The sequence below is a fragment of the Amblyraja radiata genome, chromosome 6 (assembly GCF_010909765.2).
Source record: "Amblyraja radiata isolate CabotCenter1 chromosome 6, sAmbRad1.1.pri, whole genome shotgun sequence".
Taxonomy (NCBI): Eukaryota; Metazoa; Chordata; class Chondrichthyes; order Rajiformes; family Rajidae; genus Amblyraja; species Amblyraja radiata.
The window spans coordinates 17,573,132-17,684,736 of record NC_045961.1 but is presented as its reverse complement, the minus strand read 5'-3'; the positions used below and the strand labels follow the sequence as shown (position 1 = coordinate 17,684,736).

General features: G+C 48.0%; 1 protein-coding gene across 1 annotated transcript; it reads left to right on the top strand.

Annotated features, from left to right (window-relative positions):
* Positions 1-13,085: 13,085 nt before the first annotated feature.
* On the top strand, positions 13,086-97,544 carry lhfpl6 (LHFPL tetraspan subfamily member 6). The gene is made up of 3 exons (XM_033022247.1): positions 13,086-13,526; positions 94,698-94,796; positions 96,257-97,544. Exons 1-3 carry the CDS (start codon positions 13,145-13,147, stop codon positions 96,385-96,387), a joined length of 612 nt encoding a protein of 203 aa, XP_032878138.1. The 5' UTR covers positions 13,086-13,144; the 3' UTR covers positions 96,388-97,544.
* Positions 97,545-111,605: the final 14,061 nt, after the last annotated feature.

The following is a 111,605-nucleotide window of genomic DNA, read 5'->3' as shown; positions in this document are numbered from 1 at the left end:
CACAGAGACACACAGACAGACACACACCCCCCCCCCCCCACACAGAGACACACACACACAGACACACACCCCCCCCTCCCACACACAGACACAGACACACACCCCCCCTCCCCCACACAGAGACACACAGACAGACACACACCCCCCTCCCCCACACAGTCACACACACACACCCCCCCCCCCACACAGAGTCACACAGACACAGACACACCGCCTCCCCCACACAGTCACACTCACACACACACACACCCCCCCTCCACACAGTCACACTCACACAGTCACACACACAGACACACCCCCCCTCCCCCACACAGTCACACACACAGACACACACCCCCCCCCCCTCCACACAGTCACACTCACACAGTCACACACACAGACACACCGCCTCCCCCCTCCTCCACACAGAGTCACAGACACACACACACGCCCCCCCCTCCCCCTCACAGAGTCACACACACACGCCCCCCCCTCCCCACACAGTCACACACACACATCCCCCCTCCCCCACACAGAGTCACACAGACACACAACGCCTCCCCCACACAGTCACACGCACACGCCCCCCCCTCCCCACACAGTCACACACACACACCGCCTCCCCCACACAGAGTCACACACACCCCCCCCCCCTCCCCCACACAGAGTCACACACACACCCCCCCCTCCCCCACACAGAGTCACACAGACACACCGCCTCCCCCCTCCCCCACACACAGTCACAGACACACACATACACCCCCCCTCCCCCACACAGAGTCACACTCACACACCGCCTCCCCCCTCCCCCACACAGAGTCACACAGACACACCGCCTCCCCCACACAGTCACACACACACTCACACACCGCCTCCCCTCCCACATTCACACAAAGACACTCACTCACACCCACACACTCTCTCTCTCTCTCTCACACTCTCACCCCCACAGACACACACACTCTCACACACACCCCCCACACACAATTTATACACACACTCTCACACCTCCCAACACAAACACACCCCACACACAGACACACTCATACACACACACACACACACACACACTCTCACACATTCACACTCATACACACACACTCACACACATTCGCACAGACACTCACTCACAGAGACACACATATTCACACATAGATATAACACACACACAGACACATTCACACAGACATACACACATTTACACAGATATAACACATACACAGAGACACACTCACATAGATATAACACTCAGAGACACACATCGATATAACACACATACACATGCTCACACACACTCACTCAGAGAGACACACAGAGACACACACACATACAGTCACATTCAAATAAAGACACTCACTCACACAGATACACTCACACACATTCACACATGTATAACACTCACACACACAGACTTTCACACGTAGATATAACACACACACTCAGAGACACTAACATAGATATAACACTCAGACACACATAGATATAACACTCGGAGACACACTCGCATAGATATAACACACTCAGAGAGACACACACATAGATATAACACTCACACATAGATACACACTAGACTAAGTGGGACCCGTTGGGTCCCAGCTTCACACGAGAGGGCTGGTCTCCCAACGCAATATTCCACCTCTCCACCAATTCCAATATTGCTGGCAAGTGAGGGGTAGGGGGCTTTCTGCAGCACTACCATGGGTGTTGTGGGCTGAAGGGACTGGTTTCCAGACGGCTAATATGGACATTGTGGGCCGAATGGATTATTGGGCTGGCAGTTCAGTCACTGTGGCCTGGCAGCTCAGTCACTGAGGCCAGGCAGCTCAGTCACTGAGGCCAGGCAGCTCAGTCACTCAGGCCAGGCAGCTCAGTCACTCAGGCCAGGCAGCTCAGTCACTCAGGCCAGGCAGCTCAGTCACTCAGGCCAGGCAGCTCAGGCCAGGCAGCTCAGTCACTCAGGCCTGGCAGCTCAGTCACTCAGGTTCGGCAGCTCAGTCACTCAGGCCTGGCAGCTCAGTCACTCAGGCCTGGCAGCTCAGTCACTCAGACATGGCAGGCTGGCAGCTCAGTAACTCAGGCCTCGCGGAATGGCAGCTGAGAAACTGCCAGAAATTCTGCCGAAAACAGGCAACAGACTCTGTGAGAGTGAAGGGGGAGAGGGTGGACAATCAATTTTAGACATTTTCATCCTTTTTTACAGATCACAGCAATGAAGGAGGAAAGTCTATCCTTGCGTGGTTCTCTGCAGCGCTAGTATGAGTGTTGTGCGCTGAAGGGACTGGTTTCCAGAGGGCTAGTATGGACATTGTGGATTGAATGGATTCTTGGGCTTGCAGTTCAGTGAGTCATGGCTGGTGGGCTGGCAGTTCACTTACTCATGGCTGGTGGGCTGGCAATCCAGTCACCCACGGCCGGTGTGGTGGCAGTTCACTCAGTCACCCCTCCTCCCTTCACCCCCCCCCCCCCCCACTCTGCTCCTTGCCATTCACTTCCCCCCACGCATTCAGTCCATCTCCCCTCAACCTCACCCCCAAATACTCTTAGTTGCTCTCCGACATCATAGCCATTCCTGCCTATTAGGTTCCCATTGTGATTAAGAACACGCAGGCATGGCACGTGGAAAAAGGATTTATTAAATTTTAAAATGTGAATGACTTAAAATATAACAATTTAAATGTTAAAGATGAGATTTATTAAGTTCTTTCTTGTTGTGTCTCTTGTTGTGTTCTGCTGCTCACTGCCTCTTGATGTCTCTTTGCTGTTGATTAAAAAAAAAGACAATTTTAATATAGAGAGATTGAGCGGTCAAATTTTAACAAAGAAAATCTGAGAATTTACCTCAAAAGTCATCATTCAGTGCAGGCCTGCAAATCCAATCTCACAGCACTGCACGCAGAGTGCAGGCAGCAAATCCAACCTCACGGCATTCCAAGCAGAGTGCAGGCAGCAGATCCATCCTCACAGCACACCAAGCGGAGTGTAGGTAGCAAATCCAACCTCTCAGCTCGCAGAGAGCAGACAGCAAGTCCAACCTCACAGCACTCCAAGGAGAGTGCAGACAGCAAGTCCAACCTTACAGCACGCCAGGCAGAGTGCAGGCAGTAAGTCTAACGTTTCAGTACTCCAAGCAGAGTGCAGACAGCAATTCCAACCTCACAGCACTTCAAGCGGAGTACAGGCCAGCAAATCCAATTTCACAGCATTTCAAAGGTTCAAAAGGTTCAAAGGTTATTTTATTGGTCACATACACCTAGGTGTAGTGAAATGCTCTTGCCAATGCAGCACATAAAGAAATAATACAGACATAACAGCAATAAAGAATTTAAACATAAAAACATCCCCCCACAATGGTTCCCATTATGAGGGAAGGCACAATGTCCAGTCCCCATCCCATGTTCACCCATAGTCAGGCCTATTGAGGCCTCCAATTCCAAGCAGAGTGCACACACATACACACTCACACACACACATACACTCATGCACACACACAGACTCACATATACACACACACACACATGCAGTCACACACTCATTCAGGAACAGCTTCTTCCTGACAGCCATCAGGCTATTAAACATAGCGAATAAGCTCTGAACTACAAAATACTATATTATTTGTACTATTTGTTATTTATTGAACACTCACTCACACACACACACCCACACCCTCCACCTCACACATACAAACACCCTCCACCTCACACACAGACTCTCACACACACCCTCCACCTCACACACAGACACACTCTCTCACACCACACACAGACACACACACAAACTGTCACGAAATGAGCGGGACTTTTGAACTAAACACACTCGGATTTAATAAATAAAACATTGCAGTTTCAAATACAGGCAGGGCAGCAGGCCAAACAACTCGTTTCATTTTCATCAAGGGCTAACAAATTATTTATTCAAGTACATTGCACACTCACAGTTTAGTTGAGTTGATCCACAGCAGAATGAGAGTTGTGGCCTCTCCCTCACCATCTTGCAGAGAGACTGAGCCACGTCGGGCTTTTATAGTCCAGGCCCCCACCCCCGGAAGGGGCGTGACCTTCATGGCGGTGATTGACAGGCGACAGGATCTCAAGATTCTTTAAACACGAATAACTCTTTTATTTTTCATCAATGGGGAAAATCTCCGGGGCCTGATCAGCGGAGGAGGACTGTGAGTAAGATGGCCAAAAATCACAGCCATATGTGGTAGCGTTTTTTCTAAAATAAAAAATCAAAGCAAACAGGAGATGGCCAAGATGACGCTTTTAATTATATAGATACACACAAATTCACATAGATACACAGACACACACACATAGATATAACACTCATACTTACAGATACACAGAGACACACACACACTCAGAGACAAGCACACATTGATATAGAGACACACACACACATATAACATCACACATACAGATACATACAGTAGATATACAGAGACACACACATTCAGAGACACAGAGACACACACACATTCAGAGACACACATACATAGATACACAGAGACACGCATATTCAGAGACACACACACACATAGATAAACAGAGATGAGCCACACACATTCAGAGACACACACACACAGATATAACACTCACATATACAGATACATAGATACACAGAGACACACACACACACACACGTAGATATACAAACACATATTCAGATACAGACACATAGATACACACACATCAAATACACATACTACACGCACTTACACATAAAAACACACACAAACACACTCACATAGATGCACAGACATATACATAGATACAAAGAGACACAAAAGCATTCACACTCACAGACACAAACATACACACTCATAGATACACAGACACACACTTACAGTCACATAGATACACAAACATACACACTCACATAGATACACAGGCACGCTCACACAATGTAGCGTATGGAGTTATCGCTGGTCGGTGCAGACTCAGTGGGACGAAGGGCCTGTTTCCATGCTGTATCTCTAAAGTTTCTTTCTGGTGTCCATCAGGCTCTTCAACAACTCAGCTCCATCACACTGAAGAAGGGTCACGACCCCTAGCATCACCTACCCATGTTCTCCAAAGATGCTGCCTTACCTGCTGAGTTACTCCAGCACTTTGTACTTTTGTAAACCAGCATCTGCCGTTCCTTGCATCTCCTACCTCAGCAACACTGACTTGGACTTTGTTTTGGCTGCACTGTGTATTTTGGATTTGTATTGTTATAGTCTGATAACCTAGTATTACTGATGACTAATTGATTGTATTATTGCCGATTGTATATTTATCAGTGAGTTATTGTGTTTATGGGCCTGTTAAGCTGCAGCAAGTAAGAATACCACTGTTCTGTTGCCGGTACATCTAACAATTGAACACTCTTGACTCAATTTCACACTTTCACCGACCCTCCAAGACATAATTGGCCTGGTTATTTTGTAAAAAAAGACACAAAGTGCTGGAGCAACAGGGCAGCACAGCAGGTAGAGTTGCTGCCTCACAGCACTAGAGACCCAGGTTCCATCCTGACCTCGGGTACTGTCTGTGTGGAGTTTGCACGTTCGCCCTGTGACCACGAGGTTTCTTCCAGGTGCTCCAGTTTCATCCCACATCTCAAATCCGTGCAGGTTTTGTAGGTTAATTGGGTTCTGTAAATTGTCCCTGGTCCTCATATAAGGAAAGAGGAGGAGTGAAATGTAAAACTGGAGGGAGGAATGTGGATTGACTAATCGGTGTGTGGTGGAGTCCTCTTATCACCTCCAGCCTTTGTCACTTACTCCACTCATCTGACAATCACCCCCCCTCACCTGTATCCACCTATCACTCCCCAGGCTTTGTCCCTCTCTTTCCCAGCTTTCCTCCCCCCTACTCCATCAGTCTGAAGCAGGGTCCCGAGCCGAAACATCGTCTGTCCATTCCCTCCACAGATGCTGCATGACCCGCTGAGTTCTTCCAGCACTTTGTATTTTGCTCAGGATTCCAGCGTCTGCAGTTTGTTTGTGTCGCCGAGTGAAACCACAGACTCAGCCTCACAGCTTGTAACTGTACAATTTACCACCCAAAGCATTGGTAGGTGTTAGAATTCAGAAACAAGGAACTGCAGGCGGATTTGCAACTAAAGACACAAAGTGCTGGAGTAACTCAGCGGGTTGGGCATCACCTGTGGAGGAAATGGCCAGGCGATGTTTCGGGTCGGGCCCCTTAAGAGTCATAGAGCCATAGAGTGATACAGTGTGGAAACAGGCCCTTCGGCCCAACTCGCCCACACTGGCCAACAATGTCCCAGCTACACTAGTCCCACCTGCCTGCGCTTGGTCCATATCGCTCCAAACCTGTCCTATCCATGTACCTGTCCAACTGTTTCTTAAATGATGGGATAGTCCCAGCCTCAACTACCTTCTCTGGCAGCTTGTTCCATACACCCACCACTCTCTTGTGTGAAAAAGTTGCCCCTCAAATTCCTATTAAATAATTTCCCCTTCAACTTGAACCCCTTCTGGTCCTCTATTCCCCTACTCTAGGCAAAATACTCTGCATCTACCTGATCTATTCCTTTCATGATTTTGTACACCTCTATAAGATCTCCCCTCATCCTCCTACGCTCCATAGAATAGAGACCCAGCCTACTCAACCTCTCCCTATAGCTCACACCCTCTAGTCCTGGCAACATCCTTGTAAATCTTCTCTGAACCCTTTCAAGCTTGACAATATCTTTCCTATAACATGGTGCCCAGAACTGAACACAATATTCTAAATGCGGCCTCACCAACGTCTTATACAACTGCAACATGACCTCCCACTTCTATACAATACTCTAACTGATGAAGGCCAGTGCCAAAAGCCTTTTTGACCACCTTATCTACCTGCGACTTGACCTTCAATGAAACATGCACCTGTTCTCCTAGATCCCTCTGCTCTATAACACTCCCCAGAGGCCTACCATTTACTGTGTCGGTCCTGCCTTGTTCGATGTCCCAAAATGCAACACCTCGCACTTCTCTGTATTAAATTCCATCAACCATTCCTCCGCCCATCTGGCCAATCTATGCAGATCCTGCTGCAATCGTTCACAACCATCTTCGCTGTCTGCAAAACCACTGACTTTTGTATCATCAGCAAACTTGCTAATCTTGCTCTGTATGTTCTCATCCAAATCATTGATGTAGATGACAAACAGTAACGGGCCCAGCACAGAACACTGAGGCACACCTCTAGTCACAGGCATCCAGTCTGAGAAGCAACCTTCCACCATCACTCTCTGCTTCCTTCCATGGAGCCAATTTGCTATCCATTCAGCTATCTCTCCTTGGATCCCATGCAAACCAACCTTCCAAAGCAGCCTACCACGTGGAACCTTGTCGAACACCTTATGTTGTGTCCATGTACACAACACCTACAGCTCTGCCCTCATCAACCTTTTTGGTCATGTCTTAAAAAAATTCAATCAGATTTGTGACACACGACCTCCTACGTACAAAACCATGCTGACTATCCCTAATCGGCCCTTGCCCATCCAAATGCCTGTATAACCTATCCCTGAATGAATACGTCACAGTCGTTACAGACTTCATAAGAAAATGTGTGGAGGACTGCCTCCCAACAAAAACTTACCGAGTGTTTCCTAACCAGAAGCTAGGATGAACCATGAGATCCGCATTCTTCTGAAGACCAGATCCCGGGCATTCTGATCTGGCAGAGGTCTACAAGAAGTCCAGATATGACCTTGGTAAGGCCATCAAAAAGGCCTAAAGGGACCTCTGCTCCAAGCTGGAGGATGAGACGGATGTTCGGCAACTGTGGCTGGGCTTGAATGCCATCGCCTCCTACAAGGCGAAATCAGGAGGCAGCTCAATTGATAGCGAAGCATCACTCCCTGACGAGCTCAACGCGTTTTACGCACGCTTTGATAGGGAGAATACAGATGTGCCTTCTCGGGCACCCATTCGCCGTGATGGTAATTCAGTCACAGTCACAGAGGCCGATGTCAGAAGATCCTTCAGAGGGGTTAACCCTCGGAAAACCCCTAGACCTGATGGTATACCAGGTCGAGTTCTCAAAACCTGTGCAGACCAACTGGCGGGTGTTTTTGCGGACATTTTCAACCTCTCACTTCTGAGGTCTGAGGTCCCTACCTGCTTTAAAAGGGCATCAATAATACCGGTGCCCAAGAAGAGCAAGGTGACGTGCCTCAATGACTATTGACCAGTGGCACTAACGCCTGTGGTGATGAAGTGCTTTGAGAGGTTGATTATGGCGCATATCAACTCATACCTCGACAACAACCTCGACCCACTGCAGTTCGCTTACCGCCACAACTGGTCAACAGTGGATGCGATCTCACTGGCTCTCCACTCTGCTCTGGACCACTTGGACAACAAAAACTCATATGTCAGGCTGTGGTTCATAGACTACAGCTTGGCGTTTAATACCATCATCCCCTCCAAGCTGGTTACCAAGCTCTCAGATCTGGATCTCTGCGCATCCCTCTGCAATTGGAACCTCGACTTCCTCATCCACAGACCACAGTCTGTCCGTATTGGTGGAAATGTGTCATCCTCGATAACAATCAGCATGGGAGCACCTCAAGCACCAGCACAACAACCTGGCTCTCAACACCAACAAAACTAGGAAACTGATTGTGGACTTTGGAAGGGGTAGGATAGGGACCCACAGTCCTGTTCATATCAACGTGGTGGAAAGGGTAAAAAACTTCAAATTCCTGGGCGTGCATATTTCCGAAGCTCTTTCCTGATCCCAGATACAGATGCAATTATAAAGAATCTGCATCTACATCAGCGCCTGTACTTCCTGAGAAGATTACGGAGAGTCTGAATGTCAAGGAGGACTCTCTCAGGCTCCACAGGTGCACAGTAGAGAGCATGTTGATTGGTTGCACCGGCCCCCAGGCCCACCACCAACGCGGAGAAGCACCAACCCCAGCTCACCTCGCCCTCTCCCGCCGGGCCAACCGACAGCCCTGGACCGACAGTGGCCCCAAGCCCACAGCCAGCGCGGAGAACCCACACTCCCATAGCCAACAACTAACTCCAGCCCAATCCGGCTCCAACTCCAGAGGAACCCGCTCCCCGATGGGCCGCTACGGCAACGTGCCAGTTCACCCACGGCCTGACGAGCTGCGCTCCCTCAGCCGCCCCCCCAAGTACAAGACTGGGCCGTGCCGCACCTTCCCCACCACTGGCTTCTGCCCCTACAGTACCCGCTGCCACTTCATGCACAACCACGAGGAGGAGCGAGGGCCCTGGCCTCGCCAGCGCCAGAGCGCCAGCCTGGGCTCAGCCTCCTCCAGCCCAGTGCTCGACTGGGTCACAGTGCAGGGGGCCTTCAGCCCCGACCTGGAGTTGGAGCTGGCCCGGACTCTGGGTTTGGGGTTGAGCAAAGGGGGAGGAGATTGCTGCTGCCGCCAGCACCACCATCACCAACAGCATCAGCGGGTGAGTGGCCTGCCCATGGCCGGCAGGACAGGATCACTCCAGCAGCAGTGGCTCCGAGTCGCCCGTCTTCAAGCAGTGCCGGCAGCTGCCCATCTCGGTGTCGGACTGAGGGGACGGGGGAGGAGTGGAGGGCTGCCGGCTAACCCGGCGGGACAGGAAGAGCCAAGCTGGAGTCAGCGGCTGCAGTGCCGGCTGCAATTCGGGGGCCACCTCACCAGCCCAGGGCCACCCCGGACACATCCGGACAGGGACGGGACGGGACGGGGATGGCCCAGCAGCAACGCCACAGCAGCCGCAGCGACGGAGAGCCGACCCCGACCATGGACGAAACGCAAGCCTACACACAACGCAGCACCACCGTTGCCGTTTATAGATGTGACCTATGACCTGGGCATGTGCAGTCGGAATACTGAACTCGCTTATTTCAACCAGGGCTCCCCAATTTGCTCTAGTTTCCCACAATGTCCTCGGATATATCTGATACTAGACTAAGTGGGACCCGTTGGGTCCCAGTCACACGGGAGGCCTGGTCCCCCCAAGCAACCCGTTCCCCTATGCAATATTGCACCACTCATCCGTTACCCTATGCAACCCGTTCGCCCAAAGCAATGTTCCACCACTCTGGGGATGGGGTGTGGGGGAGGGGTTTGTGTGGGGGAGGGGGGCTGTGGGGGAAGGGAAACCTTCAAAACCTTCATAACTTTTGTACTCTTTGATCGAACAAACTTATTTGCCTTACAGCAGAGTGGAGAATGGTGAGTAAGGTGGCGAAAAATCGAAGTGCTATAGGGGATCGTTATTGCGCAAATTTAATTACAACGCAGACAGGAAGTGGTGAAGATGAGAGTTTTAGTTTTATATTTATAATCTATATTACTAAAAGTCTGTTCTTGACCGGTTTTGGCCATCTGCGCTGCGATTTCCGAGAGAACGCCGCCACCAACGGCCGTCATTTTGGCCACCTTGCTCAGACCCCCCCTCCGCCGTATGTGTGCCGAGGATTTTTCCCGTCGATGAAAAATGACAGAGATATTAATGATTTTACAAAATTCCCCATTCTCTCTGCTGCCCCTGCTGGCGGCAGGGGGGAGGGACTATAAAACCAGGAAGTGGTGTGCCTTAATCAGTGTCTGCAAGCTGGAGGAAGGCAGAGGGTCACGTTTCTCTGAGCTGTGAATAACACTGAACACATGTCGACTCAAATGTAAGTGTCCTTAGTGGTTCTAAAACGCTTGCAGAATGAGTCTATTGGTTCTAAAATGTTTGCAAAAAGTGTTTATTGGTTCTAAAATATCTGCAAAAAATGTCTCTCTTGGTTCCACAATGCTTGCAGAATGTGTCTTTTTTGGTTCTAAAATGTTTTTTAGGTTCTTCCCCCCTCTCCTCCCCCCTCTCCTCTCCTCTCCCCCCCCCCCCCCCCCCTCTCCTCTCTCCCCCCCCCCCTCTCCTCTCTCCCCCCCCCTCTCCTCTCTCCCCCCCCCTCTCCTCTTCCCCCCCCTCTCCTCTCTCCCCCCCTCCTCTCTCCCCCCCCCCTCTCCTCTCTCTCCCCCCCTCTCCTCTCTCTCCCCCCCTCCTCTTCCCCCCCCTCCTCTCTCCCCCCTCTTCTCCCCTCTCCTCTACCCCCCTCTCCTCTCTCCCCCTCTCCTCTCTCCTCTCCCCCCCCTCCTCTCCTCTCCCCTCCCCCCCTCTACTGAAGAAGGGTCTCGATCCGAAACGTCAACTATCCATGTTCTCCAGAGATGCTGCCTGACCCGCTGAGTTAGTCCAGCACTCTGCGATTTTTTCTGTAAACCAGCATGTGCAGTTCCTTGTTTCCAGAAGAGAGGTTATGGGCGGGACAAAACCCGGCAAGGTTTGTATCTCTAAATGCATGTTGCAGATACCAAAGATCCTATAGCGGAGCTCTCCGCTATAGGATCTTTGGCAGATACGTTCACTGCAAGGGCTGGGAGCTTGTCTGGTAGTTTCAGTGGGTAGGAAGGGTGGGCAATCTCTCTGGCAGCTGCCCGACCTGCGGTGCAGTTAGACGGCTAGCACAGACAGCTCGGCGTAGCCGGCACATCAGCCGTCTATCTGTCTGTCCGGAGCTGCACACCAAAGATCCTATAGCGGATCTATAAGATCTTTGCTGCACACTGCATATTGGATGCGCTCTCTCCCTCCTGATTTCAGGCACACGTGAGTAACATCTCTGAAGTCGATTTAACGTTTGGAACCGGATTTAACCTCAGTGCAAACCCCGGCTAAAAGTCTGACAGAACTGTTACAGATGGGTAAATATGTAGGAAGGAAGGTTTAAACCGAAGATAGACACAAAGAGCTGGAGTAACTCAGCGGGTTAGGCAGCATCTCTGGAGAGAAGGAATGGGTGACGTTTCGGGTCGAGACCCTACTTCAGACCCAAAATAATTAGTCTGGAAAATAATTGCAGATTAACTTTTTTTTTAATCGAGACGTGCCCCAGAATGAGATGATGACAAAGAGCAGCGTGAAACAAAGCAGCGGGTCGCTGCATCTGAACCAGGGGAGGCCAGGCGGGGGGAGAGATGGCTCTATAAGCGAGAGAGGGGGTTCTGTTGTCAAAAAACGTAATTAAAATCTCTGCCAGCGCCCGGGTTAAACCGTCTCCCCGCCAATGGTGGGAGGAGAGGGGAGAGGAGAGGAGAGAAGATGATGGAATAGAGGGGAGAGGAGAAGAGGGGAAGGGAGAACCGGGGAGGGGAGAAGCATTTCTCGCCTCGCTGTCCCCGCAACGGGGCAGTGGCCCGCCCGAGGAGTGTGTCGGAGCTAACCCCCTAATCCTGCCCCCTCTCCTCCTCCCCTCTGCAGACATTCACAGACAGGCGCCGCGCCAGCGAGGAGTCGGCTCGAATTAATCCCGGAATAACATCCACCCAGGATTGGAATCATTACAGACCAGAGGGAGTGAGGATTTGTACAAGGGAAGCGAGGGAGGGAGTGGGAGAGAGGGAGGGACCAGGAGTGACAAGAAGGGACCAGGGCTGAGCGAGGGGGACTACGAGTGTTCAGCAGCGGCGAGGGAGGACTGTGAGATACGGGGAGTGAGGGGGGGAGGCAGAGTGTGGTCCGGGAGCGCTGGGAGGGTCAGGAGTAGCGGGGAGTGTTGGAAGCAGAGGGGTGTGAGGTGGAAGTCCGGGGAGAGAGGGTAAGGTCCGGGGAGTGTTGGGATCGGAGCGGGGGGACAGAGGGTACTGGGATCGGAGGAGAGCGGAGTGCGGTCCGGGGAGAGAGGGAGAGGAGAGGGGCGGGTAGTGAAAGTCCGAGGAGGGGAGCGGCGAGAGCACCCGAGGAGAGGGGAAGAGTGTGAGAGTCCGGGGAAAGAGAGAGGAGTGAGAGAGGAGAGGGGTGTGTGAGAGTCGGGGGAAAGAAAGGAGCAGTGGGGGAGTGAGAGGGAGGAGAGGGGGATTGTGAGAGTCCGGGGATATAGAGGGGAGAGGAGAGGGGGATTGTGAGAGTCCGGGGATATAGAGGGGAGAGGAGAGGAGAGGAGGAGGAGGAGGAGGAGGAGGAGTGAGATTCCGGGGAGTGAGAGGAGAGAGGGAGTGTGAGTCCGGGGAAAGAAAGGGGAGAGGAGGGGAGGGAGGAAAGGAGAGGGGGAGTGTGAAAGTCCGTGGAAAGAGAGGGGAAGGGAGTGAGTGGGGAATAGGCGGGCAGGCAGGTAGAGGGGAAGGGAGTGAGTGGTGGGCACGCAGGGAGGGAGGGATGGCGTCGAGCCTGGGCTGGGTGGGCAAGCTGTGGGCTGCCGTGTCGCTGGTGTCGGCGCTGGCGTGCTGTGCCGGCTTCTTCCTGCCATACTGGCTGCTCGGCCGCCAGCTGGACACGCCGGTGAGTTTCGGGGTGTTCCGCCGCTGCTCCTACCCCGCTCCGCTCGCCCCCCGCGGGCTGCGCATGGTGCAACAGTGTGGTCGCTATGCCTCCTTCTTCGGCATCCCCAGCCTCGCCTGGCGTCTCTGCTGCCTCCTCACCGGCATCGGCTGTGCCCTGCTCCTCCTCGTCGCCCTCACCGCACTCATGGGTTGCTGCATTTCACACCTCCTCTCCCGCACCCTGGCCAGGGTCGCCGGCGCCATCCAGTTCATCGGAGGTAGGAACACTCTCTGTCCACCCCCTCCCCCTCACTCTCTCTCCCCCCCCCTCACTCTCTCTTCCCCCCCCTCACTCTCTCTTCCCCCCCTCACTCTCTTCCCCCCCTCACTCTCTTCCCCCCCTCACTCTCTTCCCCCCCTCACTCTCTCCCCCCCCTCACTCTCCCCCCCCTCACTCTCCCCCCCCCTCACTCTCTTCCCCCCCTCACTCTCTTCCCCCCCTCACTCTCTCCCCCCCTCACTCTCTCCCCCCTCACTCTCTCTCCCCCTCACTCTCTCCCCCCCTCACTCTCTCCCCCCCTCACTCTCTTCCCCCCCGCCCTCCACTCTCTTCCCCCCCCCTCACTCTCTTCCCCCCCCTCACTCTCTTCCCCCCCCCTCCCGTCTCTTCCCCACCCCCCTCACATCTCTTCCCCCCTCCTCTCTTTCCCCCCCCTCCTCGCTCCCCTCCCCCTCACTCTCGTCCTCTCCCCTCCCCCTCACTCTCTCCTCTCCCCCTCACTCTCTCCCCCATCACGCTCTTCCACTCCCTCACTCTCCCCCCTTCACTCTCTCCCCCTCCACCCCTCTCTCCCCCTCCACCCCTCACCCCCCCTCCATATAATGTCCGGTCATGGTTGTGTGTGTCCGAGTCCTAGAGTCAACCTCTCCATGCTGACCAGCAGAGCTAGTCCTGTTTGCCCCATCAAAGATTGTTCCATTTCCCCCATATTCTCCGCCTCATTAAATCTAGTTCTATTTCCATCACAGTCCCGTTGCCCAAAATCCAATAGGGATTGCAGTATTGCAATATTGAGGGAGTGCAGAGTAGGTTCAGGAGGGTAATTTCCGGGATGGCGGGACTGTCGTATGTTGATAGAATGGAGCGGCTGGGCTTGTATGTACTGGAATGTAGAAGGATGTGAGGGAGTCTTATTGAAACATGTAAGATTATTAAGGGTTTGGACACGCTAGAGGCTGGAAACATGTTCCCGATGTTGGGGGAGTCAAGAACCAGGGGCCACAGTTTAAAAATAAGGGGTAAGCCATTTAGAACAGAGATGAGGAGTCGGAGAGTCAGCCCATGAAGGAACTGCATGCCACATTGAACTTCAAAGTTAGTTCCATTTGGCCCGTATCCAACGCCCTATCTAAGCCTGTGCAGGAAGGAACTGCAAATGCTGCTTTACACCGACGATAGACACAAAATACTGGAGTAACTCAGCAGATCAGGCAGCAGAAAGGATGGGTGACGTTTCAGGTCGAGACCCTTCTTCACCCTATCTAAACTTGTCTGATTTTTCCCAGCGTGGATAATTCAAAGACAAGAGAGCATAACTTTAAGGTGAGTGGGTCAATTTCTAAAGGAGATGTGCAGGGCAAGTTTTTTCACACACAGTGGAGACAGATATGATAGCAGTACCCAGAACCTCACCGACGTCTTGTGCAACTGCAACATGACATCCCAACTTCTATGCTTGGTCAGATGGAATCAGGAAGGAGTTAGTTCCAGGCAGTGAGAGTTTCCCATGCAGAGTGCAGTCCCGGACAGATAGGCAGCTGATGTTCCGGCATCACCGAGCTGCCAGCCTGCCGATCTAACTACACCACGGGTCGGGCAGCTGCCAGAGAGAGTGCCCACCCTCCTTGCCCACTGAAACTCCCAGAGAACTGCCCTGCCCACCTAGCGCCTGCAGTGAATGCATCTGTTACGTGCATTTATTACATGGGGGATGATCAGCCATGATCACATTGAATGGTGGTGCTGGCTCGAAGGGCCGAATGGCCAACTCCTGCACCTATTGTCTATTTAGAGCTACAAAGGCTTTGTCCCGCCCACAACCTCTCTTCTGGAAGCAAGGAACTGCACATGCTGGCCTACAGAAAAGGACCCAAAGTGCTGGAATAACTCGACAGGTCGGGCAGCATCTCCGGAGAACATGGATAGGCGACGGGCCCCTTCTTTAGACTCGGTCCCGACCCGAAACGTCACCTATCCATGTTTGCCAGCTAGGCTGCCTGAGCTGCTGACTTACTCCAGCACTGTGTCTTTTTATTAATCTCTTGCCAGGTTTACATGAAAGACGCTATCACAGAAATGTCCAGCGTCTTGGCCAACAGTTAGCCTTGCCCACACTATTAAAACAAGCTTTCCCTGATTAGCTATCGCCCTAATGTTTAACTTCACTATGTACACATTTTCTCTCCCGCCTTTTGGCCACAGTCTATAAGTCATTATATTCCAAAATTAATTCAACAGCTATTGGAGCAGTCCATGGCAGCCTGAAACAGTGGTGCATTTTATAAATATGTTTTCCTTAATTTGAGAGGGGAGAGACTTCAGAAGGACCCTGTTTCACAAACTACTAGAGGAAGTTTTGGAAGCAGATACAATTTATGACTATTAAATGGACAGATATTTAAATAGGTAGAGTTTAGAGGGATATGGGCCAAATGCAGGCAAGTAGGACTAATGTAGGTTATTGTCACGTGTAATAAGATACAGTGAAAATCTTTTGTCAGCTGCTATCCAGTCAGCGGAAAGGCTTTTACAATGAAGCCGTCCACAGTGTGCAGATACAGAATAACATTTAGTGCAAAATAAAGTCTGATTGGAGATAGTCTGAGGGTCTTCAAGGCGTTAGTTGGCAGCTCAGGACTGCTATCTAGTTGGTGATAGGATGGTTCAGTTGCCTGATAACAGCTGTGAAGACTAGCCCAGAATGCCAAATTGGTCAGCATGGACAAGGTGGGCTGAAGGGTCTGTTTCCCGGCTCTGCACCTCTATGGCTCTAATTTAATTGAGAATGATTTTGGAAGATACAAGCAACAACTTTCTATTGTGTTAAGCATGCCTGCTTTGGCAGCTGGAAATAATGGCACGAAAGGTTATGAGGCATGACCTGATGTGGTCAGACTGAGTATTAGATTGTTAACTGGTTCTGAGAGTTGCTTCTGGGCAACTGAGTCGCGATTGGGAAAACATGCACGTTGACCTTTGGGCATTGGGTGATGCTGGACGTTGGAAAGCATTCTCACTCTGTAATCAATGGAGCACGCGACTGTTTTGTTTTTGTCGTAACATTTGAAAGCAACTTTCATTATGTTGGATTTCATCGGCATTTTAAGGGAAGACAAGTGTGCGATTAATGATGACATTGTACAACCTATTGAAGTTTATGCACCAGTCACAACAAACTGTGGCAGAGTTTGTATATGGGCATATCTATCGCTATCTGTGGCCAAGATAGGCTAAGCAGTGGCATAGATAGGGTAAACAGTCAGAGCCTTTATCCCAGGGGGGAAATGTCAAATGACTAGAGGGCATATAACTTTAAGGTGAGAGGGGCATAGTTTAAAAGCGATGTGCTGGGCAAGTTTTTTTTACACAGGTGCCTGGAACGCGCTGCCAGGGGTGGTGGTGGAGGCAGATACGATAGTGGCGTTTAAGAGGCTTTTGGATAGGCACGGAATGGATCTTGTACAGGCGGAGGAGATTAGTTTAACGTGGCATCATGTTCAGCACAGATATTTAAGGCCTGTTCCTGTGCTGTACTCTACCATGTTTTGTGTATGTTTTTTCTGTTGGGCTGACTGTCAAAGATTTGGAAAGATCAGGATTAATATTAATGTAAGTGTTGAATATTTTTCCAAAACAATAGTGACAGCTTCTCCTTGGGTGTTGAATGAAGGATTTGATAGGCATTACCACACGGCAAGATGACTACAAAGCACAGAAGTGACAAAGTCGTGGGATAATTACAAATAATCTAATCTAATTAAAGCATTGATAAGATTAGCCCTAACTTTTTCACACCGAGAATCGGTGGGTGCCAGAGGAAGTTGAGGAGGAGGTACTAGTATTTAAAATACATTTGGACAGGTACAATGTTTAGGAAAGGTTTAGAGGAATGTCGGTAGTAGGTTTGATTGCTCTTTCATTGTTGGTACGGTGGTCTAAAGAAGGTCTCAACCCGATACATCACCTATCCATGTTCTCCAGAGATGCTGCCTGACCCGCTGAGTTGCTCCAGCATTTTTGTGAACTTCCGTTGTAGTGATATGAGCCAAACGCAGGCAGATGGCACCAGTGTAAATGATGCATCTTGGTCGTCATGGGCTAGTTGGGCCGAAGGGCCTGTTTCTGTGCTGTATGACGCTATGAGACTGTTGTCGATATGATTGTCAGTAAATGTTTAACTGGGTTTAATGAACTTGCCAGGAATGACCACGCAAGCAGTTGTACGGTTCAGTAAGGGAGACAAAAATGCTGGAGAAACTCAGCGGGTGAGGCAGCATCTACGGAGCGAAGGAAATAGGCAATGTTTCGGGTCGAGACCCTTCTTCAGACCTGTACGATTACCTCCCTGTACGATTCAGTAATATCATTTTCTGATCCTGTTATTGTTATTTTCTGGTGATTTCACACAAAATTTAGCATACAATGCAGAATAGAGAGAAATAATTGTGATTTATAGCGGAATTAAGATTTGGGAACAGTACATGAAATCTAAAGAAGGTGTACATTAAAATAATATCAAGTGATGTTCCTTAACCTTTCAATAACGTTGGGCTACAAATAAATGTTAAATCTTTTTGAACCAATGTTTGAGTTTGTTATGATTTAGTGCTAATTATTTTCAATAATTCAGTTAGTTTTGACAGCTAATATGTATTATTGTAGATTGTGTTATTCAACTCTAATTAATGCAATAACAGTAATCCTCTGTTTATTGTGAAAATGTACTTACGAAATGTAGTGTGTGAAATATAACATTACTTATTGCTATTACTGGGCAGCTCAGTCACAGTGACAGAGACCCAGGTTCGATCATGACCTCGGCTGCTCTCTGTGTGGAGTTTGTACGTTCTCCCTGTGACCGTGTAGGTTTTTTCTGGGTGCTCCGGTTTGCTCCCATATTCGAAAGACGTGTGGGCTAATTGGCTTCTGTAAATTGTCCCCAGTGTGTGGGATAGAACTCGTGTAAAGATGATCGATGGTGGGCACGGACTCGGTGGGCCAAAGGGCCTGTTTCCACGCAGTATCTCTAAACTAAACAAAACCTTCCACATAAACCATGTGGGGAATGTCACATTCAGTTTGCACAATGCTATGGGGCTGGAAGTCTGAGCGGGATTTGACCAAAGATCCTAGATAGACCACTCCTGCTAAATGCAATGGGCTGCCGTGTAGTACACAACGAAGCGGAACTAGAGCATTTTTTTCATCCATTTCAGCAACCCGACCCGACTCAGTGTAATCAACGTTGTGGGGGAACAGTTTGTGTTCATAAATTATAATTCTGAAAATGAGGAGAAGATTTTTACCAAAGAACTTTGATTTTTACGAGGATGTTTCCGTAATCGGCCTCCGTCTCCGCACTAATTATCTTTGCTCCGCTGTGGGATGTTTGGTGCGGGGCCGGTTACGGAAATGGGGCCGAAAATTACCCATGAATCTGCCCATGACCGTACTACGTCTTTTTTGTCGAGTGGACTAGCTTTCTTGCTATAGGATCTTTGGATTTGACTGCAGTAGGCAGTACAATAGGATGAATCAGCAGCAATGCACGTTTGTTCCCATGTATTTATAGCCAGTGTTAGGGACAGCTGTAGCCTGGAGACATCTACCCCAGATTAAAGAAGCTCAGGAACTCTGCTGCTAAACGAGGAAAATACCAACCACATGTGAGTTATTTATAAATGACTTGCATATGTCTTTGCTCAGACCCTCCCTGTCTTAATTACACATGCTTTGTAAGTATTAGGCATGCATTTGTTTTACCCCACAGCCCATTGTACCACATTGTCGGTGACAACAGAGTCAAAGAGTCGCCCTGCACGGAAACACTGACCAAGATGCCCCATCTACACTAGTCCCACTGCCTGCGTTTGTCATACCCTTCTAAACCTTTCCTATCCATGTACCTGCCCCAGTGTCTTGCAGTATCTGCCTCAACTACCTCCTCTGGCAGCTCGTTCCATACACCCATCACCCATTGTGCAGAAAAAGTTTCTTCTTGGGTTCCTATTCAATCTTTCCCCTCTCACCTTAAAGCCATGTGCTCCGGTTCTAGCATGGGGGGAAAAAAAACTCTGAGCGTTCACCTTGTTTATTCCCTTCATCGTTTTATACACCTTCTGTAAGATCACCCCTTGTCCTTCAATGAATAAAGCCCTAGCCTGCCCAACCTCTCCCGATAGCTCGGGTCCTGGCAACATTCTTGTTAATCTTCCCTGCACTCTTCCCAGCTTAATGACATCCTTCCTATAGTAGTGAGACAACTCTCCAGACCACCTGGACTCTCATCTATTTGTTCACCTCCATCTGCTACTTTCCCCCCTCTGGCTTCACAATCCACAACCTGTCTCACGCCTTCCTTTCTTGTCTCTGGCCTTTGTTCCAGCCATCTGCCTACCCAAACCACCCCCCTCGCCTGTGTCGACCTATTACCTGCCAGGTTTTGTACTGTCTCTCTCTTTTTTCCAGTTTCCTCCCCCTACCCCCCAAATCAGCCTTAAGAAGGGTCCTGATCAGAAATGTCACCTATTCATGCTGCCTGACCCGCTGAGTTACTCCAGCACCCTGAGTCCTTTGTGTAGGAAGGAAACACAGATGTTGATTTAAACCAAAGATAGACACAAAGTGCTGGACTAACTCAGCAGGTCAGACATCTCTGGTTTTGTGTCAACACCCTTCCTCAGACGTTCTTCTAGTTTGAAGAAGGGCCTCGACGTGAAACGTCACCTATTCCTTTTCTCCAGAGATGCTCGATTGTAATCACGTATAGTCTTTCCGCTGACTGGTGAGCATGCAACAAAAGCTTTTCACGATACCTCGGTACACCTGAGAATAAACTAAACTCAAACTAAACTTAAAACGTTGCTGCATACTGTGGCTCTTGATCTGTGATGGAGGATATCAGGAGGTTTTTATTAGGACAACTTACACCTGCTCTGTGTGAAGTCTGACTTCAAAGAAGGGAAGGTATTACACAGATATATTCGCAACAGTGAGTGATTTGTTGCCTGGTGCACTGCTGAGTTTCAGTCTGTTTCCATTCCTGCTTCCTGCATGTTTACCTTGGCCAGCAGTTTAACAGCAGTTGTTAGCTTTGAACGTATATCTGCATGAATCATCTCGGCCGGGTCGGTGTGATTCCTGGTTGTTTGTGCTTTTGATTTCTCCCACACTACAGCAATATCTGTCTTGCTCATATTAGGAAAATTGCAACCTCATGCACTGCAGTGGTAGATTGAGTCGAGTGTGTTTAATTGTCATGTGTACCAACAGAACAGCCACGTTCTTCCAGGCAGCAGGGTGGCGCAGCGGGTAGATCTGCTGCCTTACAGCGCCAGTGACCCGGGTTTGATCTTGACTACGGGCGCTGTCTGTGAAGTTTGCACGTTCTCCCTGTGGGTTTTCTCCGGCTGCTCCGGTTTCCTCCCACGTCCCAGGGACGTACAGGTTTGTAGGTTAATTGGCTTCTGTAAATTGCCGCTAGTGTGTAGGATAGTGCCAGTGTGGGGTGATCACTGGTCGGCACTAACTCAGTGGCCGAAGGGTCTGTTTCCGTGCTGTATCTCTAAACTAAACAAATATAACAGGCCCATTAACCCAATAATGCACAGATAAATATATAATACACAAAAAAGTAAATAAATGAATAACCACAACACGAGTGCAAACAACAACAACCTCAAATTCCTTAGTGCAATCTCTGTAATAGAAATTCACAAAATGCTGGAGTAACTCAGCGGGCCAGGCAGCATCTCTGGAGAACATGGATAGGTGACGTGTTGGGTTGCGGCCCTTCTTCAGACCATCCTACCAGCAACTTGTGAGCAGTCTGATCTACTATCTACCTCATTGACGACCCTCGGACTAACCTTGATTGGACTTTACTGGCTTTGTTTCGCACTAAACGCTATTCACGTTATTCCTTTTACCATGTATCTGTACACAGTGAATGGCTCGATTGTAATCATGTCTAGTCTTTCCGCTGACTGGTTAGCGCGCAGCAAAAGATATTCACTGTATCTCTGTACACATGACAATAAATTAATGACTAAATGACCTGAAACAAAACCTATCCATGTTCTCCAGAGATGCTGCCTGACCCGCTGAGTTACTCCAGCACTTTTTTCTTGTAAACTAGCATCTGCAGTTCCTTGTGTCTACATAGTTCAGAGTCATGGTCAGTGTTGTGCAGTGTTCAAGAGCCTGATGGTTGCTGGGAAGAAGCTGTTCTTGAACCTGGAGGTCACGGTTTTCAGGCTCCTGTACCTTCTTCCTGATGGTAGCAGCGAGATGAGAGCGTGGCCAGGGTGGTGTGGGTCTTTGATGATGCTGGCTGCCTTTTTGAGGCAGTCTCCTGTAGTTCCTTCGATGGTGGGGAGGTCAGTACCTGTGATGGACCTTCGATGGTGGGGAGGTCGATCCATTCAAACTCTGTATTGTGAAGATATAGAACAGAGGTCAATAGTGCTCGCCAGTCAACTTCTGTTGCTGTGATTTTTATTATTCTTTCCCTACGCCATCAGGGTAAAAGATGAATGCAGTGTGCTTAAGGAGGTTTTTGCCACCTTGATGTTTTGCCATCATTTTTAGTAGAGATGATCTATTTTGATAATGGTGGTTTTAATCTAATTAAATAATGGTATGTGGTTTTGTGGGCTTACTGTGTCTGTTTGTGTGTGTGTGTGTGTTGATATGCGCAGTAATATCCAGCATTTTTCCTGTGTGTGTGTGTGTGTGTGTGTTGATATGCGCAGTAATATCCAGCATTTTTCCTGTGTGTGTGTGCGTTGATATGAGCAGTAATATCCAGCATTTTCCGTGTGTGTGTGTGAGTTTTTATATAAGCAGTAATATTCAGTGTTCTCCAGGCTGCATCCCTCAAGTTGTTCCATTGCAAACGCTGGTGAATGCTGGCCGCCTCATTTATTTTCAGCTAAGCTGCGTTCAGGAATGTTTGAAAGAACTGAGAGAGCGGGGACGGGACAGATCTTGTGTTGCGAAGGGAGATTCTTGTCAGCGCTCGGTAACAAAGGTCACGTATCAGCAGGGGATTTACTGGAGAAACAGGATATGTGCAGATTGGAGGCCTGATCTCTGGCATGAAAGTCTGGGGCTGAGCTGGAAGCCGCAGCATGTGCCCTTGACTTCACTCTCTTATTGTTCATCCACAAAGTGATGTCCTGCTAACTTAACAGCCCCCTCCTGCGCTGTTGCCTTGTCTTTAATTCAAGTTGGCAGACCGTGATCTCGGAGCTTGGCAGGACTCATTAGATTTGATTGGAGTTAGCTCTCACTTCTCAGCGCCCTGATGTTACTTCAGCCTTTGACCCGTGTGTTTGTATTCCTTCAGGGAATCTCATTTGGTAAAGCACTCGGGCAAATCTGACAATAGACACAAAGTCTCTGGAGAAAAGGAATAGTTGATGTTTCAGGTCGAGACACTGCTTCACAATCTTCTGAAGACGAGTCTCGACTCGAAACGTCACCTATTCCTTTTCTCCAGAGATGCTGCCTGACACGCTGAATTACTCCAGCTTTTTGTGTCTATCTTCGGCTTAAACCAGCATCTGCAGTTCCTTCCTGTATGATAGACACAAAGGGCTGGAGTAACGCAGCAGGTCAGGCAGCATCCCTGGAGAACATGGACAGGCGACATTTCAGTTCAGGGCCCTTTTGAAGAATGTGTTCAACATTTAACAGAAAGTCCCCCAAGATTACAACTTTTGCCGCACGGGTTTATCTTTCCCCTGTCAAAAGCAACTTTCAATATATTTAGGCTTTTCCAGATAATTATTAAGCTTCTTTTTTTGGACTACATTGCTGCAGCAGACCAAATGTGCAGGCAGGAACTACAGATGCTGGTTTACACCGAAGGTATACAGAATTCAGGATCAACTCAGCCGTTCAGGCAGCATCTCTGGATCGCCTTCTCCAGAGATACAGAGGTGACTCAAAACATCACCCGTTCCTTCTCTCCAGCGATGCTGCCTGACCCGCTGAATGACTCCAGCATTTTGTGTCTAGCCTGCTCCAGCAGACAGTTGGGCAGTGGGGTATTTTCTGATTACACAAAGTCAAGTCAAGTCACTTTTATTTCTATAGCACATTTAAAAAACAACTCTCGTTGGCCAAAGTGTTTTGCATTGGTGGAGGTACTAAAGTTATACAACAGTGGTTCATAGATTAATTACATAAATACGTATATATAGCCCTCCCTCAGAGGACGTCAAGAAAGGCTTGAGAGTAGAGATGAGTTTTTAGTATCGACTTAAAGGAGTCGATGGAGGGGGCAGTTCTGATGGGAAGAGGGATGCTGTTCCACAGTCTAGGAGCTGCAACCGCAAAGGCGCAGTCGCCCCTGAGCTTATGCCTAGACCGCGGGATGTTCAGTATCCCCAGGTCGGCCGATCTGAGGGACCTGGAGGTGGTGAGGTGGGTGAGAAGACATTTGATGTAGGTGGGGGCAAGCCCGTTAAGGGCTTTGTAGACATAAAGGAGGATCTTGAAATTTATTCGGAACTGCACAGGGAGCCAGTGGAGAGAGGCCAGGATCGGGGTGATGTGGTCCTTTTTCGGGTGCCCGTCAGGAGTCTCGCTGCAGCGTTTTGGACCAGTTGCAGGCGGGACAGGGAAGATTGGCTGATGCCAGTGTAGACACAGAGTGCTGGAGTAACTCAGAGGGTCAGGCAGCATCTCTGGTGAAAAGGCGATGTTTCGGGTCGGGACCCTTCTTCAGACATGTTTGTGTGATAGTGTAGATAAGTTTTTGAGTTACCGGCGGCACGGTGGCGCAGCGGTAGAGTTGCTGCCTTGCAGCGAATGCAACGCCGGAGACCCAGGTTCGATCCCGACTGCGGACACTGTCTGTACGGAGTTTGCACGTTCGCCCCGTGACCTGCGTGGGTTTTCTCCGAGATCTTCTGTTTCCTCCCACAGTCTAAAGACGTACAGGTATGCAGGTTAATTGGCTTGGTAAACGTAAAAATTGTTCCTAGTTGGTGAAGGATAGTGTTAATGTGTGGGGATCGCTGGTCGGCGCGGACCCGGTGTGCTGAGAGGGCCTGTTTTCCACGCTGTATCTCTAAACTAAAACTAAATTTTTAAAATGTTAGTATCTTTTATTATTGTTAAAAGATGGCTAAAGATACAACACAAATATTCTTAATTAAATTGAACGATGAGACCATAAGCAGCGTGGACAGGTTATAGGACAATGATCCACCATGGACACCAACATCAAGGGACTGCCGCTTCTTTATCTATAGGGTAAGTCTCGGAATCTGTCTCGTGAAGTTACTTTATAATAGTTGCTTTGTCTCTGACTTTCCTCATTGGCAACAGTCAGAATAAAGCACAACCTCCAAATGAAAGGACGTACCTTTAGAAAGGAGATGAGGAGGAATTTCTTTGGTGGTGAATCTGTGGAATTCATTTCCACTGACTGCGATGGCGACCAAGGCTTTATTTAGGTTAGACAGACACAAAAAGCTGCAGTACCTCAGCTGGTCAGGCAGCATCTTTGGAAAGAAAGAATGGGTGACGTTTCGGGACGAGAGTTTAGTTTAGTTCATTGTCATGTGTACCGAGGTACAGTGGAAAGGTTTGGGTGTTTTTAAAGCCGATACGATTAGTACGGGTGTCAGGGTTTGTGGGGAGAAGGCAGGAGAATGGGGTTGAGAGGGAAAGATAGATCAACCGTGATTGAATGGCGGAGTAGGCTTGATGGGCCGAATGGCCTAATTCTGCTCCTAGAACGTATGAGGCTGCCGGGCGCACGAGTTTGTTCCAAACCTACTCTTTATCCTTGTATATACTAACAACAGGAGCAGCAAATGCTGCCTCACAGCGCCAGAGATCCAGGTTCGATCCTGACCTCGGGTGCAGTCCGTGTGGAATTTGCACGTTCTCCCTGTGACAGTGAAGTGAACCTACAAACCACACCCATAGATGTGCGGGATAATTGGCTCCCTGTAAATTGTCCTCTAGTGTGTAGGGAGTGGATGAGAAAGTGGAATAACACAGAACTAGTGTGAACGGGTGATCGATGGTCGGCATGGACACGGTGGGCCGAAAGGCCTGTTCCACGGTGTATTTTTAAACTTAATTGAACTACTTTATATCCCCAGTTACTGGTTTAAAGAGATTTGTTGTATATAATTGTAATTGGTGCCAATGGATTTAGTTTTAGCACGAATCACAGATATTCATTTAAAAGCACCGGTCCAGAAACCATCGCTTGTTTTATTAACGTTTTGGCCTCATTATGTTTGGATGAGGTTTTTTAATGGGATGTTTTAATGGGATGAAGTACGCCGCTTAAAGTAAATGGTGCATAATTCTACTTATAGAGTAGGCAAAGGCTTATCATCACATAAGCAGTTTCAGCGTTCAGAGGCTAACTGAGTGAAAATAATTATTTCTAGGCTTGGTGGTTGTGTAAAAAAAAAGATAATTGGTTTTCAATGAGGGTGTTACCTGACTGGGAGTGGAGTATCTCAAGGGAGATGGGAAGCAGAGTGCAGCTGTGATCTGTACAACCTCTCGCATAATGCATGGCAGGGAGACGAGATGTGAGACCTCATTATCACGTCTGTTGCAACAGCTGAACAGGGTAAAAAAGCTGGAACAGTGTAGTGCCGAATTATCTGAAGTGCCAGCTGAATGCTGACTTGTGTTCAATCAGCCAGGGTATAAGACATAGGAGCTGAATGTCTAGTCCAAAGATCCTATAGCAAGCAAGATAGTCCACTCGACGAAAAAGATGTGGTACGGTCATGGGTAGATTCATGGGTAATTTTCGGCCCCATTTCCGTCTCCGCACCAAAGATCCCATAGCGGAGCAAAGATAACTAGTGCGGAGACGGAAGCTGGTTACGGAAACATCCTCATAAAAATCAAATTTCCTTGGTAAAAATCTTCTCCTCATTTTCAGAATTATAATTTATTAACACAAACTCCCCCCGCAACGTTGATTACACTGCGAGAGGGATACCAAAGTCGGGTCGGGTTACTGAAATGGATGAAAAAATGGCCCACGTTCCGATCCGTTGCGTACTACACATCAGCCCATTGCATTTAGCAGCTATAGGATCTTTGGTCAAAACTGCTGGAGAAACTGAGCGGTAGCGGCAGCATCTATGGAGCGAAGGAAATAGGCAACATTTCGGGCCGAAACCCTTCTTCAGACTTCAAGACATAGGAGCTGAACATCGAGTCTGAGCCATGATCACAATGAATGGCGGTGCAGGGCCAAATGGCCTCCTCCTGAACCTATTTTCTATGTTTCTATGGCTGATCTATTTATCCCTCTCCAGTTTAGTTTATCTGATTGTCAAGTGTACCGAGGTACAATGACAATATTTTGTTGCGTGCTAACCAGTCAGCGGAAAGACTATACATGATTGCAATTGAGCCGTCCACAGTGTACAGATACAGGATAAATGGGATATAGAAACATAGAAACATAGAAAATAGGTGCAGGAGGAGGCCATTCAGCCCTTCGAGCCAGCACCGCCGTTCATTGTGATCATGGCTGATCGTCTCCTATCAATAACCCGTGCCTGCCTTCTCCCCATATCACTTGACTCCACTAGCCCTAGAACTCTATCTAACTCTCTCTTAAATCTGTCCAATGACTTGGCCTCCACTGCCCTCTGTGGTAGGGAATTCCATAAATTCACAACTCTTTGGGTGAAAAAGTTTCTCACCTCAGTTGTTCCTTCTTTCATCATGACAGTCCTGCCATCCCAGGAATTAACCTTGTGAACACTATGCTGCACTCCCTTAATAGCAAGAATGTTCTTCCTTGAATTAGGAGGCCAAAACTGCACACAATACTCCAGGTGTGGTCTCACCAGGGCCCTGTACAACTGCAGAAGGACCTCTTTGCTCCAAGACTCAAATCCTTTTGTTATAAAGACCAACATGCCATTAGCTTTCTTCACTGCCTGCTGTACCTGCGTGCTTATGTCCTTTGTTTAAACCAGCATCTGCAGTTCCTCATTTCTGATGGTGCATCTGTGGAATTCATTGCCACAGAAGGCTATGGAGGCTAAGTTAATAGATATTTTAAAGGCAGAGATAGATAGATTCTTGATTAGCAGGAGAATGGTGTGAAGAGGGAAAGATAGATCAGCCATGATTGAATGATGGAGTAGACTTGATGGGCCAAATAGCCTAATTCTTCTCCTATCACTCATGAACGAACTATTTCTACTGGAAGTTTAATAACATGGCCAATAACCACTTTGAAAATCAGTCACTCCTTACTCTGAAGGCTCATTTCCATAATAAAACTATAAGGAGATGATTTGTGAAACAGTCCAAGGAATTCCAACCCCATAAATAATAAATAGCGACTAACTTCTTTAGATACAAGGTGGTGTCCACAGGTCCAAGCACCAACAGAGATGGAACCAATTCAAGATTTCGGCAGATTTCTCCTGAGTGGGGCAGTAGTTTATGTAGAAATCTGATTTGAGAAGTCCTCTGGTGCCTTGATGAACTAACTGACCCTATGGTGCCCGGCACCACCTGCCTAAAAGCTGCAAGTGCTGGTTGGGGGAGGGAGTAAAAAGTTTGGTGCAAGGTAATGTCCGATTAATGATAATCCTAAGGTAGATGGTACCTCAAGACCGCTCTCTAGATGTTGATAGGAATGGTTCAGTTGCCTGATAACAGCTGGGAAGGCACTGTCCATGAATCTGGGGGTGGTGCGTTTTCATGCTTCTGTGCCTCTTGCCTGATGGGAGAGGGAAGAAGAGGGAGTGACTGGGGTGAGACTAGTCCTTGATTATGCTCTGGCCTTTCCGAGGCAGCGTGAGGTGTAGATGGAGTTGATGGGAAGAAGGTTGGCTTGCCCCATTCTCCTGCCTCTCCATAACCTTTTGGCGCCCTTACTAATCAAGACCTTGTCAATCTCTGCTTTAAAACTATCCAATACTTGGCCTCCACTGCGTCTGTGGCAATGAATTCCAAAAATTCACCACCCTCTGGCTAAAGACATTCCTCCTCGTCTCCTTTCTAAAGATACGTCCTTTTATTCTGAGGCTGTGCCCTCTGGTCCTAAACTCTCCCACTAGTGGAAACATACGCTCTGAGACCAAGCGCCGGAGACCCCGGGTTCGATCCCGACTACGGGTGCTGTCTGTACGGAGTTTGTATGTTCTCCCCATGACCTGCGTGGGTTTTCTCTGAGATCTTCGGTTTCCTCCCACATTCCAAAGATGTACGGGTTTGCAGGTTAATTGGCTTGGTAAATGTACAAATTGTCCCTAGTGGGTGTAAGATAGTGTTAAAAATTGGGACTTTGCACATGACCCTGCCAACGTATGCGACAACCAGTGATGGTGATTGTATGTGAAGATACAGATACAGAGTTGGGAAGTCATGATGCAGCTTTATAGCTCTTTGGACAGGCGGCATTTGGTGTATTGTGTGCAGTCATGGTTGCCCCCATTACAGGAAGGATGTGGAGGATTTGACGAGTTTTTTTCCAGCATATTGCAAAGTGCTGCAGTAACTCAGCGGGTCAGGCAGCATCTCTGGAGAACACGGATAGGTGATATTTTCGAGTCGGGACCTTTCTTCGGACTCGACAATGCCTGGAATAGGGGCATTAGCTACAGGGAGAGGTTGCTTGGACTTGGATTGTTTTCCCTGGAATGATGGAGGTTGCGTGGAGACACGATAAAACTATGTAAAATTATGAGAGGCATAGATAGGGTAGAGAGTCAGAACCTTTATCCCAGGATGGAAAAATCAAAGACTGGAGGGTACAGCTTTAAGGTGAGAGGGGTAAAGTTGAAAGGAGATGTGCGGGGCAAATTCCTTTCTGCAGAGGGTGGTGGGGGCCTGGGGAATGTGCTGTCGGGGCCATGGTGGTGGTAGATACAATAGTGGGGTTTAAGAGGCTTTCAGATAGGCAATGGATATACAAGGAATGGAGGGATATGGATCATGTCTAGGCGGACAGGAGTTGATAATGGCATCGTGTTCGGCACAGACATTGTGGGCTGAATGGCCTGTTCCTGTGCTGTTCTACTCTGTGTGCTAATGAACAGAATTGCATTAAAATATTCCCAATAGGCGAAAACCAATGTGCTTTGGTGTGTGCCCCACTCTCAGTCATTTTGCATTGGGTATACAAGGGGTTAATCTGTTTTTTTGACTTAAAGAGCAGACACTGCTTTGCGGTTAATTGAATTTTTTTCAATGGGCCCTAATGTTGTGTAGAGCTTGGAAAGGGAGGGCATGCATTGTGTCTGGGCATTCAATGCCTCTCTAGCTGTATATTCATCACCTACACACATACATGCTCTGGCTGAGAAATCTTTAAAGTGTTTTTTGGATGAAATGAATATTAAATAAGAGCAATCCCTGATCAGTTGCTAATTCATTCAACATTAGAAGTAGAATTGAAACTATGATGATTTATCTGAAGATTGTAGAATATGTTAGGTTGACTGGATTTTTCTTGTGGTTCGTGGCTAAAACTGCAGCTTCTTTATTGACAATTCACAACACTTCAATCCCTTTGAAGGGTCTTTTTATCTCTGGCCAACCATCTGCCTATCAACCCCCCCCCACCCCCTGCCCACCAAAATAAGACTTGAAGAAAACGTCACCTATCCATGTTCTCCAGAGAGACACTCCCAGATGCTGGTAGACAAAAATGTTGGAGAAACTCTGCGGGTGAGGCAGCATCTATGGAGCGAAGGAATAGGCGACGTTTTGGGTCGAGACCCTTCTTCAGACTGATGTCAGGGGGGTGGGGAGGGGGTTAAAAGGGGAAGAGGGGGCTGCTAAACAGTCTTCGGAGAGAGGAGGAGAACCTCTTCAATGTAGACATACCTTGAGGAGATTTTGCAATGGTGTAGACGAAATGTTTAAGAAGGAACTGCAGATGCTGGAAAAATCGGAGGTAGACAAAAAAGCTGGAGGAACTCGGCAGGTGAGGCAGCATCTATGGAGCGAAGGAAATAGGCGACGTTTCGGGTCGACACCCTTCTTCGCTGATGTCGGGGGGGCGGGGAAAAAAAAAGGAAGAGGCGGAGAGAGGAGGTTGCTAAACTGTCTTCGGAGAGAGGAGTAACTCATCGGGACAAGCAGCTTCTCTGGAGAGAAGGAATGGGTGACGTTTTGGGTCGAGACCCTTCTTCAGACTGTCGGGAGAGGGAGACATAGACATATGGAAGGGTAAAGTGTGAAAACGCAGATTAAAGGGGAAGATGATCAAGGGAAAACGGTTCATTCTCCAGAGATGCTGCCTGATTCGCTGAGTTTCTCTGGCAATTTGTGTATTTTTGTAAACCAGCAGCTGCAGTTCCTCGTGTCTGTGGTTTCTTTAATGTCTGGCGTGCATGCACCTGGCCAATGGCATCATACAGCTGAATCACTCGATGCAGTTAAACAAAGGGCTTAACATAATGATTCACATCATCATTTGAGATACTTTCTGCAAGGGATGGGCAAATTGAGCAGGTCAGTCATATTTATCCCAACAAAGGAGACTACAGAGAGGATATGTCCTCTCAGAAAGACAGCTCATTGACACCTCTAATTTAGTTATAGTTTAGAGATACAGTGCGGAAACAGGCCCTTCGACCCACCCGACCGAAGTGCACCGACCAGCGATCCCCACACATTGACGCCATCCTACACCCACTAGGGACAATTTTTACTTTAACCAAGCCAATGAACCTACAAACCTGTACGTGTTTGGAGTGTGGGAGGAAATCGAAGATCTCGGAGAAAACCCACGCAGGTCACGGGGAGAACGTACAAACTCTGTACAGACAGCACCCGTAGTCGGGATCGAACCCGGGTCTCTGGCGCTGCATTCCCGGTAGGGCAGCTACTCTACCACTACGCCACTGTGACCGCCCTAACTGTTCCTGATGGTGGATAATTAAATTGCTTACAAATTAGATCCATCTTGTGCTCTCTAAATGGGCGATGGCCATTGTGAGAGTTCACAGCCACAAATTTATAAAAGAGGCCTCTTGTTTTGTTTGTTCTAAAATCACTGTGAATTACAGAAACACATGGTGTTGATTATAGTTCTTTGTCTGTACAGAGAGTCCCTCGGTCACCACGGGGTGATTAGTGAAGGGTAGGAGGGCCAGGATGTGTGGGCTTTGATGTCTGACTGATCACAGAGTGGAGCTGAGATTGCAGTTTAGTTTATTATGGTCAAGTGTACTGAGGTACAGCGAGAAGCTTTCATGTGGCCTGCTATCCAGTCACTGGAAAGACTATACATGATTATGATTACAATCCAGCTATCCACAGTGTACAGATAGAGGATAAAGGAACATACACAAAAAGCTGGAGTAACTCAGCGGGACAGGCAGCATCTCTGGAGAGAAGGAATGGGTGACATTTCGGGTCGAGACCCTTCTTCATACTGTTCCACTCCTCTTATCTACTCTAACCTCTCCCCCTCCAAACGTACAGCGATTCACTCACTCTGCAGCAATGCTGCCTGTCCCACAGAGTTACTCCAGCATTTTGTGGTTTAGTCCAGCATCTGCAGTTCCTTCCTACACAGGATAAAGGGAGCTGTCTGATCTAACTTTTTACCTAGTGTGAAGAAGGGTTCCAACCCAAAATGTCACCTATCGATGTTCTCAAGAGATGCTGCCTGACCCACTGAGTTACTCCAGCACTCTGTGTCGATCTTCGGTATAAACCAGCACCTGCAGTTCCTCCCTGGGAGCTTAGTTAAAGTAAGAAAAGCTGCTGTTGGAGTAGAGGTATAAAAGAGTGGAGCAATAGTAACGAGTGATTGCAGATCCACCTGGGACCAGCACGCAGAGAGTCATCTGGTTTGGGTGTCATCTTGCTTTGTGCTGGCTTACAAAAAAAAAGTGCCGAATGCTGGAGTAACTCAGCGCATCAGGCAGCATCTCTGGAGAACATGAATTGGTGATGTGTTGGATTCGGGCCTTTCTGCAGACTATTTGCTGAGACAATACAGGAAAGATAGAAGAGAGAAAACTGGAAGAGAGGCAACGACAATCCCGTCGTCTTGCCCCTCCCTTTCCATAACCCGGCTTCACATTATGGATCTCTATCTCCCGTATCCCACCCTTTTTGTCTTTTCATCTCTGTCCTTTGTCCAACCATCTGTCTATCAGCCCCCCCCCCCCCCCCCACCTGTATCCACCTATCACTTACCAGGTTTTGTTTCCCCCCCCCCACCTCCCTTTTCCAGCTTTGTCTCCCCCCCCCCGCCCTACTCCATCAGTCTGAGGAAGGGTCACGACCTGAAACGTTGCCAGTCCATTCCCTCCACAGATGCTGCCTGACCCACTGAGTTTGTGTTTTAAAACATTGTGTTTTGCTCAAGATTACAGCATCCTTGTGTCTCCATTGTCAGTCAGAAATTGATTTCGTCGACAGCCAACATTTGACATTTTACTAAAATACTGAATCACGAATTTATCAGGAGAAGGGAGGAAAAAGTGAATCCCGCCCTTGAGATTTTTAAATTGGTTTGTTTGTCAAAAGCGAAAATGCTGTTGTCCAAAGCACTTATTCAATTTTTTTTTGTCCCAAAAATAAACTTTATTCAGAATAAAAAAATATATACAAAAGAACTGTGCTAAAACTCTTCTGACATTCTCAGTGTGTATACATTTGTGTCGTATTCGTTTGTGTTTGCAGCTTTCAAAAGACAATAGACAGTATGTGCTGGTCGGCCATTCGGCCCTTTGAGCCAGCACTGCAACACACTGTGATAGTGGCTGATCATCCACAATCAGTACCCCGTTCCTGCCTTCTCCCTACATCCTGAAATCAAATGTCCTTGTCTCCCATGTGGCCACATGAGGTGATATCCCTTCCCTTGTTTGAGGTGTGAGCCCACAATGTCCCTCAATGTCCAGCAGTGGAAGGTCCCGAGACTGTGGTCCTCCCCCACAGAGCCTTGGCATTGGCTTTGTCTGCACCGAGTTTCAGCGAGTCATTGAGGATGATCCAGCATTGCCACTTATCTCCTGAGCCATTGACTCACAGAGACCAGGATGTATAGCAAGAAACTGCAGATGCCGCTGGTTTGACGAAGGGTCTCCACCCGAAATATCAACCATTCCTTCTCTCCAAGGAAGTGCAAATGCTGGTTTAAACTGAAAATAGTCACAAAAAGCTGGAGTAACTAAGCTAGTCCGGCAGCATCTCTGGAGAGAAGGAATGGGTGACGTTTCGGGTCGAGACCCTTCAGACTGAGAGTCTGGGGAAAGGGAAACGAGGGATATAGACTGTGAAAGATATGCAAAAAAGTAACGATGATCTAGGAATAGGTCCATCGTTGGCTGTGGGCTCGGCGTTATACAGAGAACGAGGACAGACTCGCCTTTGATCATTGATCCTTGAGGGTCTGTGTGTGGGTGTGTGGTGAAGGAGACTGGGAAGAGATTCTTCCACTGCACCAGGGTGAGGGAGGGAAAGGCCAGTCCTGTTCATTGCGATTGTGGATGGCTGCTTGCCTGGTGAATCATTGTGAAAATATGCATGGGAATCCGGCAAGGACGGAGCTGGCATAGCTCACGTCATGAATAACGAGAGCGTTTAATTGTCATATGTCCTGCAATGGAACAATTAAATTATTACTTGCTGCAGCTTAACAAGTCCGTAAACACAATAACACACAGGTAAATGTACAGTAAAAAATAGAACTATTAATTAATAATCAGTTATACCTGGTAAACGTAATAGTACAAAACCGAAGTCCGTAGTGCAACCAAAGACACTGTCCATAGAAGATCATAGTTGCTGAGGTTAGTGTTGTGTTCAAGAGCCTGATGGTTGTTGGGAAGAAGCTGTTCTTGAACCTGGAGGTCACGGTTTTCAGGCTCCTGTACCTTCTTCCCGATGGTAGCAGCGAGATGAGAGCGTGGCCAGGGTGGTGTGGGTCTTTGATGATGCTGGCTGCCCTCCTGTAGAACCCTGCGATGGTGGGGAGGTGAGTACCTGTGATGGACCTTCAATGGTGGGGAGGTCAGTACCTGTGGTGGGCACCATCTCTGTTTATATACATACCTGTCGCTGCGCACTGTCTGATCACATGCACACGCTGGGCTCTTGGACAATTTGGTGAGAATCTATTCAAATGCAAGCAAATTGACCCAAGGTTGCCATGATCTCCAGCTGTCAAATTCCATTACAGTCTGTAAACAGTAAGAGTGTTTTGTGTAGAATAATGTGAACTCATATGACTTGGAATGTCCTGAGTTTCAAGCACAGAGATATCTACTCTGTCACATTGTTGGTTTTGGGAATGCTCTCTGCAACTTCAGAAGTCACGGTGGTGCAGCGGTAGAGTTGCTGCCTTACAGCGAATGCAGTGCCGGAGCCCCGGGTTCGATCCCGACTGCAGGTTCTGTCTGTATGAAGTTTGTACGTTCTCCCCGTGACCTGCGTGGGTTTTCTCCCAGATCTTCGGTTTCCTCCCACACTCCAAAGACGTACAGGTTTGTAGGTTAATTGGCTTGGTAAATGTAAACATTGTCCCTAGTGGGTGTAGGATGGTATAAATGTTCGGGGATCGCTGGTCGGCGCGTACCCGTTGGGCCGAAGGGCCTGTTTCCGCGCTGTATCTCTAAACCAAATGCCCTTCCCAAACAAAGTTATTTTAAAAAACCCTCCTTCAGTAACACGTTACAAAATAGTTGCTCGCGTTGAGAAATTTCTCAAGTTTGCAAATGACACCTGCATTTTTTGGACTTCATTGTAACATTATTATGGGTCGAGATCCCTGTTAGCCAGCTCGATCTCTCTTCTATTGGCAGGAGGTGTGCGGTGGAGGCAGATATGATAGTGACTTTAAACTTTAGAGATACAGTGTTGAAACAGGCCCGATGAGCCCGCACCGATCAGCCATCACCCCGTACACTAGCACTATCCCACACACTAGGGACAATTCACAATTTTACCAAAGCCAATTAACCTCAAATCCTGTACGTCTTTGTTGTGTGGGAGGAAACCGGAGCACCTGGAGATAACCCACGTGGTCACAGGGAGAACATACAAACTCTGTGCAGGCAGCACCCATGGTCAGGATCAAACCCGGGTCTCTGGCCTTGTGAGGCAGCAAGTGGTGCTTAAGAGTTTTTTGGAAAGGCACATGGAAACACAGGGGATGGAGGTACTGTATATGGATCACGTGCAGGCAGAGGAGATTAGTTTATCTTGACAATGTGTTGGGCACAGATATTGTGAGCTGAAGGGCCTGTTCCTGTGTTGCCCTGTTCTTTGTTCCAACATTCTAACATACTCATCTGAAGGAGCACTATTTATTCTGCAGCTCTGACAAACATTATTTGTCTTGTTCTTTGCTTCTAGTGCTAACAGATTATTCTCACCCCATGCCAGTGTCTGACCCGCTGAGCTCGATTTGTTACTAACACCTATGAGAGAGAAGCGAGTGTCACCAAACTTCTGAATTCTCTGGGGTGGAACCCTCTCCAAGACAGACGCGAAGCTCACCGTTTGACCTGTTTTTACAAAATGTTAAATGGTCAGCTCGACATAGATTACAAGACCTACACCAAACCCAAACCAATTAGGAGCAGACGAGGGCATTCGATCCAATTTGTGATCCCAGCTACAAAGACAGATGTATACAGCAATTCGTTCTTCCCCCGCACAATTAAAGCATGGAATAATCTCCACCCAAATATAGTTACCCAACCAGATGCAACTAAATTTAAAGTAGCTCTTTCTTCCCAATAACCCTTTCTGGCTTAAGCCCTCCCTTCACCACCTCCAGTTTAAATTCCATTTGGAATATTTTGGAGGACCAAGAAACCAAGAACCAAGTTCCTCCAGCACGTTTTATTTTGTCCAATAGTCCAATATTTTAGGCAGCACAGTGGCACAGCTGTCGAGTTGCTGCCTTGCAGTGCCAGAGACCCAGATGTTGTTGCTTTTTGTTGCGTGCTATTCAGTCAGCTGAAAGACTACACATGATTACATTCGAGTCGTCCACTGTGTATGGATTTGGAGTAGACGTTTGGAAGAGACGAGCGATTGTAATGAGTGATTTCTGTTCCGTTTCTGGGACCAGCATGCAGACAGTCGCCTTGCTTGAATAGTGTGAACGATACTACTAGAGTACGCGGTGATCACAGGTCGGTACGGACTTGGTGGGCCGAAGGGCCTGTTTCTGCGCTGTATCTCCAAAGCCTAAGTCCAACATCTGCGGTTTCTTGAGCCTCCATCTAAGTTATCAATGTGGTGAGATCTCAGAGCTTAACATCCACCCAGGCGAGGTGTTCCTGGGATGGCGGGACTGTCATATGAGGAAAGATTCAAAAGTCTAGGCTTGCATTCACTGGAGTTTAGAAGGATGAGGGGGAATCTTATGGAAACATATTAAATTGTAAAAGGACTGGTCAAGCTAGATGTAGGAAAAATGTTCCCAATGTTGGGCGAGCCCAGAACCAGGGGCCACAGCCTTAGAATAAAGGGGAGGCTATTTAAGACTGAGGTGAGAAAAAACGTTTTCACCCAGAGAGTTGTGAATTTGTGGAAAGCCCTGCCACAGAGGGCAGTGGAGGCCAAATCACTAGATGGATTTAAGAGAGAGTTAGATAGAGCTCTAGGGGCTAGTGGAATCAAGGGATATGGGGAGAAGGCAGGCACGGGTTATTGATTGGGGACGATCAGCCATGATCACAATGAATGGCGGTGCTGGCTCGAAGGGCCGAATGGCCTCCTCCTGCACCTATTTTCTATATTTCCCTTACAGAAGGAAGTACATGTGAGTTAATTGACAACATGCTGTACTAGCATCATTGATTTCTTGTCCAAAACTATTTCCTGCAAGATCTATGTCTTATTCAGGAGAGAAATCAATGGCATTAATATGGCCGACGACCTCATTTGCAGCGTGCCAGTACATAAAACAGGCCGTTTCATGTTATACTGGAGCCCTACACTGGCAATTCATCTTCTTTTGTTTTTCATGACTGGACTTGGCTCGGTGAGATGTGAAACGGAGACTTGTATATACAGAGCACATTTCATGACTAATTGCAGGACATTCCAAAAAGCTGTCCCGCTAATGAAGTTAGTTGGAAGTGTATTCACTGTTGACGGGGCGGCACGGTGGTGCTACAGCACCAGAAACCCAGGTTCGATCCTGACTACCGGTGCTGTTTGTGCGGAGTTTGCACGTACTCCCCGCGACCGTGAGGGTTTCCTCTGGGTGCTCTGGGATCCACCCACATTCCAAAGACATGCAGGCTTGTTGGTTAATTGGCTTCTGCAAAATTGTAACTTGTCCCCAGTGTGTAGGATAGCGCTAGTGTGTGGGATAATGGCTGGTCAGCGTGGACTCGGTGGGCCGAACGGCCCGTTCTCGCGCTGTATCTCAAAAGTCTAAAGTAAATGTAGCGTGCGACTTGCGAGTTCCCACCAAGCAGCGTCTTGGAGTTCCAGTCATAGCGTAGGCACACAGGTCCTTCAGCCCACTTGTTCTCTGTTCTCCTTCCTGTACTCCGTCTCGTCACCCGCTGAGTCACACACTGGTGTCATCGGCAAACTTGTCGATGGAGTTGGAGCTGAATTTGACCGCACAGGCATGAGTGTGGGGGGAGTGTAGCAGGGGGCTGAGAACGCATCCTTGCGGGGGATGGGTGTAGAGAGTTACGGGCCTGTCCCACTTGGCTGTCCTACGCACGCGACCTGCTAGCGTGTGGGTAACACGTGGGTAATGTGTGACGGGCGCATGGAGTGGCGTGGAGGAGTGTGGAGTGGCGCGGAGGAGTGTGGACTTCGTCCTGCACGAAATCTTTGCGCGCTACCGGCTTGTCGCGTAACTGACGGCCAAAGTGGGACAGGCCCAAGAACCTGGCGCGGCACAACGTCTCATCTCCAACAGCAGCAGAAGCAGGCAAACGATTGCCGAACTCGGCCCGGGGCTCACGGCCGTTGCGGATCCGGATCCGCCCCCACTCCTACTCCCAGAGCGGGGCCAAGATGATTGGAGATAGACACAACATGCTGGAGTAACTCAGCGGGACCGGCAGCATCTCTGGAGAGAAGCAATGGATGACGTTTCAGGTCAAGACCCTTCTTTCAGACTGAAAAAGAGTCTCGACCCGAAACATCATCCATCCATTAATTTTGTGTCTATCTTCAAATGGCGTCACGCTGCAGACAGCTGTGCCGACTCATGATGACGAGCGCGACTCTCGCGGGACCATCGCGCGTCAGTCACTACCGGCCTGTCGCGTAAGTGGCGGCCCAAGTGGGACAGGCCCTTTATTGTAGAGGAGGTGTTGTCACCTGTCCTCACTGATTGAGATCTATGGGTCAGAGATCACGATCCAGCGGCAGAGAAGGGAGCTGATTCCCAGCTCTAGGATTTTGTCGATAGACACAAAATGGTGGAGTAACTCAGCGGGACAGGCAGCATCTCTGGATAATGCCCAGTCCTTCTCTCCACAGATGCTGCCTGTCCCACTGAGTTACTCCAGCTTTTGTGTCTATCTTTGATGTAAACCAGCATCTGCTGTTCCTTCCTAAACATTTTATCTAGGATTTTGGAGATGACTTTACATTGGATTATGATGGTGAAGGCTGAGCTATAATCAATAAATAGGAATCTAATGTAGAAGTTCTTGTTGTCTAAGTGTTCCAGAAAGTTTGAGGCCGGGGAGATGGTGTCTACTAAAGACGGCAGGGTGGCGCAGGGTGGCGCAGTGGCAGAGTTGCTGCCTTGCAGCGCCAGGGACCCGGGTTCGATCCCAACTATAGGTGCTGTCTGCACAGAGTCTATGTTTTCCCCTTGACCGCCCACACTCCAAAGATGTACAGTTTTGTAAGTTAAATGGCTTGGTATAAATGTAAAATTGTCCCTCGCGAGTAAAGGATAGTGTTAATGTGCGGGGATTGCTGGTCGGTGCAGACTCAGTGAGCCGAAGGGCCCGTTTCCACGCAGTATCTCTAAAATGAACTATCACAGTCCACGTCACATCTCCCATTGTTGAAGGGGTGCCTGGAAAGTCCACAAAGACAAACTTTCCCTGCATCACGGTACATGTGACAATGCTATAAACACCAATAATAAAAAAGGTGACACGAGTGCTTAATTGTCATATATAATTGTCACCTGGCCCTTAACTCCAAGAAGACCAAGGAGCTCATTGTAGACTTCAGGAAGTCTAGGGGCGGCACGCACACCCCCATCCACATCAACGGGACGGAGGTGGAACGTGTTTCCAGCTTCAGGTTCCTGGGGGTCAACATCTCTGATGACCTCTCTTGGACCCACAATACCTCAACTCTGGTCAAGAAGGCTCACCAGCGTCTCTTCTTCCTGAGGAGACTGAAGAAGGTCCATCTGTCTCCTCAGATCCTGGTGAACTTCTACCGCTGCACCATCGAGAGCATCCTTACCAACTGTATCACAGAATGGTATGGCAAATGCTCTGTCTCCGACAGGAAGGCACTGCAGAGGGTGGTGAAAATTGCCCAACGCATCACCGGTTCCCCGCTCCCCTCCATTGAGTCTGTCCAAAGCAAGCGTTGTCTGCGGAGGGCGCTCAGCATCGTCAAGGACTGCTCTCACCCCAACCATGGACTGTTTACCCTCCTACCATCCGGGAGGCGCTACAGGTCTCTCCGTTGCCGGACCAGCAGGTCCAGGAACAGCTTCTTCCCTGCAGCTGTCACACTACTCAACAATGTACCTCGGTGACTGCCAATCACCCCCCCCCCCCACGGACACTCCTCCCACAGGAAAAAAGAAGTCTATGACTGTATGCATGTAAACAGATTTATTTATTGAAATCATATTCTATGTCGCTCTTCTAGGGAGATGCTAACTGCATTTCGTTGTCTCTGTACTGTACACTGACAATGACAATTAAAGTTGAATCTGAATCTGAATCTGATATACTGGCAAAGGAACAATGAAATTCTTACTTGTTACAGCTTAACAGGCCCATAAACACACGATAATACATAACAATCGATAATATAATAAATTAATAATCATAATATTAGGAAACCATAATAGTTCAAACCCATAGTGTAACCAAAGACACAGTCCACAGAAGATCATAGTTGCTGAGGTTAGTGTTGTGCAGTGTTCAAGAGCCTGATGGTTGCTGGGAAGAAGCTGTTCTTGAACCTGGAGGTCACAGTTTTCAGGCTCCTGTACCTTCTTCCCGATGGTAGCAGCGAGATGAGAGCGTGGCCAGGGTGGTGTCAAGTCAAGTCAAGTCAAGTTTATTTGTCACATACACATACGAGATGTGCAGTGAAATGAAAGTGGCAATGCTCACGGACTTTTGTGCAAAAAGACAAACAACCAAACAAACTATAAACACAATCATAACACACATATTCTTTTACATAATAAATAATGGAAGGAAAAACGTTCAGTAGAGTTAGTCCCTGGCGAGAAAGGTGTTTACAGACCGAATGGCCTCTGGGAAGAAACTCCTTCTCAACCTCTCCGTTCTCACCGCATGGCAACGGAGGCGTTTGCCTGATGATACAAGGAGTTTGATGATGATGATGATTCTTTGATGATACAAGGAGTTAGTTTTTAATAGATATTGCCAAAGTATGCGATGTCAATTCTGAAGCCACGGTGGGAAAGGTTTTCCAACGGTCTTAATCTCTATGTCGGGATGAAAGGAATTTCTCACTTAACTGCAGAAGTTTATGCCATCGTTATACTACAAAACCATGGGAGGTTCAAACATTCTGATCTCATGGGGGGGAAGCTCTGTCTCGAAGACAAGCTTTCTTCTCGCAGTGAAACTATTGTTGCGGTTGGGAGCGTTTGACGGCACTGGGCCTGTACTCAGGCTTTAGAAGGATGAATTCGCTGTTAGGCAGCAACTCTACCGCTGTGCCACCGTGACTGCCCACTTATCATTATCAATTATGAATTTATGACCCTCTCATAGTATTGCTTTTTAAGAATTAAAAACCAGGTCATTGACTCCTTGGTGTATTGTGTCTGGAACTAGAGAGCCCAATTCTTAACCTTGGTCACCCCATTACTGGAAGGATGTGGAGATCTTGGAGAGGGTGCAGGGGAGGTTTACCAGAATGATGCCTGGATTAGAGGGGTTCAGTTAGAAGGAGAAGTTGGACAGACTTGGATTGTTTTCTCTGGTGCGTCGGAGGTTGTGGGGAGAACCGATAGATGTATATAAAGTTATGAGAGGCATAAGTAAGGTAGACGGTCAGAACCTTTTTCCAGGATGGAAATATCAAATATACCAGAGGGCGTAGTTTTAAGATAAGAGGGGTAAAGTTTAAATGAGATGTGCAGGGCAAGGTTTTTTTACACAGAGGGTGGTGGGTGTCTGGAACACGTTGCCAGAGGTGGTGGTGGAGGCAGATTGGACAGTGTCGTTTAAGAGACTTTTACATAGGCACATGGATATGCAGGGAATGGGGAGATGTGGACTATGTGTAGGCAGATATGTCAACGTAGACATTGTGAGCCAAAGAGCCTATTTCTCTGCAGTACTGTTCTATGTTGGACACAAAGTGCTGGAGTAACTCAGCGGGTCAGGCAGCATCTGTGGAGAACATGGATAGGTAATGTTTGGCAGACTGGTGCTGCCTGACCCACTCCAGCACTTTATGTGTCTTTCTTTGGTTAAACAGTACCTACGATTCCTTGTATTTCTGTGTGTTTCCACCTGTTAAGGTTTTCCTGAGCCTGATTCCAATGGCAGCCTGCCTTTATGTTGTGAGCGAGCTGTGATTTATTTATTCTGCAGACGTTTAGCTGAGTCGCAGCTTGAATGAGCAGGCTGCTGTCTTTGCTGTTTGACACATCTTCCTCAAGCACCTGGGGAAAGAATAATGGGATCGCATTCACTGGCTTCCCGAGTCAATGCGTGAGACATGCCTGTCTCTGTAATTGGAGATAATGCAACCGTCGCAGGCAGCGGCTGCTTCTCCTGCTTCATTAAAAATACATCACAGTCACAATTTTGCATCATTAAATTTGTGTTGAGACAGATGAAAGGAATTTTTTTTTTTTTTTAAGAGGCAAAACCATCTTCCCCAGGATGGAAAAATCAAATACCTTTAAAGAGACAGAGGCAAAGTTTATATATGTTTTGTAAGCCAGCATTCCTGTGTCGACATCTTCATCCTACATGGCTTCTGATCCATATTCCCGTCCTTGAATGGATTCTTTGTGGGAAATGGCAGGGACCAACTTCCTCTCTGAGCTATACTCAACAGGGAACTGACGATAGAAGATAGACATAAAACGCTGGAAGGTAAACAAAAATGCTGGAGAAACTCACAGGTTGAGACAGCATCTATGGAGAGAAGGAATAGGCGATGTTTCGGGTTGAGACCCATAGATGCTGCCTCTCCAGCTGAGTTTCTCCAGCATTTTTGTCCACATTCGATTTTTCCAGCATCTGCAGTTCTTTCTTAAACATAAAAAGCTGGAGTAACTCAGAGGGTCATTCCTTTTCTCGGAGATGCTGTCTGACCAGTTGAGTTACTCCAGCCTTTTGTGTAAATCTTCGGTTTAAACCAGCATCTGCAGTTCCTTCCCACACCGCGAACTGATAATGTCATTTCAAAGACACAGTGCTGGAGGAACTCAGCGGCTCAGGCAGCATCTCTGGAGAAAGGGAATGGGTGACGTTTCGGGGCAGGACACTTCTTCAGACAAAGTGGGGAGGGCTGCACACTCAGCGTCGCGCCAGCGAGCCGGAAACCTCTGATTGTCGCCGTTCCTTCAAGGATGCGGTCTGGAGTCTGCTCTCACAGTGTGACTCTGTCGTGGAGCCCCTGCCTTGGCCCCTTGCTCACCGATGGGAAATATTAAAACATATGCTTTTCATGGGAAGCATGTGTGGATGCTTAAGATGGTATTCCAAGATTTCCCCTCCCCCTCCTAGAATGTAACATCTGGAAGCAATGTACTTGTGGTGATTTCCATCGCTCCGTACAACTCCTTTCAACATTAAGTGTGTTAAATTTTGAGAGGCGTAGATAGGGTAGACAATCACAACCTTTTTCCCCCAGGAAACATCAAAGTAATATTAATAATAATAAATTTTATTTGTGGGCGCCTTTCAAAAGTCTCAAGGACACCTTACAGAATTTAACAAGAGTAAAAAACATATAATCGGAGTAAAATAAATAATAAAGACATCACCAATACACAAATTAAAGACAGAATTCGATCCAAAGACAAAAAAAATCAAAAACACAATGTGAAGAGAGAGAGCAGCGGCAGCAAAACCGCGCCAGCGTACACTCTCCCTTCCGACAGCCATCTTGGACACAAACTAAAATAATCACTTACACACAAAAATAATCCCCCCACAATGGTTACCACTGTGGGGGAAGGCACAATGTCCAGTCCCCATCCCCAGTTCTCCCAAAGTCAGGCCTATTGAGGCCTCCACTATTGCCTCTACGGAGGCCCAATGTTCCTGGCCGTTCTCGCCGGGTGCTGTTGCCCCGGCGTCGGGAGAGTCCTCTCAGCGGCTGGGCCACCTGGAACGGCCGCTTCCTTACCGGAGACCGCGGCTTCCGAAGCCGACAAGGCCGCGCCGGTTTGGAGCTCCCAGGCTCCCGATGTTGAAGTCGGCGCCGCCCGCTCCGCACCGCAGACCCGCAGCCCGGAGGTGTTGAACTCGGTCACAGCTCACCGGAGCTCCAGCGCGGCGACCCAGGCAAGGCATCGCCCGCTCCGCTCCGCGATAGCGCTCCAGCGCTGTGCCGCCACCGAAGCCGAGGTGCTGGGCGGTCCCCGCCAGGAAACGGCGCTCCACGCCCGTTGGTAGGCCACGAGGACGGGTCGACGGGGCAGCCCGGAGAAAAAGCTGCCTCACCGACCAGGTAGGGACCTAGAAATATAGTTACCCCCTTTCCCCCACATTAAAAAGTAGAGAGCATGGCTTTAAGGTGGGAGGGGCAGTTTAAAGGAGATATGCGGGACAAGTTTTTTTTACAAACTTGGTGGGTGCCTGGAACAAAGTGGTGGAGGCAGATACGATAGTGGTGTTTAAGGAACTTCTGGATAGGCAACATCGATCTGTAGGGAATGGAGGGATATGGATCATGTACAGGCAGATAAGAGTTGGTCTTGACATCAGGTTCAACACGGACATTGTGGGCCGAAGGGTCTATTATTGTCCTGTACTGTTCGATTAAGGAGTAATTTTCTTTCGACATGCAGTGTTTAGCATCATTTAGTATTGGTCCAGTCACGTAAACACCCATGTATTGTATACTGACATTTTTAAGCTCATGGCTTTGTGGCATTATCATCATCTAGCAGTAATCTATACTGAGCCGAGCATGTATGTGGGGTAGATAATAAAATGACATGAAATATGATCTTGGAGAATGCTGAGTGTATGGTTCAGTAAGTTGAACGCCCAGGAACGAAGGAGACTACAGAGAGTGGTGGACACTGCCCGGTCCATCACAGGTACTGACCTCCCCACCATCGAAGGTCCATCACATGTACTGACCTCCCCACCATCGAAGGGATCTACAGGAGGCTCTGCCTCAAAGGCAGCCAGCATCATCAAAGACCCACACAACCCTGGCCACGCTCTCATCTCACTGCTACCATCGGGAAGAAGGTACAGGAGCCTGAAAACCGTGACCTCCAGGTTCAAGAACAGCTTCTTCCCAGCAACCATCAGCTTCTTGAACACTGCACAGCACTAATCTCAGTGGGTACAGCTGCTGCCTCATGGCACTAGAGACCCTGGTTCAATCCTGACCTCGGCTGCTGTCTGTGTGGAGTTTGCAAGTTATCCCTATGACCGTGTGGGTTTCTTCCAGGTGTTCCAGTTTCCTCCCACTTCCCAAAGACACGCGGGTTTGTAGGTTAATTGGCCCTCTGTAAATTGCTATCCACTGTGGGGGGATGATTTTTTTGTCTATTGTAATCCTGTAAGTCTATGTCCAAGATGGCTGCCGTGAAGAGAGAGTGGACGCTGCGCGCTTTGGCTGCCGCTGCTCTCTCTTCACATTGTGTTTTTGTTTTTCTGTTTTTGGATTGAATTCTGTTTTTAATTTGTGTCTCTGTGATGTCTTTATTACTTATTTTATTCTGATTATATGTTTTTATTCCTATTAATCTATGTAAGGTGTCCTTGAGATGTCTGAAAGGCGCCCATTAAATAAAATTTATAATTATTATTATTATTATTAAATTGCCCCTAGTGTGTAGGAAGTGGATGAGAAAGTGGGATAACATAGAACGGGTGGGCGGTAGATCGATGGTCGGCGTGGGCTGAAGGGCCTGTTTCCATGCTGTGTCTTTCAATTGATCAAAATGATGATGATCTATAGACTGTGTCTTTGGTTGCACTACATACTTCGATTTTGCACTATATGGTTATGGCAGATATTAATTTATTGTGTAATTGTATATTTATCTCTATGTTATTGCATTAACAGGCCTGTTAAGCAGCAGCAAGTAAGAATTTCTTTGGTCCATTGATGGTACATGTGACAATTAAACGCTCTTGACTGTTGAAATTATCATCAAACTATGGCAGCATGATGGCATCGTGGTAGAGCTCCTGCCTTACAGCTCCAGAGTGCTGTCCGTACAGAGTTTGCACGTTCTCCCCGTGACCTGCGTGGGTTTGCTACGAGATCTTCGGTTCCCACCCACACTCTAATGACGGACAGCTTTGTAGGTTAATTAGCTTGGTTATAAATGTAAAATTGTCCCTCTCCTGTGATTAGGATAGTGTTAATGTGCGGGGATCGCTGGTCGGTGTGGACTCGGTGTATCACTAAACCAAACTAAACAACATAGAATGAGCTTAGCATGCCAGACTAATGTGAAACACACTGTGTGAGACTCCTTTGTGTATGAGGGTTACATTTGCAATTGCAAGTGGGCAGTTTATATCTTCAATTGTCACAGATTGAACGTGAACATTTGTACACAGCTGGGCAAAGACAGCAGTTCCACGAGCTGGCAGAAGAATCTCCAAACGGCCTTGAATAACCTGATGGGTTCAAGCAGCATCACCAAACCCGGTTTCCAGGGGTGTGTGTGTGTGTGTGCGTGTGCGCTGTGTAAAGGGAGAATTGGCTGCCACAGTACTAGACTTAATACCTGGCGACAGCCCGAGAGGTTCAGACTGGGGAGTTTCAGTGTTTAGTTTAGAGACACAGCACGGAAACAGGCCCTTCAGCTCATTGAGTCCGCATCAATCAGTGATCCCCATACGCGAGAGCTATCCTACACACAGTCGGGACAATTTACAATTATACCAAGCCAGTTAACCTACAAACCTGTATGTTAGAATCACCACCCTCTGACGAAAGAAATTCCTCCTCATCTCCTTTCTAAAGGTACATCCTTTTATTCTGAGGCTGTGCCCTCTGGTCCTAGACTCTCCCACTAGTGGAAACATCCTCTCCACATTCCCTCTAGTGGAAACATCCTCTCCACATACCTTTCTAAACACCAGCGAGTACAAGCCCAGTGCCGTCAAACGCTCATCTTATGTTAACCCACGCATTCCTGGGATCATTCTCGTAAACCTCTGGACCCTCTCCAGAGCCAGCGCATCCTTCTTCTGATATGGGGCCCATAACTGCTCGCAATGCTCCAAATGCGGTCTGACCAGCGCCTTATGGAGCCTCAGCATGGTATCCCTGTTTTTATATTGTCGCCCTTGATATGAATGCCAGCATTGCATTTGCCGTCCTTGCAACTGATTCGACGTGCAAATTAACCTTTTGGGAACCCTGCATCAGCACTCCCAAGTCCCTTTCCCAACGGCCTCGCGACAAGTGCTGGCACAATCCCGGGAACGATTTACGTCGTGGGTTTACGGTGCAGGTGAGGACATGGGAGGGCTGCCTCTTTGGCCAACACCCCGAGAACAGGCGCTCGCTCACTCCACTTACAGAGCTCTGCCTGTCCACTGAAGATATCCAGGTGGCTTTTGTGGGAGATAAATAGGGGGCTTGGAGAATGGCTTCAGAGTCGACAGGCTTCAGCCGACACTGGAGATTAGCAGAGAATGGACCCTGGCAGTGATAAACGCATGCCTGTGGAAGCCAGCAAACAATAGTCATAGAGTCACACATCACGGAGACAGGCCCTTCGGCCCAACTCATCCATGCTGATCATGATGCCCCATCTACACGTCCCACCTGCCCGCTTTAGGTCAAAAATCCCTCTAAACCTATCCTATCCATGCACCTGTCCAAATGTGTTTTAAATGCTTTTTCAAATCCCCGCCACAACTACCTCCTCTGGCAGCTCGTTCCATATACCCACCACCCTCTGTGTGAAAAAAGTTGGCCCTCCGGTTCCTATTTAAATCTTTCCCCTCTCAGCTTAAACGTATGCCCTCTGGTTCTGGATTCTGAGTAAAAGAGTGTGCATTCACCCTGTCTATTCCCCTCATGATTTTATACACTATAAGATCACCCCTCGGCCTCCTGCACTCCAAAGAATAAAGTCCCAGCCAGACCAATCAAAGAACATGGATAGGTAAAGTTTCGAGGGATATTGGCCAAACGCGGGCAGGTGGGACGTGTAGATGGGGCATCTTGGTTGGCATGGACGAGTTGGGCCGAAGGGCCTGTTTCCGTGCTGTGTGACTATGATTTTATTATTTGCTGGCTCCACCAGGTGCATTTATCACTGGAAGGGAGAATCATTTTCCAGTTTAGTTTATTGTCACGTGTACCAATGTACAGTGAAAAGCTATTGTTGCGTGTTAACCAGTCGGTGGAAAGACTACACGTGATTACATTCGAGCCGTCCGCAATGTACAGATAGATGGTAACATGAATAATATTCACCGCAAGATAAAGTCCGATTACAAATAGGCCGAGGGTCTCCGATGAGATAGACGGGAGGTCAGGACTGCTCTCTAGTTGGTGAGAGGACGGTTCAGTTGCCTGATAACAGCTGGGAAGAAACTGGCCCTGAATCTGGAGGTGTCTAATCTCCAGTGTGGTTTGAAGCCTGTCTATGAATCTATGGCTCTGTCACACTGAAAGAGCAGGAAGGAATGTGAGGTCACCCAGTTGGAAACACTTTAACTCCCCCTCCCACACTGACCTCTGTGGCCTGGGCCTCCTCCATTGTCAGAGTGAGGCCCAGGACAAATTGGAGGAACAGCACCTCATATTTCACTTGGGCAGCTTACAATCCAGCGGTATGAATATTGATTTCCCTAACTTCAAATAACCCTTGCATTCCCTCTCTCTCCATCCCCACTCCCACTCCCACTCCCATCCCCACTCCCACTCCCATCCCCACTCCCACTCCCACTCCCACTCCCACTCCCACTCCCACTCCCACTCCCATCCCCACTCCCACCCCCACTCCCACTCCCACTCCCATCCCCACTCCCATCCCCACTCCCACTCCCTCCCACCCACCCCCACTCCCACTCCACTAACCACTCCCATCCCACTCCCATCCCACCCCATCCACCCCTCCACGCTCTCCATCCACCCACTCCATCCCCCCCCCCCTCTCACTCCCATCCCCCTCCCTCCTCCCACCCTCCCATCCCACTCCATCCCCTCCATCCCCCTCCCACTCCAATCCCACTCCCATCCCCATCCATCCCCACTCCCATCCCCACTCCCACTACCCACTCCCATCCCCACTCCCACTCCCACTCCCATCCCCACTCCGGCCTTCTTGCTAATTTCACCCATTGTATTCCTTCGTTCTCGCCTCGTCCCCAGCCAACAATGGACCATTGTGGGCTCCACCTTTCCCGAGTGATCGATGCAGGCTCTGCTTTAGTCTGCACCTTCCCATACCTCTGGTGTTCCAGTTCCCTGACTCTCGGTCTGATGAAGGGTCTCGACCCAAAACATCACCTATTCCTTTCCTCCACAGATGCTGCCTGTCCCGCTGAGTTCCTCCAGCATTTTGTGTGTAAACCAGCACCTGCAGTTCCTTCTTACACGGGGACGTGAGGTGAACGTGTTAAGTGTTTGCATGAGGACTGCCCTGACAGTAATTTCTTCTCTGCGGTGAGCGTAATGGATTAGACCCTGCAATAAGTTTGCCCTACAGGATGCTCTGTTTCCTGTATACACCTTCCACAGCGAGCCCCGCTCTCTGATCAATGTGACAGGGAGGCTCATGAAAATCAACCACATTCAGCATCTTCCAAAGAATTAAAAAAATATTTTGCAATTAAACTGCCTGTAACTAATTAGAGTCATAGAGTCTTACAGCACGGAACCCAGCCCTTCGGCCCAGCTCATCCATGCCGACCTAGATGGCTCAATCAACACCTGTCCCATTTGCCCATATCCCTGGCTGGTCTCCGCGACAAGGTCCTGGCACGTAGCGGCCTCATCCGACGCCTGGCAGGAACAAGTTGGGGAGCAAGCCCATCAACTCTTCGCACCTCTGCCTTAGCTCTTGTGTATGCCCCAGCTGAGTACTGTGCACCCGTATGGAGTAGTAGACATACTAGCCCGGTAGACACAAGCCTGAACAGCACCTTGCGAACCATCACTGGGTGCCTTCAACCTACTCCAGTTGAGCAGCTCCCTATACTTGCAGGCATTCCGCCTGCAGGGATCCGAAGGCAAGAAGCAACTCTGGCTCTATCTCGTCGAGCCATGGACCCGGATCACCTCCTCCATCAGGCTATCAGCAGAGAGCTCTGGTTTTCTTCTACACTCCAGAGATGTGCGGTTTCGTAGGTTAATTGTAGGTCAATTTGTAGGTCAATTGCCCCTCGTGTGTAGGGAATAGATGGGGAAGTGGGATATGGGCCAAACGCAGGCAGGTGGGACTAGTGTAGATGGGCTATGTTGGTCGGCAGGGGCAAGTTGGGCTAAAGGGCCTGTTTCCACGCTGTGTGACTGTGACTCTAAAGCAATATAGATGGAGCCTGAAGCAAGGGCTTCAGGGACCTCTGCCTGCAGTATTGTAGAGCTCTGTCTATACAAAGCCCTGCCGCACCTGCCATTAGTTAGTAGCTCTCCACAGCGATTGTATTCAATGTTTAAGCAGGCCAGTGTCAGCATACAACACACCCAGGTCTGTTGTTCCCAGTCTAAACGCCTCGGTCTGTAGCTCGTTTCCTCCACCCACCCCCTAGAGATTTTGCTCCACGTCAAACAATTGGAGACATCCGGCCAGAGGGTTTAGCGGGGAATAAAAGAACATCCGGCCAGAGGGTTTAGCGGGGAATAAAAGAACATTCCTTTGGTTCTTGAGCTGAAATATTAACAACGGCATTAGGTTGACGTTGAGGTTGAGGTTAGGTATTAAGAGTTAATGTTGTAAAAAATGACCCAGAGGGACATTATGCCCCCCACCCGAGATGTCACCTGTCCATGGTTGACGTTTTGGGATCGAGACCCTTCCTCAGACTGGCTCTAACCCGAAAACTTCTCCAGCGATGCTGCCTGAACCACTGAGTTACTCCAGCACTTTGTGTCCTTTCGTGTAAACTAGCATCAGCTGTTCTTTGTTTGTTGTAAATATGTCCATAAGTTATAGGAGCAGAATTAGGCCATTCGGCCCATCAAGTCTACTCCACCATTCAATCATGGCTGATAGAAACATAGACAATAGGTGCAGGAGGAGGCCATTGAGCCCTTCGAGCCAGCACCACCATTCAATGTGATCATGGCTGATCATCCAAAATCAGTACCCTATTTCTGCTTATTCCCCATATCCTTTGATTCCATTAGCCCTAAGAACTCTATCTAACTCTCTCTTGAAAACAACCAGTGAATTGGCCTCCACTGCCTTCTGTGGCAGAGAATTCCACAAATTCACAACTCTCTGGGTGAAAAAGCTTTTCCTCATCTCAGTCCTAAATGGCCTACCCCTTATTCTTAAACTGTAACCCCTGGTTCTGGACTCCCCCAACATCGGAAAAAATGTTCCTGCATCTAACCTGCCCAATCCTGTAAGAAATGTATATGTCTCTATAAGATCCCCTCTCATCCTAAATTCCAGTGAATGCAAGCCCAGTCGACGACCATCTATCTTTCTCTCAAACCCATTCTCCTCCCTCTACCCATAACCCCATGACACCCTTACTAATTAACATCATCAATCTCTGCCTTGAAAATATCCATTGACCTGGGCTCCACAGCCGCCTGTGGCAATGAATTCCATAGATGACTGTGAAGCAAAGGAAAATAGAAGAAAGCACAAACTATTTGAAGGTGTTTAGGAAAGAGTTGCATGTGCTGGAAAAATCGAAGGTAGACAAAAATGCTGGAGAAACTCAGCGGGTGAGGCAGCATCTATGGAGCGAAGGAAATAGGTGACGTTTCGGGTCGAGACCCTTCTTCAGTCTGAACCCGACCCGAAACGTCACCTATTCCTTCGCTCCATAGATGCTGCCTCACCCGCTGAGTTTCTCCAGCATTTTTGTCTACAGAAAATTGAAGATGTTCCCTTCTGTTGTACGACGTGCCAAAGTGCTTTCCCGTGCTGTTACGATGGAATATAGCTGAAGTGGCTTTAATGATTTGATGAGCAATTTTGACTTGTCTCCTGGGGCCAGAGGCTTTTGTGAGGCTCACATAATCATAAAACATTTAAGTACTAACAAGAGCGGTAGTGTGATCACTCGTGTGAATGTACCGGCTCCAATGAGATTACTGTAGATTAGCATGCTCATTTCAAAGTTAGATTATCTCATTTATATCCGAAAGGCTTTCGCCCGACTGAAATAAAAATTAGTCAACATGTAAATCACAGCTTAGTTTAGTTTAGTTTTTTGTAACGTGTTCCGAGGTGCAGTGAAAAGCATTTTGTTGTGTGCTATCCCGTCAGTGGAAAAACCATACATCATTACATAGGTTTGGCACAGTAGCGCAGTGGTAGAATTGCTGCCTCACAGCGCCAGGGACCTGGGTTTGTTTCTGACTATGGGTGCTGTCTGTATGGAGTTTGTACGTTCACCCTGTGACCGTGTGGGTTTTCCCCGGGTGCTCCGGTTTCTTACGACATCCCAATGACGTGCAGGTTCGTTGGTTAATTGGCTTATGTACATTGTCCCCAGTGAAACTAGTTGCATTTGGCCCACAGGCCGCCAAGCCCTTCCTGTCAATATATCTGTCCAAATGTCTTCATAGGACATAGAAACAGAATTGGGCCATTTGGCCCATTTAGTCTACAATGTATGTCATAATTGTATCAGCTATAGCTTGCTCTGGCAGCTCGTTCCAGATCTGGACTAACCTCTGAGTGGAAAAAATTGCCTCCGAGATCCCTCTTAAATTTCTCCCCTTTCACCATAGCTTTCGATTCCTCCACCCCGGGGGAAAAAGACTGAGCATTCACTTTAATCCAGGCCGTGCGTTTGATTGATTGATTAAAAGATACAGCATGGAAACAGTTTTAGTTTAGTTTATTGTCACGTGTACAGTGAAAAGCTTTTGTTGCGTGCTATCCAGTCAGCAGAAAGACAATACATGACTAATCTGTGGAAAGACATTGTTGCCATAGAGGGAGTACAGAGAAGGTTCACCAGACTGATTCCTGGGATGGCAGGACTTTCATATGAAGAAAGACTGGATAGACTCGGCTTGTACACGCTAGAATTCAGAAGATTGAGCGGGGATCTTATAGAAACTTACAAAATTCTTAAGGGGTTGGACAGGCTAGATGCAGGAAGATTATTCCCGATGTTGGGGAAGTCCAGAACTAGGGGTCACAGTTTAAGGATAAGAAGGAAGTCTTTTAGGACCGAGATGAGAAAATCATTTTTTACACAGAGAGTGGTGAATCTGTGGAATTCTCTGCCACAGAAGGTAGTTGAGGCCAGTTCATTGGCTATATTTAAGAGGGAGTTAGATGTGGCCCTTGTGGCTAAAGGGATCAGGGGGTATGGAGAGAAGGCAGGGATGGGATACTGAGTTGGATGATCAGCCATGATCATATTGAATGGCGGTGCAGGCTCGAAGGGCCGAATGGCCTACTCCTGCACCTATTTTCTATGTTTCTATGATTACAATCAACCCATTTACAGTGTACAGATACATACATAGTAAGGGAATAACATTTAGTGCAAGGTAAAGACAGCAAAGTCCGATCAAGGATAGTCGGAGGGCCATCAATGAGGTAGATAGTAGTTCAGCACTGCTCTCTGGTTGTGGTAGGATGATTCAGCTGCCTCATAACAGCTGGGAAGAAACAGTCCCACCGGCCTACTGCATTGTCACAGTCTCTTTCCTCCGATCTCCTAAACCTTCTGTACTTCCAAACTACTGCTCACAATTACCCCTCAGAGAGCGTGGTTAAAAACTCAAGTGCTCACTTTATTGCCTGAAGTGTTCAGTTTAGTTTAGAGAAACAGTTTAGAGAGGAAAGAGGCCCTTCGGCCCATCGAGTCTCCACCGACCAGCGATCACCCCGCACGCTAGCCTATCCTACACACCAAGAACAATTTACAATTTTACCTAACCAATTAACCTACAATCCTGCATGCCTTAGGAATGTGGGAGGAAACCGGAGAACTTGGGGGAAATCCACACGGTCACAAGGAGAACGTACAAAGTCCATACACACAGCAGGATCTGACTCTGGTTTCTGGTGCTGTCGGGCAATCATAGTCATACAGCATGGAAACAGGCCCTTCGGCCCACCTCATCAATGCCGACCAATATGTCCCATCTAAGCCAGTCCCATTTGCCTGTGATTGGCCCATGTCCCTCCAAACCTTTCCGATCCACATATCTTTTATCCAAACTGGGCAAGCTTTCCCAAAATTCCCCACCGAGTCCACGCCGACCATCGTTCACCCGCTCACAGTAGTTCTACGTTACCCCACTCTGCGCACACACAAGGGACAATTGACCTACAAACCCGCACCTCTTTGGGATGTGGGAGGAAACCGGAGCACCCAAAAATGTTGTTCAAACACTTCCTGCAGCCAATACCCTCTAACCCAGTCAGCAATTGGTAAAATGTAGACATAAGGACCTGTTGATGCTGGCTTACAAAAGCAGGACTCAAAGTGCTGGAGTAACTTAGCGGGTCAGGCAGCATCTCTGGAAAATATGGATAGGTGACGTTTCAGGTCAGAACCCGCCAAATCTCTTTCGCAAACTCTGTTTTAAATATGATTGAATGTTATCTACCTCACTGGAGACCTTTGAATTATCTTTAATCGTACTTTATCGGACTTTAATGTTATATCTTTGCACTAAATGCTGTTGCCCCTGTATCTGTGCACTGTGAACGGTTTGATTGTAATCATGTAGAGTCTTTCCACTGATGGGAGAGCACAGAAAGAAAAGATTTTCACTGTATCTCGTACACGTGACAATAATAAGCTTTTCACACACCCCGTGAGTCTACATTTTAAAACACAAAGTGAAGTGGTTATCACTGAAGCGAAGAGTATTGCTCCAACGTGTGGGGTGGACGGGCAGAATTAATATCCTGTTAGTTCTGTCAGTGCTGCTGTGGGATGGTAGGCCGGGATTTACAGTTCTCTGCAGCTTTTGCCAATGGCTGCATCTCATCTGGACCCCATGAAGTATTTAAACAGAGGATGGGGACGGGATGCAACGTTGTGAAATATATTTTCATCTTCACTACACTCACTACCCTCATTATGATCAAAGTGACGAAACAACACAGTGGTGCAGCGGGTAGAGCTGCTGCCTCTCAGCGCCAGAGACCCGAGTTAGATCCTGACCTCGGGCCAGGACGGGGGGGGAGTTCCCCCCTCCCACCCCGGGTACCATGTAATCCCGTGCTACCTGCTCCATGGTTGGATAGTCAGCGACTAAACCGTCTCCCCCACCTGGTTTGCCAGGTGAGGAGGGGGCTGTGGACCCCCAGCAGGACCACAAACAAGACCTGCCAAAGGGAGGATGAGCCTCTAGCGAGCCAACGGCCATCCACACTTCAGTAGAAGTTGCGATCACTGTCGTACATAGCATTGTAAGGAACGATGATAAAGCACACACACCTAAATCCTATACTTCCAGCGGCGGAAGTCCGCAGGAACTGGAGGACAGAGATGTGTGGTGCGTCCGTCACCATTCCCGTCGGAAACCAGCACCACTGAGTCGCTAATGTTTTCAACGATGATGAATGCATGAATCGGGTGCTGTCTGTGTGGAGTTTCCTGGGACAGTGTGGGTTTCCTCCGGGTGCTCCGGTTTCCTCCCACATCCCGCAAACATGTGGGTTTGTCGGTTAATTGGCCCTCTGTAAATTGCCCCTAGTGTGGAGGGAGTGGATGTGAAAATGGGATTACATAGAACTAGTGTGAATGGGTGATCGTTAGTTAATACAAACTCGATGGACCGAAGGGCCTGTTTCCTTGCTCTGGGCATCTTTAGTCTAAACTGAAGGGTGAGCGATGCTGCAAGCAAACCTACCAGAAATGTTCTGGCATCCTGTCGCAGAACTTTAGTTTAGTCATCGAGTCACACAGCACATCACCAGGCCTTTCAGCCCAACTTGTCCATTCCGACCAAGATGCCCCATCCAAGCTATTCCCATTTGCCTGCATGTGGCCCATATCCTTCCAAACCTTTCCTATCCGAGATGGCGGGACTGTCATATGCTGAGAGAATGGAGCGGCTGGGCTTGTACACTCTGGAGTTTAGAAGGATGAGAGGCTATCTTATTGAAACATAAGATTATTAAGGGTTTGGACACACTAGAGGCAGGAAACATGTTCCCGATGTTTGGGGAGTCCAGAACCAGGGGCCATAGTTTAAGAATAAGCGGTAGGCCGTTTAGAACGGAGACGAGGAAACACTTTTTCACACAGAGAGTTGTGAGCCTGTGGAATTCTCTGCCTCTGTGGAGGCCAGTTCTCTGGATACTTTCAAGAGAGAGCTAGATAGGGCTCTTAACGATAGCGGAGTCAGGGGATGTGGGGAGAAGGCAGGAACGGGGTACTGATTGGGGATGATCAGCCATGATCACATTGAATGGCGGTGCTGGATCGAAGGGCTGAATGGCCTATTGTCTATTGCCTATTGTCTATTGTCTATTGTCTATCCATGAACCTGTCCAAATGCCTTTTAAATGCTGTTATAGTACCTGCCTCAACTACCTCCTCTGGCAGCTCGTTCCACACACCCATCACCCTCTAAGTAGAAAAAGTTGCCCCTAGTGTTCCTAGTAAATCTTTCTCCTCTCACCTTAAACCTATGTCCTCTGGTTCTTGAATCACCTCCTCTGGGTAAAAGGCTCTGTGCATTCACCCTATCTATTTCTCTCATGATTTTATACACTTCTATAAGATCAACCCTCATCCTCCTGCGCTCCAAGGAGTGAAGTCCTAGCCTTTCCAACCTTTCTCTATAGCTCAGGCCCTCGAGTCCTGGCAACATCCTCGAAGTTGCTGTAAATTGTTCATGCACACTTTGAATTGATTTAAGACTACAGGTCGTACTGCCATCCGATTACTTTGCTAGTGTGTTGCAGGGATAATGAGTCACAGGGCTTGAGTTGAAGGTTTTAGTCAAACCTGAAGACATTTATTGATTCAAAATGAGATGAACGTTCATAGGTGAACTTATTTTATTTCAAGGCTTAAAACAGCATAAAATATCGATCTACATCGGTGAAATCAAACGTAGGCTTTGCGATCGCTTCGCCGAACACCTCTGCTTGGTTCGCAATAACCAGCCTGATCTCCCGGTGGCTCAGCACTTCAACTTCCCCTCCCATTCCGAATCTGACCTTTTTGTCCTGGGCCACCTCCATGGTCAGAGTGAGGACCACCGTAAATTGGAGGAACAGCACCTCATATTTCGCTTGGGCAGTTTGCACCCCAGCGGTATGAACATTGACTTCTCTAATTTCTCCGCCCCCCACCCTCACATCAGTCTGAAGAAGGGTCTCGGCCCGAAATATTGCCTATTTCCTTCCCTCCATTGAAGCTGCCTCACCCGCTGAGCTTCTCCAGCATTTTTGTCTTCCATAAAATATTTCTCAGCATTTTTATGCAAAAAGAATGATGTATTTCAATGCTATCAGCAAGGAGATGTTACAGAAGCAGGAATGCCGAAAGAAGTCAAGTCAGTGGAGCAGCATCTGTGGACAATGTCCGCAATGGGGTAGAGGTGAATCGGACAGTACCCCACCTGATGGATGGATTGTTCAGAACCCTGATAACAGAGGGGAAGAAGCTATTCCTGAGTCTGGTGGTGCGTGCTTTCAAGCTTCTATACCTTCTGCCGGACGGAAGTGGGGAGGAGAAGGAATGACCGGGGTGGGGACCATTGTGGGCTCCTGGGTCATCGGTGGCAGCTCTGATTTATTCCGAACCTTTTCATGCCTTTAGTTTCCCTCTCCCCTGATTCTCAGTCTGAAGAAGGGTCTCGAACCGAAACGTCACCTATTCCTTCTCTCTGAAGATGCTGCCTGACCCGCTGAGTTACTCCAGCACTTTGTGTATATCTCTGATGATGTTGGCTGCTTTCTTGAGGCAGCGTGAAGCGTAGGATGGAGTTGAGGGTGGGGAGTCTGGCCTGTGTGATGGACACACACAAGACCAGACACCGAATGTTGTGTGGACCAGGATCACGTCTGGCTTTGAGACTCTTGGGGGAAAATGCAAGGAAACAGGAATTGAAGTACATGATTATTAAATAATTGATGATGTGCTCTGGGGTTCCCTGTGAATAAACCACCTCATTTATAAATGCAGAACTTCACCAGCTTTGTCCCTGAATCGAACGGTTTGGATCTGACAGTGTTTGTGTGAGAGAGGACAAATGGGTCATGCATTTCATAAAGGCTGGCTTGGGAATTCATGAATCAATCCAGCAGGAATGTAACCTTAGCTGTTGGCGCAGAGAACACTGATGTGTTTCACTGGATGTCAAGTGCATGGTAAAATGAAGGAGCGCTGCAGTCTGTACAGTCAGTTTATCACTTTAGTTTATTGTCACGTGTACTGAGGTACAGTGAAACGCTTTTGTTGTGTTGTGCTATCCAGTTATCGGAGAGTCAATACATGATTACAATCGAGCCATCCACAGTGTACACACGCAGAATAAGGAAATAACATTTAGTGCAAGATAAAGCCAGCAAAGTCCGATCAAAGATAGTCCGAGTGTCACCAATGAGATAGATAGTACTGCGCTCTGGTTGTGGTAGGATGATTCAGTTGCCTGATAACAGCTGGGAAGAAACTGACCCTGAATCTGGAGGTGTGCATTTTCACATTTCTATACCTTTTGCCTGATGGGAGAGGGAAGAAGAGGGAGTGGCCAGGGTGCGACTTGTCCTCGATTATGCTGCTGGCCTTGCCGAGGCAGCGCAAGGTACAAATGGAGTCGATGGAAGGGAGTTTGGTTTGTGCGATGGTCTGGGCTGCGTCCACAATTTGCTGCAATTTCTTGCGGTCTTGGATGGAGCGGTCAGAGAGTGCTGGGCACGGCATGATGTGTGGACTGACAGTCCCCAGGCCCTGCCGCATACGTTGGGCATTACGTCAACATTGTCAGCGATCCCAAACATTCCCACTCACATCAGTGGGATTCACCTCCATTCAGGTGCCGTCAAATGCTCATCATACGTTAACCTAATCATTTGTGGGATCATTCTCGTAACCCTCCTCTGGACCCTCTCCAATGCCAGCACATCCTTCCTCCGATATGGGGCTCAAAACTGCTCACAATATTCCAAATCCAGCCAGGCCAGTGGTTTAGTTTAGATTAGATTGGAGATACAGTGGGTAACAGGCCCTTCGACCCACCGAGTCTGCACCGACCAGCGATCCTCACACATTAACACTATCCTACACACACTGGGGATAATTTTTCCAAGCCAATTAACCTACAAACCTGTACTTCTTTGGAGTGTGGGAGGAAAATCCCATGTTTGCCTCATATCCCTTTCCTATCCATGGATCTGTCGAAATGTCTTTCAAATGCTATTGTAGTGCCTGCCTCCTCTGGTCTTATAAAGTGTCTTATAAAGTTTCAGTCAGTAAAGTGTCTAAAAAGTGTCTTATAAGGCCTCAGCATTACATTCCTGCTTTTATATTCTCTCTTGACTTAAACAAAATCAGGAAATCAGAAGTAAGAAAGTAATTTTTATTTTGAAGTATTGTGTCTCTGGGCTGTACTGAAGCCTCATTAAACTTGTTTACGGCAGTGTGTCCAGAGATGAACTCATGGACAATGAGAGTGCTAGTGAGCTGCCCGTCTGCATTTGACGGCCACAACTACCTTCCTCAGGCAAGCAACACATTGTGTGTTTTGGAATTGTTGCCAGAACAAGGACACAAAGCTGGCTGGAGTAAAACACAAAGTGCTGGAGGAACTCAGCGGGTCAGGCAGCATCTGTGGAGAGAATGGCCACACGAGGTTTCGTGTCAGGACCCTTCTTCCGACTGATGGAGTAGGGAGGTAGATAGCTGGGAAAGAGAGGTGAGGGCGGGACAAAGCCTGGCAAGTGATAAAATGGTTGGTATACACACAGTGCTGGAGTAACTCAGTGGGTCAAGCAGCTTCTGTGGAGAAAAAGGATGGATAACATTATGGGTCAGAATGAAGAAGGGTCCCAAACTGAAACATCACCCTAACATATTCTCCAGAGTTGCTGCCTGACCCGCTGAGGTACTCTATCTTCGGTATAAACCAGCACCTGCAGTTCCTTTCTACACACGTCACGGTGGCGCAGCGGAGACCCAGGTTCGATCCCGACCACGGGTGCTGACTGTCCGGAGTTTGGACGTTCTCCCCATGACCGCGTGGGTTTTTTCCGAGATCTACGGTTTTCTCCCACTCTCCAAAGGCGTACAGGTTTGCAGATTAATTGGCTTGGTGTATGTGTAAATTATTCCTGGTGTGTGTAGGATAATGTTCGTGTGCGGGGATCGCTGGTCGGTGCGGACTCGGTGGGCCGAAGGGCCTGTTTCTGCACTGTATCTCTAAACTAATCTAAACTAATAGGTGGATACAGGTGAGGGGGGCGATTGGCAGATGTTTAGTTTAGTTCATTATTATTGTCATGTGTACCGAGGTACAGTGAAAAGCCTTTTCTTGGAGTGAGTGACAAAAGCTGGAGGTGAAAACGAGACAAAAGACTGTCAGATAAGGAGAGAAGAGGAGGGGTGAAATGTAAAGCTGGAGGGAGGGATGTGGGGGGGGGGGGAGGGGTAAAGAGGCAAGAGGCTGAGGGGTGATCTTATAGAGGTGTAGAAAATCATAAGGGAAATAGTTAGGGTAAATGCACACAGTCTTTTACCCAGTGTAGGGGAATCAAGAACCAGAGGACATAGTTTTAAGGTGAGAGGAGAAATATTTAATAGGAACCCGAGGGCAGCGTTTCCTTACAGAGGGGGGTGGAATTAGCTGCTGGAGGTGGTAGTTGAGGCAGGTACCATAACAGCATTTAAAAGACATTTGGACAGATCCATGGATAGGAAAGGGATATGTGTCAAACATGGACAGGTGGGACTAGTATAGATGGAGCATCTTGGTCAGCATGGACGAGTTGGGCCGAAGGGCCTGTTTCTGTGCTCTATGCCTCTGTGACACTTTGGCAGGTTCTGATGTGAGGGCAGCCATGTTACGATCACTGCATTATTTGCAAACGGTGACAACTTGATGAATAGTGAAAGGCCTGGATAGAGTGGATGTGGAGAGGATGTTTCCACCAGTGGGGGAGTCTAGGACCAGAGGGCACAGCCTCAGAATAAAAGGACGTGCCTTTAGAGAGGAGATGAGGAGGAATTTCTTTAGTCAGAGGGTGGTGAATCTGTGGAATTCATTGCCACAGATGGTTGTGGAGGCCATCATTGGATATTTTAAAGGCGGAGAGAGACAGATTCTTGATTAGTTCGGGTGTCAGTGGTTACGGGGAGAAGAAAGGAGAATGGGATTGAGAGGGAGAGATAGATCAGTCATGATTAAAGGGTGGAGTAGACTCGATCGGCCCGAATGGCCAAATTCTGTTTCTATGAATGATGTGCTTGTGACAGGGGTCCTGGCTTGTCTTTACAATTTCCCTTTGAAGAGTTTCAGTGGCTGACTGGTTAACACCAGCGCTCCATTGTACCAGAAAATGCTTTAACTCTGCTACGGTTCTTGGCAGGGTGGCACGGCAGAGATGGTGCCAAGTGGACAGAAGGTTACCCAGCACTGCTGTTGCTGTGCTTGCTTTAGTGTTTGTTTAACATGCGCTAACAACTCCCCCTGTTTGTAGCTTGGAATGACTTGAAATTGTTTCCTCTGCGCAAGCAAGCATGGAGCCAGAACTTGTGGTCAGTCAGCACGGGAGACTTTAATCTTTGGAGACTAGTCTTTTGGCCCTTCAGCCTACCGAATCGGCGCAGGCCAGCGATCACCCCGTACACTAGCACTATCCTCCAAGCTGGGGACAATTTACAATCTTACAGAGGGCAATTAACCTACAAACCAGTATGTCTTTGGAATGTGGGAGGAAACCGGAGTGCGTGGAGAAAACCCACGCAGTCACAGGGAGAACATGCAAACTCCATACAGACAGCACCAGTAGTTGGGATTTTACTTACTTCACCCATCACCCCCCGTCAGCTGTATCCATCTATCACTTGCCAGGTGTTGACCCGCCCCCAACTCTCTATTCTAGCTTTCTCCCCCCTACTCCATCAGTCTGAAGAAGGGTCCTGACCCAAAACATCGTCCGTCCATTCCCTCCACAGATGCTGCTTGACCCGCTGAGTACATCCAGCACTTTGTGTTTTGCGTTATGTCTCGTTGAGGAGGGTTAGGCTCGAGTTAATATTTTTTTAGTTTAGTTTAGCCACACAGTGCGTTAATAGGCCCTTCGGCCCATTGAGTCCATGCTGACCAGTGATCACCCCATGCACCAGCACTATACTACACACGAGGGACAATTTACAGGAGCCAATTAAGAAACCGGAGCACCAGGGAAAACCCATGTGATCACGGGGAGAGCGTACAAACTCCGTACAGACAGCACCCGTCGTCAGGATCGAACCCGGGTCTCTGGCGCTGAGAGGCAGCAACTCTACCACTGCGCCACCGTGCCGATCCGAGTCCCTTCCAACAGCTTTGGGAAATGACTGCCTTCTAGTGCTCCAGACCACACTGTAAATCTTGCCCTCATTAGAAAACGGCGACTGTTCTGACAGGCTGCCTTGTCAAGGTGAGAAATAGAAGGGCCTTCAGGGAATAATTCAGGCCAGTCAGACTAGTTCCAAAGAGCAAGCACCAGAGGATCAGGTGCTTTATTGTGGTTTAATGAAGCATCGGATCAGCACATTCACTTGCACAGCATTAATATTGTGTTGCAGGACCTGCTTCCGGTTTGTACAGTAAAACCATTCATTGTCAGACCTCGTTACAGACCAATTAATCACCGTCCCAACTCTGATTCAGAACGGCTTATTCTTCCATAGCTGCGGAAACTGTTATTGACAGCCCCATAACTAAAGCAAATCTAAATATTTGCTCTGCTAATTCCGGGGCCATTCTAACACTGAGATCTCTACAGACTGTCTCCCAGCCTCTCATTAGACCTTAACGGTGGACACCCAGTGCTGCAGTAAAGGGCCTGTCCCACCGTACGAGCTAATTCAAGAGTTCTCCCGAGTTTCCCCCGATTCGAACTCGGAGAATTACGGTAATAGCCGCTTGTAGGTACTCGGGGCTCTCGTGGACATTATTCAACATGTTGGAAAAAACTTCACGAGCTTACCGCGTTTCCCGAGTACCTGCAGTTAGCGTTACGAGCCCCTAAGAGACGTCCTGAGCTCTGACGTACCCGCTACGTACGTTCTATGTACTTACCACAAGTTTTGTTTTTTTTTAACTCGGGAAAGCTCTTGGGTAAACTCGAATAGTGGGACAGGCCCTTTACTCAGCAGGTCAGGCAGCATCTCTGGAGATTGCTAAAGAATGGTCGCGACCCAAATCGTCACCCATCCATGTTCTCCAGAGATGCCGCCTGACCCGCTGAGATACTCCAGCACATTGTGTCTTTTTTTTTGTCAACCAGCATCTGCAGTTCCTCGTTTTCCGACTTCTATCTCTGGACAACATGGATAGGTGACATCTCTGGTCGGGACCCTTCTTCAGAATGATTGTGGTGGAAGAAATCTGGAAGAGATGTGGGGTAAATATGCAGGTTGACGAAGGTGGATACTGGCGAGGGGGGTTTTGATGGTCAGATGGTTGGAGAAAGGCCAGAGATGAAAAGACACAAGGACACAAAGTGTGAGATAGGATAGGTGTACAAAATCATGAGAGGAATAGATTGGGTCAACGCACAGGGTCTCTTGCCTAGAGTAGGGGAATCGAGAACCATAGGTTTAAGGTGAGGGGAGGGATAGTTTTAACAGGAATTGGAGAGGTAACTTTTTTACACAATAGTTATACACAGGATAGTGTTAATGTGCGGGTCAGCGCAGACACGGTGGGCCAAAGGGGCCTGTTTCCGCGCTGTATCTCTAAACTAAACTAAACTAAACCAAGTTGGCATACTGGTTTGTGTACGAAAGAACTGCTGATGGTGGTTTAAACCAGATCGATACAAAAAGCTGGAACAACTCAGCGGGTCAGACAGCATCTCTGGGGAAAAGGAATAGGTGACATTTTGGATCAAGACTTTTCTTCAGACTAGGCTAGTCCCATTTGCCTGCATTTAGCCCCATATCACTGCAAACCCTTCCCATCTATATACTGTATCTGTCCAAATCTATTTTAAAAGTCTTAATTGTACTATAGCTTCCCCTGGCAGCTCGTTCCAGATACAGACTACCCTCTGAGTGGAAAAAGTTGCACCGAGGTCCCTCTTCAACCTCTCCCCTCTCACCTTAAGCCTGTGCCCTCTAGTTTTAGAATCCTCTACCCTGGGGAAACGACTGTGTGTGTTCATTTTAACTGTGCCCTCATGATCAATAAAGTCACCCCTCATCCTCCATGTCCCAAAGTAAAAAGTCCCAGCCTATCCAACCTCTCCCTGTAACTCAAGCCCGCAAGCCCAGGTGCAGGGAGCAGATTCTTTAAAGTTTTGATTTTTCACCTTGTGTGGCTGTGTCTCTGGGAACTCGCAAACATCAAGGGAGAATGAGTGGCTGCTGGCCCATCGCTCTTCTTGAAGCTGAGGGCAGGGAGAAATGTGACGGAGGATGTTAAGGGCGAGAGGATGAATTGCATTCAGCAGTCCACGTGCATAATGTAGTCAAGCATACATCCCTGGCAGATGCAGGACTAGCGGCCTAGCTAAAGGCTGACCGGGCAGAGCCATCGTGGAATGTGCTTGATGGAGTAACCCAGCAGCTCAGTGACACAGCCTTACCACTCGCACTTTATTTTCATGTTTCATATATTTTGTGTTTTTTATGACTGTTGGCAAATTAATTTCCTTCCTGGGATAAATAAGGTTCTATCGCATGGTGCAAGGACACACAGTGCTGGAGTAACACCACAGGTCAGGCAGCATCTCTGGGGAACGTGGATAGGTGTCGTTTCGGTTCGGGACCCTTCTTCAGACTTGCAAGCAGACGGTATTAAGTTTAAGAGTCAGGATGTAATGATGCAGCTTTGTAGAACTTTGGTTTGGCTACATTTGGAGTATTACATCTAGTTCTGGTCAACCCGTTACAGGATGATGCGGAGGCTTCAGAGAGGGTGCCGAGGAGTTTATTAGGATGATGCCTGGATTAGAGAATATTAGCTACAGGAAGTTGGACATACTTGGATTGTTTTCTCTGGAACGCCAGAGAATTGCGGGGAGACTTGATACGTATATAAAATTATGAATGGCTTAGATATGGTAGACAGTCAGAATCTTTTTCCCAGGATGTAAAAATCAAAGACTCGAGGGCATAGTTTTAACGTGAGCGGGGCAAAGTGTAAAGGAGTTCCGAGGGACAGGTTTTTTACACAGAGGATGGTGAGTAGGGTTGCCAACTTTCTCACTCCCAAATAAGGGACAAAAGGTCAAAATAAGGGACAAATTCCCCACGGCAATTTGTTGACCGGCTCGGTCGTGGCTGGGTGAATGATGAGTTGGCCCGGTTGCTGGACCGCACACAAAGCCCAGCCGGCGGGCCAGCTGAGGAGTTTTGGCCTGGGCGCCGGACTTGCGAGCGACATCGCGCATCCGGGCCAGAACTCCTCAGCTGGCCCGCCGGCTGGGCTTTGTGTTCTGCTGCACGCAAAATTCGGCACCCCATCCAACTCATGAACCGATGATCAGCCGTGAGAAGGAGGGGTGGTGGTGTCGGCGGTAAGCGAAGGTCCGACCGACCGACGGGGCCATGGGCGGGGCGCTGCTGCTGCTGCTGCTGCTGCTGCTGCTGCACTCCATGGGCTGAACTATGTCAGGACGGGTGCGGCGGGGCCGGGCGAGATGCTATGACCCAACAGTCCCCTCGACCCGAGCAGTAGCAGTCACATATGGGACAAGGGCGGAAATTTAGCCCAATATACGGGATGTCCCGGCTAATAACTAACGGACAGTTGGCAACACTAGTGGTGAGTGCCTGGAACGCGTTGTGGAGGCAGATACGATAGTAGTGTTTAAGAAGCTTTTAGGTAGGCACATGGATCACGTGCAGACAGAGGCATCATGTCGGGCACGGACAATGTGGGCCAAAGGGCCTGTTCTTGTGCTGTACTGCTCTCCGTTCTCTGTCTGAGAATCCTGCAAGATGGTTTTTATTCACAATCTGTTAAGAAAAGAAAGTCAAGAGTGTTGAATTGTCGTATGTACCGGCAACAGAACAATGACATTCTTGTTGCAGCTCGACATGCTGTAAACACAATAACACACAGATAAATATATAGTCATAAATAATAGGATACATTCATGACTTTAATACTAGGTATCAATGATAGTGCAAAACTAAAGGGTGAAGTGCATCCAAAGACACATAGAAGATCGCAGCTGCTGAGATTAGTAGACTTAAGGAACTGCAGATGTTGGTCTACAAAAAAAAAGTGCTGGAGTAACTCAGTGGGTCAGGCAGGTGACCCAAAACATCACCTATCCATGTTCTCCAGAGATGCTGCCTGACCTGCTGAGTTACTCCAGCACTTGGTGTTGTTTGTGTGTTAACCAGCACCTGCAGTTCCTGAGTCTATATTTTACTGCTCCATTGCTATCTGCTTTGAAGAAATTCTCCTCCTCTCTCCGATGTGAGTTCTGTGAGACCCTCTCTCACTGCTGCCCCTCTGTGAGCCTGAAGAAGGGTCCCGACCTGAAACATCGCCTATCCATGTTCTCCAGGGATGCTGCTTGATCCGCTGAGTTACTCCAGCAGTTTGTGTCTTTCTTTGGTATAAACCAGCATCTACAGTTCCTTGTTTCCACCTGTCACTCGCCAGGCTTTGTCCCACCCCCCACATCTCTTTTCCAACTTTCTCCCTCCTACCCCATCAGTCTGAAGAAGGGTTCCGATCCGAAACATCACCTGCCCATTCCCTCCACAGATGCTGCCTGAACCACTGAGGTCCTCCAGCATTTTGTACTTTGCTCATGATTCCAGCACCTGCAGTTCCTTGTGTTTGATCTCCTGGTTTCTGCAACGAATAGCTACAGATACAAGACTTTCCCACAGAATGGAAATAATACAGAAGAGAGGAAGACATGGATGATAAATAGTTAACAAATTAAGCATCATCATCTTAACAATCGATTCAGTCTGCCATAATCTTTCCTATTTTAAATTATGCATGGTATTGATTTATGAAGCCTTAGACTTTAATTTGCAATTGCAAATATACCAGTGGCTGCAGCCGTACGTGGCTTCACATTAATTATCTCTGCCGCACTAACGCCCATAAAATTAGAGGCAGCCAGTTGATCACATTCCAGTATTGACCATGTCTTATTTGTGGCCAAAATGTACGTGGACAGGGATGTAATGCTGAGGCTCTATAAGGCATTGGTCAGACCACATTTGCAGTATTGTGAGCAATTTTGGGCCCCAAATCTGAGGAAGGATGTGCTGGCTCTGGACAGGGTCCAGAGGAGGTTTACAAGAATGATCCCTGGAAAGAGTGGCTAACATATGATGAGCGTCTGTTGGCACTGGGCCTGTACTCGCTGGAGTTTAGAAGGATGAGGGGACACCTCATTGAAACTTACCGAATAGTGTAAGGCCTGGATAGAGTGGATGTGGAGTGGATGTTTCCACTAGTGGGAGAGTCTAGGACCAGAAGTCATACTCAGAATTAAAGGACATTCCTTTAGTAAGGAGATGAGGAGGAATTTCTTTAGTCAGAGGGTGGTGAATCTGTGGAATGCATTGCCACAGAAGGCTGTGGAGGCCATCAATTGATCTTTTTTAATGCAGAGATAGATCAATTATTGATTAGTACGGGTGTCAGGGGTTATGGGGAGAAGGCAGGAGAATGGCGTTAGGAGGGAGAGATAAATCAGCCATGATTGATTGGCAGGGTAGACTTATTGGGTCGAATGGCCTAATTCTGCTCCCATCACATGAACTTATGAAATGATAGTCACCCTTGTACCAGATGTAGGAATCTCAGATCTATCAAGCTTTAAATTATAACTTCATATAAACCATCCCAAATTGTGCTCAGATCCTTATTCGTGTTGGCAATTGGAAAGTGTTCTCAAGTAATCTCCTCATAGAATCATACAGCACTGAAACAGGCCCTTCGGCCCAAATCAGCCATGATGACCAAGATGCCCCATCTAACTAAGTACCATATCCCTCTAAACCTATCCTATATCTATTCCCCTCATGATTTTATTCACCTCTATAATAATCACCCTTCAGCCTCCTGCACTTCAAACGTCCCAGCCTGCCCATTCAATGTACATTCAACTGCTGCTCTGTTGTCTTGTTGGGATTACAAGATTTATTTTTAAGCATTTAATGAGGCCACAGAATAGTTGAAAAAATATATATGCGCATGTACTGAACTTTTTTTGTTAAAGATAGACACAAAGTGCTGGAGTAACTTAGCGGGTCAGGCAGCATCTATGGAGAATGTGGATAGGGTAATATTTTGGGTTGGGACCCTTCTTCAGACCTGAAACGTCACTCATTTGTTTTCTCCAGATATGCTGCTTGACCCGCTGAGTTACTCCAGCACCTTGCGTCTGTCTTTGGCATAAACCAGCATCTGCAGTTCCTTGTTTCGACACTTGAACTATTTTTTGTTGTTGTTTATTATGGGCTTTACAGAGTATTACGTGTACACATGTGCTGTGCTGCTGCAAGTAAGAATGCCATTGTCCCACTTCAGGACACATGACAAAATAAAACGCAGGACTCGTGAGGTTGGATCCTGTGAATTGTAGTGAGCTGACATGGAATGAACTCTTTACAGCGAGTCTAGACAGTAACTGTGCTGGAACTAATTATCTCAACGTGTCAACACGGCTGCCAGCTCATTCCCGCTGATGACTTATTGCCTGCGCAGTGTCTCAGTGTAGAAGCCATTTTCTCACTCGCTCCCACAAAGAGGCTTTGTATTGGATGGAATTGATTAAAAGATACAGCGTGGAAACAATCCCTCTGGCCCACCGAGTCCACGCCGACCATCCATCACCCGTTCACACTAGTTCTATGTTATCCCACTTTCTCATCCACTCGTAAATCTTCTCTGCACTCTTTCCAGCTTGACGACGTCCTTCCTACAGCAGGGTGACCAAAACTGAATGCGGTACTCCAAGTGTAGCCTTGCCAACACCTTGTACATCTGTAACATAAGGTCACAACACAACACACCAAATACTTCCTCACTGTAAGAGAAAGGGTTAACGTATGATGAGTGTTTGGCAGCACTGGGCCTGTGCTCGCATTAACAACATTTAAAATACATTTGGACACGTACGTGGATAAGAAAGGTTTAGAGGGATATGGACCAGAATATAGCAGCGCATCAGTTCTGGAGACAAAGTCCAACGTCCGCAATGGGTAAAGGTGAATCGGACAGTACCCTAGCTTAGGAGAGTTAGATACAGCTGCTCCTCGACCTACGATGGGGTTACATTCCGATAGACCCATCGTAAATCGAAAATATCGTAAGTCTGAAATGCATTTGATACAATTTGATCACGTGCTCGCTGCCGTTGCCCAGCGTATGCACCATCGTAACGTTGAAACATCGTAAATCGAAGCATCGTAAACCGGGGAGTGTCTGTACAACTCTTAGGGCTAATGGAATCAAGGGATATGGGGAGAAAGTAGGAATGGTACTGGTTCTGGATGATCAGCCATGACCATATTGAATGGCGGTGCTGGCTCGAAGGGCCGAATGGCCTACTCCTGCACCTATTGATTATGTTTATGGAAGGACCGTTCAGAAGCCTGATAACAGAGGGGAAGAAGCTGTTCCTGAGTCTGGTGGCGAGCGCTTTCAAGCTTCTGTACCTTCTGCCGGACGGGAGCAGGGAGAAGAAGGAATGACCGGGGTGGGACAGGGACAAGTCTTTGATTATGTTGGCTGTTTTTCTGAGGCAGCGTGAAGTGTAGATGGTGTCAATGGTGGGGGAGTCTGGTCTGTGTGATGGACTGGGCTACATCCACAACTCCGCAGCTTCTTGCGGTCCTGGGAAGAGCTGTTCCCAAACCAAGCTGTGATGTAACCCATCAGTGTGCTTGCTGTGGCCCGTCTGTGGAACAGGGAAGTAGTTTGGATGTATCCCCGGAGATCCATTCCTTATATGTGGGTGGCATTGGGACAAAGTTCAAAAGAGGTCATCCAAACAATCTCTGGGAAGGAGAGCTGATGAGACGCCCATGGTTGCTGCACAAGTTGCTGTCAAGCTGAGCAATACACAGTGGGAATCAATAGCTGGAACATTGCTCATCTTAATCCAAAACGATGTCTGTGCTGAGAGCCTCCATCCAGAAAACAGAAAATGCCTTTCCGGTTTGATTCCCCTTTTCATAATATCCTCAGGATTAACAATCATAATGATCTTCCAGTTGAGTCATAGAGTGATACAGCGTGGAAACAGGCCCTTTGGCCCAACTTACCCACACCGACCGAGATGCCCCATCTACACTGGACCCACCTGCCTGCGTTTGGCCCATATCCCTCTAAACCTTTCCTGTCCATGCACCGGTCCAAGTGTCTTTTAAATGTTGTTATTATAGTCCCTGCCTCAACTACCTCCTCTGGCAGCTCGTTCCATATCCCCACCACCCTCCGCATGAAAAAGATGCCCTTTATGTTCCTATTCAATCTTTCCCCTCTCAGTTTAAACCCATGTCCTCTGATTCTAGATTCCCCTACTCGGGGTGAATGCACAGAGTCTTTTACCCAATCTATGGTTTTATACACTCGGCATGTTTTTCATTTTGTTTGGCCTCTTGGATCCTGGCCAGTGGATGGTAGATTTGCTTTTGCACTCGATTCGTTTTATAATTTTTTTTAATTTTAAAATATTTTTTAATTTATTGAACTTCATTTTTTCTGTTTGTTTATTACATTATCTCCCCGTTCACTCTGGTTCCCGGTGTGACCCCAGTCACTCCTCCTTCTCCCCTCTCCCATGAGACAAGAGACACAGAAATATGAGAACGCACAACTCCAGATTCACGGACGGTTTCTTCCCGGCTGCTATCGGGCAACTGAACCGTCCTCTCAGCAACGAGAGAGCAGTGATGATCTCTCATCTACCTCATTGTACACCACCCGGTCTATCTTTACTTGGATTTTACTGGGCTTTATCTTACACTAAAAGCCCTGCCCCACTGTACGAGTTAATTCAAGAGTTCTCCCGAGTTTGCCCTGATTCGAACTTGGAGATTTACGGTAATGGACGCTCGTGGGTACTCGGGGCTCTCGTGGACATTTTTCAACATGGTGAAAAATCTTCACGAGTCTTCCCGAGCTTACCGCGTTTCCCGAGTACCTGCCGTTAGCGTTACGAGCCGCTAAGAGACGTCCCGAGCTCCGACGTACCCGCTACGTTCATTCTACGTGCTTCCCACGAGTTTGATTTTTTTTTTAAACTCGGGAGATCTCTTGAATGAACTCGTACAGTGGGACAGGGCTTTAAACGTTATTCCCTTTATCCTTGTCTATACACTGTGGACAGCTCAATTGTGATCATGTATCATCTTTCCGCTGACTGGATAGCACGCGACAAAAAGTTTCTCACTGTACCTTGGTACACGTGACAATTACAAACTAAACTAAAACAAGACAATTCTCTTGAGTGGTGCATCTACAAATTTGCTGCAGTGTAAGAATTTCTTTGCTCAGTTTTTGGTACATTTGACAATAATGAACACTGCAGGCTGTTGAGGGTAGGAAGGGGTTAGTGTGCCGTACACTCTGGGACAATGAGCGCCATTCGACCTCCCCGTCAGTGAGGGAGAGACCAAGCTCTTTCTTCTGCTTGGCCGCTGGGCCCAGGGTAGCGAAGGCTGCCAACCGCATCGTTTGCAAATAACTTGCCCATTTATGGTCTCCACTTGCAGCACTGCCTTGTAGGGGACGGCTCCACATAGAAAAGCAGACTGGCTTTAGTTTAGAGATACAGTGTTGGAACAGGCCCTTCTGCCCACCGAGACCGCATCCATCAAAGATCACCCCGCACACTAACACTATCCTACACACATTGGGGACAATTTAAGCCCCTGGTCCACAGGCAAATTTTTTTTCGGTGACTACAGGCGACTGGGCACCACATGGTCGCAGGGTGACACCTGTATGGTCGTGAGTCGTCTCCTCAAGTCGCCTAAGGAGTCGTAATGTTTTTCTGGTCGCCGCTGGATTTTGAAATGTTCAAAACTTCTCGGCGACTGTGGGCTTGACGTAGCTTGTCTTCTCCTGTCGTGGGTGCTGTCGCTGGTTGTCACCAGGATGATGCAGGTTGTCGCCAGTTGGCGTTGGTTGTCGCCGGTGCTGACCGGTGAATTCCATTGGCGACTACCTATGTCAACTGGCGACAGGTACCGGCGACGGAATTGTCTTCAGTTGTCGCCGACAGGGTCGTTGCTTGTCACGGGTGGACGTAGGTTGACTTTGGTTGTCGTAAGTTGTCGCCTGTGTGGTCGTAGGTTGGCTTCATAATGGATTGTCGGTAGCTTGCTGTAGCTTGACGTTGACTAGGTGGTAGCTTGTTGTAGACATTGTTGTCGGGGGGTCCAGTAGCCGCTTTTATGGCGACCTGCTATGACTGTGACAGTCGCCGGCAGTCGCCGAAAAAATCGTCTAAGTGTGGGACAGGCCCTTTACAATTTTTACTGAAGCCATTTAACCTACAAACGTGTACGTCTTTGGAGTGTTGGAGGAAACCAGAGCACCCGGAGGGAGCTGACGCGGTCAAAGGGAGAACGTACAAACTCCGCACGTACAGCACCCGTAGTCATGATCGAACCCGGGTCTGGCACTCGCTATGAGGCAGCAACTCCACCTCTGTTCCGCTGCGTGCTGCTATAACAGGTGTCACGGTTGTATAATGCCAGGACACGACCTCTCTCTCTCTCTCACTTACAACACATTACAATGTTCCCTCTGGGAGTGAATACAGACAACTCCAACATCGGCAAAGGACATACAACGGATTTGTTCTGTATTCTATTAGGATTTGCCAGTAAAGTCGCAAGGCAGTTCAGACATTGTTATGTATTAGTGGTGTAACTGGGTCCCATATAGAACGCAGGACAGGAACAGGCCATTCGACCCGCAACATCTGTGCCAGTAGAGGTTTTTATTTTCCATCAAATAACAATGAGGTGCGTAGAACTTCGAACTTCGAACCATACAGCACAGGAACAGGCCCTTCGGTGCACAATGTCCGTGCTGCACATGATGCCAGGACAACCTAATCTCAGCCTGCACGTGATCCATATCCCTCCATTCCCTGCATATCCACGTACCTATCCAAAAGCCCCTTAAACACCACTATCGTATCGGCCTCCACCACCGCCCCAGGCAGCACGTTCCAGGCACTCATTATTTTCTATGTGAAAAACTTGCCCCACACATCTCCCTTAAGCATTACCCTTCAATTTAAAGCTATGCTCTCGAATCTTTGACATTTCCACCCTGGAAAAACGTTCTGACTACCCCTGGTAATCATTATCGGATACAATATACAATCGCTGCTGTTATCTTAAGACATTGATGACTAGAATGTATAGAATATTGTATTAGTTATAAGGAGATGGGATAGAAATATGTAGAATTATGAGACAGATTGGGTGCCTATCATAGGTAGGGTACATACTGGTAATTTATTTTCAGAAGTAAAATGAGAAAAAGTCATTATTCCATTCAAAGAAAACGTGGTACAATTCTATATATAGTGTATAAATTGTTGGTGAGACCACACTTGGAGTATTGTGTGTAGTTGTGGTCGCTCAGCTACAGGAAGGATGTCATTAAGTTGTAAAGGGTGCACAAGAGATTCACCAGGATGTTACCTGGGTTTGCGGGCTTGAGTTACAGGGAGACGTTGGATAGGCTGGGACTTTTGTCTTTGGAGTGTAGGAGGCTGAGGGGTGACCTTATTGAGGTGTACAAGATCATGAGGGGCACGGATAAAGTGAACGCTCACAGTCTTTTCTCCTAGGGCAGAGGATTCTAAAACTAGAGGGCACAGGCTTAAGATGAGAGGGGAGAGATTTAAGAGGGAGCTCAGGGGCAACTTTTTAACTCAGAGGGTAGTCTGTATCTGGAATGAGCTGCCAGAGGAAGCTATAAAAGCGGGTACAAATATGACTTTTAAAATACATTTGGACAGATATAATGATAGGAAGGGTTTAGAGGGATATATGGGTCAAATGCAGGCAAATGGGGACTAGCCCAGTATACCAACTTGGTCAGCATGGACAAGTGGGCCGAAGGGTCTGTGTCCATGCTGTACAGCTCTGAGGTCAGGTAACCTGTTAGGAATTACACACCAGATTCCCAGGGTTCATTATAGCAACTTTATTCATTATATTCAGGAGAGTATTTACTATATGGATAGATAACATTAAACTCTTGTTAAATATTCTGACACAAGGAACTGCTGGAATCTTGAGCAAAGCACAGAGTACTGGAGTAACTCAGCCGGTCAGGCAGCATCTATGGAGGGAAACGACAGATAACGTTTCGATTGGGACCCTTCTTTAGACTGACTGTAGTAGGGGGGAGAAAGCTGGAAGGGGCTCGATAAATCCCATCTGTCATGTACTCACTTCCCTGTGTGATATTCAACATGATATTTAATGTAGAACAGGTGGGAACGGGTGATCAATGGTTTAGTTTAGTTTATTGTCACGTGTACTGAGGTACAGTGAATAGCTTGATGGGCCGAAGGGCCTGTTCCATGTTGTGTCTCTAAACCTAAGCTTAATCCTGAGTCTGGAATAGAACATAAGAGATCCACGTTCATGCGTAAATATGGAGCTGTGAGCAGGGTTGATGGTAATTAAACGTGTTGGATGGCAGAGTAGGGGGGTCTGTGCTGACTCACAAACATCTATCTGCGGCGTTCTGTTAGCTCAGCTGGACAGAACTCCAAGGACACGGGTAACTCTGCCAGCGCTGCCACATTCAGAGATTCCTCCCAAAGGCGTCCATGCTGGGAGTTTGGGAACGTGCCGACGTGCTGGTTCCCATCTGGAGATGGACCATACGAATGATCGACTCAAAAGCCAAGATGTTTAATTGTCACATAATAATAATTGTAATAATAATGATAATAATAATAATAATAATAATAATAATAATAATAATTATTATTATAATAATTATAATAATAATAATAATAATAATAATAAACTTTATTGTAATTGTAAAAACTTGCAACAAAATTTCAGGCGCACTGCCCATGCGGAGCTCCAACGTATCAGATAAATAATAAAAAATAACAAAAACAGCAAGAAAACGTCGTCAGAATGTGCTATGTGCAATATTCACAATATAGTGTTGTGGTAGTACAAAATATTGGCTATGGGGGCTGTGTGTTCAGTGCAGAGTTCAGAGTGTTGATGGCCTTCGTGTAGAAACTGTTTGTTAATCTTGTGGTGTGTGATTTGATGGACCAGAAACACTTTCCTGAGGGCAGAAGGGCAAACAAGTGATGTGCGGGATGAGATGAGATGTGTACCGGCAATGGAACAATGAAACCCTTACTGCAGCCTAACAGTCCCGTAAACACAATAACACGCAGATACGTGTGTAAGAAAGAACTGCAGATGCTGGTTTAAATCGAAGGTAGACACTAAATGCCGGAGTAACTCAACGGGTGAGGCAGCATCTCTGGAGAGAAGGAATGGGCGACGTTTCGGGTCGAGAAGGAAGGTCTCGACCCATTCCTTCTCTCCAGAGATGCTGCCTCACCCGCTGACTTACTCCGGCATTTAGTGTCAACACACGGATATGTATATGTAATTAATAACCATAATACTGGGTAACAACAATAGTGCCACATGGATTGGGGCAGAATCAAGAGAGATGACAATGTATCCACTAGGGCGGCACAGTGCTATTGTACTTTGTTCTATGTTTATGACTAATTGACACCAATCCTATATTAATACTATTGCACCGCAGGTGCAGCTTCACCCAAAAGGACACAAAGTGCTGGAGTGACTCAGCGGGTCAGGCAGCATCTCTGGAGAACATGGATAGGTGATGTTTTGGGTCGGGACTTTTCTTCAGACTGTGTTCCTCCAGCACTTTGTGTTCTACCCCTTAATGAGTCAGAGGCTTCAGGAGAGAACAACAGGAGGAGAAGATACACAATAACACACAGATAAATAGATTTAATTAATAATACAATAATTGAATAACTGTAACACTGTGTAACAATAACAGTGCCACTTGGATTGTGTGAGACCCAGGAGAGGTGGCAATAATGTGTTAAGATAGTTCATAAGTTCTCGGAGTAGAATTAAGCCCCTTTCCTACTTTCACGACCTAATTGGCGACCTCTGCCGAGTTTGCCCTTCTCATACTCGCAGCATGGTCGCCACGAGGTCGTGGGAGGTCTTCGTAACTCTTCCTCATGCTCATGAGTGGTCTCCACGTACTCGTGGCCTCAAGTAGGTTGCGGCGTTTTTTCCAGCCTGATACAAAATGTCACGAGTAAAAAAAGGTTGGCATGGAAAAAATGTATACTTTTCACTCGTAGGTAGGTCGTAGTAGGTCGTGATGGTAGTCGTAGGTCGGAGGAAAAAAAATGTAAACATGACATCATTTTATCATGTGATCATTTTCCACTCGTAGCTAGTCGTAGTTGGTCTTGGGTGTGGAAGGCTGAGGTCGAGGGGGGTCGTAGGAGGTCGTAGACATAGTCGAGGAGGTCGTAGACATAGTCGTAGGAGGTTGTAGACATAGTCGTAGGAGGTCGTAGACATAGTCCTAGGAGGCCGTAGGAGGTCTTTTAATTTGGCGAGTCAACGCGACCTTGACATTTTTATCAACTCGTCTAGGGTCTTCTAAACTCGTGGATTAGGTCGTCCAAGTGGGACAGGCCCTTTAGGCCATGCAGCCCATTGAATCCACTCCACCATTCAATCATGGCTGATCTGTCTTTCCCTCTCAACCCCATTCTCCTGCCTTCTCCCCATAACCCCTGACACCCGTACTAATCAAGGATCTATCAATTTCAGCCTTAAAGACATCCATTGATTTGGCCTCCATGGCCTTCTGTGGCAATGAATTCCACAGATTCACCACCCTCTGACTAAAGAAATTCCTCCTCCTCTCCTTTCTAAAGGTAATCCTTTTATTCTGAGGTTGTGGCCCCTGCCCCTTGACTCTCCCACTAGTGGAAACATTCTCTCCACATCCACTCTTACCCAGGCCTTTCACTATTCATGTGTTGCATCCTGGCTGGTGCGCGTGGGATGGAATGAACCATAAAATGTCCATGGCAAAGCACTGACGAGTTGTCTCGTTGGGAACAGAAAGCTTCTTCCCGCTTCCCCACTCCTCACGCATCCTCTCCCAACACAACCTGGGCAGCGTTGCCCTGCCTGAAGCTTATCCAAAGGTCAAGGGACAATCCTGGATCACCAGCCTGTCCAACCCGGCCACGCCCCACAAAGCATCGTTACAGGAGGTCGCAGGCCTTGTGAACGCCATTTGAGGTCATCAATGACTTTAAACAAGCGTTGGTGAAAATATATACAATACATTCAATTGTTGGAGAGTGCAAAAGAGGGTCACCGACCAACCAGCCAAATTTGTAATTGATTCCCCATTTACTGGTGCCCCCCCCCCCACCCCTCCAGTTCCCACTTTAATGGTATCCTCGCCTGATTCCCCATTTACTGGCGTCCCCCCCCCCCTACAACACAATAATATAATGGGAATAACATTGGATTAGTCCAAATGCCCTAATTCTCCTATTTATGAATTTATGAACATGCCTGCACGTGATCCATATCCATCCATTCCCTGCATAATCCACATGCCTATCCAAAAGTCCCTTAAATGGAGGTCGTTGGCAGGGATGGGCTCAGTGGGCCTCAGGGCCTGTTTTGTGCTGTGTGACTCTCTGACTAATGGACAGTTTGGATAAACTCTAACGTGGGGACAGCTGAGGGTTACTGCTGTTAATCAACCTTGTCTCTGAGCCAAGTTCACTAGCGGTCGAGATGGGGTGGATAGAGGCTCTCTCTCTCCCGTCCAAATTTAAAATCTGTTTTACCATTGTCCTTTGTTCATTACTAATGCTCAGAATTGGCCAGTTCCCTTGGCGGCTAGTTCACAAACAGCCATTTCCTGTAATCTTCAAAGTTAAGCGGCTGTCCCACTGTACGGGCTAATTCAAGAGTTCTCCCGAGTTTCCCCTGATTCGAACTCGGAGAATTACGGTAATAGCCGCTCGTAGGTACTCGGGGCTCTCGGGGACATTTTTCAACATGTTGAAAAAACTTCACGAGTCTTCACGAGCTTACCGAGTTTCCCGAGTACCTGCCGTTAGCGTTACGAGCCGCTAAGAGACGTCCCGATCTCCGACGTACCCGCTACGTACATTCTACGTGCTTACCACGAGTTTGATTTTTTTTTAAACTCGGGAGAGCTCTTGAGTTAGCTCGTACAGTGGGACAGCCCCTTTATTTGGTGATGGTATTCGGTCAGGGAACCACAGGGCAGATCCTAACAGTAGCCCGCAACTCATTACTCACACAGGGCTTGTGTGGCCAGTAATTGAAGTGGTGCACTCCTTAAACATGTTAGCAAGAATGTTATAAAAGGATCGAGACTTTCTAAATGAGTCAGTTAACTAGGTTTCCAGAGCGTTGAAAAGATGAATGAACAATGTACTTTTTGTTCACTCAAAGAAACTTTGCTTGAATTACCAAATAATTCCACAAGTCATTGTAGATGTTGGTGAGCCCAACACTTGGAGTATTGTGTTCAGTTCTGGTCACCATGAAAAGACCCCATTAAGCTGGAAAGAGTGCAGAGAAGATTCACAAGATTGTTGCCATGACCCAAGGGTCTAAGCTACATGGAGAGATAATAATAATAATGGATGGGATTTATATAGCGCCTTTCTAATACTCAAGGCGCTTTACATCGCATTATTCATTCACTCCTCAGTCACACTCGGTGGTGGTGAGCTACTGCTGTAGCTACAGCTGCCCTGGGGCAGACTGACGGAAGCGTGGCTGCCATTCTGCGCCTACGGCCCCTCCGACCACCACCAATCACTCACACACATTCACACACAGGCAAAGGTGGGTGAAGTGTCTTGCCCAAGGACACAACGACAGTATGCACTCCAAGCGGGATTTGAACCGGCTACCTTCCGGTTGCCAGCCGAACACTTAGCCCATTGTGCCATCTGTCGTCCCATGGGGGCAGGCTAGGACTTTGGACCACAGGAGATTGAGGGGTGATCTTATAGAGGTGTATAAAATCACGAGCTGAATAGACAGGGTGAATGCACAGAGTCTGTTACCCAGAGTAGGGGAATCAAGAACCAGAGAACATAGATTTAAGGTGAGAGGGGAAAGATTTAATAGGAACCTGCGGGGCAATATTTTGGGTATATGGAACGAGCTGCCAGAGGAGGTAGTTGAGGCTATTAGATAGGCACATGGATATGCTGGGAATGGACAAATGTGGATTATGTTGAGGCAAAGGAGATTAGTCTATCTTGGCATCATGTACGACACAGACGTTGTAGGCCGAAGGGCCTATGCTGTTCTATGTTGTATGTTCTTACACAACTGCTATATGGATCGGAAAGGTTTAGAGGGATGTGGGCTAGTGGGACTAATGTAGATGGGGCAACTTGTTTTGCATGGGCAAGTTGGGCCGAAGGGCCTGTTTCCATGCAGTATGGAGTTTGCACGTTCTCCCCGTGACCGCGTGGGTTTCCTCTGGGTGCTCCAGTTTCCTCCCACATTCCAAAGATGTGCAGGTTTGCAGATGAATAATTTGGCTTCGGTAAAAATTGTAAATTATTCCCAGTGTGTGGGATAGTGCTAGAGTACGGGGATCGCTGGTCAGCATGGACTTTGTGGGCAGAAGGGCCTGTTTCCGCGTCTCCAACGTCTAAGATAAAGTAAAGTCTAAAATGTGAACTGAAGTTGAGATGCTTTTCTCAGCTGGTCCGAGTGCTTTAATAAAACATGTTTCAGTTCACGGAGTGTGCCCCCACTATCAGGGATGAAATAAAAATGTCATTGCTTCCTTCAACTGGTGATCTTTCAGTCATTTTTCCCCTGCAGCAATGGATAGTTTTGATTTAGAGCCGTTTATGCTGTCATCACAGCAAGAATAAATCGAGTTAAATTGAAAATGTTAAGTCAAGTCTGTGAAAAGCATTAGAGCTCTTCCCAGCTCACTGCCCATCAAGGGTTTGTTAGTGGCTAATAGACAGCAGTACAGGCAGAACGATGGCGCAGAGATTGAGTTGCTGCCCTTACAGCTACGGCAGTTCGATCCTCACTACGGGCGCTGTCTGTACGGAGTTTGTACGTTCTGTCTGCGTGGGTTTTCTCTGAGATCTTCGGTTTCCTCCCACCCTCCAAAGACGTACAGGTTTGTAGGTTAATTGGCTTGGTGCAAAATGTAAAACAAATTGTCCCTGGTGTGTGTAGGGTGGTATTAATGTGCGGGGATCGCTGGTCAGTGGGAGGATGGGCCTGTTTCCGCGCTGTATCTCTAAACTAAACTTATAGAAACTTACAAAATTCGTAAGGGGTTGGACAGGCTAGATGCAGGAAGATTGCTCCCGATGTTGGGGAAGTCCAGGACAAGGGGTCACAGCTTAAGGATAAGGGGGAAATCCTTTAAAACAGAGATGAGAAGAACTTTTTTTCACACAGAGAGTGGTGAATCTCTGGAACTCTCTGCCACAGAGGGTAGTCGAGGCCAGTTCATTGGCTATATTTAAGAGGGAGTTAGATGTGGCCTTTGTGGCTAAGGGGATCAGAGGGAATGGAGAGAAGGCAGGTACGGGATACTGAGTTGGATGATCAGCCATGATCATATTGAATGGCGGTGCAGGCTCGAAGGGCCGAATGGCCTACTCCTGCACCTAATTTCTATGTTTCTATGTTTCTAAACTGGGATTTGTATATGGAAGCATAAAAAGAAAATAAAGGGAGTAAGAAGTTCTATATAGAATTTTGTGCATAGAGTCACACAGCTCGGAAACAGGCCCTTCGGCCCAACTCATTCATGCTGACCAAGATGCCCCATCTATGGTAATCCCATTTGACCGCGTTTGGCCCATATCCCTCTAAACCTTTCATATCCATGTACCTGTCAGGAAGGCCGTCAGCATCCATAAAGACTCCTCACTCCCTTGTAATGGACTGTTCGAACTACTTCCCTCCGGCAGATGTTACAAGGCCTACGCCCGAACATCCAGACTCAGGAACAGCTTCATTCCCAGAGCTATAGCGGCTCTGAACCGGCCCTGCTGAGTGCCCCCCACCCCCCCTGGACTGTCTCCCTCGGATGGTCACGTCACACAGACACATCTGCACTTTTGTCTGTTTGAACTGTTTTGACTATTTTACTGTTGTAATGTTCTTCTTACAAACCATGTTCTCGGGGTATCTAAATCTAAATTTTATTAGTTATTTAAGTTATGACATCAGATGGAAGCTGCATACCAAATCTCGTTGCGCTTATTTGCAATGACAATAAAATATATTATTATTATTTTAAATGTATTGTACCTGCCTCAACGACCTCCTCTGGCAGCTTGTTCCATATTCACACCATCCTCTGTGCGAAACAAAGTCCCCCTTAGGTTCCTTCCACATCTTTCCTATCCATGTACCTGTCCAAGTGTACCTGGGGGAAAGACTCTGAACCTGTTCCCCTCATGAATTTATAATCCTCTATAAGATCACCCCTCAGCTTCCTACCTACCTCAACTACCTCCTCTGGCAGCTCATTCCATATACCGACCACATTCTGTGCGGATAAAGTTTCCTGTTCAATCTTTCCCCTCTCACATTGACATAGACTGGAATTATTCACGGAGGAAGCCGGTGCATTCCTGAGTGGGTCTCGGGAGATTACTGCTGGAGTTACTACCCCACATTAGTACCGGCTGATCCCTGGAGCGGGCCGCTGAGAGAGAGCTGGTGTGAACGGCCTGGAATAATGCTGGGGCAATTTCCTAGTGTCTACATGATAGATGGCGGCCTTTGTAATGAGGAACTTTACAGGGATGTAAAATATGAGCTGTCAGACATTGAAGTGGGCTGTGCAGAGAGCGGGGGAACAAACAGCCGGGGGTCGTAGGGCTTGTCGTTACACGGCGTTCCCTTCCCCCCCCCCAACAGGCCTGACTCCTGCCTCACCACTAATCCTCCACATTGTCATTGGGGATTGCCTCGCTTGCTCCGAGAAGCATCAATTTAACACAGCCCCGTGAGGGATGTCTCCACGGCCACAGGGTCATTGCTCACGGTTTTTGTTGTGGCAAGGAGCAGAGACTTGAGACGCACAGCTTGCTGCCCACCCCAGTCTCACAAAACACGGAAACAGGCCCTTCGGCCCAACTTGTCCATGCCGACCAACGTACCCCACCTCCACTCGACTCACCTACCTGCAATTGGCCCATATCCTTCTAAACCTTTCCTATCCATGTACTTGTTCAAATGTAAAAGACTGTGCATTTACCTGATCTAATCCCCTCTTGAATTTATACACCTCTATAAGATCACCCTTCATCCACCTGCCTCAATTACCCCCTCTGCTAGCTCATTCCATACATCCGTACACCCACTGCCCTCTTTGTGAAAAAGTTGCCCCTCAGGTTCCTATTAAATCTTTTCCCTCTCACCTTAAACCCATGTCCTCTGGTTCTTGATTCCCCTACTCTAGGTTAAAGACTCTGTGCATTCACCTCATCTATTCCCCTCGTGATTTTGTACACCTCTATAAGATTAATCCTCATCCTCCTGAGTTCCAAGGAATACAGTCCAAGCCTGCCCAACCTCTCCCTGTAGCTCAGGCCCTCGAGCCCAGGCAATATCCTTGTGAATCTTCTCTGCACTCTTCAGACTGTCTGAAGAAGGGTCTCCACCCGAAACGTCACCCATTCCTTCTCTCCAGTGATGCTGCCTGTCCCGCTGAGTTACTCCAGCATTTTGTGTCTACCTTCAGTGTAAACCAGCATCTGCAGTTCCCTCCTACACATTTCTACTGCACTCTGTCTCTCTGATTCATGGTCCTCATTGACATCATTGGGTCATCTTACAAAAGATGAGAGATTAGTGTTGGAGGTGGCGCTGAATAGCCGTAAGCACACAGCAAATGCTCTCCACATACTTAAGCAGATATTTAAACACTTAAAACACAAAGTACAGAATCTTAAAAACACTCACCACCAGACTCAGGAACAGTTTCTTCCCCTCTGTTATCAGGCTTCTGAACGGTCCTTCCATAAACTGCGGTACTGTCCGATTCACCTCTACCCCATTGCGGACATTGGACTTGATGCGCTACAATGCTGAGAACTATATTCTGCACTCTGTATTTCCTCCCTTGTTCTACCTATAAATGTCTGGAGTCAGGAGAAATGGGGTTGAGAGGGAAAGATAGATCAGCCATGATTGAATGGTGGAGTAGGCCCGATGGGCCGAATGGCCTAATTCTGCTCCAATTTACAATCTTTTACCAAGCCGATTAACCTATGGTGGGCGGAAACCAGAGCACCCGGAGAAAACCCACGCGGTCACGGGGAGAGCGTACAAACTCCGTACAGACAGCACACGTCGTCAGGATCGAACCCTGGTCTCTGGCGCTGTGAGGCAGTGCTGCGCCATTATGCCGCCCCTTGGACTTAATCTCAAACAATACAAATAAAGAGGCTGAATGCAGGAGGTGTGACTGAACCCATTCACCCTTTCATAGACAATCATTGTTTCTCTTGTTCCCCACTCTGAAGTGATTCCACACTCCATGACCCGTTATTGACTGAGTCCCCCCCACTGTTGCAGAAGGCAATACCCTCGCTCCACTCCCTCGTAAAAATGCATTCATATAACGACATTTCCTTCAAGAAATATGAATTGCTATTGTGGAATTCAGAAAATTGGCAGATATTCAATTTAGTCTGGAGCTGCACAGTGCTAGGGGCCAGAGTTAGGGCTGGGAGACTCCAGCAAAAAGCCAGCTCTATAGTCAGTTCCTCATTCCCCTACTCTGGGTAAAAGACTCTGTGCATTCACCCTGTCTATTGAATAGACAATAGACAATAGATCATAGGTGCAGGAGTAGGCCATTCGGCCCTTCGAGCCAGCACCGCCATTCAATGTGATCATGGCTGATCATCCCCAATCAGTACCCCGTTCCTGCCTTTTCCCCATATCCCCTGACTCCGATATCTTTCAGAGCCCTCTCTCTTGAAAGTATCCAGAGAATCGGCCTCCACCGCCCTCCGAGGCAGAGAATTCCACACTCACACTCTCTGTGAGAAAAAATGTTTCCTCGTGTCCGTTCTAAATGGTTACCCCTTATTCATAAACTGTGGCCCCTGGTTCTGAACTCCCCCAACATCGGGAACATGTTTCCTGCCTCTAGCGTGTCCAAACCCTTAACAATCTTATATGTTTCGATAAGACCCCCTCTCAACCTTCTAAACTACAGAGTGTACAAGCCCAGCCGCTCCATTCTCTCAGTATATGACAGTCCCGCCATCCCGGGAATTAACCTTGTAAACCTACGCTGCACTCCCTCAATAGCAAGAATGTCCTTCCTCAAATTAGGGGACCAGAACTGCACACAATACTCCAGGTGTGGTCTCTCTAGGGCTCTGTACAACTGCAGAAGAACCTCTTTGCTCTTATACTCGACTCCTCTTGTTACCAAGGCCAATTCCCCTCGTGATTTTATACTCCTCTATAAGATCACCCCTCAGCCTCCTGCGCTCCAAGGAATAAAGTACCAGACTCCCCAACCTCTCCCTGTAGCTCAGGCCCTCGAGACCTGGCAACATCTCTCTAAATCTTCTCTGCACTTTTTCCAGTTTCTTTTGTTATGGTAGTTATAGACAGAGAGCTGTGCAGCACAGAAGCAGGCCCTTCGGCCCAACTTCTCCGTGTTCTTTTCAGCCGAGATGACCATTGCCACAACGGTCATGACCCTCAAAAGTGGAGATTGGTACAGGGGTCAGGGGTTATGCGGCGAAGGCAGGAGAATGGGGTTGAGGGAGAGATAGATCAGCCGTGATTGAATGGTAGAGTAGACTCGAGGGACCCAATGGCCTATCACATGTGAACTTATGAGAAATAATGATCTTGTCTCCTGAACCATCCCAGTGTTTGAGTTTTAGTTTAATTTATTGTCATATGTACTGAAACACAAAGAAAAGCTTTTGTTGCGTGAGATAAAATCCCTGATCCGAACTTTGTTCAGTTCCCTCTGTTTGAGAGAACGTAGAAACTAGGAACTGCAGACGCTGGTTCATGCACCAAAGGACACAAAGTGCTGGAGTAACTTAGCGTGTTTGGAGAACATGGATGGGCATCTCTGGTGTACATGGATAGGTGACGTTTCAGGTTGGGGCCTTCTTCAAACTATCGGAATAGATACTGGTTTGGACTTAGTAGGCCCAAGATCAACTTTAAAACTCTCTGCTGAATCAGAAGGTCATACGTTATAGGTGCAGATTTAGGCCATTCGGCCCATCAAGTCTACTCTGCCATTCAATCATGACTGATCTAACTTTCCCTCCCAACCCCATTCTCCTGCCTTATCCCCACAACCCCTGACACCCGTACTAATCTGTACTGTGGCAATGAACGCCACAGATTCACCACCCTTATTGACTGCTATAAAGGGAATTAAAAACACATTGAAGCGAGACAAGGCAGGTTGAGTAAAGTCGTTTTTATTTACAGAAAAAACGGAACTAAAACTCGTGAAAACCGTACGCCTGGCTTAGCTAACAAACACAGCTCCTGTCGCTGGGAGGAGCGCTGAATAACTGGCTGAAAGCGCCGCGAACGAACCCCCGCAGTCACGTGACCGTGCTGATCAATGACGAGGGTTCTGCCTTCCCCATCCCACCACTAGGTGCCGCTACAACATCCCATTTGTTTAGGAAGGGACCAAAGAGGACCCGGTGTGGGGAGACCCGCCGTGGGGGAGGGGAAACATAGAAACATAGAAAATAGGTGCAGGAGTAGGCCATTCGGCCCTTCGAGCCTGCACCGCCATTCAATATGATCATGGCTGATCATCCAACTCATTATCCCATCCCTTCCTTCTCTCCATACCCCCTGATCCCTTTAGCCACAAGGGCCACATCTAACTTCCTCTTAAATATAGCCAATGAACTGGCCTCAACTACCTTTTGTGGCAGAGAATTCCACAGATTCACCACTCTCTGTGTAAAAAATGATTTTCTCATCTCGGTCCTAAAAGACTTCCCTCTTATCCTTAAACTGTGACCCCTAGTTCTGGACTTCCCCAACATTGGGAACAATCTTCCTGCATCTAGCCTGTCCAACCCCTTAAGAATTTTGTAAGTTTCTATAAGATCCCCCCTCAATCTTCTGAATTCTAGCGAGTACAAGCCGAGTCTATCCAGTCTTTCTTCATATGAAAGTCCTGCCATCCCAGGAATCAGTCTGGTGAACCTTCTCTGTACTCCCTCTATGGCAAGAATGTATAGGTCTCCTTTCCTCAGATTAGGAGACCAAAACTGTACGCAATACTCCAGGTGTGGTCTCACCAAGACCCTGTACAACTGCAGTAGAATCTCCCTACTCCTATACTCTGGGACGACAGATGGCACAATGGGCTAAGTGTTCGGCTGGCAACCGGAAGGTAGCCGGTTCGAATCCCGCTTGGAGTGCATACTGTCATTGTGTCCTTGGGAAAGACACTTCACCCACCTTTGCCTGTGTGTTGAATGTGTGTGAGTGATTGGTGGTGGTTGGAGGGGCCGTAGGCGCAGATTGGCAGCCACGCTTCCGTCAGTCTGCCCCAGGGCAGCTGTGGCTACAGAAGTAGCTTACCACCACCAAGTGTGACTGAGGAGTGAATGAATAATGCGATGTAAAGCGCCTTGAGTATTAGAAAGGCACTACATAAATCCCATCCATTATTATTATTATTATTATACTCAAATCCTTTTGCTATGAAAGAACCATGGGGACCCGCCGTGGGGGGGCCGTCGTGAGGAGGGGGAGAACAAAGGGGGACCTGGCACGTATATTCTGTACCTTTGCAAGCGCCCTTTATGGGCGACCATTTGTATACCTTGGGAATGCAAGCAAAGAATTTCACTGTGACTTGTCACATGTGACAACAACGTATTGGATGCAATTGAATTCACTGGCAGGGAGCTGCCCATGAAACATACACTTAGTCTCGTTCTGGGAGAGTTAGACTGGAACCAGGTGGTGTAGCACCTCTCCTGGAGCAGTAATAGAACAATGTGTTGAAGGTATTCTGGGAGATGGCGGGTCTGTTTCTCACTGAAGAACAAAGCTTACGTACGTCCGAGCCATTCCCTTTCTCCCTCTTCTGGTAATGGTCATGAGTACCGAGGTGCAGTGAAAAGCTTTTGTTGTGTGCTAACCAGTCAGCGAAAAGACAATACAAGATTACAATCGAGCCATTCAAAGTGTACGGATACAGGATAAAGGAATAATCTTTAGTGCAAGATAAAGTCCAGTAAGGTCTGATTAAAGATAGTCCAAGGGTCTCCAATGAGGTAGCCAGGACGGCTCTCTAGCTGTTGATAGATTGTTGTTGAAATGTCAAAGACTAGAGGGCATATCTTTAAGTCACCTCAGTCACTTCCTCTTCTCCCTTGGAACACAGGAGGCTAGGGATTTCTGAAAGAAGACACTTGTTGAATTGAAGTTTCCCTTGGATCAGCCGTGATATTACTGAACGGCAGGACGAGCTCAGGAACACAAATGGTCTACTCCTGTTCTCACTCTTGTGGCCATTGTCATCAAGCTGCTGGAAGGTGTTAACCTTCTCAACCTTGCCTACTTTACTTAGAAGGCTTAGGAGGTTCAGCATGTTCCCAACAACTCTCACCAACATCTACAGATGCGCCAGAGAAAGCATGTTATTGGAGTGCATCACAGCATGGTTTGGGAACAGCTCCATCCAAGACCGCAAGAAATTACAGAGAATTGTGGATGTAGCCCAGATCACCACACAAACCAGCCTCCCTTCCATTGACTCCATCTCCACTTCAAGCTGCCTCGGCAAGGCCAGCAGCATAATCAGGGACTAGTCTCACCCAGTCAAATCCTCTTCTCCTCTCTCCCATCAGGAAAGAGGTGCAGAAGTGTGAAAACGCACACATCCAGATTCAGGGACAGTTTCTTCCCACCTGTTATCAGGCAACTGAGCCATCCTCTCACCAACTAGAGAGAGGTCCTGACCTCCCATTTACCTCATTGGAGACTATCTTTAACCGGACTTTACTGGACTTTATCTTGCACTAAACGTTATTCCCTTTATCCTGTATCTGTACACTGTGGACGGCTTGATTGTAATCATAGATAGTCTTTCCTCTGACTGGATAGCTCGCAACTAAAAAGCTTTTCACTGTACACGTGACAATAGACTAAACTAAACACTCAGTCTGTTCTGCCCCTCAGTCACTGAGAGGTCAGGATAAAGCAGATTAGCTGTGATATCACCTCCTCACCTGTATCCACCTATCACATCAGGCTTTCTCCTGACCTCAGCACTCTTTCCAGCTTTCTCCCCTCCCCCTCCCCCTCCCCCTCCCCCACTACGTCAGTCTAAAGAAGGGTCCTGACCCGAAACGTCATCTGTCCATTCCCTCCACAGATGCTGCCCGACCCACTGAGTTACTCCAGCACTTTATGTTTTGCTGAAGATTCCAGCATCTGCAGTTCCTTGTGTCTGTCAATAAAAGGATTCATTGAGTTCCATGTCTATGTCTATTATTGTCACGTGTACCGAGGTACAGTGAACAGCTTTGTGTTGCATGCTATCCCATCAGATCAGATAATACCATACAGAAATACAATCAAGTCACGCTGCCTTGAGTGCAATAGGTGGAGCAAAGGGGAAGATACAGAGTGCAGAATATAGTTCTCAGCATTGTAGCGCATTGTTTCACTTTCACCACACAGCCAGGCTGGTGACAGTGATTGTCTCCCAGCAGGGTGTGGAGCAGCTCGATAGGTTGGCAATGTACCAGTTTAATAAATGTGAGGGGGCACATACATACCAGGAGGAACTTCCCTCCCTCCCTGGCCTCGCTCTGTGCCACCTGTGGGGCCAGCTGATCACTGCTGTGATACCAGCTTTACACGGCAGCTGCTGATGTGGGCGTGGAGCCAGAGGGAGGGTACATAGGCCTGTCCCACTTAGGCAACTTTTTCTAGGTGAGTGCAGGAGACTCTGCGCTCACACAGATCGCCACATGGTCACCCCATGTTCGTGGTGGTCTCGGGTGAGTCTCCTGCATGGTCACGAGGAGTTCCCGCATTCTGGGAGTAGTCGCGGCCTCAGTATGGTCGCCGCAATTTGTCTACATGTGAAAATTTTTGGTCACCATGGAGAAAATCGATAGTATTGTAGTCGTAGGTGCAGTTGTAGTGGGGTCGCCATGTAGTTATGGGTAGTCGAGGTAGCCGTAGGTAGTTTTAGTTCATCGCCTTTGCTGACCGGGCATTTTCATTGGCTCATTGGGGGAAAAAAACGTAAGCACGAGTTTTCAGAACCAAGGATAACCGGTAATGTTAAATGCCCGCCAAACTTCACAGCTGTGTATCTCTGGCTTATTAAAAGTTGTCTGACTTCTTAAAAGTGTCTCCACTCCTTCTCACCCCCCCAAACCCCCCCCCCCCCCCCCTCCCCTCCCGCTCTTTTAAAGGACTTACCGTACACTGTGCTAGCCGTCTTAACCTTCCTGTTCATCGCGGTGTGTGTCTGTATCACCTTGGTTTTGCACCGTGTGAATTTCAGACAGCGCTCCCCCGCTTTTCCTGGCCCCTGCCTTTGCGATGTGTTTGTGTGTGTCTGACGGTCGCCGTTCCAGTTTGCGGTTCTTCAGGCGACTGCCGCGAGCTTGAAGGTCGCAGGCAGTCCACTGAAAAATCTCTCTCTCTCTCTCTCCTCCCCCCCTCTGTCGCTCAGTCTCTCTGCCTGTCTGTCTCTCTGTCCCTCTGTGTTAGTCTCTGTCTCTCACATACTGATATACACTCTCACATGGACTGATGCACACTGACACACACACACGCTCACACACTGACACACATACGCTCGCACACACCCTCACCCACATTCACAAACACACACTGACATGCATACACTGACATGCATACACTGACATGCATACATTGACATGCTCACACACACACACACACACACACACACACACACACACACACACACACACACACACACACACACACACATATATACACACACACACACACATTCTCTCTCACACTTGGACAAGCTGGGTTGAAGGACTTGTTTCCGTGCTGTATAGATCTGCAGTTGTTCAACTTGCAATTCCTCTAACGTTTAGGGAGAAATAGACTAAACTAAAAATAGACTGTTTAACCACTGGCCTGTCATCAGTTATATCTGAAGCACATCACTAAACAAAGCCCTCCATCTTTGCTCCGTCACCAACAAGTGACCAGAGAGTTATTGAACGCTAATTGTCCACAAGGAGTGCTCACAGTTCCCCCTCTTCTCACCTTGCTGTCCAGAACCAGGCAGCACACTGGCGCAGCAGGTAGGACTGCTGCCTTACAGCGCCAGAGACCCAGGTTCATTCCTGACTACTGGTGTGGAGTAAATTCGTTCTCCCTGTGACCATGTGTGTTTTCTCTGAGTGCTCCGGTTTCCTCCCACACTCCAAAGACGTACAGGTTTGTAGGTTAATTGGCTTCTGTACATTGTAAATTGTCCCTAGTGTGTAGGATAGTGCGGGATGATCATTTGTCAGCGTGGACACGGTGGTCTGAAGGGCCCGTTTCCACGCTGTAAGTGTAAAATGTAAACTGGCAATTATTCTAAACCTTTTACCGATGATTTTAAAGATTGGGACAGATACAAAAAAAATCTAAAGTGAAACCCAAAGTATCATCAACATTTATTTTAAAATCCATCTCATTTTGAAATATTTCTCTGAGCAAATTCGATCCATGTGCCGACACAAGGAACTGCAGATGCTGGAATATTGAGCAAAACGCAAAGTGCTGGAGGAACTCAGCGGGTCAGGCAGCATCTGTGGAGGGAATGGACAGATGATATTTGGATTCAGGACCCTTCTTAAGAACAAATGCTGCCTGACCCCGTGAGTTCCCCCAGCACTTTGTGTTTTGTTCAATCCATGTACATAGAGAGCCAATAGTGTTTTATTGTGGTAAGTCCCAGATAAAACAATGAAATTCTTACCTGCAGCAGCACAACAGAATATTTGAACAGAGTACATTGTAAACAATATAATAAATGAGGAAAAAAAATCTTTATGTGTGTGTGTGTGTGTATATATATATATATATATATACACACACACACATAGTCATTTACATGCATATATTATAGATATATATATACTAGACCAAGTGCAGACCCATTGGGTCTGCTCTCCCAACGCACCCGTCCCCTACCCCCCACTGGACGCATGGTCCTCCAACTCAACCCGTTGCCGAATGTAAGATTCCAGCACTTCCCAGCCTCCCCCAGCACTGGACTTGAAAAATAAATCTCAATTGCACTTCCCCAATTGCAATACCAATTGACCCTCCCCCTCCTGTTCTGCCAGGAGCTATGATGGCAACATTGTTGCAAATGCCGGGTGCACTTGCTGTGATATGAGGAATGATTTTAACAGAAAAAATTGTTTAAATTCAGTCTTTTGCATTTTTAAACTTTAATCAGTAATAAGTCGATAAATAAAAAAGGTGATCCCGGCCTCGACGGGAAAAATGTCAACCGGAATATGTAAAAATGTCATCGTTACCGCATAGTTTTTTCGCAAGATGTAAAGGACAACCACTATACCTACACACAACACCTGTACAAGATCAGAGTTTTTAATTACTGGACCAAGTGGTGGACCTGTGGGGGGGCGGCCTGCTGAAGGGGGGTGGGGGGGGCGAGGGCGGGCATGCGGCGTTACACACACACAACCACCACAACACACTAACACCCCCCCCCATTGTATATATTTAATCATATTCATTCGCACCTTTTACGCCATCCCCGCCTTATCCACACGCATAGCCCCCAATTGTGCAGGTGTGGCTAGAGAGGGAGGGGGTAGAGAGGGAGAGGGTGATGTGGTAGAGAGGGAGTGGGGTAGAGAAGGAGAGGGAGGGGGGTTAAGATTGGGGTGGGGGGGGCCTGTGGCGTCACAGGGGAGGGCTGGTTCCCGAACGCAATACTCCACCACTCACCCATAGGTCCCAATACTCACCACTCCCGAGAGAGGGAGGGGGTAGAGGCAACACCTACCCAGGTCGTAGAGCAGCAGCCTCCCCAACAGGTGCTGGACCCGAGCGAGGCAGCAGGCGGGCATTGACCCGAGGACCCCGAATGAGGCGGCAGGTGGACGTCGACCTGAGGACTGTGAGCTAGGCGGCAGGCGATCGTCGACACGAGGGAGGCTGCGAGCGGACGAGGACCCGAGGGAGGCCGTGGGCAGGCGTCGACCCGAGAACCCCAAGTGAGGTGGAGGCCGGGTGTCAAGTCGGGCTCGGCCCGTGGCAGCAGCCTCCCTACCAGCAGGGGGCAGAGGCAACACCTACCCAGGTCGTAGAGCAGCAGCCTCCCCACTGGACCCAAGCGAGGCTGCGGGCGGGTGGGGACCCGAGCGAGGCTGCGGGCGGGTGGGGACCCGAGCGAGGCGGCGGGCGGGCGTCGACACAAGGACCGCGAGTTCCGCCGCCGCAGTCTCCCGTCTAGGGCTCAACTTCATCTCCGGGCTCGTCCTTTCTTCCACCGGCGGCGTCTTTTGAATAACCGGAGGGGGGTGGGGGGGGGGCGGAGAAGGAGGGGGGCACATCACTCGAAGCGCATGGAAGATTCTGTGTGCGAGACGGCACCGAGCAGAGCCATTGTGACGTCATCAGTGAAAGCTCGTCGTTTAAAATTCAAAGTCTTTACCTATTTAAAAAAAAATTTCAGTAATAATTTGAGAAGTAAAGCATGAAATGTTCAGATAAGGTGATCCAGGCCTCGACAGGAAAAATGTCACCCGGAATATGTAAAAATGTTATCATAGTTTTTTTGCGAAGATGTAAAGCCACACACATATACACACATAGACACGTACAAGATCAGAGTTTTAATGAGTAAAAATGTGATATATATCACAATCACAATCACAATAATACTTTATGAGTCAAGTATGTTTTGCAACATCTGAGGAATTTCATTTGCCAAGTCAGTCATACAAATAAAAAGCTACAGAACACACAAACAACACTTTGAACATAAACATCCACCACAGTGACCTCTCACATTCCTCACTGTTGTTGGATGGCAAAAGAAGTTTAATTTCTTCCTTCTTTGTTCTCCCGTGATCTGGGGCCTCGAGCCCTCCACATCGGGGGATGTCAGCTCCCCGTGCCGCAATCGAACCCCCAGGTTGGGGCTGGTCGAACCTCTACGCACACATATGTCCACATAAATACAGAACAAACAATAATAGTGCATAATTATAATAAACAGTCTACGTAGTTCAGACTTATTTGAGGTTGTGGTGTTAATAGTCTAATGGCGGTAGGGAAGAAGCTGTTCATGACCTGGATGTTACCTGAATATATATTCAGTTCTTCCCTCAACCTCTGCCGTTCCAAGTTTATACAATTTCTCCTTATACGTTATACAAACTGTCTGTAATAAACAGTTGTCTGTGGGATTAGGAGAAGTTGAACAGAATTGGATTGTTTTGACTGGAAACGCTGGAGTTTGAAGTGAGACCTGAATGTATATTGGATCAGGTCGGGAAAACCCAAAACCAATGGCGTCAGGTGCAAGGTGAGAGGGAACAGAATTAATAGCAACCGGAGGGGCAACTTTTTCACATGGGTGTATGGAACGTGCTGCCAGAAGAGGTAGTTGAGGCAAATACTATAACAGCATTTCAAAGATACTTGGACAGGTACATGGCTAGGAAGGTTTAGAGGGATATGCGCCAAACGCAGGGAGGTGGGACTAGTGTAGATGGGGCACCTTGGTCTGCATGGATGAAGGCCTGTGTTTTATTTGTGGTGTGACTCCTCCCATGACTCTAAAGGGCCTGTCGCACTTGGGCGTCATTTGCGCGTCACGCAGATTTTGTGAACCCCAAAATCCTGGGTGCCGTGTGTGGCCGCGCGTCACTGCCTACGCCACCACGCCTCACCACGCACGCGTCGTGGCGCGTAAATGATGTCGCGTAAATGACGCCAAAGTGGGACAGGCCCTTAACTCTTTAATACTCATGGATATTTGATATACTATTGATACACTGGGTGGCACAGTGGTGCAGTGGTAGAGTTGTGCCAGAGACTCGGGTTCACTCCTGACTACGTGCTGGCATGTACAGAGTTTTGTACGTTCTCCCTGTGACCGCATGGGTTTTCTCCGGGTGCTCCGGTTTCCTCCTACTTCCCAAAGGCGTGCGGGTTTGTAGGTTAATTGGCTATGGTAAATTTGTAAATTGTCCTTAGAGTGTGGGATAGTGCTAGTGTACAGGGTGATCGCTAGTCAGCACGGACTCGGTGAGATGAAGGGCCTTGTTTCCTTGCTGCATCTTGAACGTCTAAAGTCTAATTGATGTTATAAGGAATATTGCTTGTTCGTCCCAGTGTAATCATGTAATGTTGGTTTTCATCCTTGCATTGGGCAGGTCTGCTGATCGGATCGGGATGTGCCCTTTACCCACTGGGCTGGAACAGTGAGGAGGTGCGACAGACCTGCAGCAATCTCTCTGACCAATTTGAGCTCGGTAAGGGTCTAAACATCAGCCAGTACCTCTCTCACGCCAATGCACCGTCCGTCAAAGTGTGCACTTTCATGTCATAGCTCAGAAGTTAATGTGATAGGAGTAGAATTAGGCCATTCGGCCCATCGCGCCTACTCCGCCATTCAATCGTGGCTGATCTATCTTTGCCTCTCAACCCCATTCTCCAGCCTTCTCCCCATAACCCCTGACACCCGTACTAATCAAAAATCTGTTTATAGGGCCAGTCCCACTTTCACGACCTCTGCCGAGTTTGCCCTCGACTCATACTCGCAGCATGGTCGTCATGAGGTCGTAGGTGGGGCGTAGGTAGGTTGTGATGCTAGTCGTAGGTACTCGTGGCATCAAGTAGGTCGGGGCATTTTACTAGCCTGATGAAAAATGTCCACGAGTAAAAAAGGTCATGAATTAGGTCGTGAAAGTGGGACAGGCCCTTAAGTCTACCTTAAAAACACCCACATATTTTCTGCGGCCTCCACAGCCGTCTGTGGCAGTGAACTCCACAGATTCACCACCTTCTGATTAAAGAAATCTCTCCTCATCTCCTTTCTAAAGTTATGTCCTTTTATTCTGAGGCTATGACTTTTAGTTCAGGGACTCTTCCTCTTGTGGAAACATCCTCTCCACTGCTGCTCTGTCCAGGCCTTTCACTATTCAGTAAGCTCAGAGTGCAGAGCGTGTAGGTAAAACACTACGCACCATTCATGACATTTCTATCCCAAGGTCTCCCTTCCATGCTGAGCTCCCGCAGGACCCCTGTAGATGGGGACTGAGGTGGTGGAGACTGGCCGGGCAGTGTCTACCACTCTCCTTGGAGTGACAATAGACAAAAGGTGCAGGAGTAGGCCACTCGGCCCTTCGAGCCAGCACCGCCATTCAATGTGATCATGGCTGATCATTCCCAATCAGTACCCCGTTCCTGCCTTCCCCTGAGGAGAAGGTAGGAACGGCAGAAGGATGAGGATTGATTTTACAGAGGTGTACAAAATCATGAGAGGAATAGATCAGATAAATCCACAGAATCTTTTCCCCAGAGTAGGGCAGTCGAGAAGCAGAGTACATAGGTTTAAGGTGAGGGGAGGAAAGATTTAATAGAAACCTGAAGGGTAACATTTTCACACAGGGTGATCGCTGGTCAGCACGGACTCGGTGAGACTCGGTGGGTGTATGGAACGACCTGCAGAGAAGTTAGTTGAGGGAGGTACTATCGCAACCTTTAAGAAACATTTAGACAGGTGCATGGATAGGACAGGTTTTAGAGGGATATGGACCAAGCGCTGGCAGGTGGTACTATTGTAGATGGGACATGTTGGTCAGTGTGGGCAAGTTGGGCCGAAGGGCCTGTTCCACGGCCGTGAGACTATATGATTCGGACCCTCGAGCCCTGGCAAGATTGTTGTGCAATGTCACGCCGCTGTGTGTGATGCATTTGTGTTGTGTTGCAGGTACGTGTCAGCTGGGATGGGCGTTCTACTGCACTGCAGGAGGTGCGGCCGTTACCATTCTTCTCTGCACTTGGCTAGCTTGCTTCGCTGGCAAGAAACAGAAACAGATCCATACTAAAACCCCCAAATAAGGGCAGAGAAAACAGTTCTGGGCAAGAGAACTGCGGAGGAGTAATGTTACAAGCAAAATACCTTCTGGGAACTTTTCCAAAGTCTCCTCACCGAACTTGCTCCATATCGGACTTGAAATCAGAAATTCCCAGCTGAACATGAGACTTCAGGTCACGTTTTTGATATTTCTTTCTTCTGCTGTTTGTTTCGATGAAGGTCTTTCAAGTCTTCGAGGAGGAAGATAAGTCTGGGATGAACTTTTTGTTCAAAGTGCTTCGAGTAGGAACCTCCCCCAACATTTGTGAAGTAGGTAGCCAAGCGTCAATGTCAAATTGAGCTGACACAAGGCAAACATTGCGAAGGAAGGAACTGCAGGTGCTGGTTTATACCGAAAATAGGCGCAAAATGCTGGAGTAACTCACAGGGACAGGCAGCATCTCTGGAAAAAAAAAGAATAGGTGACATTCGGGTCGAAGAATGTCATCGGTCCCATGTTCTCCAGAGATGCTGCCTGACCCACTGAGTACTCCTGCACTTTGTATCTATATGTGGCAAACCGCCCCTGCTTGGATAGGGAATATCCCAAGCTGGTTCCATTATAAAGCAGATGGGAGGGAGTTTTTACAAAACAGCCGGGCCCCTGTTCTGTGGGGAAACAACCAAATGTGTTGAGTCATATTCATACGCACACCCTCCCTCAACAGAAAGCATCCCCTCAATCATCACACAAGCAATAAGGTGATGAGTATTTCATTACATCTCACTCATCATGGAGCATTTGAACAAAATTTATTCCCCTTAGACTTTCATTTGCTTTTTATAAAGTGTTTCACGGACCAATTTAACTAGAAAAGACATTTTTTTTAAAGTACGTGTATATACTTTTATATGTGTAATATATATTCGTATACACAAACACACACTTTACACACATCCACTTTAGGAAAAAAATCATTACATGTCTGACAAAATTAAACACTAGTTAATGTACTTAATAACAAAGTCATTGTCTCCAGCTAGATTGTATTCAAGACTAACTTAATCCAATTCTGAATATATTTCTGTAAGCTATGATTGTCAGTGTTATTGCTGTTTCGTTATACAGGTTAAGGCCCTGTTTTATTGTAGACAAAACAGGGCCGATACGCACTTCAATTAAACATTAAGCTGCATTTATTAATACATGTTTTCCTTCAATATACCCAAGATTGGGAAAACTAACTTGTAATGTAATAACAGAGCTCGACGTCTCAACAGCTAATATTTCTGCATAATTCACGTACATTACCACTTTCCACCATCAACCCCCATCTACACTTCACGCTGCCTTAGAAAAGCAGCCAACATCATCAAAGACTTGTCCCACGGTCATTCCTTCTTCTCCCCGCTCCCATCCTGCTGAAGGTACAGAAGCTTGAAAGCGCGCACCACCTAACTCAGGAACAGCTTCTTCCCCTGTTATCATAAGTTGGGTATTGTCCCATGGGGTAAAGGGGATAACAGGGACAAATAGATCAGCCATCTATTTCATGGCAGAACAGACTAGACATACCGAATGGCCAAATTCTGCTCCTTTGTCTTATGAACGTGTCAGATCCACCTCTAGCTCATTGCAGACATTGGACTTTGTCCCTAGTAGAACCAAGACAGTTCATAGTTTGGATTCAGTTGGAGTTAGCATAGTGTTCCAGAGCCTGATGGTTGCTGGGAAGAAGCTGTTCTTGAACCTGGAGGTCACGGTTTTCAGGCTCCTGCACCTTCTTCCCGATGGTAGCAGCGAGATGAGAGCGTGGCCGGGGTGGTGTGGGTCTTTGCTGCCTTTTTGAGGCAGTGCCTCCTGGGCGGTCACGGTGGCGCAGCGGTAGAGTTGCTGGCTTACAGCGAAAGCGACGCTGAAGACCCCGGTTCGATCCTGACATTGGGGGTGCCTGTCGTACGGAGGTTTGTACGTTCCCCCCGTGACCGCAGTGTGTTGTCTCCGAGATATTCGGGTTTCCTCCCCCACTTCCAAAGACGTAGAATTGGCTTGGTAAATGTAAATGTGTCCCTAGTGGGTGTAGGATGGTGTTAATGTGCGGGGATTGCCTGGTCGGCACTGACCTGGTGGGCCGCAAGGGCCTGTTTCCATGCTGTGACTCTAAACTAGATTCCCTCGACAGTGGGTGAGGTCAGTACCTGTGATGACCTTCGATGGTGGGGAGGTCAGTAACCTGTGGAATGGACCTTCGATGGTGGGGAGGTCAGTCATGTGATGGGACCGGCAGTGTCCACCACTCTCTGTAGTCTCCTTCGTTCCTGGGCGTTTGAGTTACTGAACCAGACCGTGATGCAACCAGTCAGTGTGCTCTCTACGTTACACCTGGAGAATGTTGATGGAGTGTTTGTTGAGATTCTTCAGTCTTAATAGTTTCATGCCTGTGTGTGCATGGCCAGTGGAAGCAGTATCCACTCAAGGACCACTTCATTCATCAATGATCTGGAGCTTGGGGCAGCTCAGTGTTATCACTGTTATCAGAATCTGTTGATCACCAGTCTTCTAAAGCTGTCCCGGCCCATCTAACATACAACAGTGCAGCACAGCAACAGGCCCTTCGGCCCACAATGTGAATGCTGAGCATGAAACTCGAAATGTCGTCTGTCCATTCTCTTCACAGGTGCTGCCTGACCCGCTGAATTCCTCCAACACTTTGTGTTTTGCCCAAGATTCCAGCATCTGCCATCTCTTGTCCCCCTCCTCACCTATATCCACCTATCACTCGCCAGGCTTTGTCCTGCCCCCAACTCTCTTTTCCAGCTTTCTTTCCCCCCTACTCCAGCAGTCTGAAGAAAGGTCCAGACCCAAAACTTTGTCTGTCCATTCCCTCTCCAGATGCTGCCTGACCCACTGAGTTCCTCTGGCACTTTGTGTTTTACATCTTTATAGAATATCTTCACCATTAGTAAACGTTTCAAACTACTCTTTAAGGGAACCTGCAATTCAGTATGTATGTTCCAATCTACCTGCTGGCTTTGTGGTTATTTCCAATCTGTGTCTCTTCCAATTACAATCTTTTGTATATTAATATTCCACAACATCAGTGTACGGATTTTATTAAACGATGAATTTGTGATAAGCATCATCTACATTCACCCAGATTTATTAAAATTGCTTTGATTTGTGTGTAAAAGTAGCATTTATGACTGAATCTTTTCTTTATGACATAATTTAGGGATTGCAATGAATCTTTTGATTGATTGATACAACATGGAAACAGGCCCTTCAGCCCAACGAGTCACCAAATCATCCCATCAATCACCCATTCACACTAGTTCTATGTTATCCCACTTTTCAGATTTTACAGATTCACCAGGGATTACAGCCTTGTGTTATAGGAGGAGGTTGGATAGGCTAGGACTTTTCTCTTGGAGCGTAGGAGGCTGAGGGGTGACCTTATTGAGGTGTACAAGATCATGAGGGGCACGGATAAAGTAACACTCACAGTCTTTCTCGCAAGGTAAAGGATTCTAAAACTAGAGGGCACAGGCTTAAGGTGAGAGGGGAGAGATTTAAGAGGAACCTCAGGGGTAACGTTTTCATTCAGAGGGTAGTCTGTATCTGGAACATGTCAGAGGAAGGTATAGCAGATACAATTATGACTTCAAAAGACATTTGGACAGATATATGAATGGGAAAGTTTCAGAGGAATATTGTCCAAATGCAGGCAAATGGGGCTATATTATATCTACTTGGTTAGCACGGATAAGGTGGGCCGAAGGGCCAGTTGTCGTGTTGTACATTTCCATGACATTTGGACAGGTACATGGATAGGAAAGGTTTAGAGGGATGTGGGCAGGTGGGACTAGTATAGATGTGACATGTTGGTTGGCATGGGTGAGTTGGGCCGAAGGGCCTGTGCCATGCTGTACGACTCGATGACTCTAGAAGTGAAGCAAACTATTTAATTCACCACCATCTGTATATAAATCACCAGCATCTTTACACCTGAACTTCTATCATTTGTTATTGCGGTAGCTCCCACTGTTATGCCACTTGTAACTCGATATGAACTTGTTACTAAAACCTCTCATCTGTGGCAGTGGTTGGCATGGTGCAAGCATTGTGACATGAAAGCGGCTATAATCAGGGCTGTGCCGAGCTTGTTCCATGGTCCTCCAAGCATCTAGCTGTTGCCTCTGGTCAGCAGTGGCCATTGTGAGAGAGCTTCTGCTGTGATCCACAACGTTTCCTCCTGCGTCAGTAAAGCCTTGAACTGCAGCCAACTCAACGCCCCATCGAAAACCGTGGTGGGAACAAGGAACTGCAGGTGCTGGCTCACTAAAGAAGACACAGAGTGCTGGAGTAACTGGAAAAGAGAGGTGGGGGCCAGACAAAGCCTGGCAAATGGTAGACATGAGGAACCACGGAAGCTGGAACCTTGTGTCGAACACACCCACGCGCTGGAGTAACTCAGCACTTTGTGTCCTTCTGTTCATTCACCATTTATATTTCCCTCATGGTCTTATAAACGTCTACTGTAGAGATTAATATGATCATAATGGTGCCCATAATGGCTGCCTCGCCAGCAGTCTGTCTTGTCCCTTCTCTTTTTATTATTTTAAGTATGTCTTGAATGTTTGTTTTAATGTCTCTTGGTATGTTTTATGTGGGAAGTGGGGGGGGGGGGATCGGAGGAAACTTTTTCCAGTTATTTACCTCGACGGAGATACGATTTACCGTGTCGCATCTCCGTTCCCCCCCTGCGGCCTACAACGTGGAGCGGTGCGGCCTTTCCTGGAGACCGGCCCGGAGCTTCAAGCCGCGGACGCGGCGCGGACTTACCATCGCGGTGCCTGGGATCTTTTGCCGAGGATCGCCTGTGTTGGAGCTCCGGCCGCAGGGCCTGTGGACTTTAACATGGTGAAGCCTGCGGTCTCCGGTAAGAAGCGGCCGAGCTCCGAGTGTTCCGATCCGTCCTGATCCGTCCCGGCACCGGAGTTCCGATCATCCCGATGAGAAGGTCTGGACATCGGACCGTCGGCAACGGCAAGGGTTCAAAGGCCCCGACCACGGTAAACAAAGAGGAAGATGACTGAACTTTATTACCTTCCATCACAGTGAGGAATGTGGATTCCACTGTGGTGGTTGTTTATGTTAACATTTATTTTATGTGCTGTGTGTATTTTTGCTTTTTAATTAGTATGGCTGTATGGGTAACTCAAATTTCACTGTACCTTATTTGGTACATGTGACAATTAAATTGAATCTTGAATCTTGAAGGCAATAGATGTGGTGAAGCTCTATAACATGAGTTTATAAACCTGTGAATGGGGGAGGGGGGGGGGGTGGTATACGAATCACATGCAGGCAGAGGAGATTAGTTTAACTTGGTAAGATGCTCAGTACATACATTGTGGGCCGAAGGGCCTGGTCCTATGCTGCACTGCTCTGTGTTCTATGGGCCACGTGGTTCTGACACTCAAGCAGGTTTGAGACTCACGTCAGGTGTGGGGCTGTAGGGACAGGTCAATGATCAGAGGTTGGGGAGTTTCAAAACGAATGGGTTAGGTACACAAAGAAATACTTTCTGTTTACCCAAAACCAAACCAAACCGTGGGATGCGAGAAAGCCAGCAGGCTGTCAAAGCCCGCAGACAGTACGAGCTTTGTTGTTGAACAAACAGGTAGGAATGTGGGCAGCTTACAACCAAGCGGGATGAATATTGAAGATAGACACAAAATGCTGGAGTAACTCAGCGGGACAGGCAGCATCTCTGGAGAGAAGGAATGGGTCCTTTCTCTAATTTCAAGTAACCCTTGCTTTCCCTCTCTCTATCCCTTCCCTAACCTCGTTATCCAACTAGTTTCTCTGTCCTCATGATACATTTAACTGCATGCCTTGTCACCTTCCCCTCAGCCAACAATGAAGCATTCTACATTTCCCTGATCATCGACTGCTTTGATCTGTCGTTTTCACACCTTACCCTTCCATATCTCTAATTTCCCTCTCCCCTGACTTTGAGGAAGGGTCTCAACCCAAAACATCACCTATTCCTTGCATCCAGAGATGCTGCCTGTCCCGCTGAGTTACTCCAGCTTTGAAGAGCTGCATGGCCTTTTGTTCCTATTATTTATGGCACGTTCTTATAACTAAATTCAGTTAAACATCAGTTCTCAGAAATATGACATTCTCATACATCCTTTTGTGCTCAGACTTAAAGTGTGAAGCAATTTGTGTCTATGTTAGGAGTGTAGCGTGTGTGATCAGTCCCATCAACAATGCAGGCGGAAGTCACTGTTGCATGGGGGCAACTTCCAAATCTCGAGCACTTTCTCCCCTTTAAGTTTATCTTTTCAGGCTGTTTCAGTTAGCATGGGAACAAGATTCCTTCCTTTGATATATTCCACTTGCTTGCGGTGGTTTTAATGTTTTAACAGAACAGATTTTTTGAAGTGTTCAGTGATGTGAACCACAAGACACAGTGTGCTGGAGTAACTCAGCGGGTCAGGCAGCATCTCCGGAGAACATGGATAGGTGACGTTTCGGGTCGAGACACTTTACCGACCCTCGCTGTGGGACGCTGGCATAACGGTGGTTGCAAAGATACAAAGATAAATATCACGACCTTTCAGAAACATTTGGACAGGTACATGGATTGGACAGGTTTACTGCAAGTAAGAATTTAATTGTTCTATCTGGGACATATGACAATAAAACACTCTTGACTAGAAGAATATAGGCCAAATGTAGGCAAGTGGGACTAGTGTAGATGGGACATGCTGGTCGGTGTGGTCAATGGGCCGAAGGGCCTGTTTCCACAATTTATGACTCTATAAAGAATTTTCCAGTATTTTGACCTGTGAGGAATTGTATGCTATGGTTATGAGCACTATTAAATTTAGTTTTGGTAATCTTGTTGCCATTTATTTTATATTCAGCAAGAATTACAGGTCAAGTGGCTTTGTGAAAAGGTCAAGTCTACTTTGCTAGAGTAACAGCGGGTCAGGCAACATCTCTGGAGATAAGGAATGGGTGATGTTTTGGGTCGAGACCTTCAGTCAGGGGAGAGGGAAACCGGGGTTATGGAAGGGTACAACGAACATGCAAGGTGTGAAAACAACAGATCAAATCAACCACTGGAGATGCAACACCTGTCCCTTTATATCCTCCATCAACTCCATCCAAGGACTTCGGCTGTCCTTTCAGGTGAGGCAGAGGTTCACGCACCCGCTCCAACCTCATCTACTGTATCCATTTTTCCAGGTGTGGAAATAGGCGAGAACAAGCGCAGGCTCGGTGATAGTTTCACTGAACACTACTGCTCAGTCCGTCTAGGCCTAGGTGATTTCCTGGATGCTAAACACTTTAACTCCCCCTCCCATTCCCGTACTGACCTTTCTGTCCTGGACAGAATTGGAGGAACACACCTCATATTTCACTTGGGCAGCTTACATCCCAGTGGTATGAATATTGATTTCTCTAACTTCAAGTAACCCCTGCTTTCCCTCTGTCTCCGCCCCTCCCCCATCCTCGTTCTTCGACTAGTTTCACTGTCCTCCTGTTTAATTTTACCGTTTATGCCTCGTTCTCACCTTCCCCCAGCCAGCAATAAACCATTCTAGGTTTCCTTGACCATTGTCTGCTTTAATCTGTCCTTTCCACACCTTACATTCTCTTTGTACACTTCCATATCTCCTGCTTACTTCTCCCGTGACTCTCAGCCTAAAGAAGGTTACCGACCCGAAACATCACCCATGCCTCTCTCCAGAGATGCTGCCTGTCCCGCTGTTACTCCAGCATTTTGTGTCTATCCTCAATGTAAACCAGCATCTGCAGTTCCTTCCTGCATGTCATCTACCTTCTTGAAGGAGTTTTGGGATGTCTAGGAATATTCTACCAAACTGCTCCAGGTGTAACGTAGAGAGCACATTGACTGGTTGCATCACAGCCTGGTTCAGTAACTCAAACACCCAGGAACAAAGGAGACTACATAGAGTGGTGGACACTGCCCGGTCCATCACAGGTACTGACCTCCCCACCATCGAAGTCCATCACAGGTACTGACCTCCCCACCATCGAAGGTCCATCACAGGTACTGACCTCCCCACCATCGAAGGTCCATCACAGGTACTGACCTCCCCATCATCGAAGGTCCATCACAGGTACTCACCTCCCCACCATCGAAGGTCCATCACAGGTACTGACCTCCCCACCATCGAAGGTCCATCACAGGTACTGACCTCCCCACCATCGAAGGTCCATCACAGGTACTGACCTCCCCACCATCGAAGGTCCATCACATGTACTCACCTCCCCACCATCGAAGTGAACTATAGGAGGCGCTGCCTCAAAAAGGCAGCCAGCATCATCAAAGCAGCTCAGGTTTTCAGGCTCATGTACATTCTTCCCAGCAGTAGGAGTAAAATGAGAGTGTGGCCAGGGTGATGAGGGTCTTTGATAATATTGGCTGCCTTTTTCATCCCACTGCTCTGCAACACTCCCCAGGCCCCTGTCATTTACTGTGAATGTCCTGCCCGGGTTTGACTTCCCAAAATGCAACATCTCACACTTCTCTGCATGAAATGCTATTAACCGTTCCTCAGCCCACTTGGCCAGCCGATCAAGATCCTGCTAATCACCATCTTCACAATCTACGATACCACACACTTTGGTGTCAACATCAAACTTACTAATCCCGCCTCGTACATTCTCATCTAAATCGTTGATATAAACCACAAACAGCAATGGGCCCAGCACCAAACCTTGAGGCACACCACTGGTCACAGGCCTCCAGTGCGAAAAGCAATCTTCCACCACCACCCTCTGCTTCCTTCCATGAATTCTGTGCGGGACAAGTTTTTTTACACAGAGGGTGGTGGGTGCCTGGAACGCGCTGCCAGGGGTGGTGGTGGAGGCAGATACGATAGTGGTGTTTAAAGAGGCTTTCAGATAGGCACGTGGGTATGCAGGGAATGGATGGATGTGGATCACGTGCAGGCAGAGGAGACTTGTTTAACTTAGCATTTTGTTCAGCACAAACATTGTGGGCCGAAGGGCCTGTTCCTGTGCTCTTCTGTATTCTATGTTCCAGTGCAGTGGTGAACAATCTACAATGCTAACGCTACTTTCTCTATTAATAATTAACAAGGAAGTAATTTAAAATCTGAAAATGAAACATTCCATTACTTCCTCTCGATGGGAATTAATGTTAGTAATAATGTTTAATAATATAATAAAGTGAAAAATGGGTTCCTTGTTTACAGACTGCTGGAGTTTCATTTTCCTCATAATTACATCTTTCAGCCGAGTGGCTGCAAATGTAATCTTTGACACAGAACATAAACGTACTAAGTGGTTGTACAAGTGGCTGATGGATGTGGGCAGTGACTCAATACTGATCACTCGAATAGATCATAGTTATAGAGTCACACAGCACAGAAACAGGCCCGTCGGCCTAACTTGCCCGTGCCTACCAACATGCCCAATCTCCACTAGTCCCACCTGCCCGTGTTTGGCCCACATCCCTCTAAACCTTTCCTATCCATGTATTTTTCCAAATGTTTTTTAAATGTGATAGTACCTGCCTCAACTACCTCCTCTGGTAGCTTGTTCCATTTCCCAGTGTGAAAAGGTTACCCCTCAGGTTCCTATTAAATCTTTTAAAAAACCTTCATTTTAAATCTATCTCCTCTAGTTCTTGATTCCCCTACTCTGGGTAAAAGACTCGGTGCAATCACCCTATCCATTCCCCTCATGGTTTTATACACCTCTATAAGATCACCCCTCAGCCTCCTGCGCTCCAAGGAATAAAGTCCCAGCCTGTATGAAAGTCAGGGAGACCAACTCGAAAGGCAATGAGCATCTAAGAGAATATTGAACCTTTGGAGGAGATATGTTGAGCAGAGCATTAAGGCAGCCACCCATTCACAGGCATAGCTTACGCAACTCCCCGAAGCATTCATGAGTTAAGTAGTCCACCACACCTCCTGGAATAGTTGCTGCAAACCATCATCTTTGATAAAATATACTGCCCTTATTCTGAGAAAATGCTATGAATAAATTAAATGTTTATCCTAATATAATCCATCACAGTTACTGACCTCCCCACCATCGAAGGTCCATCACAGGTACTGACCTCCCCACCATCGAAGGGATCTACAGGAGGCGCTGCCTCAAAACGGACAGCCAGCATCATCAAAGACCCACACCACCCTGGCCACGCTCTCATCTCGCTGTTACCATCAGGACGAAGGTACAGGAGCCTGAAAACCGTGACCTCCAGGTTCAAGAACAGCATCTTCCCAGCAACCATCAGGCTCTTGAACCCCGCACAACACTAACCTCAACAACTATGATATTCTTAACGCGGGCAGGTGGGACCAGGTGGGGCATCTTGGTCGGCATGAGCTAGTTGGGCCGAAGGGCCTGTTTCTGTGCTGTTGATTCATCGTGTTCTTCCAGCAGGTTTAGCAGTGCTGCTGGATCGGAGAGTTTCAGCTATAGGGAGAGGTAGGACTGACTGAGATTATTTTCTCTGGAACATCAGAGGTTGAGGGGAGACCTGATGGAAGAGTATAACATTATGACAGGCATAGATAGGGTGGACAGACAGAGTTTAGTTTAGTTTATTTACACAGAGGGTGCTGGGTGTGTGGTACGAGCTGCCAGAGGTGGTGGTGGGGCAGATACGATAGTGGTGTCTGGGGCTGTTAGATAGGCAGGTGGATATGCAGGGAATGGAGGGATATGGATCACGAGCAGGCAGAGGAGATCATTGTAAGTTGGCATCATGTACGGCTCAGATGATGCGGGCTGAAGGGCCCGTTCCTGTGCTGCACTGTTCTATGTAGTATTGTCTTTAACGGAAACATGTCTGGGTGTCGGGGAGAATTTTCCTCGTGGGGGTCAGTGTCGCTGAAGCTCAGTGAATCGCCGGAGCCAGCTGGTCCGACAGACGTGCTGCTTCTTCCCGAGTGCCCTGGGATGCAAGGAGGGGGCCTGCAGCTGATCACAGAGGCCCTGCACAGCCTGCGGACTCTCCACACTCGGCCCAACTGGGGACATGACTGCAGGACGTGCAGGGAATGAACAAGCATGCAAGTGTAAGCGGAGATGAAAGTTCTCGGGGAACAGGGGAATAATCTGCTTCCCACAGCAGGCAGAACTTTAATTATGAAGCATAAATTAAAGGAATTAGTGTGATTCTGCTTGGGTATGGCAATGCTGGGTTGTACGCATGGAAAGATCCCAGTGTGTGTTTGCACGTGACAATAATGCTGACCCTCCCCACCATCGAAGGTCCATCACAGGTACTGACCTCCCCACCATCGAAGGTCCATCACAGGTACTGACCTCCCCACCATCGCAGGTCCATCACAGGTACTCACCTCCCCACCATCGAAGGTCCATCACAGGTACTCACCTCCCCACCATCGAAGAGATCTACAGGTGGCGCTGCGGTAGTGTTGCTGCCTTACAGCGCCTTGAGACTCCGGTTCGATCCCGACTACAGGTGCTGTTGGGTTTTCTCCACGTGATCCGGTTTCCTCCCACACTCCAAAGACATGCAGGTTGTAGGTTAATTGGCTTTGGTAAAGAGGATAAATTGTTCCTAGCATGTGTCGGATAGTACTGGATCGCAGGTCAGCGCAGACTCAGTGGGCCGAGTGGCCTGTTTCCATGCTGTATCTCTAAATTGCAAAGTTTAAAGTCAGAGAGGAGAAGATTGTGTATCCAAGTCTCTCCCGGTCCCTGAGCCCTCATAACCATGTGGGTGTGTCTAGAAGCTTACCAGCTACACATCAAAGAGTACAGGGGTTTATGCTTGTGCCTAAGGAGGTGTAAGGCAGCCTGGAGTGCCGGAGTAACTCAGCGGGTCCTGGCAACATCGTGCCGGGGTAACTCAGCGGGTCCTGGCAACATCGTGCCGGGGTAACTCAGCGGGTCAGGCAGCATCTCTGGAGAACATGGATAGGTGACGGTTTTGTGTAGGGACTCCTCTTCCGACATTGTCATTGGAATTGACATTGAACACCATGCAGGAGCATGGGAACAGCATGCACAGCTGTACCTGCCGCAACTACCTCCTCTGGCAGCTCGTTTCGTACACCCACCACCCTCTGAGTGAAAAAGTTGCCCCTCAAGTTCCTATTAAATCTTTCCCCTCTCACCTTAAACCTTGATTCTCTGGTTTTTGATTTTGCTTACTCTGGGTAAAGGCTTTGTGTATTCACCCTATCTATTCCCCTCATGATTGTATACACCTCTATAACATCTATTGGGATGACAGATGGCACAATGGGCTAAGTGTTCGGCTGGCAACCGGAAGGTAGCCGGTTCGAATCCCGCTTGGAGTGCATACTGTCGTTGTGTCCTTGGGCAAGACACTTCACCCACCTTTGCCTGTGTGTGAATGTGTGTAAATGTGTGTGAGTGATTGGTGGTGGTCGGAGGGGCCGTAGGCGCAGATTGGCAGCCACGCTTCCGTCAGTCTGCCCCAGGGCAGCTGTGGCTACAGAAGTAGCTCACCACCACCGAGTGTGACTGAGGAGTGAATGAATAATGCGATGTAAAGCGCCTTGAGTATTAGAAAGGTGCTATATAAATCCCATCCATTATTATTATTATTATTATTATTATAATGTCACCCCTCATCCTCCTGCACTCCAAGGAATAAAGCCCAACCTCTCCCTGTAGCTCAGGCCCTTGGGCCCTGGCAACATCGTCACGATTTTGAATTTCATGGAGTTTGTGGACGTGCGATGTATGGAATTTGCCCAATTGCTACATCCTGGAAGCGATGACATCTCTTTGGAATTCCCTGAAAGAATCTTGGAATGGTTTAAAATCACCAATCATTCTGCCTTTTCCCAGTGGGATTTCTGGCCCATGATTATTATTCGAAGAATGTCATCATTTTAAATACATTCAATCAAATGATAGTTTTATGTGATCAATTAAACCCCACCATTGCAATTAGTGACATCTATAAATAATACTGTGGCAATATGGAGCTCTGGAAAGGAGCAGAAAAGATTGAAGTACAACTAAAGTTATGGCACATCTGAACATTATAAACAATATTTCCATTGATGACAAATGTACAAGGCTTTGAGTGCGAGTGCTGGAGTCTTGATAACAGACCAACTATCCAACCACAATGAGATTTTGCTAGAGGATCCACATTGATGACTGAATCAGGGCTGCGGCCTGCACCCATGCAGAACTCACAGACTTCAACTTCACTGCTAATTTCCATCCTGCACTAAGCCACTTGGACCATCGCTGTAGCGTTTCTCCCTAGCGTTTCTTGATCTCACTGTCTCCATCTCAGAAGACAGACTATTAACTGGCATCTATTATAAATTCACTGACTCCCACAGCTATCTAGACTACACTTCTTCCCACCCTGCCTCCTGCAAAGACTCAGAGTCCCTGGGGCTCTTTGCCGAGGGCCGCCAGCGTGAATCTCCGCCCGGCGTGGCCTGGGGACGTCGAGAGCCGCGGACTCCAGTGGGAAGCAGCCGATTTGGAGGTCCAAGCCGCTGAGGTTGGCCTCCCGTTCCGACGTCGGAGTTCCAACATCCCGGCGGCTGCCCGTAGCGGCGACTGCGCAGGGCTGCGCAGGGCTCAGGAGGCCCCGACCACGGGTGAACATCAAAAACATCAGAGAAAGATGACTGACTTTGGTGCCTTCCCTCATAGTGGGAAACATATGATTCTGCTGTGTGGGGATGTTTTATGTTGGGACTCTATCGTGTGTTGTGTACTTTATTTTTATTGTATGGCTGTATGGTGAACACACATTTCACTGTGCCAACTGGCACATGTGACAAATAAATGTATCTTGTATCCCCTACTCCCAATTCATCCGTCTACGCTTCATCTGTGCCCAAGATGAGATGTTTCATGGCACACAAAAAAGCTGGAGAAACTCAGCGGGTGCGGCAGCATCTATGGAGTGAAGGAAATAGGCAACGTTTCAGGCCGAAACCCTTCTTCAGACTGATAGGGGGTGGTGGGGAGAAGGAAGGAAAAAGGAGGAGGAGGAGCCCGAGGGCTGGGGGATGGGAGGAGACAGCTCGAGTGCTAAGGAAGGGGAGGAAACAGCAAGGGCTAACAAAATTGGGAGAATTCAATGATCAAGCCCGCAGGCTGCAGACTCCTCCAATTTCCGGTGTTGCTCGCTCTGGCCATGGAGGAGACCCAGGACAGAGAGGTCGGATTGGGAGTGGGAGGGGGAGTTGAAGTGCTGAGCCACCGGGAGGTCAGGTAGGTTCTTGCGGATCGAGCGGAGGTGTTCGGCGAAACGATCGCCCAACCTCCGCTTGGTCTCACCGATGTAGATCCGCTGCCATCTAGAGCAGCGGATGCAGATGAGGTTGGAGGAGATACAGGTGAACCTTTGTCGCACCTGGAACGACTGCTTGGGTCCTTGAATGGAGTCGAGGGGGGAGGTAAATGGACAGGTGTTGCATTTCTTGCGGTTGAAACGGAAAGTGCCCGGGGAGGGGGTGGTACGGGAGGGAAGGGAAGAATTGACAAGGGAGTTGCGGACGGAGCGGTCTTTGCGGAAGGCAGACATGGGGGGATATGGGAAGATGTGGCGAGTGGTGGGGTCACGTTGGAGGTGGCGAAAATGACGGAGGATTACCTGTTGTATGTGACAGCTGGTGGGGTGAAAGGTGAGGACTAGGGGGACTCTGCCCTTGTTGCGAGTGCAGGGATGGGGAGAGAGAGCAGTGTTGCGGGGTATGGAAGAGACCCTGGTGCGAGCCTCATCTATGGTGGAGGAGGGGAGAATGAGGACATTTCCCTGAAGAATGAGGACATTTCAGATGCCCTGGTGTGGAACGCCTCATCCTGGGAGCAGATGCGGCGTAGGCGGAGGAATTGGGAGTAGGGGATGGAGTCCTTACAGGAAGCAGGGTGGGAAGAAGTGTAGTCCAGATAGCCATGGGAGTCAGTGGGTTTTATAGTGGATGTGAGATGTTTCATACCAGGTTATCCGAGATGTCCTCATTCTTTAGGGAACGGGGGTTACCCTCTTCCGTCATAGATGTGGCCCTCACTGGAGCTAATTAACCGACAAACCTGCACGTCTTTGCAGTGTGGGAGGAAACCGGAGCACCTGGAGAAAATCACATGGCTACAGGGAGAACGTGCAAACTCCGTACAGACAGCACCCGTAGTCAGGTTTGAACCGGGGTCTCTGGCGCTGTGAGGCAGGAACTCTACCGCTGCACCACCGTGCCGCTGAAA

What these genes read in the sequence shown, in the direction of transcription:
- lhfpl6 (XM_033022247.1), top strand. Translation starts at nt 13,145, where the DNA reads ATGGCGTCGAGCCTGGGCTGGGTGGGCAAGCTGTGGGCTGCCGTGTCG. An exon ending in CGCCATCCAGTTCATCGGAG is followed by an intron (nt 13,527 to 94,697) that starts GTAGGAACACTC and finishes TGCATTGGGCAG; the next exon opens with GTCTGCTGATCGGATCGGGA. An exon ending in CTCTGACCAATTTGAGCTCG is followed by an intron (nt 94,797 to 96,256) that starts GTAAGGGTCTAA and finishes GTTGTGTTGCAG; the next exon opens with GTACGTGTCAGCTGGGATGG.